The sequence below is a fragment of the Arvicola amphibius genome, chromosome 11 (assembly GCF_903992535.2).
Source record: "Arvicola amphibius chromosome 11, mArvAmp1.2, whole genome shotgun sequence".
Taxonomy (NCBI): Eukaryota; Metazoa; Chordata; class Mammalia; order Rodentia; family Cricetidae; genus Arvicola; species Arvicola amphibius.
This window is the reverse complement of record NC_052057.2, coordinates 101969754-102113932: the sequence shown is the minus strand read 5'-3', so window position 1 is coordinate 102113932 and position 144179 is coordinate 101969754.

Here is a 144179-nt window from a genome sequence, read left to right as displayed (position 1 = left end):
TTTCTGAACAAAGTTGAGCACAGCCCAGTTATATGGGTATAAACACATTTAGAAATCAGCGTGACATCAGCATTTTATAAAATACAATACCAGCTACTACCTTAATACCTATGACCTCACCAGCCATGAGATTTTGAGCAGGATTACAGTGGCATAAAATTCCCTCCTTTGGAGCAGACTTTAAGTCCATTCATAGAGGGCAGAGTTACTATCTTAGCTAGCGTTTTATTGCTGTGAAGAGACACAATGATCACAGCACCTCATTTCCTCCAACACAGCCACTCTTCCTAATAGAAGCACACCTTGTGAGTCTATGGGGGCATTTTTATTCAAACCACCACATTCAACTCCCTGGTCCCCATAATACAAGCATTATGATATGCTTGTAGCCATATCATAATGAAAAAATAGATTAAGTCCTATTAAAAGTTGCCATACATAGTCTATCACAGTTTCTCTACCTTGTTTAAAAGTTCAAAGTTCAAGCCGGGTGGTGGTGGCGCACGCCTTTAATCCCAGCACTCGGGAGGCAGAGGCAGGAGGATCTCTGTGAGTTCGAGGCCAGCCTGGTCTACAAGAGCTAGCTCCAGCACAGGCTCTAAAAAAGCTGCAGAGAAACCCTATCTCAAAAAACAAACAAAAAAAAAACAAAAAACAAACAAACAAAAAAAAAGTTCAAAGTTCAAAGTCTCTTCTGAGAATCATAGCAGTCTCTTAAGCATAACCCCTGTACAATCAAAATAAAAATGCATATCACATAATTCCAACATGCAATGTCACAGAGTATGCATTGCTGAAAGTAAGACTGAACACCAACTGTGCAAACTCCAAAATCTGCATCACCTTGTTTGTGGTCAAAGCACTCTCGAGATCTTCAGCTTTTTTAGTTTTGTTGACTAAAATACCCTTCTTTTACTTGTGCTGGTTCCACTTCCTATTATCAACTCTCCTTGGCAGGTATCACACAATCCTGGCATATTCATCACCTTGGGGTCTCCAAGGCAATCCAGACTTCACCTTCACAGCTTCACACAATGGCATCTATAGGCCTCCTTGTAAGGATACCCCTGGTACACGCCTAGTCTAGGTGGCTTTCCTTAGTCATTCCATAACCCCTTTCTTGTATCCTTGACTTTAAAGTCAGAACCACATGGCCAAAAATGCCAACTTCTGCTGTTTGTTGGGCCTGAAGCATGACTTCTTTGTTCAATTACATCTTCACCAAGTTGCTGTTTTCAATGGTTTCTTTAACTGACATTGCTTCACTGTCCTGGAACTTACTCTAGGCCAGACTCGCCTTGAAACTCCAAGATCTGCCTGTCACTTCTGCCAGAGTGCTGAAATTAAAAGTGTGTGTGTACCACCACACCTGGCCCTAACTTAAAACTCTAACTCCTTTTCACAAATTGAAAGCTTAGCTGAGTGGTTCTTGCCCTGAGGTCACTACTCCCTTTCTTTGACCTAGGAACAGGCTTTTCTTTAAACTAGTGCTTTTCTTTCTTTTCCTAGCACTCCTTTCTGCTTCAAACTGTATATTTTGTATTTTTCCTTGCTCAGCTTGCTGCTTTTCATTGTAGATCTGCCTAAGTGTGTCCACTAAGAACCAACCATCACAGTTAATATGAGCTTGTTTGAAAATCTCCTCAGCCAAAACAATCTATTAATCTTGAATACAACCTCCGGCAGAATTTTGGGGAATAAGAATGGTCTCTCCACTACACATTAACATTCTTTTTTGAGACTTCTTGAATCAGGCTTCCACAGTTGAAATCACGCTCAGGATCACTGTCTGTCATGGTTCTAACAGGATAGCCCATTAAACCCTGTTTAAAGCATTCAGATGCTTTATTAACCCCAAATCCCAAAGTCAAAATGCAAATTTTGGTCAGAGCTGAACAGTGGTAAACTTTAGTGCCTCAATGGGTTGCAGGGCTAAATCTTGTCAAATCATTTTGGAGTGGAAGAAGTAGAGTTAAGATTAAGTGGCCGAGCATGACATAAGTTTGATAATGAAAGTATTTAGGATATGATCTTGAGCATGTAATAATAAGGTCAAGACAACTTTAAGAAACAGGTTATTGTAAGACAAGAAATGAAGAAGAAAGCACTGGAAATGATTGGTGTGTTACCTTGGCTTAACCACTTATAGTAAAGAAAGCACAAATTGACAGGTTGTTGGAAGACAAGAAGTCAAGAAAAAGCACTGGCAATTATGGCTGTGTTACCTTGATTTAAATACTGATAGTAAAGGAAGCACAAATTGAGAGTGAAATTATGAACAAAGTAAAATGTTTTTGATGAATGAGCCAAGTAGGCAGAGGATCTAGATATATAGTGGTATTATTTATGTCAAATGAAATGGGTGACCAAGAAGCTGTGGTTTTTAAATGAGGAAAGATACAACAGGTGTATACATGATTGAGAATAAGCTTTCATATAACACACATGTACACACATCTACATATTGTTATACGGCATATATATTAGTAGTAAGTTGCTAATTAGCAAATCCCATTTTGGGAAAAATGTAGAAAATTTTAGATAAAAAATGCTGATTTTTGTAATCAAGAGAACATGACAAAATTTCTTTCAAAGCCTTACATATTTCTTTGTAGAAATGCAGTTTGCTCAAAAATAACTTCCTTGATGATAATGACCATTTTGTAAATATCTATGATTCAAGCATCTGGCACAATTTGAGCCATGTAGATTCGGAACTTGCTGAATTCATTGTTCTAAGAAATTCAGTTATATAAGGATATCCTCCAGCAATAACTGAATATGGGGATAACGTAGGAGATTCTAAATTGGCAGAACAGGTTGGTGTGTATTATGCTGTGATGACCCATGTGGAACCTCAATATCACATCTACCTATCAGATATAACAGACTTTGTATTTTAATGCCCAGCACATTTCAAATTCACTAAAATAAGTATGGAACAGAATTGCAATATTCTATTCTTATGCATGTAAGAGCAAATAATTATTAAGCATGTTTTGAAGAAAACCAAAAGTTCAGACCTTGTCTAAGCCTGGAAATTTGCTCAGACCATCTGCAGTCATGGTTCATTAGTGATGTGCTCTACCAGGCTCGTGAATAAATAATCATTCTTGTTCCCTTTCATTGCTTCCTCTGCTCATGGAGGCCATTAGCAGATAAGAGTGACATTAATGCACATTTTTATATAATAAAGATTCCGTGAACCTAGGAATGCTATTTTCACTGTCAAGGACCCATAATCACAGTGGGAGGATGATGAGACTAGATAAAAAGCTAGAAAAAGCAAAATTCAATACAGTTTTAATTGAAATCCAACTAGAAATGTGAGAGCAAGTTACAGTTATATGCCTCCATTAGTAGATGGCTAAAAATGAAATATAAGACATAAGTTTTTACCAAATATATGCATATATATGTCTGTGTGTGTATGTATGTATATGTATACAGTAAAGAACAACATAGTTATTTTAGACCATTGTCTGGAAGCTGTTCTGAATCCCCTTGACTTTTAGAAATGGCAACAAATAAGCTGGCATAGAAGAAATATATATGTCTACCATAGATTATTTCAAACACGCCTATGAATATACACAGGATTCAATAGTACACAGATAAACACTGTGATAATGAAATTCCCTCCCTCATGACTGTCTCATGTCTCTGTTTCCTTTCATATAGGCTCAAAAATAGTAGTCAGGCAAAAACATTGACTTATCCCAAAATAAATTATCATTGCAAAGGTTGATGACTCTTCCTTTAAAAAAAAAATCAAAACAAGAGATAGCTATGGCTCTATAAACAGTCCAAGAGCAGGGAAGAGAAATTGCACCTTTTGAATTCTATGTCCTAAAATAAGGGACCTTCATTTTTTAATCTATTGAGTCTTATTTTTTTATGGAAAATCCTGACCACAGTTTCTTCTCCCTCTACCTCTCCATTTTCTCCCCCAGCTCCTTCCTACCTCTGCTCTCCTCCAGTGCTACCTCCTATTTCCCTTCAGAAAAAAAACAGGTCTCCAAGAGAAAACAACTGAACAAGACAAAACAAAGTAAGACAAAGCAAAAGCCCTCATACTGAGGCTCCACAAGGAAGACAATAGGAGGAAAGGAGTCCCAAACACAGGCAAAAGAGTGGGAGACACACCCACTCCTACTGTTAGGAATCCCACAAAAACACCAAGCCTGCAGTGAGAACATATTCCAGGGCAAGCTGGTGCGGACCCACACAGGCCCATGCTTGCCACTTCTGTCTCTGTGTGCCCATATGAGCCTTGCTTTGTTGACTCAAGGGGCCATGTTCTGGTGTCCTCTATCTCCTCTGACTACCACAGTCTTTCCTCTCTTTCTTCCACATGGTTCCCAAAACTCCAGAAGGAGGAACCCAGTGGGGACCTCCAGTTTAAAGTCTCTCTCTACATAATGTCTAGCTAAGGGTCTCTGTACCTGCTCACATCCGCTGCTGGAGGAAGCCCCTCTGGTGATGACAGGACAAGCCACTGATCTATGAGTACATCATTATATCATTAGTTAATCTTTTTGTTGGTTTTTTCTTTTTTTCTTTCTTCTTTCTTTCCTTCCTTCCTTCCTCCCTTCCTTACTCCCTCCCTCCCTCCTTCCCTCCCTCCCTTCCTTCCTTCCTTCCTTCCTTCCTTCCTTCCTTCCTTCCTTCCTTCCTTCCTTCCTTCCTTCCTTATTTTTGAAAGTCATGTTTGGTGGTATACTAGATCTCTGGACAATCCAGTCTCTAGTTCCTGGACATCCAAGTAGTGTACAGCATGGGTTCCCTCTTAAGGGGTGGACCGTAAGTTAAACCGGACATTGGTTGGACACTCCTATAATTTCTGTGCCGTCATCATACCAGCACATCTTGCAGGCAGGACAGATTGTATGTAGGTCAATGGTTTTCTGGCTGGGTTGGTATACAGGTTTCTCTTTCCAGAGCCTGCAAAGTACATTCCTTCACCAAAGAGACTAGACCATAAAAGTGACGGCTCCAAGCAGGCATTAGTTAGACTTCTCTACATTAAGTGAGCTTTGTGGATATTGTCCTTGCCAATGGAGCTACACTGTCAGTTTTCAGAGGGCAACCCTCTGTTCTAGCATCACCTGGGTTGTCTAGGGACCTCCATGGCACCCTGTTTACCAACAATTCAACAGAATGTTCTCTAGTCCTACCCCTGGAAGCCTGCCTGGCTACAAAAGATGAATACTCCAGATTCTGTACCCTCCATTACTAGGAGTCCTCACTAGGGGCGCTCTCATAGACCACAGAAAGTTTCCACAGTACTAGGTTTCCACACTGCCCCCCAAATCCCTTCCATTTCCCGCTATCTCTCCTCACACTCTGTTTCTCCACCTCTTCCCCTCGCTACCTGATCTCCTCCACTCCTGTGCCCATTTGTCCCTAGTCCAATATCTATTCTATTTCCCTTTTCATGGAGATTCATGTACCACCTTCCCCAGTGGAACCCTCTGTTTTACGTAACCTTTCTGGGTCTGTGAATTGTAGCTTGATTATCATTTACTTAACAGCTAGTATCTACTTATAAGTGAATACCATCATGTTTCCTTTAAACATAAATAATACATTATCCAGATTTCTAAAGCCCTTCACTCTTTCTGTCTCCATCCACTATTCTATAATTGCTAAATATCCTTCTAAGGCATTTTTTATTTATTGCCCTATTCTGTTTTCATACCCGTCTATGCAGTTCACAAAGTCTTGTTTTAATGAATAAACTTTTTAGATGTTTTTCTTGATTGTACTGTTCTTTGGTTTCTCTAAGACATGCTGTTGCTCTGTTAAACTTGTTCTGAAATTTCCTATGTAGAATAGGCTGCCTGTTTGTTAAGTGCCGGTCATCATGCCCAGCTAAACTGTATTTAAGGTGTAGATTGCAACTTCCACTTAGTTTGCCTTTCTTTTCCTTATCCCAGGGACATGACCAGGGACATGGAAGGTAGTTAGAGAAGAATCCAAATAAAAGCCCATGCTTCCATCCTTGAAAGGTGTGATGAGAAACAGGATGGAGGCAAAGACTTGAATATCCTCTTTTTTGTGTCCATTGAATCCTGTGTTAAGATCCTTGCTGTTCTGGCTAGCTGCAGAGCCAACAACTCTCCCAAGCAACAGCCCTATCAATACTGATTCCTTTATTTACAGCAAAGGCTTAATTTGGATGTGGAGGAAAACCACCTCCAATTTGACAGTTTCTTAAATTACTTGACTTAGATCAAACACAGTCTTCCACAATGTTCACACCCAGCTACAAACAGCAAACATCCACTAAGGGGATTCTTTTACTTTGGGGAACAAGTAGCTCTTACAAGAGACACAAAACAGATCAGACTACATACCAATTCAACTTCTGGCCTTTAAGAAATTTTGTTCCTTACCTTACAAAGCACGAAAGCAATGGATTCTTCTCTTATTCTGTTCTTTTTTATGTCTTCTCTAAATTTGTAGATATTTAATAATTCGTATGTCACAAGTTAAGGGCCAAACTTGTTTTCCAAATGATCTCTCAATTGGAGAAGGAAGTGCTGAGTCTTTTCCTCCTATTGGTTTGCCTTGTCCAGTTTCCATAGGACGTCTTTTGTATCTTATTTTGTTGTGTTTGGTTATCTTTTCTTGGAGGCCTTGTCTTTTCTGAAGGGAAAGGAAGGGCAAATATATCTGGAGGATAGGGGTGTTGGGAAGGAGCTGGAAAGAGCAGAGAGATGAGAAATAGTGGCATGATGTATTCCATTAGCTTTACACCCTTCAGTAGATGTAATTGCTTCCTCAGAAAAATTTCTGCACAAATTCAATAGTTTTATTTCTAGATACATTATATTGTTTGGTTCCTTGGATGATATTAATTCAACATCTAGTTTATATTTAAAACAAAGGGATGTTATTGATTTGGATGTATTGATATTGATTTGAAGAACCTTGCTAATTATTAATCCTAATAATTTATAAATCTCTTGAAGGGAATCTTAGGATCCTGGTACCTTCTTATCTCTCTTTTGTTTCATAGCAGAGAGTTGATTGGTTTGTTCTGCCATGAAATCGTATTTCCTTACAAATTGGCCATCAGATTACTGACTGCCCCTCTAGTATTATGACCCAAAATAAACCAATACTTTTATTAGTGACTATCTTTATTATTTGTTACAATGATAGTACGAGAGCTATCCCACAAATTTGACTTGTTTGCAAATTTTATTAAACTTATAAAGTCAACAGGAAGTCTTTTTTGAGACTATTCTAAACCAAGATTCCGAAGTGTAGTACTTGGGAAACATAAGAAAACTTGAATAGAACATACAGAAAAGTAAAATAAGTAAGATATTTGATTGGCTAGAATTATAAATTGTCCTTAACTTTGTTGAGCTCAGCAGGAAGATCTTATTCAGAAAGCCTACTTTAGTTGGCAGCTACTGATGATTTACCTTTGATCTGTGTGAATATGAGATTTTCCAAGGAACAACCTGGATTAAGTATCACTTATGTTTGCAAATCAAAGTAGATTAAAATACTTCATAATGTGTAACTGTTCAAGCTTTCTCTATGTTTTAATTAACTTTAACAACACTCCAAATTTGCTGGCATGAAATTATCTGAACAGTTCCATTGTAGTTTATGGAAAATAACTAATTGTTTTCATGGCTTTAGTTCTTTTCCCACTCTGTTTCTACAAGTTTGTCTATGTTCCTCATCTTTTTACTGCTCTGTGTTCCTTTTCATCTATAATATTTTCTTCTAACTATAGTGCAACTTTCCAAAGTAAAAAAAAAAAAAAAACAGTTCTAACTGTTACAAGTAGAAAAATAATATTCTTCCACTTTCTAAACTGCCATATCTAGTGGTAGATATTAAAAACAATTGTGATCTATTAGAGAAAAATCCTCTTCTAGGATTAACTATGTATGCAAAAATATTTGATACTTAGGGATAACATGCCTTAAATGTCATTGAACACACTGCTCAGTAGCCAATGTAAGCAGGATGGCACAGCTTCATGGGCACTCAGTATAGTACACTCGGTTCAGGTAGAAATCTAAGCATTGTGACCCGCGAATCTTCTGATGGTAAAACATGATGCAGTTCTTCTATGCTCTACTCCTTATTCACAAAACAATAGCAAAAATGAATAAAAATAGAAGTACATGTTTTCTTGGCCAGTGGTAAGATGGAATAGAAAATAGGTCAAGTGCTTAGAGTAGTTACAAAAAGTAAGGGGGAATATTCAATGAAGTTTATTATCATAGCTTGCATACCCTGCTATTTTATATTAGAACTTTTGTCTTAGCTGTACAGGGAAAGGTTACTATTCTTTTTTACTTATTCATGTTACTTTATCATTCCCACCCTGAGAGACAGTGAAAGCCAATGCTAATAATCCTTAAATGAACATTCAAACATCTACTAGTTAATATATCTAAAAGTAGAGAAACTGACTCAAAAATCGGAAAACCTAAAGCATGAAAATAACTTTCCTAGCACAGAAGCATGAAAACAAAAACTTTTCCAACCATACCAAATAGTTGAATATGCGTTAGAAAGTCCTACAATGAACAAACGTTCTTCATCAGAATGTTAGAGACAAAGAATAGAGAAAAGCTAGGGTAGTGACTTGTGGTTTATCAATCATAAAAATAGATGGCAAAAGCATTACATTTCTATATTTTCCTCTCTTCTTTTTAGGAAAACAGTCCCCAAATGAAATATCTGGCAAGAATAAAATAGCTGACATGAAGCAAATATACATGAAGATGTCGTGCTTAACCTCTTTAGTTCTTTTTAAATTTGTATTTAATGCCATGATTATCGTTATAGAACCATCCTCATGTTAGCCATACCTATCACCAGATAAAAGAAGATGAAAAGTTTTGATGAGGCCTAATCATATTCTGTGTGTGCTTTTCCAAACTAACATTCCTCACTTATTTCCAAAATATCAAAATGCAGTATAGAAGAAAGAAAAAAAGGAAAACAATGGAACATGGCAAAGGATAAGTTATGGTAAAGGGTGAGTGTTTGAATTAAATAGACTCAATAAATGATATAAATAATATTGGTTATGACTACAACAGATGAATAACAACAGACAAGCCCTAATAACGGCTATAAGAGGAATCTCGACTTCCTAAAGCACGGTATGGGAGGCAGGATGAATGTCCCATCCTCAGAGTCTTATGAAATATTACACTGAATGATAGATGATAAAAGCTTGAGCAGGAGAAATAGAGAAACAAAAAGTGACCATGAATTCACTAAACAAGTCCTTAAGGGCCAGCCTCATTTCCTTCCTCAATGGGAACACAGTCAAGCTATCTAGTGAATATTTCACACGCAAACTGCAGGAAGCTGCCTGAAAAGCAGTCTTTTAGATCTTTCTTGTCAAGATGAAGAGCTAAATGTGTTTTCTCAGATAGAGATGAGGTCAAAGAAACAAACAAATGTTCACTAGTCCATGAAGCTAGATGAGGAGAGTTGTCGAGTTTCTCTTCCTTTATGTCACCTGGCTCCTGTATTTGGAACACAGATAACACATACTTATGATATGTGGGACTATCAAAGCCGAAAAGCTGAATGCAGGGAGACAACTCTCTTGCAAAGTAACAGTCAAGAGTTCTTGCAGCTGGGAGAGAAGACCAAATTAATTTTTGGAAAAGAAGGGATTTTTTCTGGTCATAACAGAGATAATATGTGGGGAGAAATAAGGGTAGTTGCTAAAGATTTAAAATGGCTGAGAGACAAATAAGTACTATTACATGATTGTCTAAAACTGTCTGCAGGCTCTCAGACTTAAAGGTAATAGTTTAGTGCCCGGATCATGAAAAGGCAGAGCTCCATTTAACTGTAAATCAACAAATCATGCAGACATTTCTTTCACCCAGAGCAAGGCACTTTAGTTTCAGAAGACTTTGATAAATGAAATAATACTTAATTAAGGGGAAAAAGACAGACCAAAGGCAGCACCAAATCATGTGTGAATATTGTTTAAATAAATTAGACTTACTTTTTATTTTTTTAATTTAACCATTTATTCTCTCTCTGGTAGCTTCCTATATGTATTAGTCATTTTTCAGTTACGTATACCTCCACTCTCCCACCTCATTTCCCCCCCCCTTCTCCACTGAAAGCTTTTTTTCCAAGAGTCCCCCTTCCAACGTCCATGTTATTGTGTCAATGCTATGTATTGCCTACTGAAGTGAATTAAGATTGCTTGCATCAGCATGGTGGGACACAGTTTACTTGAATGGGAGATATTCTTCATTGTGCATATTACTGATAAAAAATGACTTCCCTGTGTAAAAATTCATGTTCCATAGTTTCTCAGAGTTGAGTGAGACCCCATATACCCATCCATATCCATAATGAAATGTTGCCAGGTCCTCTAACTCACAGTGGAACACAGTTTCAATGCAGTTCCAATAAAACTATCCTAAAATGTGTATGGGACTACAAAGACTCCAAATAGCTGCGGCAATTGTGATCAAGAAGAATGAAGTCAGAAGCATTGCACTCTCTTCTTCCAGATGGCACTACCAAGATATTGCATGAGTTATATTTTGCTGTGTGATAAAATATCTGACAAGAAGCTATTTGATGAATGGAGGGTTTACTCTGGCTGTCAGTTGTGGGAGATGCTTTATATCATGGCGGGAAAAGTGTGCCAACAGGAGCAGAAGCCCACTGGTCACAACCCTTTGCAGCTAGCCAGGAAGGCTAGAATGAACACTAAATGGCATGGGCTCTCTCAGATCTTGCCCCTGGTGATCTACTTCATCCAAAACAGTGCTGAGAGCTGGGAACCACGTGTTCAGTCGCAGAAGCATGTGGGGGACACTTACATTCAAACCACAATTGTAGTAAAAAAAAGCAGTGGAAGACGTGCAGACTTCAGAGCAATGGAATAGAAGAAAATGTCCCGAAATCAATACAAAGAAAAGGTCATCGTAATACACAATGGTAAGGAATAGTCCATAGATAATTTATGAAAACCCAACATTTGTTTATAGTAACACAAAATAGATATCATCTGATGTCATACATAAAAATGACTTAAAAATGCACTGAAGACTTAAATGTAAGGCCAGAAGCTTTAAACCCCTGTATGAAACCTCCCTGTATGAGAGGAAGCCCTATGGTATAGATTTTTGAAATAATATAATGAACATGGCACCAGATATACAGGAAAAAATTAAACAAGTGGAAACACTTTGAACTAAAATATTTCTGTTATGCAAATAAAATAATCAACAAAATGAAAGGCAGCCCACAGAATAGTAAAAAAAAAATACAATAAAACTGCATTGTCAGGTAAGAAGCTAAAGTAGAAATTATATCACCTGTAACAGAAAATGAAAAGCAAAAGATTTGAACAGAGTTTCTCCAAAGAAGAAATGCAAATGGACTATAGTAATTTCTGTGGGACCATGGTCTGTACCCTGTGACTTACATTTTAAATAAATGTTGATTGATCAGTAGCCAAGCAGGAAGTATAGGCAGGGCAACCAGGCAGGAAGTAGAGGTGGGGAAATGAGAATTCTGGGAAGAAGGAATCTTCAGTTTGCAATGGTTAACCAGACAGAGAGGAAGCCAGACACAGAGCAAGCAAGATGTGACTGCCTCACTGAAAAAACGTACCAAGCCACGTGGATAACAGGAAAAGAATAGTGGGTTAATGTAAGATATAAGAATTAATTAATAAGAAGCATGAGGTACTAGTCCAGCCAGTTTATGATTACTGTAGACTTCTCTGTGTTTATTTGGGACTATAAATGGCTGTGGGACCTGGTGGGACAGAAATATCAGTCAACAAAAAAAGAAAATCCGTTGGAATTGCAAATAACCAGGAAAAGGTAAGCTAAAACCATAATGGGACCACTTTTCACACCTTTTAGGACAAAAGATAATGATGATTTACAAGGATGTTGAAATAATGGAACCTATAGTTGTGTGAGTAAGAATTACCTACATGAGCGCATATATTTGAATGCGTAGTGAGGATAGAGAAGCAGTACTGAGAACAATTAGATGTGGCTTTGTTGGGGTCAGTATGGCTTTGTTGGAGGAAGTACGTTATTGGGAATAGGTTTTAAAATTTCAGAAGCCCATGCCCTCCCCCACTTCTCTCTTCCTGTTGTCTGGTGACTCAGATGTAGAAATCTCAGCTACTTCTCCAGCACCTTGCCTGCCTGCATGCCACCATGCAGCTAGCCACTATGATCATGGGCTAAATAAACCTCTGAAACTAAAGAAAGCCTCAGTTAAATGCATTCCTGTGCTTATGGGGTCTCTTCACAACGAATGAGCACTAGGACAAGACCTTTGCACAGCTATGAGAGAAAAAACAGCAATTCCTCCAAAATAGGGAGGGGAGGCAAGAAACCATACATGAGCAAACATCTCTCTTCTAGATATAGAGCCAAAGAAATATCTTCTCCTGAGAAATTTTTATATTCCCATGTTTATTACAGAATTATCTCTAATACTTGAAATACAAAAACAACTTTGGTATACATCGGTATTTGACTAGATAAAGAATATGTTATACATATAATGAAATATTATCAAATCTTATAAAGGATATGAAAACCTCCCAGAGGTGAAATAAGCCTGGAGGACATTATGCTATATGAAATAGTCAAATTCAATATAATAAATAAAACTATGCATATTACTTAAATTTCAAACTAAATTATATGCAAATTTCATATGGAAAGAGTAGAAGAAAGATTCTATAAGTTTTCAATACTGGGGATGAAGAGATACTGATAAAGGTAGAAGGTCTTAGATATGAATAAATTGGAACTCTATTAGACATTATGGTGACTATAGGTAGTAACGATATTTTATGTTCATGGCATTTGATATAGGGAGACCTGAAACATTCTTATAATGAAATAGAAATTGGCAATTTCAGGCAGACAGATGTGTTAAGTAGCATGATTGTGTTAATATTTCCCAATGATCATCATGTAGAAAACCTTACAGTCAGACATTTTTTATTTGTCAGTTGAACTTTATAAAATCTGTAAAATAAATTGAACTATATATTGAAATGAGAGAACACTTAAATTTTAAAAACCATAATGAAAACTTCAATTCTAAGAGATGAATTTGCTCCATATTTTGTCACATTCTGTTATATATTTTACCTGTTTTAATTTGTTAATTGAACTCTGTGGTGGTTTAAATAAAATGACCCCCAAAGGGAGTTGCACTGTTAGGAGGAATAGTTTTGCTGCAGTATGAGACAAGATGTAAGACTCTCAGATCCTATTCCAGTACCACATCTGTCTGCCACAGTGTTGCACTATGATGAAATGGAGCCAACCTCTGAAAATGTAAGACATTCCAATGAAATGATTTTCCTTTTAAGAGTTGCTGTGGTGATGGTGTCTCTTCATAGCAATAGAAACCCTAAGATACACACATACCCACACAAATAGAGTTTTCTACTTACCTCTGTCATTAAAAAATATACCAAATCTAGCTTTCGCTTTCCAAACATTTTTATAATGAATTATAATGATAATGACTACAATGTACTAGATATATGCATGTTTATTATTGGATTAATAATATTTTATTTTGTTATCAACAGTACATTTATAACCAAAAAGTAAATAGAATATATCTATGTGGAAGCATTTATTGGTCTGAGTGTACAGGCTTTAAATTACTATGTGCACCCCTCCTAACATTGAGAAGCATTGACCTTGAACTCTAATAATAACATTTTTATATATTTAGAATCAAATTATCTGAATTTACAAATTTAGTACTTTAATTAATGAAATTGGGACTTTTCCCCAATAAATTTATGACTGTAAATGACTGAGATATTTTAAGGTACATTGTAAGTATATGTATAATACCCTTGATTACTATTTATAACAATATTTAATGGTGATTCTGAATTAATGATCAATGAAGGTCTAGAATAACTTACTTATTTGGAGTCAAATTTGCACTGAGGGGGAATAGTTTTATCTTTCAAGTGTGAAATTTAATGCTTCAAAACCTGCAAACTTGTTTGTTTTTAAAGGTGAAATTAGTTTCTACAAATCTATCTATCCTCAAAGTCTTACTCATGAGTTTATTATCCGCTCTTTTTACTTCTTACTTAACAAAATAATTACATAAACTCTAAGTAATATCTGATTTACAGTATAATTGTAAAGCAACCCTAATTGTGAAATTAAATTGGACTGCACAAGAGAGGCTATAGAGAGCTATTTACAAAGGCAATTACAACAATTCTCACGTCCTGTCAGGTGTAGGTCCTGTTTACGACAGGAAATTCAGCCTCATTCTCCCTCCAATCTCATGTGCTCTATGTTGATAAGTAGCCTCGGGGCATTAACCTGTCCTGAGCATTACTGTGTTAACCAAATCGTCAGACAAGGCAGTACAAATGATCAGTTTTAATTCGAAAGACACAATATCAGGGCCTGTCTTGGAACACTAGGTTACTCTCGGGCTTAGATGTGTCCTGAGAGCTTTCGAAATAGCGTACGAAGTCACAGCACATACCTAAAAGGGAGCTATTCTGATGATCAAAAGCTTCCTTTTTGTTCTCCTAAATTAAAGACCTTATATGAGATGTTTCAGAAAGCCGTGTCGCATAGATGTAAAACTTGAATGACTGCACACTGTAAGACAAAAGAAACCAAAAACATCGTAAAGAGCCTTTCGCAGACACACTTTCCTCTGCTTGCGAATTACAGTCCTGTTTTAGCAGATCTATCAATTGAAGGTTTTCAAGCTTTGACCAGGCAAGATGTTTTCTTCCTGTGTGTACTGAGTGTTCTAAAAGGAAAGAATGAATTGTCAACTCCACTGCTAACTAACCCTCTAGTATCCTGGGCAAAGCTTTGAATTAATATTACTTCAACAAGCATTCATAAAGCACTAACGCACATAAACATTGTTCTTCTAAGTGATTGCTATCCCAGAAATTATTACAGATGATCGTGACATTGCTATAAACAAAATGAAAAGAAAGTAATTGAATAATATTGATATTTTTCTTTTCTTCTTTTCTTTTTTTTTTTTTTTTTTTTTGAGACAGGGTTTCTCTGCAGCTTTAGAGCCTGTCCTGGAGCTAGCTCTTGTAGACTAGGCTGGTCTCGAACTCCCAGAGATCCGCCTTCCTCTGCCTCCCGAGTGCTGGGATTAAAGGCGTGCGCCACCACCGCCCGGCAATATTGGTATTTTTCTAGACTAAGTCAGCTGAGTTTGGAAAAGGCACCATAAGTATGGACAGCACCATTCTATGAGCTGGAGAAACAGACTGAATATGAAAACAAAAAAGGAAAGTCCATGGATAGAAAAGTTAAATTCATGAGGGATGAACCTAATGCTGTTGCTTTGCTACATGAATGTAATATCAAATCTTTCCATTTAGCAAATATCTATGTTCATGTCTACAGGTTAGTGCTGGTGGCTAGATAAGTTTCATCTTCCAGTGGATGTTGATCAATTCATTGACCAGTAACTTGTTCTTAGTAGCAGTAAGTACTAAGAACAAGCAACTTAAGAACTCTTCCTGAATTGGGCCGTGTGTACTTCCCCTCTAAGGCTCAGGAGAGATCACAGCAAAGAGCTTTGAAAAAAAATATAACAGCCACAAGAGTGTGGGCAGAGTCCTGTGAAATGCTTGCTATCTTCTGAAAATGTCATAGCCACTGCATTCAAGAACTCCAGAAACAGTGGTTACAAAACCTGCATATAGAAGACCTGAACAAGAGGAGGTCCATCCGTATTCCATCATATAAGGTGGGGGTTGTATGGACCCCCTGCTCTACTATGAAAGGATACTGACTATCATGGCAGGATGTTCATCCTCCTCTGCTTTACAACTATGGACACATGTGACCAGACATTTCACACTTTATGCCATCTTACCATCCCTGACCTGATGGTCTATATTCCTTCCATAAGGGAAGCCAAAAAGAAACACATATCCCTTTCATAAGTAGTTTTGGGTTGGGTGTTTCATCATATCGACTAAAAAAGTCATTAATATTTGGTTAATTTTGTATGGGTAAAGATTGAATCTTTGCCACATCAAATCTGGAACTTACTTTACAATATTTCTTTCTCATTAACTTAACGTCTGAGAGTGATCGAGCAAGGACTCTGCTCGCAAAATAACCTTGGTGGGAAGTAGGCCCCCATGGGTGAAAATGCTGTAGAATGAAAGCCAAGTTTTCAGTCTGGACTGACATTTCTAATGCTTCTACACCCTGACACCATCTTGTGTGAAGCCACCATTCTACCATTACTGTGAATTACTCTTGCTTTCTTTCCCAGTGTCAGCTCTGAATTATGCAAATGGTTCTTTGAATGGCCCTTTGAAGTCTCTGGAAAATTTCCTTCCTCTCCCGCATAAAGAAGAATGTTACACTGCTTCCTTCTCACAATAAAACAAGCCAGACAAAAGTTGTCTATTGTACGTGATTTTGTAAAAGACTTCCATCACCTCAGAACTTTTAAAAGTTTCACCTGTTTCTTAAAATCAAGCATATTAAATTGGTACTTTATACAATTTGTAAAAATTCATTGGGCTCACTAGTACATAGGAATGTTTGAGGCCATACTCTAGCTAACTGCTGCCTTAAAGGGGGGGGGGAATTTCTTTATCTTTGCTGCCATTAATAGGATAAATTAAAGGAAAAGAAATACAGTCTATTACAGGAAAATAATGAATTGATAGTGAAATCTATCATGGTGTTGAGCACATCTCTTTGGACATAATGCGAACAGCATCTTCTAGATAATTAATGGGCATGCAGTCTTGATAGGCTATATAAATGGGAATCCTGAAAAAAGAATTCTCCTATGCATTTTATTTATTACCTGTTTAGGAACTCTCAGGAAAAAATAAACTTGAAGCATTCATTGGATGTTGGCCTGTTTTTACTTATTTAACACGGGCTTCTTTCTCTTTGTAAACATGAAGAAATTCTTCTGCCATATAACTTCACAAACTCATGAGAGGTTTGTGACATGAGAAAAATATTTTCCAAATAACTCAATTTTGTAAAATTTGATTTTAACTATGCTATATTTATCAGAAATTAAAAACAACAAGAACATAGAATTAATAACATTTTAAAACATTGCAAGTGGAATACAAGCTTCAGCACTGGTTGTAATGATTAATTACCTTACTTAGTAAACCATTTCTTTTTTTTCTTTTCTTTTTTTTTTTTGTAAACCTTTTCTACCCACCAAAATGCTTATTGTATAAAATGCCACTTGACTGTCTTTTCATATCTTTTCAAAACAATCCCCTCTTACTTGAGGTAGGTCATTTTAGCAGACTATATGCTTAGATTTTTGTGGTTTAACATGATGATAATCTATTGTTTCCATACATATTGCAATGCGGTATTCATTAAATGTGATTAAAATATTTTTAATCACTCAATGTAACTATTCTGGAGCCTGCTTTTCTGTTACTGTAACCATTTAACGAACTGAAGAGAATAAGGTAAATATATAGGACCTAATTTTTTTGCAGAGTAGGTAAGGGCACACATTCCATTGATATCAACTGTTTACATAGTCCTACTGAGATGAAATTGTAATAAGGTGTACCATGCCAAAATTAGACTCATAAATTAATAAAAAACAAATGCTATAAGGGGAAATTCTCTCATCAGCAGGAAATTACTCTAATAAGAAAGAAAAAAGAAACTTGAAGTAATAAATATTAATATTCAATTTGCAAATCTGGAACCAGTTTCTCTAGTTTATTTAAAAATGAGCTAATTGTAATTCAACTCATATTAAAAATAAATGCTTGGATAGGTGGCAATAGTCAGACCTTAAAATCATAAAATTCATGTCTTTAAAATATTCAATATTCATTAAATATGTTAATTTTATATACTACCATAAAGCCAGTGAATCAAAATGTGACATAATGCCATGGTTTGAGTTTTACAGTGTATTACACATAAGACCAAAGTGTATGTCAATGTCAAAAAATATGGTAAGTGTTTTACTAGAAAGAGAAAAAAAAATGTTGTGGGACCTTTGAGATGTGATGATCTTGGCAAAGGTAAGAGGATATGTGGCTATGCTCTAGCAGACAGTGATTTGGAGATGCCACTTGGACAGTCACTGAAAATTGGTAAGACTTCTTACCTTCACAGAATGAAAGAATATTTACTTTGGAAGAGGGAGGAGTTTAAGTTTTGCCTTATCTCTTGTCCAGGTAGATGAAGATATTCTGAATGGATTGTAGATCTAAAGCATATGTTGCAATGCATTATTAGTATGTTTCTCAGTCTCGGTGTTTTGGGGGCGTGATTTTTCCATATGAGGTAGGATTTCCCTATGCAGACTGAGCTGTTCTGAAACTTGTGCCACACATGCTGGCCTCAAAATCTAAGTGCTGTGTTTGCAACTCTGTCCCACTATACCTGAGTTCATGATATTTGAACTAGGTGTGCTGGGGTAGCAAGGTAAATGTACAGCGTGAATTTAGAGAGAAAAACTGAAATAATGGTGAACATACAAACTGTTGCTAATGGAGAATTTTATAGCTAGAAAATAAATTCTTGCTCCCAACTTGTTTCTTGAAGTATAGTTATATAATCTATTTTGCATAACAGAATAGCGAGACTCTTAAGTGATGTTTGTAATCCCCCCTCATGCTCATGTGCACCTCTCTCTTGAAATGTGAGCATGATTTGTAACTTTGCTAAGGCTGCATATGGGGTAAGTGATTCTATATGTCTGGAGGTTTGTACTGAGATATGTGAGAGCATCATAGATGACTGACAAATCTCTAGATCCTCTCCTTTACTGCCTTTAAGAAATCAAGGAATCATTTTGGGGAATACGAAACAACGTGGTCTTTAAGAGAAAAGGGATCTCTCATCAACACATAACAAGAAAGTGAGGCCCTGATTCTCACAGATGTAACAATCAGTTATGCCAGTTTAGAACAATTAGAACAGTAAGTTCTGAGAACTTACTGAGGGCACTTTAAAGAGATGAGATTTTCCATGGTGTGAACTCCCCATTGTCTTAGTAGGGTTTGTGGAGTCATTTCAAACCCTACTAATTTGAGCTTGTTTTAGTCCTAGGACCTCCTAGACAGCAAAGCTTCTGGTTATATGTCTTAATATGTTCCTAGTATTATGAATTTATTGAAAATCCCTAAGCACACACAGAGTTTATTTGCCATTTATTCTCATGGAATAATCCTTACTCTGTCAGTGTCTTCCCTAGCAAACCTTCACAGAGGACTATCCTCAACAGATACCTTGATTGCAGCTTTCAGAGAACGTGGGAAGTTGTGCCTTGTATTCTCACCCATAGATACTGTGAGTTCATAAATGGGTGTTGCAATTTAAAAAAAAAAAACCTGATGATAGTCTCATTCTAGATGGTTTGAGAAGAAATCAAATAGGAAAAGGTTGACAAATGAAATGTCCATTCATGTGTGTCTGATAAGTTCCCTTTACCAAGAAAGAGGAATATACATGATACTGGGGGTATCACTAAGAACACAAGAGGGACTTGTCCTACTTTTCTGCTTACTACCTTGCAAAGACATTACTTTTTAGGTTGCTCCTTCACAGGCCTACAGCAAAGCAACATTAACTTGATGGCCAGATAAAATTAGGCAAGGTACGGCTTTAGAATTCAATGTTCCTCCAGCGGCCTCATTTAGCTACAAGTCATAAGCACTGACCCGAGAGCTAGAAAGGAGACACAGAATGAAAGGTGCAGATCTAGGACATCTCACGGATGAAGCTGGGATGTACTGTGTGGGTAGAAACTCTTTGAAATGTGTCACAGATTCTAAGGCACACACCAAGTCAGTACAGAGGTGAGGTGAGCAGATCTGGAGAATTTCTTATTCCTTCTTAGGTCAAGGGATCACAGATTCTAAGTTTGTCTCATCATACATTTCAGAACAAAATAAGTCAATCATTCATCAAGAGAGAAGTGAGTGGGGAGAAAAAGGAGGAGGAAAAAAGGAAAAGAGGAAAAGAAAGATCAGGAAGAAAAGATGGACAAAGTGAGGGAAAAGATCTGACAGGAGGTCAGAATACAGTCTCTATGACCATGAGTCACTCACGTTCTGTGGATACCCTGAAATCAGAAGCATAGCTGAAAGACCCCAACCCTAGTCTCCATCTTAAGATGTTTTTGTGATGCTTTTGTGATCACCTAGGGAAAAACAGGATACCTATGAGTAGCAGAAGCAGCCTTGAGACCAGCTGCACCTGCGGGGGGGGGGGGGGGGGACAAAACAGGATATCTGTGGGCGGCAGGAGCAGTCTTGAGAAAAACACCCAGTCCTTTGTGTATCAAACTCAGGAGGCAGAAACTGGCTAAAAACTGGCTTAATTTAGACTTGTGTTTGTTCTTAAGGTTCTGACAACTTGGTAACAGCTTTAAGTGCACAATCTATATAGTTAATATAGGTTATAAAATATGCTGAACCAGAGAATACTGACAGTTACTGTACAATAGCTTTACCAGTTAGTGCTGTGGACCATTTCTACCAAAAGGAAATGCACTTGTTTTTATCCTGTTTCCTGTTAGACTTGTTTTCATCCTGTTAGACTTGTTTTCATCCTGTTAGACTTGTTTTTATCCTGTTAGACTTGTTTTCATCCTGATGTTGATCCCCCCATATGTTAATTTGAGTTCACCAATGATATTACTGTTGCTATGGTTCCCTATTATGTAACCCTGAGACGCTATAAATGCTTGCTGGAAGAATACCAAGGGGGGCTCAGTCTCACTGGAGTACTGAGTTCCCCATTGGCACCTTCAACATTAAAGAACCCCTTGCTGTTTGCATCCATTGGCGTGGCTTATTGAGTCTGGGGGACCCTTCCCTGAACCCTAGAAATTAAGGTCTTTCATAGCAAGAGTTCCATCAAAAATAATACTCTCATAAAATCCACACATCAACTATGCATAACTTTCTTTAAATAATCGAACAAAACCAGCATTTAAGATGACTCATAATAGAAATGACTGAGATATTTATATGTTTGACTTATTAGAAAACACTTTAAATATAGATAAATGGGACAGAATACAACCTATAAGTTATCTCCTAGTTACAGACTAGAAAGATCCAGTTCTAAACCCATACCTAGAGTAAACTTGATGCAGTTATGAAACCATCAAACACAACAGCACTTTCTTCCAAAAATAGACATTTCATCAAAGACCAAGTAGAAAAACACACTCATTAGTTCACATCATCATCACATCACACTTATCAGTCCATGTCACACCAATCAGTTGTATGCACTTAATAGAGGAAATAAAATCTTAAACAAAAGGGGGTGGGAAATATATCAAGCAAGTGGAAAATTGACCCATTCCTGCTGGCAACTTAGAATAACACAACCACTATAAAAATAGACTTGAGGAGGTTTTTACTAGGGTAAATATACATTTACCTTATGATCCTGTTGTCTCTCTCCTAGATATTTACTCTAGAGTAAAGATCTATTAGATTCATGAACTGCATGTGAGTGTGTATAGCAATTCTACTAACTAGAAAACTCAAGAAGCATCGTTTTTTTTGGACAGATCAATAAACACACTGAGCTACTTCCTTCCCATGAATACCCCTAAACAATGAAAATTAGTCTGCTCTTGATACTTTTCACATCATAGGTGAATCTCAGAATCATTTTTCAAGGAGAAAGTAGTCAATCTCACCTTAGTATATCATGTCTGATTCTATTTGTAAAATTTTCTAAAGCTGAAAAATTTTGAAGATGAAGACCTAGTTAGTGGCTTCTAGTTCCATCTGATTATACGGAGGTAGCACTTACAAGTATTCTAGATTCTCATTTTGTTGATGGTTGTGTTTATCAATAGACCATAGAAAACAAATAATTTTACCTTTTAAAGGCTGTCAGTATTGTCATAAATACTTTTAAAAATAATTATGAAAATTCAGTAATCTACCTTGTTGGGAGTTTTTACTGTGAGCTATTTTAGCTTTTCTAACTGATAGTTTCCACTTTGAGAAGAATAATCATAATAATAATAACAATGCTTGTAGAAGTTCTCATTTTTGAGGTATAAGACAATTCATAATGAATAACTCACTGTACTTTCAAAATTTATTGGATGTATATTTTACTACATTGTCACTTTTTACACGAATTACGGGTAAAGTAAGAAAATAGTTCTTGGGATGTTATTTCCTAAGTACTATTTGTAACTTTTAATAAATCTCCTGAGTCCTTTCCATTTCTTCTCAACTCTCTTCATGAGCTAAGGAAAAAAAAACTGTCTCTGATCTCAGATCTTGAGCCAGGGAAAAAACTGAGAGAATGGCTGAGCCTCAGCTATGCAGAGACTGTACATTGGTTTCCAGGCCACCCAAACATGAATAATCACAAAGAAATTATATTAATTATAACACTGCTTCACTTAAACGTATTCCTAGATAAGACTTATACCTTAAATTAATCCATTTATATTAATCTATTTGTCACCACAAGGCTATGGCTTACCAGTAAGGTTCTGGTGTCTGTCTTCCTAATTAGTTACATGGTGTTTCAGTGACTCTGCTTATTCTCACTATATATCTCTGTTCAGATTTCCTATGTTGCTATATTCTGCCCTGCCATAGGTCAAAGCAACTTCTTTATTAGCCAATTGTAATAAAGCATATTCACAGAATAAAGAGAGGAACCCCACAATACTCAGCTTTCAGTATTATTAGATTCTCTACACAGTTATTATTTCAAGAAGAAAAATGCCAATTTAGGATGAGCCAATTTTAAAATTTGGATTTGTTAGGAAGGGATTTTTAATAAAAGTCTCTAGAAATGATTCATTTTATTTTATTTAGTATGAATGAAAAGGGGTCACATGAGGAGACTTATTGAAGATCACTTGACTATCATGAAAATGTTCAACAGGTGTAGTGTGAAGCGGCAGGGCTGTGTCCCGCCACCCGGCTAGCTTTGCCCAAAATAATTACACGGAAACTGTATTCTTTTAAAACACTGCCTGGCCCATAGTTTCAGCCTCTTATTGGCTAATACTCATATCTTGCTTTAACCCATATTTAGTAATTTATATAGCACCACCAGGGGTGCCTTACCAGGAGAGATCTTAACCTGCGTCCATCTCGGAGAGGAGAAGCATGGAGACTCACTATGGCGACTGCCTCAAGCGTCTCCCCCACTCTACTTCCTTGTTCCCACAATTCTGTTCTGTCTACTCCACCTACCTAATTTTCTGTTCTTAAAGGGCCAAGGCAGTTTTCTTTATTAATTAACCAATGAAAGAAACATAGACAGATAACTCTCCTCCATCAAACAGGGAAAAACACAAGAGACACTATTCCAGTGTATCTAGCCTTTCTGGATCACTTCATTCCTCTTGACATTTCAGTTTCATTAGCTAGTAAGTATTTTTCAAATGTCTTAACAAATTTAAATTAATATTTGTATTCATCTGATCATAGGCACAAAAGAAAGATTCAAGAAAAAAAGTATCTTGTCTGGTTTCTTGTAGGTAACAAGGAATCAATCATTCTCACTGAATATCCTTCCTCCCATGATTAGCACTACAGTGAGCCAATGAATGAGACTATTTTATTCGGTCATTGAACTTGTCCTAGAATATGCAATAGTGTGTTTCTTAATCTTAATGATAGAAAACACGCATACCTGGTATTTTCTACATGTTGCCAGTTTAGCCCTTAAAATAAAATTATCAGCTGTGGTGCTGTATCTAATAAACAAAGCAAGCCAAGCACTACTGTTCATCTCCTTTTGCTTCTTGCCTGAGATTATGATGTAATCAGCCTCAAACTCTCATTTCTTCAAATTCCAAACCCTTAAAAATGAATCAAAAGAAACCTTTCTCCCTCAAGCTACTTCTGTAGAGAATTTTATCACATCCATGAAACAACTAACGAATAATTTACTTATAGTAAGGTTTTCAGGTATAACTACTGAAAATACAGGTAGCAGTTCCCTTCCCTATGTATTCCCATTCAGAAACCTAGAACAATAAGTGGAGTAATGAATTTTCTAGATGATTTGTCATCATCACAATGTATGGTTGCTACTCCAAAATCTTATTGATAATCTTAATCCTTCATTATCTTTCTTTAGCATCTGACAGTATACACTGTTGGGACTAATTGAGTCCTGGCTTTCAGCTGCTCTTCCGTCTAGCGCCTTCTAATTGAAGTTACTAGATGTGCCTAGCTTAGAGGATCAGAGGATGGGATTTTCATCTGTTCGCCATTGACTGCAGGGTTTTTAAGCCTCCATGGTGCTATTAAAGGAGGGCTTTTGGTACCAGTGTTTGAAGGTCCGTGTGTCGGGGTCTGTCTCTGCGTGTGTTTCCTCAACCTCCAGCCCCTTGCCCGAAGCTCGCGAACTGGGTGAGTTCTAGCGCATAGAGCGCAGACAGCGGTGCACGGCAGTACACCACTCCTTTCTTGATATAATAACTTGTCAACCCCTAAGATACTTGTCTTAGTTTGGGTTTCTATCACTGTGAAGAGACACCACGACCAGAACAACTCTTACAAACCACGGAAAACAGTTAATTGAGGCTAGCTTTCAGTTAAGAGGTTTAGTCCATTGTCTTCATGGTGGTGCATGGCAGTGCACAGGCAGACACGATGCTAGAGAAGTAGATGAGAGTTCTATATCTTAGCAGGCAACAGAAAGTGGCCTGAGATACTAGGTGCAGCTTGAGCATATGTGAGACCTCAAAACCTGCCTCTACAATGACATACTTCCTCCAACCAGGCCACATCCGTTTCAACAAAGCCATATCTCTTAAGAGTGTCACTCCCTATTGGGGCCATTTTCTTTCAAACCACCACAATGCTGAATTCTCAAGTTGCCTCTTTCTTACAATTTCTCCTTACATATCTTTTTTTTTTGCTTCTTTTTTTTCCTACTTACAAACATCATGACAACATGATTGGAAGTTCCTTTGAAACTATTCAGAAAAGAGGGAGAATTTCAAAGGAAAATCAGGAACTTAGAATGAAGAATATTTAGGTGTTACATAGAAAGTAAAGCTGCTTTTTGTTTGTACTTCCCTTTAAGAATGATTATATATTCACATGACTTTGAAAATATAATAGCTTACCTTTGTACCTTTGACAAATGGTTTTATGTGTATCTCAAAGTAACAGCTGACATCAAACTTGATGGTGAATACCCATTTCATTCCCATTAAAGTCAGATCTAGAAAAATTTCCTCAGCATCACTGTTGAGACTCATGGTGATTTATACACTCTTTGCTGCTGCTGTGTTTGAAACACTGGATAAACAGCAAGATAAAGACACAATTACTATTTGGTAAACTTTTATTACTCTTTAACTTGAGACCCAGGAAAGTCTATTGTGTCTCCCTTAGTAAGAAATCTTTCATAACAATGTAATGATGTTGACTGTGCTCAGTATTGAAATAGTTATAAATATCAATAACTTTTATATCCCAAGCATAAGCAATGGGGAAACACTATAAGCAAAAATCTAATTCAAACTAACATTAAAAAATATATTTAACAGTCAAGAAACTTGGTAAGAACGTGTTTTATGTATGTTTAAATAAAATAGCAAATTAAAAATCTCTTATAAGAGTTATAAATAAAGTACTAAAAAACTGCATAGAAAAACATGTTCTTGGATAATAAAACTCAGTACTATCTTCCTCTCTTTTCCCTAGCTGATAAATTCTCAGATGGCTGAAAATATTAACATGTAAAATACATAAACATATGTACATCAGAAAACTAAACTTGATATATAAATATGTCATTTTTCAATTAGAAGAAAATATACTGCATGCAACTAAAAAGGTATCAGTACATATTAAGTTCTTGCTACTATTCAACTGTACACATAAATCTTTTTCATTACTTCTGCATTCTATATAATGTAAAAATGTTATAATGTAAAAATGTTACCACATATAGATGACAATTTGCATAATCTATTTCTCATCTAAATGTTTACTGTACATGTTCAGTATGTGCTTGTATTAAATTCACTGGTGAGACTTGAGTATCAGGTGTAAAAAGATGCACTGATATACTAGATGGTATATTATGGTTACTAGACCAAAAAATTCAGAAACTAAAAAAAAATGTCTCTTATGGATTAAAAGATAACATGGTGTGTATATATTTTGGAAACAACAAAATGGAGGGCATTGAAAGTCATTCTACTTAATTTTATTAAATTTCTTTACAAAAAACGTATCAGTAATCAGAGTAGAGATAGATTTGTAATGTTGAAATAGGTGCTGATAGCACATTAGAATACATTGAAGACATCCAATTTAAAGTATACTAATAACATCAGTGTTTCACAAGTAGATGAAACACAGGGCAGAAATGTAAAAAAAGCCAAGGTCAAAATTTTATGTAATAAAACTTTGAAATATAAAAATAAATGGTAATTGAGCAATGAGCTATTTAGAAAACTAAATTCCATTTACAGGCATGGAAAATCCTAGGTAGGAAAAAACAAATTTCATTTCAAAATACATAATTATAAATATAATTAATAATGTAGATTGTATGGAGAATAAGTTTTATAATTACAAGATAATATATAGTAAAATGTAGGCAAAGTTAAAGTTATATATAGTAGCTATTTTTAAAAAACTATAAACTTTAAAGGCTTTTTAAAAACATATTCTTATAACTATGTTCTAATTATTATTATTAGGTGGGAAACCATGTTCAGCCTATTTGACATAAAGTTGATATATTTCCTATAGAGACACCTCATCATGCAAATACTCAACATCAGAATTATCTACCTCATTTAAAATTAATTCATCAGTGTCTATATTTTCTTGGTTCCCAATTGTTTTTGTTTTTATTGCTTTTACTAAGCTATATATTTTTCTCCACTCCCCTCCCTTCTTTTCCCCTTCCTTCTACATTTTCCCAAGGTTCCCATACTCCCAAATTACTCAGGAGATCTTGTCTTTTTCTATTTCCCATGTAGATTAAATCCATTTATGTCTCTTTTAAGGTCCTCATTGTTTTATAGGTTCCCTGGGGTGGTGAATCATAGACTGGTTTTTCTTTGCTTTATGTCTAAAAGCCACTTATGAGTGAGCATATATGATATTTGTCTTTCTGGGTCTGGGTTACCTCACTCAATATTATGTTTTCTAGATCCACCCATTTGCCCGCAAATTTCAAGAAGTCATATTTTTTTTTCTGTTATGTAGTACTTTATCGTGTAAATGTACCACATTTTCCTTGCCTATTCTTTGGTTGAGGGGCATTTAGGTTGTTTCCAGGTTCTAGCTATGACAATGCTGTTTTAAGCATAGTTGAACACATGTCCTTGTGGTATGATTGGGCATCCTTTGGATATATACCCAAAAGTGGAATTGCTGGTTCTTGGATTAGGTTGTTTCCTAATTTTCTGAGAAATAACCATAATGATATTCAAAGGGGCTGTACCAGTTAGCGCTCACACCAGCAATGGAGGAGTGTTCCCAGTACCCCACATCTTCTCCAGCATACATTGTCTTCAGTGTTTCTGATCTTTGCCATTCTTACAGATGTAAGATATAATCTCAGAGTTGTTTTGATTTGCATTTTTCTGATGACTAAGGATGTTGGGCATTTCCTAAAGTGTCTTTCAGCTATTTTAGATTCTTCTGTTGAGAGTTCTCTGTAGGTCTACACCCTATATTTTTATTAGATTATTTGATGAACTATTCATTGAGTGTTTTGTACATTTTAGAGATAAACCCACTGTCTGATGTAGGGTAGGTGAAGATCTTTTCCCATTCTATAGGCTGCTTTTTTGTCTTGTTGATCATGTCCTTTGCTTTACAGAAGCTTTTCAGTTTCAGGAGGTCCCATTTATTAATTGTTTCTCTCAGTGTCTGTACTCCTGGGGTTATATTTAGGAAATGGTTCTCCTGTACCAATGTGTTCAACTGCACATTTTCTCTTCTATGGCTGGTTTTATGTTGATCCATTTGGACTTGAGTTTTGGTCATGGCAATAGATATGGATCTATTTCCATTCTTCTACATGTTGATATCCAGTTATCCCAGCACCATTTGTTGAATATGCTTTCTTTATTATTGTGTATGAATGATGTATATAGGCATAAGGATGCTATGGCACTTGTTTAAAAGTCAGAGTCAACATTATAGAATCACTTCTCTTCTTGCACATTTACAAACTTACACATTTACATGCATCCACTTCATGTTATCATATTTAGGTTTGATATTACCAGCTTAAGTGGTAATTACTTCTTTCTATGATTTTTGAATTTATACTCATTTATAGTGTGTGTGTGTGTATGTGTGTGTGTGTGTGTGTGTGTGTATTTGTGTGTGTGCATGTTATTTTTGTGCATACATGGATGGCGGTCAGAAAAAATCATCCAGATCCTCTGGAGCTGGAGCCATAGGCAATACAACAATCTTGATATAAGTGACTGGAAATAAACTCAGTTATTCTGTGAGAACAGTAAACATTTTTAACTCTGACTGTCTCTCCACCCCCCAAGTTATTTCTTTTTTTTTTTTTTGTTTTTTCGAGACAGGGTTTCTCTGTGGCTTTGGAGCCTGTCCTGGAACTAGCTCTTGTAGACCAGGCTGGTCTCGAACTCACAGAGATCCGCCCGCCTCTGCCTCCCGAGTGCTGGGATTAAAGGCGTGCGCCACCACCACCCGGCCCCCCAAGTTATTTCTAATTTTACCAAAATAGAAGGTCAATTATGTTGGATATATAAAGTTTTTCATCACAATGCCAATATCTGTTAATTTATTTTATATATGAATTTTCTTATATTCAGAGCAGACCTATCTATTTGCCAAAATGACTTCATGCACTAATCTAGTGAATCACAGCAAGGAAATTTAAAGACTCATTTCATTTCACAAAACATATCCAGCTCAGGCAGCCACATAAATACCGATATTTGATGACTGGTCCAATATATCCAGCAATGAACAGTGTCAACAAACACTACCTCCAAATGATGGGACTTCAGATACTGGGAGATGTTTAGATGTCTAAGCACTAAATGATAAAACTTTGGGGTACAATTGCCCTGTGCCTTAAGTTCCACCTGAACATGAGTAGGGAACCATGTAAAAAATGGTTATAAAAGAGTAACTAGAGGGCATTCTTTATCCTGAATTCCTCTGTATCCAGAATCTTAAAGTGCCCAATGTAGGAGAACAGGAGTAAGCCTTCTAAAAATAATAACACATATTTGACTACTGATCAACCTTATAACTTCCTTGCCCTTAGTCAAATTTTCTCTGGTTTTAAAAATTGAGCAAAGTGATACTTATGTAATGTGATTTTCAGAGCAATTTATACTTGTATTTTATTATAGTTCCCTCATTACTGTGAGTTTCTCAATGGTAGAATATATTTTAGTCTAGAACTGCCAAGATTTGTTTTCAGAGTACCCTTTGCCAAACAGAAATACATTTTTTTCTGAAAGGGAGATCGACCAAAGAAAGCAAGAGACTCTCCTGCCAGATTATGGAAGGCCCTGTCCTGTGTAAGTGTAATGGTGAAATGTATGTGTGTTATAGGAAATGCATCCTGGCTCTTAACTTTAGCTAATACTCATAGTACTACCTATGTGGATTTAATCCATTTTAAAAGGCCACAAAAATATATTATAGCCACCAAAACTGCTTTGTCTGGCATATAATTAAACACAGTTAATAGGGAACAATATTAAGGAAGATAAAATATATAAATTGGTGTGTTTTTGAAAAATAATCTTATATTAACAACCTAATGATTAAAGCTTCTTAAGTACAGGTACTATGCTTAGTCAATTTATCATTATGTTTTTATGATATCATACATAAGACAATAAGAGATACTTTTATTTATATTTATTTATGTACATATATACGGTTATATACATAACAAATAAATCATAGAAACATTTTTTTCAGCACCTGCCTAGATTTGCAATTGGGTGAACAGAAAGATTATAATAAATAAACAAGAAGAGAAGTCTCTTAGATTTTGATAATAAACAGAAAGCCATAAAAAGCTGTTCTTATTTCTAAAATAAAATGCCTCTGTATTTAATATTAAAGCAAAGATAGAGAAAGCTTTATGGATGCTCTTGGGAATTAAGGAGAGGATTTTCATTCTAATGGAAGATTTGTGTTGGTCGACACTCAGCAGTAGAAAATGAAAATTTATTTTTAATGTGTAGTTACTAAATGAAGTGTGAAGCTTCCCTTCCAGATTAATGCAAAAACATTTCTTAAGGCTTAATGCCAAAAGGAAGAAAAGTAATGAAATGACTAGCATATAACTTCTCTTTTGAAAATCAATGGAAAAGCGGAGGAGCAAATACTGCAAGGAAAATAAATAAGAGCACGTACTTCATAAACTAGTTTAAATATATGAACTAAGTACTTTCGGAAGAGAGCTGCTTCTTAATCCAAGAAGAGTTGTGCTCCTGGAGAGGGAAGAAAGCAGCCTCTACCACAGGGATGCAAGGAAGAAAATTGAACGTGAAAACAGATTTAAGTGATTTCCATAACATTAGTGAAGAAAAACTGCAAAGGAAAAGGTGAATTAAACAGAGCCTTGATCTGGTTGCCATTTTATTTGTTGCCACTAATTCTTATTCTCTCTCATTCTGCTTCCTCCACTCCAAGTCTCCTGGTATGAAACACAATCTTCCAAGTCTTTTGTTTTCATCCCTCTTCATCACATTGAACACTCAACTCTTTTATTACATATTTCTCTATTTACCTAGAGTTTGAACCCTTTTATATGAAAAGACCAAGGCAAGTGAAACCTTCCAATCTGATTAACTTCTTGTAGCACACAATTTGCAGAGAAGTGTTGGAACACAGACTACTAACTTTAGCATAAAGCAAGGATGGTCCCTTGTCCCTTAGCAATTATCTAATTAATTAATGGTGTACTCATATACCTCATTCACCAAAATTTGAGAAACAAGGATTGCTTTCATAGAATTCTCAGCAATAAGCTCTTGCATTAGTTACAGGTTACATTGAAAGTAATTTTGTAATTCTCTCTCTCTCTCTCTCTCTCTCTCTCTCTCTCTCTCTCTCTCTCCCTCCCTCCCTCCCTCATCCCTCTCTCCTTTGTCAATTTTCTATTGCTGCATGTAGATCATGTGGCTTGTGGGCATCTATCCAGCTTTCTATATCCCTGAGTTAATATTAAATACCGATGCATTTTATTTTAAAAATAAGAAATCAATTATCTGAAATAGCTTAGGAATTCAATAAATGGACTTGAATTGGAAAGATGTTTAGTTTTTGATTTCTTCTGAACCCAACCACAAATATTTCCATATTGAATGAAAGCATCCAGCATTCTGCTAGTTGTTAGTTGAATGTTCTTCTTTTCTAATCTTTGGAAAGCCCTCATCTAGAATCATTTATTTTTCCCTCTATATAATTGTCTGTTCTCTAAGCTTTGTGGCCTACTTATCTATATTCATCTTAATTATTATCCATTTTGTAAATTACGAATATAATATACTCATTCCATATATATTAGTATTTTTCCTGGGGTTATTTCTAGAGATTGAATGTCGTTGCTTATTTCATTTATGTGATGCATCCTTTTTCTCATTTTCCCCTACCAAAGCATTCAATCACTGTCCATATTGCTATGCTCCTTAGAATCTGATTTATAAAAACTTTGTCTCCTTGGATCTAGTTTTAATGCTTCCAGTTCATCCAGTGGGAAAGTACAAGAGATCAAAATACACTGGAAAAATCAGATCTTGACAGCTTTGTCTTTCTGTCTATCTGTCTTCTTCTCTGTATGTCTATCTGTCTCGTTCTCTGTCTGTCTGTCTGTCTGTCTGTCTCTGTCTCTATGTCTGTCTCTCTCTCTCTTTCCATTTTTATGTCTCACTAGATATCATGTTGCTTGGTCTTCTACTACTTCTAGTCAGCTATTATTCGCTCTGAGTTCCAATAAATGATCCTTGCTTCAATGCATTTTAAGCTTAGACATGGTCATGGCTCTCCACCTGGTTAGCCTTGGGGTGATGCATCATTCTCTTTTAACTTTTCAAGACTGGGTTGTATGCTGTTTACTCAAGAAAGTATCATGTGGTAGGGTCTTGACCTATTATAAGGCAATGCAAGATGTTAAACTTTTTAAAAGGTAGGGTCTTCAGTTGGAAGTCCTTGAGTCATTAGGGGAATTTATTGAAAGGTCTTCTTATGTCCCAATTATTCTTAAGTTTCTTGTTTTGAGAAACTGATACCTTTCTCATACATATACTGTCGTCATCTAAAATGATATCCTCACAAGAGCCAAGCTAGTGGCTACACTATGCCTCCCAAATCTATGTGGAGCTAAGTAAACCTCATATATATATATATATATATATATATATATATATATATAGTTAGTGTACATTAGTTGTGTCTTCTAAGGTCTTATTCTTGTTAATTTTATACATGCATGTTACACTTTTATCATCATCACCACCTATTGTCCTCTATTATTTTCCCTCTCCCACTTCTTATCAGTCCTTTTGCTTTCTCAAAAAATAATTTTTCACTTTCATGTAATTTTTCAGTGAACCATTGAATTTGATTAGGTTGCTTGTATGCAGCATGTTTGAGGGGTTAATTCCCGCGGCACAGACAACTGGCCCAAGCAATGAAAAACTAGTTCTCTATTTTGCAACAATTGACTATCAATAGATCCTCAGTTAGAGATGGGGCATCAAGAGACACCCTTACATCCATGATGGAATATTGACAGGTAAAAATTTATGTATGTTATGTACAGGCAACCATAGCCTCTGTGAATTCTTAAGTGTGATGTCCTTGTCGTGCCTACAAGACAGCATGTCATGGCCTTGGCTTCCATCCTTCAGCTCTTTATTGCTTTCCATACCTCTTTCAAGATATTCTGTAAGACTTGGAGTATGGGATATAGATGTCCTCTTTAGATCAGAGTGCTCAGTAATCGTTATTTTGAGCACTTTTACAGTTGTGAGTCTCTGCAGCAAGCATTGTCTTCTGCAATTGAAATTTTTTCTATGACTCTGATATTTTAATATAGTAATGAAACTACCCTAGTGTGCTATAATACGATGCATAACAATTTTCATTATTCTATAGTAATATTTGTTCCAAAATTCTCTTTGTGCTTTATTTGTTGATGGGAACCTGATGGACACAATAAGCAGTACCATGATAAATCCTAGAAAGAAAAAATTTAATATAAAAAGTGCCCATTTATCATAAACAGGAGAGTGAAAAGGAAATATTAGTAACTGGTGTCACTAAATGTTTTTATAATTAACACTGATGACATTGGGAAAATTCAAAGGAGAGAGCAAAATGTAAAGAGGTAAAATGTAAAGAGGTAAAGAGGTTAAAAAAAGAGGTGTTGCTTAATATCTACCATAATAACAGTACTTTCAGATGTATCTAGTTATCTACCCATGTAGAAAAGAAAGAAAAGAGAAAGAACAAGATAGAGGGAGAAGAGAATGGAAAAAAGAAATGAGAAAGCTGAAGCTCTGTAGTGTCAACTTGAGTTGCCAGTGGAAATCAAAATCTTCTGAGGAAGCTGGAAGAATTCACTTGTCTCTTGTAGTTAAGGAACAGAGATTGCTGAGACCAAAGGGGGAACATACTTAATGTTATTCTCTTATCAGTCATTCAACAAAGAACTCAATAAGAAGAATGAGCATTCTCATTTTTGTAACAACTAGTTCGCTAGTGGAAATTTTATTTTCTCTCCGTGGAGTCATCATCATGGCTAGTAAAGATCCTCACTACTGCATTTTGGAGGCCATCCTGTTATCTTTCTTTAACTGGATGCTTGGCTTTATAATTTTTATTAATTTTTGAGTTTATAATATAATTAAATTATTTCCTCCTTCCCTTTCCTCCCTCCAGAAACTCCCATACATATCTTGCTTGGTTTCCTTTTACAATAACTGTAGTTGCATACATACATGTACATGCATATAAGTATACATTACTAAATATATAAATAAAATCTGCTTATTTTGTATAACTTTACTTGTATGTATATTTTCATGGCTAACCATTTGGTATTGAATAACAAATTTGTGTGGTCTTTCCTGGAAAATAATATTTTTCCAGTTCTCAGCATTCCTTAAGGGCCTGTAGTACTTTGTGTAGGGTTGAGGACTTCTGTTCACACCACCACCTCTTCTGCTTTAGTATGTCATTGTTATTATCCTTGTTTATCTCCTGCTTAGGAAAGCATTCTGGAGAAAGACTATGGGTGTAGCTTCTGGCACTACTAGAAGACAGAATATCCCAGAAGTCTCCCTGATCTTTTGGATCTTCAAGAAGTTTCTGCCTTGTCCTCCTAATATGTCCTCCATCACTACACTGAGAATATTTTTTATTTCGTTCTAAGATCACTCTGACATATACTTTAAGTTGAAAATGATCTATCATTGTTCATTTAAATAATTGTGCCTTTTCTTTCACGATGTAGATGTCTGCCACATAGACTGTGTCAAATCATTTTTCCATTGAAATTAAGTATATAAGGCTGGATTAATCCAAGACTTGCTTCACAATATAATAGTATCTTGGACGTTTCATAACCTTCTAGATTTTCCGCCTTCATTTATTTATCTGAATTATTCATTTTCTTAATAATACATTTGCTTTTACATGAAACCACAATATAATCTAGTGACTAGAATAGTAATTCAGAAATGTCTGTAAATGCACCCTTCTCTCTATATTTCCTCTGTCATCTTCCTGAAAGCTACCATGGCAACCAGCATCTTAAATCGTATTGTTTAATAAATATTTTGTGATATTTATATTGTCTCCTGATTACACTTTTGAATTTAAAGTATAACAGAACACCGAAAAGACATGTCTATTAAGGGAATGAATGAATATAAACCAATATTCCCTGGTAATGAAGAAAATGAAAATTTTCATGTAAATCATCATGTGTCACCATTTGGTCAGGAAAGAATTGAGATTTCTAAGACCAGAAGAACAAGAATTTATGTGGATTGTTTATAGGAAGTGAAATTGATTTAAAGATTCAAAAGAAATTGTTTTCAATTTTTCCAAAGATAAACATACATACTCTATGAACAGAATGCAGCCAATTTGAAAAGTATTCAAAAATATTCATTTAATCATGTTGAAATAAATGAAAAGGAAGGAACAGCATCAGTGGGCATCAGTGGGGAACCAGGGACAAATAAGAACAGACATGGCAAATACATTCTTTTCACACATGAAGGCCACAACAGCCTGCTATTCAGCCTTGCATCACACCAGGCAAAAATGGCAGAGGAGCCAGGGATGTCCTGATAACAAAACAACATGTTAAAGAAAATAGAATTGCCTCTTGCATGAAAAGGACAATCTATTTATTCAAAATATCTAATCCGGATAAATATATATTTTATTGCTGTTTGTTTCAGGCAAAAGGAATAAGGTTTAGGGAATTTGTTAACAAACTTAATAAACAAATTGCCGTCACAAGGGTAATATTGCAGGTGTCCTTTCTTGTTATCTTTGAAAACGAATGTGGATTGGTGAACAATGGGACAAGGGATGCTTATGCTCTTACCAGATGTTACCTAACAGGAATAGTGAATCAAAGGCCTAAGAGATGACCAGCATTGAAGGAAGTTTCCAGGTTGCTGAATGTTAAGAAGACAAGAGCTTACTTGGTTGTAAAAGAGAAACAATGTGAGAGCCTTGTCAGTTTGCTTGATCACCCTCCTGGACCTGGGGGGAGTTGGGAGGACCTTGGACTTAACATAGAGTAGGGAACCCTGATGGCTCCTTGGCCTGGAGAGGGAGGGGAGTATGGGAGGAGGGGAGGGGAGGGAAGAGGGAGGAGAAGGGGAGGAGATGGAAATTTTTAAATAAAAAAAAAAATAAACCATGAAAAAAAGAAAAAAAAGAGAAACAATGTTTTTGGCTAAATGGTGATGGAGGAGAGTTATCTGTCTATGTTTCTTTCATTGGTTAATTAATAAAGAAAACTGCCTTGGCCCTTTAAGAGAAAATTAGGTAGGTGGAGTAGACAGAACAAAATTGTGGGAACAAGGAAGTAGAGTTGGGGAGACGCTTTAGGCATTCGCCATAGTGAGTCTCCATGCTGCTGCTCTCCGAGATGGACGCAGGTTAAGATCTCTCCTGGTAAGCCACAACTCGTGGTGCTACCCAGATTACTAAATATGGGTTAAAGCAAGATGTGAGAATTAGCCAATAAGAGGCTACAGATAATGGGCCAGGCAGTGTTTTAAAAGAATACAGTTTCCGTGTAATTATTTCGGGTAAAGCTAGCCGGTTGCTGGGAACTGGGCGGCGGGAACGCAGCCCTCCGCTTCCTTCTACAGATTGGCGCTCCAACGTGGTGACTAAATCCACTTAAAAACCTGAGAGGGCTTTAAATAAAGGAGAGAGAGAATTTAACACAGCTTTTTGCTGTTTGCCTGGACATGCCATAGAGAGATTTCCTGTTTTGGCAATAGCGACAGAAAAAAAGGTGAGTCATTTTAAAACGCGGCTTCCTGGTGCTCTGCCGCCGTGACTGAGGCAGTAGCAGCTCTGGCTCTGCTCCACCATGCTAAATTGTGCTGACCTCAGGCAGGTCTATCGCAATTACCATAATAACAGCGCAGTTAAGGTTTAGACTTGGCTGTAAACAGGCAGTACCGTATTATTTTAAAAAGTGGTTAACCTTTTAAAAAATGCTCCTGGATAGTAAAAAATTACAGATTCACAATAAAAAAGATTCAAACATAAAAGGCCTTTAAATGGCTCACGTAGGCTTAAAAGAAAAAAAAAATATAAAAAATAAAGTTAATGCCTTAAAAAAAAAGGTTAAAGTCTTTAAAGAGACAGAGTACAGATAGTTATAGATTAAAAAAAGTAAAATGATAGAGTAAAAATAAGCCACGTAAAAATAAAAAATTCACAGAGAGTCTAGATTATGTATTTTGTTGTGTTTTCTTTGATTTTTTTGACTGTAAAGGAGCTAAGTACAGAGAGACACTTCATTATATAGGCTGCCAGGCTAGACCAAAATGGACATCTTAACGGTATGACTTCAGGATTTGGATCTAAGAACATGATGCTTTGAAAAAGAGTTTCTTCTTTTGTTTTCACAGAGGACGAGACTCTGTGGATTGCTTCTATCCCAATATGGTATGATAGACCACGCCCTCCTAAAAGGTTGCTGTAAACACCCTCAAAAAATTACTCCGCTCAACTGCCAACTGGGATGAACCTAGCACACAGGTTACACCATAAAAGACCTAAATAACAGCGCCCCCATTCAACAGGAAGCAGTTTGGAGAGAAAAAACTGCGCCCATTTTCCCAAATATTGCTTATAAATGTTCTTTTACATTTAAAGGGGGAGATGATATAGATATAAATTTAAATTGGTATAGATTTTAAGGTCAATTTTGTTATATGTATATGTATTTCTGATCTTGATTAAGCTATTGTGATTGTAGTTCATTTTAAAAACTGTAATGTATAATTAGGAAATATAGGTTGTTAATGGATAATCATTGATAATAGTTAAGCTTGTAGTCATGTTATTAGATTTTCTAGATATGTAGAGACATATTTCAGTTAGATAGACATTCTTCATATCTTTCAAAGACTACAAAATATGGCATTTAATGTTTTAATAACTTAGGGTTTTTCATGACAATGAGACACGTCTGCTCCTGGCAGCACCAATCTACTTCGAGAGAAAGATGGGCATCAAAGAGGCTACTTATGGAGTTTGTTAGCCATTTGGGCAAGGAACTGCTCTTGCCTGGACTGTTACATAAACTGGACACAGGAACCCACAAAAAGAGGACTGCTAAACTTGCCTAAAGGTGAGATGGCCTTTTGGGGTTCCTGATTCATAAAAGAGTCTGCGAGACGTTCTACAGGACACAGCAAAAAGTGACTAAACTGTCTTTGAAATTTCCTGCTTCATGAAAAAGTCTGCTGGACACTATGGGCCTAAAGGCTAAAGATGGATGCCCCAACGGTACAGAGAAACTTTGGGTGACTGTCCAGGCAGCGAGTTGTCTCTGTCATTTCTAGAGTTTTATAAGTTACTTATTTCTTGTTTACTTAGGTATCATTATATCCTTCTGGAGTCTTTGATGGAGTTAAAAATAAATAGATAGTTATAGCTTTCCTTAGTTATGATAAAAGATAAAATAGATTTAAATATTGTAACTGTAATACTTGCTTGATAACTGTTTTGTTATATGTAATTTTACTATGTTAAAGTTAAAGCCTTTCTTTTTTGTTTAAACAGAAAAAGGGGAAATGATGGAGGAGAGTTATCTGTCTATGTTTCTTTCATTGGTTAATTAATAAAGAAAACTGCCTTGGCCCTTTAAGAGAAAATTAGGTAGGTGGAGTAGACAGAACAAAATTGTGGGAACAAGGAAGTAGAGTTGGGGAGACGCTTCAGGCATTCGCCATAGTGAGTCTCCATGCTGCTGCTCTCCGAGATGGACGCAGGTTAAGATCTCTCCTGGTAAGCCACAACTCGTGGTGCTACCCAGATTACTAAATATGGGTTAAAGCAAGATGTGAGAATTAGCCAATAAGAGGCTACAGATAATGGGCCAGGCAGTGTTTTAAAAGAATACAGTTTCCGTGTAATTATTTCGGGTGTAAAGCTAGCCGGCTGCCGGGTGGCGGGACACAGCCCCGCCGCTTCACACTACAAAATGGGGTTCTCCAGTATCCCATAACTAATGCTTCCTTCTGATCATGCCTCATGAAATGACAGATGCAAGCTATGATATGATGTAGGCGCAACATAAGGAATTTGCAGAATTTGGCTTCCTGGCATCACGGGTGGTAGCATTAAATTTGTTGCCTTCTGTTTAGCAATAGAACAGGATTCCCCAGTGAGGACTTTGTTCATGTCTTACTCAAACACAAGCAGGCCTGTAAGTGCCTGTAGAGTGTGGGGCTGGCTAAGAGCTATCAAATTTATGAACTCAGTCTGTAAGAAAATTGACTTCAGACAAGTTTTCTCGCCTCACTGACCTCATATAGAAAGGAAGAGAGGGTACCCCCAGCTACTTCCTTGGGCAGCTGAGGAGAGGGAGCCAGAAAAGGCCAGATCCTATAGCCATACTGATGAATATCTTGCATATCACCAGAGAACCTTCATCTGGCGATGGATGGAGATAGAGACAGAGCCCCACATTGGAGCACCCGACTGAGCTCCCAACATCCAAATGAGGAGTAGAAGGAGGCAGAACATGAGCAAGGAAGTCAGGACTGCGAGGGGTGCACCCTCCCAATGAGATGGTGGGGCTGATCTAATCGGAGCTCACCAAGACCAGCTGGACTGGGACTGAAAAAGCACGGGATAAAACCAGACTCCCTCAACATGGGACAATGAGGGCTGCTGAGAAGCCAAGGACAATGGCACTGGATTTTGATGCTACTACACATACTGGCTTGGGGTGGGGGGCTAGCCTGTTTGGATGCTCACATTCCTAGACCTGGATGGAGGGGGGAGGAAATTGGACTTCCCACAGGGCAGGGAACCCTTACTGCTCTTCAGGCACAAGAGAGAGGGGGAGTGGAGGGGGAAGGGGGAGGTAAATGGGAGGCAGGGAGGAGGCGGAAATTTTTAATAATAAAAAAAAGAAAGGAAGAGAGTTGTGTTATAAAACGAAGATGCTTTGACTTTCAATTAACACATCATTTTTACAGCTCTGACTATACGTAATATCATAGATTAAGTCTCTCTTCAAAATTAATGTTCATATTCTAGACACAATTTTATGTGGAAACAGAATAGTGAGCATGTAATTAGACATATTAGTGTGATATATACTAGTTTACAGTGCAGTCCTAGTGTGATGGGATGGATCTCATTGCTTTTTGAAATCATACAATGAGACATTCCTACAGAATAGATGGTATGAAAAGATATAGGCATTCCATGATCCTTGGAAGGCCTACAAGTGGAAGAACTTAAAGAAGAATCTCATGCATATTTTTATGTAGGAACTTCAGAAGCAGCATGACTCAGTCAACAATTTGACAATTTGTCATTCTAATATCCAGAATAGGGATAAAATAAACCTCTATTTTTCTGACCCTCCTAGCTTATAGCCTTTTGCCAGTTCTAGGATATTAAAGAAAAACATTGGGAAACTTTTCTTTCTTGAATTTTTAAAAATTAAATTTATTTACCAATTTTGTGGAATACAGATTTTTATAGCATGACCTAATGATTCTCTGGATTTCATACTGTTGTGCCACTGGCAGTGGCACCAGGATTTATCCCTACTGTTTGTACTGGCTTTTTGGGTACCCATTCTCTTTAGATGGATATCTTCCTTAGCCTAGATATAGTAGGGAGGGCCTTGGCTCTTCCCCAAGCAATGTGCCTTAAATCTCTGAGAAGTGGGTGGGGAGTGGGGAGGGGAGGTGGAAGGAATGGGAGGAGGGGAGGGAGTGAAAACTGGCATTGGTATGAAAAATGCAGAAAGATAGTTTGTTTTCTTTTTTTGAGAAAAAGAAAATTTAAAAACTTAAATATGTTTTGACAATTCATACATGTATATAATGCACTCTGATTCTCTAACTTCATACTCTTTCTTATTACTTTCCTCCCTTATTATATAAATTCCTCTCCCTGCTCCCTACAGGTTTCTCACCCCCTTTCATGACCTGCCAAGTTAAACCAAGTCCATATCTGTGAAAACCCCTGTTGTTTTCCATAAACTGAAAAAGCAAAACTCTTTCCTTCACCAACACAGGGTCCTTTACTTTTAATTCCCTCGCGTCTAGAGGGTTGTAAGCTAAATGCAAGGTCTTTCTCCAACAACTCAGGATTATATATTTTACACAAATAAAAAAATCTCAACATTTATTAACTTCAGAACTTTAAATCATGAACTCATAAGTCTTTCATAAACAAATGCTTATCACTATGAACCTTCCTGTCCTTATAGTAAATTCATTTTAAAGGTATTAACAAAACATATATCTGTATTAAAAGTCTGCAGATATCGGGAAAAATCAAAAATGATGATGTTGCCCAAGAAATTGAAATAATTTAGCAATGTTGTATAACAAATATGAAAAATGTTAATTATGTCACTGAAATAGAGATACAAGGAAAACATGGTAGATTCTGACTTTTAAACCCATTTTCTAACTTCATACCAACCCCTTGGTTTTATTTATTTTCCCTTAAGAGAAAGTTATGTGACTATACGTTTGTGTAATAATTCATGTTCTTCCCTTTCTTATCTTTTACAGTTTCAATTTGGGTTAGAAGAAAGCTGTAATTTTTTATTTGTTCTAATTGAATTAGTGCTTTTTCTGAAAATCATTTGCCAAAACAGGAAAGATCACTTGCATACCAATTAATAAAAGTTCCTATCAAGATTGGATATATGAAATTTTAAACCCATTAATAACGTAGTTTATCATAATAAACTATAGTTTTAGTTTCCAAGTCAAAGATAATGATGAGTAATCAGAATGTATTACATATTTTACATATGCTATCCTTTTGATTCTAAAAACTGGGATGTGTAGTTACATGGCTCCGATCTGAGGATATTCAGAATTTATTTCTTAAAGTAACCATTAAAAGTGACTCTGGCTACTTTTCAGATGAAAATATTTTACTTAGCTTATAGTTATGCAAAAGTAAATCTCCATTACTGGTGCTACCTTGGCTCTGATACGGACCTCATAACAGATATTGTAGCAGCAGCAGCATTACACGGATAATGTGTGGGAGATCACATGGAGTCATAGGAACTCATAACAGACTAATGACTTAGGCAAATTAAATTAATGCTCCACAGATGCACCGCCAATGGCCAAAGGACCTTTCTAAACACTTCGCAGTTCTCATTCATGCTAAGGACCACATCTCCAACAGTGAAGCCCTGGGAGATGAGCCATTTCCAACCAGGGCAGTAATAATGTTTGAAAGCAACTCATTTTATTTTGTTGGCTTTATAGGAAATTCATAATGTATACCAGTTTTTCGAATCTTGTAATTAACTACTATTAGCCTCAGATTCTTGCAAAGATTCAAGAAGTCTAGACTTGTAAATAAACGGACTTTAACTTTCCTCATATGCTGGCTTGCACAGTTGCAAAAAGGAAATTTTTAATATCCCTTTCACTCTGGATTTAACAGCTCAATTAGTATTGCTTTCATTTTATGTTATATTCAATCTTACCTGCTCTCTGCTCTCCTTGTAATATGTCTTTTATTTGTCCTTAAGAAATATTCTTGATTTCACTTAAAAAATTAATTATTAAAAAAGAAGTGTTTCAGGTACTTTCTGTCTAGAAATGCAAATTGGTTTATGTCTAAAGACTTTAAGAAGCCAAGTTTCAACGTCTCTTTTTTAAACTGATCTGAACCTGAAGGATGAAATGATAGAGTCATTTTTTTTCTTATGAATGCAGTCATCAAAGAAGCCCTTATGCTGTTTGGCTTCTGTGTTAGTGCATTTCATAATGGGCTTTGAATGAAGAAGGATAAAAGTGAACATCATTAAAGCAGATGATTCATGCAGAGCAACTCTTTAAAGAGAGTTAACTATTGATGAAAAATGTCAGTATCATTATACACTTGTACAGTTGAAAAGGCTGAGAATGTGGAAGCTAAGAAAAGGTAAGACTGAATAACCTAGAAACCAACTTTGAGGTAACAAACAAAAACTTCGAATTACCTAAATATACCAGTCATAGGGGATGGGAATTTGCTTGTCAACATCAAATATCAGTCGCTGGGCCATGGTAAATGTGACTCAATCATCATCTCTTCATTCATTCATTTTTAATTCAGTTAAGCTTGGTTAAATAAAAAAAAAATGGGAAGAGACACTCTTGCTAACCAACTATTCAGTTGCTGTTGCCACACATCCTAGTCTTCCTTGAAGTTCAGAATTGTGTGACTAGTTTTGTGAAATCAAGTGCCATATGTAGCTACAAGTATTCCTTCTGAGATAAAGCGATAGACCGAATCCAGGGAATTCTCAACTTCCAATCCCCATAATATATATGGGACAAAAACCTGATTCCTGGATTAAGTCATTAGTCAAACCATCATGAAAAAATAAATATATTTTAAGTCACTGAGACATGAATGTTGGTTTCCACAGCCCAGATCTTTCTTTTTCTGAAACGGTGCCCATTATATTTTTTACTAATTTGACTAATATTAGCTAGTATTTTTTCTGATCATGTGGTAGTTTTGATATATGTCATAATTTTAAAGGATCACTGATTTATAATGGAACTGCCACTCCAATTAGATAAAAGGTGGCTTTTCATTTATTTTACTTGTTTGCTATATATGATACCCCCATCCTAAAGTAACTCAAATCAGAAGACATCTTGTTCAGATTTCAGTTTGAAAAAGAATATACCCAATTCACATATTCACTCAAATATAACAAAGCCTTGACACTGACTGCTTTGTGTTTGTTTGGGGTTTAAAAGCAACTCTAATACCAATTACTTTATTGTAGCCCTAATTACAAGTTAAATGTAACTCATGACTTTTCTCCAGAAACTTATTCATAGGAATCCTCTGAGACTTCCGTTTGAACTGTGTTGTGTATTTACTTCCATCAAATGCGTGAAATACAACTAACATGAGACATATCAAATGACTTGGGGTCACATAGATAATGCAAAGTCTGGACAAAAGTTATGTGTCAGTTTTTCATGGAGAAATTTCACTGGAGACATTTTTCTACTTCTTTCCAGAGCAAAGGCTGTAATGGGGGAAGTTTCCATGGTCTCGAACTTATAGAGATCTGCCTGCCTCTGCTTCCTGAGTGCTGGGATTGAAAGCATGCGCCACCACTGCCCTACTGAGTCTGTTTTTTTTTTTTTTTTTCTAGCTCACCTTTTCACCAAATTCATTATCTTTTTGAGAGAAACAGCACTTTGGAGGCAACCATTTCTAACTCCCCATGCTGTGCTAACTTTAGACATTGCCAAGTCTACCTCTCAGAAGACCTATTAAAATTGAAAATATTCAGACCTTTGGCAGACGCTCCCAGGGCAGATGTTGAGGCTAGGAGTTGATAAACTTTCCAAACTTATCCTTTTATCATTTTTTGACCTCTGTGATTTTTTTTTACTTTCTTGTTATTTATTCTTTATGTTTTTCACATCATGCCTTCCAATCCCGCCCATCTTTCCCCAAACCTTAAAATAAAACAAAATAAAATGTAATAGAAAAAGGAAGAAAAAAGGGGGGAGGAAATCTCATCATGGAAGCTGCAGTGTGGTGCAGTGACTTATGCAGTAAAGTTCTTTATCCATACATTTTTATATGCAGGTGTTTGTTCCAAAGAATCAATGGTCTGGTTCAAGGTCCCTGGTCTCTGCTACCCCAGCAATCCTGGGCACTCAGTGGGACTCTTTCTGGACATACGGTAGCTGTCCTGTGTCATGGAGATCCTGTAGCACTGGATCTGCAGGAACAACCTTCCTCCCTTGTGCCATCCTCCAGAAGATCACAGGTGGGGTAGATTCTTGGTGGCCACAACACATATCCCTGGTTCTGGGCCCATGTAGTTTCAAGGTCAGTCAGCCAGCTCTCTTCTGCCCTCACCACCAGGGTTAGTGCTCCAGTAATATCCTGCCCTGGTTACTCGTGCTTTGTTGAGATGTGCAAGGGATGGGAACAGCTCTTCTGATTTCTCATCCTCAGATCCATAGGGTCAGTTCTCTCCCACCGTTAACCTTCAGGGCGAGCGCTGTTTTTCCCTGGCAAGGTGTAGGGGCCATTGTCCCGAGTGCTACAGCTGATGGGAGCTGTGAATTGTCACCTCTCTATCCCAGGTATTAAATGGAAGGTTGGTGTTAAATTTCACCTGGAATTAGTTAGAGCTCCTGCCTTGTCTATCAAAATGCCAGACACATTAACAATCTAAGTAAAACATTGAATAAAAGTCAGCATAATATTTAAACATACCATTAAATCTGCATGTTTACATCACTCTAAATACATGCACAAATAGATGGGAATGGTATGAATGTCTGGATTAAAAACAGCCTCTCTCCCTTTCTTGTTTTTTCTCTTTTCTTTTATTATTGCCACATTATACATGATACATGCTAGTGTATGCTGAACTGCTAATATATGTGGCAAAGAAAAGTATATATTAATGTACAATTATTGACTATAAAGATTATTATCTTTGGGTTCACCTTCTTATATAGCTTCTCTAGGATTTTTTTTACAAATTATAGGCTCGATGTCCTTTATTTATGGCTAGAAACATATAGTTATCCTCCTGGATACCGGAAGTAGACAAGATTGCCGGACAAAAAATGGGAACATGGGGTGGGGTGGGATGGGGGGATGGGGGGACGGGGAGAGAAAAGTGTGGAGGATGGGAAGAGCTTGGGGGAATAGGATGGTTGGGATATAGGAAAAGTGGATATGGGAACAAGGAATTATATATCTTAATTAAGGGAGCCATTCTAGGGTTGGCAGAGACTTGACTCTAGAGGGGTTCCCAGGTGTCCAGGAAGACGCCCCCAGCTAGGTCCTTGGGCAGCTGAGGAGAGGGTGCTAGAAATGTACAGATCCTATTGCCATACTCATGAATATCTTGCATATCACCATAGAACCTTCACCTGGCATTGGATGGAGAAAATGACAGAGCCCAACATAGGAGCACCGGACTGAGATCCCAAGGTCCCGATGAGGAGCAAAAGGAGGGAGATTATGAGCAAGGAAGTCAGGACCGTGAAGAGTGCGTTTACCCATTGAGACGGTGAGACAGATCTAACGGGAGACCACTAAGTCCAGTTGGAATGGGACTGATGGAACAGGGGACCAAACCGGACTCTCTGAATGTGGCTGACGGTGGAGGAGGACTGAGAAACCAAGGACAACGGCAATGAGCATGACCTCTATAGCATGGACGGGCTCACTGTGAGCCTTGTCAGTTTGGTTGCTCACCTTCCTGGACTTAGGGGGAGCTGAGAGGACCTTGGACTTAACATAGTGAAGGGAACCCTGATGGCTCTTTGTCTTGGAGAGGGGTGGAGTGGTGGGGGTATGGGTGGAAGGGAGGGGAGGGAAGGGGGAGGAGATGGAAATCTTTAATTAAAAAAAGATTATTATCGATTGATTCACAAATGCAATTTAATAAACATTTTATTATTTCTGTCACTAATTTTGAGGTAATTCAAATTTGCTTTTTTCTACCATAAAAGCAGAATTAAAAAAACAACTAAAATGATAAGTTGTATGAATAAACTGATCACATGAAAATGTTTGTTTTTCAATGATAAAAATTGAACCAGGAAAAGTGTTACCCTGAGGGAAATTAATAAAAATCAACCAAGGATTCTGAATACCTGGTGAAGAGATGGAAGACAAATGACAGTCAGGAGATGAGAAAAACTTTTTTATATTTAAAAATGAAGAGTACAATGCTAAAAAAAAAAGTTGGGAAAGAGTAGTTTTGTGTGAAAAATCCTAGCTCAAAGGCCTAGAAAACCTTTTCAACAAAATCATAGAAGAAAACTTTCCTAACCTAAAGAAGCTGATGCCTTTAAATGTATAAGAAGTATACAGAGCACTAAATATATTGAATCAGATAAGAAAGTCTACTTGCCAAAAAACAATTAAAACACTAAACATACAGAAACAATAAAGAATATTAGAAAATGCAAAGGAAAAAGAACAAGTAATATATGAAAGTAGATATATTAAATTACACCCAGCTTGTCAACAAACACTATAAACCCAAGAGTCTGCACAGATGTACTGAAGAATCTAAGAGACCACAGAATACAGTCCATACTACAATATCCAACAAATTGTTCATTGACAATAAATGGAGAAAACAAACTATTACATAATGAAATCAAGTACAAATATTACCTATTTACAAATCCAGTCCTGCAAAAGATACAAGAAAGAAAACACATATAAACATAAAGCAAAGAAAAAATAGCCTATAATTCACAATCCCAGAAAACCTATACCACAAAGAGGACCCCAAGAGAGACATACATAGATCTAATCTACATGGGAAGTAGAAAAAGACAGGATATACTGAGTAAATTGGGAGTGTGGCAATCATGGGATAAGATGGAAAGGGAGAGGGGAGGAAGGGAGGGGAGCAGAGAAAAATATATAACTCAATAAAAACAATTAAAAAAAGAAAACACCAACTGAAGGAGGTTAAATACACCCATGAAAACAAGGAAATAAATAATCTCATACCAGAAAAAAGAAGTATATATATACACACAAAAAAATACACACATATACAACCACCACTACCACCAACAACAAAATAAGAAAAATTAAAAAATCTTTGGTCATTAATAGCTCTCAAAATCAATGGACTCATTTCATCAATAAAAGGCCAGAGTAACAGATGAAAACAAAAATAGAATTCTTCTTTCTGCTGCTTCCAAGAAACATACCTCAACATAAAAGATACGTATTATCTCAGAGTAAAGAGTTTAAAAAGGAGTTTCCAAGCAAATGGTCCTAAAATGCAATCTGAAGTAGTCATTCTAGAATTTACAAAAAGAGGCTCCAAAACAAAATTAATCAAAAGAGGTAGAGAAGGATATTTCAAGTTGTAAAAGGCCACTTGTTTGTTCCCAGCTGCTCAGCCCCGAAATAACTGAAGGACGGGCACACACACACACACACACACACACACACACACACACACACGTCCCACACTAGCTCAGAATTGAGTATATGACTCACAGATCACAATCCTCTGCTGGAATGGGGAACAGCAGCCTAATCCTGCAGCTGGAAAAGTGGCCAAAGGCATGCTTACATCAGCATATATAGTATAAGATGCCATGCCCAAGTGGGCAGGTAACTTAAAGGCTATTGGTGGTAGGAATTCCTACATCAAATAACCATATAGAAACTGCATTAGTTAAATCACTAGAGCCTATTAGCTCTAGCTTCTTATTGGCTAGCTCTTACATCTTTATTTAACCCATTTCTATTAATCTTTGTATCACTCAAGTTCAAGCCCCTCAAACACCTAAATATAAAACCAGATACAATGAAGTTGATAGAAGAGAAAAAGGAAACAGCTTTGAACACATTGGTGAAGGTGACAACTTCCTGAACAGAACACCTATACCACAGGCACTAAGATCAAAAAATCAATTTATGAGACTTCATGAAACTAAAAACTTTTGTAAGGTAAAGGACAATGTCAATATGACAAAATGGCAGCCTATAGAATGGTATAGGACTTTTGCCAATTCTACATCTGTAAGAGGGCTAATATCTGAAAAAAATATATGTAGTTGGTTCAATACATTCTTCCCAAATTCAAAAGTCCCCATAATCTTTAACAATCTCAAAATTATTTAGAAGTCTAAAGTTCAAAGTCTTTTCTGATATTCATATATTCTCTTATTTTGATTCATAATATCAAAATAAAAATATCACATGCTTCCAACATATAAGGGCACAGAATATACATTACCATTCCAAAACTTAGGAAAAGGAGCACTGGTCCATACTTAGACCATATTTGACCAGTTAAACCATACTTGGATCAATGGTGCAGTAGTGAGTGTTGTTACTTAGGCATATGTACTAATCTGCCTTTTGGTTAAGGTGCTGACAGGCTACGTCCTCTGCTGCAGCCAATAAAAGCTCCTCCTCTGCACATTTGCTACATTTCCTTTTAAATGGTGGTCCTTGTCTTCTCTCTCTCTCTCTCTCTCTCTCTCTCTCTCTCTCTCTCTCTCTCTCTCTCTCTCTCTCTCTCTCCCTCTTAATTTCTCTTCCATCACTCTTGTCTCCAGGGACTAGTCTCTATTTCCTTCTCTGCCCCTTCTCTATCCTCTTCCAATTATCCTCCTATGTGAGCCTTGTTGCATAGCATAAAGTCTCTTCACAGTGTTGTTTGTTTTGTTTGGTTTTTTATTACAAATGGGAAGAAATACTTGCTCAAAGAAAGTCCAAAAAAAATCATCTAGGCAAACTCCAGACTCTGCACATCCATGTTTAATATCAGGATACTTTTCAGATCTCCAGCTCCTTTCAGCTCTGTGGACTACAACATGCTTCTCTCTCTTGGGCCGCTTCCACTCCCTGCTAGCAGCTCTCCTTGGCAGACATTCTAGGCTCTGGCATCTCCAACATCTTTGGGTCTTTAAAGCAATCCGGGGTTCGACTTCACAGATCAATGCAATGGTCTCTCGAGGCCTCTATTCAGGGGCACCCCTGACAAAAGCCTCAGCAGCTTTCCTGATTCACTTTGCCAAATTCCATAGCCCTTTCCTACTATCCTTAACTATACAGCCAGAACACATGGGCAAAGCGCTAAGCTTTGCTTCTTGCTGGCGTTGGAATGTGATCTCCTGGTTGAATTACACCTTCACCAGCTTTCTGTTTTCAATTGGTTACCCTCACTGATTAAGCTTAGCTCTTCTGGAGCTCACTCAGTAGAGCAGACTGGCCTCAAACTCAGAGATCTGCTAGCCTTACCTCTGGTGTGATGGGATTAAGGGCAGGCACCACCACATCTGCTAAGCTTTTCTCTAATTACTTTTCACAAACTGCAAATTTAGCTGGATGAGATCGTGCCGTGAGGTCACTAGTCCCTTTATCCCATCTCTTAATCTGTTTATCTCCTTGAATACAGGACCTAGCTCCATTTTACTTCTTGGTTCTCCTTTTCTCCTCAAATTTTACATTTTGCAATTAACCCTGATCAGTTTGCTCCTTTTCATTATAAATAGTCATTATAATTAACCATTAGCAAGCACAGGACAGAGTCTATACAAGACTGTTTTGAGATTCTTTTTTTCTGCCAACAGAATTAATCCAAAACTCTTCACTTTAGCCTCAGCCAGACTCTTTGGATAATTGCAGAAGTAACTATATACTTCACCAATATATCACAAAAATGATCTCTAGAGAACATACTAAAATTCTCTGAAACATCTTGACCTGGGCCCTTACAGTTCAAATCTTCCATGTTCCCACTAGTATGGCCCATGAAGCAGTGCTTAAAGCACTCAGCTGCTTTCCTAATACAAAGTACCAAAATCCAAATTCCTCCAAGCAAAGACATGGTCTGGCCTATCACAGCAATACTGCACTCCTGGTACCAACTTCTGAGTTAGTTAACTTCTGCCATAACCAGTGACAGCTGATGTTGAAGAAGATGTGCAACAAGGAGAACACTCCTCCATGGCTGGTGGGAGTACAAATTTGTCTCACCACTATAAAAGTCAATATGGCAGTTCCTCTAACAAAGGGAATCAATCTATCTCAAGACCAAACTATACACCAACCTGAATAGGCACCCAAGGGATACTCCATTCTACCACAAGACCTGCTCAACTATGTTTATAGAAGCTTTACTCATAATATCCAGAAAATGGAAACAACCAAGGTGTCCCTAACTGAAGAATGAAAAAGGAAAATGTGGTTCATTTACACAGTGGAACTACTCAGCTATTTAAAACATTGACATCATGAAATCTGCTGCCAAATGTATGGATCTAGAGAAGATCATCCCAAGTGAGGTAATCCAGATTTAGAAAGACAAACATGGTATGTACCCACTCATAAGTAAACCTCAGTTGTTAAGTATATGATCATAATATTACAATCATATACAGATTCCCACAGACCCAGGGATGCTAAGGAAAATAGAGGAATCAAGGAGGGATGCTTGAATCTCCATGTCTTGATATGAGGATTTGTACCTAGTCTCAATGTAACTCGTTATGCTGTATTCAGGTGATATTCATGGGAAGCCTGCTATTTTCTGAAGGGAAGCTGAGCAGGAGTGTATGTGGAGGAGAAGGGAGATGGGAGGGCAGAGTGGGAGAAGTGGAGGGGGTGGGGAACTGCAGTCAGAATGGAATGCATGAGAGAAAAATAAATTTAAAGAGAGTGAAGAGTATAAGTCAACACTGTGACCATTAGGTATACAGGAAGGCTTTCTTTGTGAAACAGACTCCAATACATCCTCACTGGACTTGAGGGTAGGTAAAAACCTTAAAAAGGTCCAGTAGCCTGACACACTAATGTTGTGAAACCATTTTCCGGAGATGATGGATTCCATGTTTTCATAGAGTAAGTGGTCCAACCCAAGTCTTCGTTGATTATTTTTCAGTATTCATAATACAGTTTGGTGTGATGAGCTCTGTATATTGTTCAACTTTGCTTAAGTTGGAAAATTGAGTCTAAGTGCTGTATTTATGCAACTGATTGTCTTCTCCATAACAGCTATTGCACATGCGCTGAGAGTCTGTGCTTCACTAGGGGTCGCTTCTTCCCACTGCAGCCTTGGTTTCCTATTTCAGTATTTGAGAATGTCAATATTTTTATTTCAAATCAGTGTAGAGATTACTGATTATAAGGTTTTCTTGAAGGACTGAAACAATATATTTTTGTTCTTTATCCACCGTTTAACATTTGCATTTTCAGTAAAACCCATTTCATTGTCTAACGAATAGCTTTCTAAGACAATCTTTTATGAGAAACATAAAACAAAAGATTTACATTAAGTAAAGCAAATAACTTCATGGTAGTAACACTGGTTATAATTACCGCAAAAGTTCACAAACAAAAATTAAATAGAAGATTGGTTTATAATATCTTTATATTTCATCTTAAACTTAAATCGGACCTTATGCTCATCATAAGCTTCACTTCACTTTTAAACTTTTACAAAAGATCTACTTCTGTGTACCTCTGTGATTATAAGATAGAAGGGAATATGCTGCTTCCTGATAAAGATTATAGATGGAACATAAGTAGATAACAGCTAAGAGAGGAGAAACAGTCTTCACCCCATGAAGAAGCCTGTGACAAATAGAAGTCAATTGACACAAATCAGAACCACTTGAGAAGAAAGAACCTCAACAGAGAAACTACATTTATATGCATGCCTGCAAGGCATTTTATTCATTAGTGATTGATGTGGAAGGGTCCAGCCTAATGTGGGTGGGTCCTCCCTTGGACTGGTGATCCTGTATACTATAAGAAAGCAGGCTGAACCAGCCAGGCATAAAGCAGTAAGCAGCACTCTTCCATGCTACCTGCATTAGCTCCTGACTCCAGGCTCTTGCCCAATTAGAGTTCCTCCATTGCCTTTCTCCTGCCCAATTAGAGTTTCTGCCTTGCCTTTCTCCATTGGGCTGTGATTCAGGATACGTAAGCCAAAGATAGCAAAACAAAACAAAAGAAAAACGCAACAACAAAAATCACTTCCTTCCAAAGTTGCTTTTGGTTGTGGTATTTCATCTTAGATAAGGCTACTTAGCTAAGAGAGTGCCCAATTTGTAGTCTAAAACTAAATGGGCAGCTCTAAGATCATTTACAGGTAGTATTATATGCACTCAACAGGATGTATTTAATTTTTTAAGATTGATGTGGATTTGTGAGTAACAACAATAAAAATAAAGAGGCTATGAATTTGAGAGAGAGAAAGGGTTTCATGCAAGGGATTAGAGGGAACAGGGAAAAGGAAAATTATATAATTACACAGTAATTTCAAAAGTTTTTTAAAAGTATTTAAAAGAAAATAAATATCAATAGATTATCCTTTTGAAGAACAAGTCAAGGATTAAAACCATAATATTTTCTGAGAAAACAGACCTAGATATGACAGTTTGTAGTTAGAAGGATATATAGGAAAGTTCATAGAAAGGATACCTGGGCAGAATGAGACCTAGGATGAAATCGCAAAAAAAAAAAAAAAAAAAAAAAAAAAAAAAAAAAAAAAGAGTAACTCTGTAGGACTGACAGATAGGGTGACCATCCTAAGACAATTCAGGCTCTGATAATATAAAGTACTAAAAAAAAATCTCTTAGCATCAATTAGTATGTGTGTATGTGAGTCTATGTGTATGAGTGGTGCATGTGTGTGTGCACGCACGTGTGTGTGTGTGTGTGTGTGTGAGAGAGAGAGAGAGAGAGAAGAGAACTGTAGAATCCTGCATGCTGTGAATATATGTTGTTCTCATTGGTTGATAAATAAAGCTGCTTTGACCTATGTCAAGGCAGGATAGAGCCAGGCCAGAAATAAGCAGAGATACAAATGAAGAAGGGTGGAGTCTGGGAGATGCCAGCCAACTCAAGGAAGCAAGACATGTAGAAAGTGAGTGAATGCCACAGCCATGTGGCAATAAATAGATTAATATAAATGGGTTAATTTAAATGCATAAATTAGCTAGTAATGAGCCTGAGTCATTGGCCAAATATTTGTAAAGAATGTTAAGCCTTTGGGTGTTTATTTGGGAACTGATGGGTGGAGAGAGATGTCAAGGTGTGTGTTTAACCTGAAGAAGCCTGAGTAATGAAGTAAGATGCAGACAGACACATTGTGGTATAAATTGGACCACTTATTTTTGCCTATGGTTGTCCTGACTATACTTCATCAAGGTAGGATATAGTACCACTGGCAGGAATTGTATTCTGCAATGGGATAGTTAGTTTAGCAACTATAATTTCTAAGAGAGTGAATATGATATGCAATAAAAGTGGCATTTAAAAACATCTGTGGAGACCTAGTGAAATGTCTCAGCAAGTAAAAGTACTTGCAAAAGAAGCCTAAAGACCTACGTTTGATCCCTAGAGCCTAGGGTGAAAGGAAATAAGCAACCCCAAAAGTTGTTTTCTGACCTCATCACATGTACCGTGCATACACATGGCTAACCCCACACACTCATACCTCATGCATACACTGAAACCAATAAATTTAAATTTTTTCCATTAATCAAACTGTCTAGGTAATATACGATCACATGTAATAATAAATGACATGGTTATAATGTCAACCCTACCTCAGTAGTGACATGGGATACCATATTGATGATTACTCTGACTCTTCCCAAGCCCATGGGAAGTTGTCGAGACTGAGACTCTGCTGGGTGGGAAGGAAAAGCTAGTATGCCTGTCAATTTCAATCAAGATGAATCGCTGCAATTTCCAAGATTTAGCAAAACCGTCATAGAGTCAGTCGGGCTCAGTAAAGGCCCACGAAAGCTGTGGCCTGTGGAATACAAACATTCTGAGTTTTTCAGTGATAGTGGTGCCTTCGTAATCCGTGCAATCCTTTGCAATTTGACAAAGAAGTGCCCTTTGTTCTGCCTTACAGAATGCAATTAGCTGGAGGATCTTTCAGCCTTTTCACAGTATATTTACTTCAACATGTTTACATTCATCCTCCTTCCTGCACCATCTGCCAGAGCTCAACCTCATTTCTGCTTTACAGAATGGAAGCCCTCACATCTTCAAGCTCCCACCAGAGATGTTGGCATATTTTAACAGTTCCCTCGGGTAATGTGGGCATGCCAAAGTCTATCAGTTGAAGGTGCTTTGCCCATACTCCTTTAATCTATGAGTGCAGTTAGGGTTCCATTCCATGGATAAATAAGTCTATAGGCTTCTGTGCATATTATTAGCAGAAATAACCATCCATCCCTCTTTCTCTCTGTCAGGTTTAGTACCTCCTTAGGTAGGGCTTTTTTATGCATTGATTTTGTGGTTAGTTAAGTGCATGTAAATAGATCCTAGAATAAGGGCCTTATTAGCTTCAATGGCAAAAGAAATTATGCATTGGCATAAGAGGGGAGGTTGTTAGTCTTCTGTAAGAAGTAAGACATATTTTGCAGCCGTCAAGAACTTAGAAGAACTGAGAGTCTCTACTTTCACAGCTCTTTGAAATAGCAAACTTTCTCGACTTGGAATTATTCAGTTTCCAACATTCTCTGAAGCTCTTTTACTCTTCTAATTAAGTCTTTGGACCACGCTGAAGCTGTCTCTGCCCTCCAGCCACAGGAGATGAGAGTCTCATTAATGCTTCTTTGAATGCTTTAGTGCTTCCAATTAAGCATATTAAATTCTTTAATTTCTGCTTTCTCCGAACTACTCAAACACCTAGAATATTCTATGCATGAGATAGTTTCTTCCAGTGGTAGCCTATAACACTTCCATAGTAGCAACAGTTTTAACACTTCCTTTAGAATTCCATTCTCCAGGTGGCACCACCTTTATCCAAAATTAGAAGGAAGGCTGTCTGCCTCAAATTTAAATTAGAAGTCAGTTTTCTTTGTTATTCATCTTTGCTCACATTCTCCCAGACACAGTCAGACATTTATATCCAAGTGTTAAGAGGGACATTCATGTGAAAATGACACGTGGGGTAGGGAAACCAGTGAAATTATTAAAGATGTCTTGAAGAATGAATACCTTGCTCCAGAGAGTAGCCACGCATTTTATACTATAGCATCCATTTCAACATGGGTTACTATTCAACACAGAAGAACAATTGAAAGCTGGAGAGATAGCTCAATGGTAGAGTGCCTGTCTAGAATGCATAGACTGTGGGTTCAAGTAAGAAAGAAGGAAAGGAGGAAAGCAGAAAGGGAGGCAGAGGAAGAGAAAGAGAGAGAAAGATTAAATTTGAACACATAAAGAAAATGGAAAAAACTGTTCCTGATTAAAGAGAACAAAGAAGGGTAAGATCTGATCACAGAGTGTGTGTATGTATGTGTGTGTGTGTGTGTATACATACATATATATATATATATATATATAATCAACTTGGATTACAAGCCACTGATACAAATTTAAACAGGATGAGATAAAATTTATATCCTGAAACTTAGATCCAAAGTGTGAATGAATGGACAGCATAATTAAAAATGGGCAAAACAATAAGTATGGTACCTCAGAAACCACAATACTCACTGTTTACTCTTCATAAATTTTCTCATTAGCCTGTATCATAAAATATTAATTTAAGGTGTGTTAATTCATTTATGTTGTGGAATATTTGTATAATGATGCAAAGATGTGTTGCATTCTTTAATGTTGTATGTATTTAACTCTGAAAAGCTGTGTTACTTTGCCTGCTGAAAACACCTGATTGTTCTAATAAAGATCTGAATGGCCAATAGGTAGGCAGGAGAAAGAAATCGATGGGTTTGTGAGCAGAGAAAATAAATAGGAGGAGAAATCTATGGAGAGGCCAGGAGCGAGGAAAGGGAAAGAGAGGAGGATGACAGGGGCTAGCCACCCAAAACCACAGCCAACTATGCAGCAAGAAGGAAGGAAAGAGATATATAATAAAGAAAGATAAGTGGTCAAGAAGTAAAATGTAGTTAAAGAGAAATGGTATAATTTAAGTTAGGAAGTCTGGCTAGAAACAAGCCAAGCTAAAACTGGGTATTCCTAAGTAAAAATAAATCTCCCTATATTCAACTGGGAGCTGGGTGGTGGACCCCCAGAGAGTAAAAAAACAAAACAAAACACAACTAATTACAACTGTGATATATTTGAACTAAAACAAATACGATGCATTGCATTCTGTACCTTGTATATTCAGCTTAATTGCCCAATCAATGCTAAATGACAAAATAAAACACTCTTGTAATTATGTATACTTATCAAGTATTTTTTCAAATGGCATTTCATTTCTTTACAAATATTTTGAAAAGAAAAACCTTGATATTTCATATAATGGACTGTAGGTCACTTGATGCCATAAAAGTGAATTTGTAAAAGTTCCAAACCTTGGACTTTGTTGACATGGCTTTTTATTGAATTGAGTTTTTGAAAGGACATATAAACATCTACCTCTGGTGATACATAAACAGTTCTAAGACATTCATAATAAAAGTGAAGTAAATACTATTTCCACACCTCCAGTGGACATGAACTTAAAACACATCAGAAAACATTCACTTCATTTGTGTTGAACTGCACCTGATCCAACTGAGGAAGTAAGCCATGATTCTGTGCTCAGATAAAGACACCAGTATGTCTGGTATTTATGAAATTATCCTTATTGACAAAATTATCATTTCTTAAGAAATGTAGTAAATTTTTGGCAATATTAATAAGGCCATACAAATATACCAAAAATATCTTTGATGAAAGAGAGCCATCATATAATTTATTTCTTCCTGTACATTGTTAATGATGATTTATTCCATGTTCTTCCTATCACAAAGGTTAAAAACGCTGTTTGTCCTTTTAGTTTGGCTAAGAATTGAGCATAGTGGTTATCATATATATTTTCTTTCTTTTCTAATCTTATGAAATGTGACAAAATGTGAATACTATTTGACTTCCTCTCATAGCTATATTTCTTCTAGAATTTTTATATTCACTATAATTACTCTATTGTAATTAGCATAAATTATGATAGAATATATCATGCTGACTTAGATGTCAAAATTTATCAAATAGTACAATAATAAGAGATCATGCTGTCTGTTATTTTAGCTGACCGTGGTCACAACAATCTTAACAGTTTGTCCCAAATTCTGACATGCAATTATAAGAATTTATTTATTACTAACAGTTCCATGAATTCCAGAATCTTACTGGATGAACCAGACTTAACTGTTATAGCCAGTTCCTAAGTGAGAGACCAGATTATTTTGTGTGCCTCTCATTCTTCTTAAGCAAGCTATTAATAAAGACCCATGTTCTTTTTATGGCAACAGCAGGAACCAAGAGAGCCAATGAAGAAGACAAACAGGTCCCATGATGTAGTTTTGTCATGACTGCCCATATTTCATTGGCTAAGTCAAGTCAATTGGCCAAAGCTTGAAAGATATGGATGTATAATGGTACTACAAAGAAGGAAAAGCTAGAGCCAATGAAAATCTTGCCATTTTCCTCTATTTGTTTTTAATTATTCACATGTCCCCCATCTATAAAATATATTCTTTCTCATCCTACAGTGCTTGAAAGTCATCCCCTATTTGATATCAGGATCAAAGTCCAGGATCTTCTTGGGATCACTCTGATGCCCATTTTATAATGAGATTCAAGCAGATGAGACAACATTTATGTATAGCATCTTAATCTTCTAATTAAGTTAAAAGTTTGAAGAGGTATAAGTAGAAATTCATACCATATCTTAATGGTCACATTTAATTAACTAAGTAAAGCAATATGAGCAAGAACAATATTAATAAAATATACAAATGTTCATCTCCCATAAAGGTTAAGAGGAGAAAATATTACCAGCTGAATAATCTAATTGATAATGATTCTTTATTAAACAAAACTAATGATGAAGATAAAAACACATGCTTCATATAGCTTTTATTGAATTCTACAAATAATAAGTTTATAATGGGCCCCTTTCTTTTTACCTTATGTTCTCTCTATAAGAAAAACATAATATATAAGGTATGGAAAATAATATATATTTATCTTTGAATTGACATAACTCATTAATGGAAAAGTCATTTCCCATATGGACTAAGATCACAGGGATTGCAAAGCATTCCTTAGGCATCTGAATTTAAGCCTGTGGTCAGTGTGTACACAAAGTAGCAGCTTCAGCTTCTCCCTTCTCCCAGGATTTTACAGCTTTGAAAATTCTCACTTTTAGAGACCTGTAGCAGCTATTCAACATCTCCCCCTGTGCTGTACACAATAAACATGTCCAGGTTCAGCCCATAGAAGGTGTCACTCCATCAGAGTGCACGCACACCACCCAACCCCGTCTTTTCTGCATGTGTGTCAAAGCGTCTGCACATTTTCATTCCATTGCCATTCCTAGCCAGGTTTCTAGGACACGGGACATAATAAGCATGGGGGGAAAAGGAGATCTCAAGAAATGGAAATTTTGGGTGTTTTTCCTAGTTATACTCATGGTAATAGAAATATATACAGATAATATGTAACTGATGGTAAGTATCTTGAGGGAAAGTGATTGCTTGTGTTTCCTTTATCCTCCATTATCTCTCTTCTTCTTAAATATGTCCTATTATCTACTTATGATGAGTGAACAGAAACATGATAACAAGCCATAAGACTTATTTTTTGTCCCCTCCTGACCTAACTACATTGTTTCTGTATTGATTTGCACAGTTCTATTACATTGGAAAAAATTATTGGCTTTTCATCTGATACTATGAAAAACAAACCCAGGAAAAGAGAAATGGTTTGTGCCTGAAAACATTATTTATTTTATTTTATTGAAAATATACCCTTCTCGGGGGCTGGAGAGATGGCTCAGAGGTTAAGAGCACTGGCTGCTCTTCCAGAGGTCCTGAGTTCAATTCCCAGCAACCACATGGTGGCTCACAACCATCTGGGGCCCTCTTCTGCTTGCAGGCATACATGGAAGAAAGGCTGTATACATAATAAATAAATCTTTAAAAAAATATATACCCTTCTCTCATACAATACATCCTGACCACAGTTTCCCCTCCCTCTACTCCTCCAGGCTACCCTCACTTCTTCTCTCTTCTAGATCTACCCCTCTCTGTTTCCATTTAGAAATGAGCAGGCCTCCAAAAGTGATGTGGGATCCCCTCTGTATGCTGTGATTACCATTAACGAATAAAGAAACTGCTTTAGAACAGGGCAGAACATAGGTAGGCAGGGAAAAATAAACTGAATTCTGGGAGGAAGAAGGCTGAGTCAGGGAGAAGCTATGGAGCTGCCGCTGGAGACAGATGCGCTGAACCTTTGCTGCGAGGCCACAACCTCATGGTGATGCACAGATTAATGGAGATGGGTTAAATTAAGACGTAAGAGTTAGACAATAAGAAGCTAGAGCCAATGGAGCAAGCAGTGATTTAAATAATATAGTTTTTGTGTAATTATTTTGGCGGTCTGGGTGGCTGGGAAAACAACCAAGTGACTTCCTACCACACAAAAGAACACAGCCAAAAAATAATAATCATGATGCAATAAGGCAAGACAAAAGCCCTCACAATGAAGTTCTGCAAGGCAATCCAAAAGGATAAAAGAATCCCAAAAGTAGGGGAGATAGTCATAGACACACTGGTCCCCCTGCTAGGAGTCCCACAAGAACCCCAAGCTAACAGCTGTAACATACCCAGAGGACCTGGTGCATGCCCCACTACCACCTGGTTTCAATAACAAGCTAGTGTGGTTACTGGAATTAAGTGCGTGCGCCACCCCTGTCTGGTTTGTATGGCCAATCAGTGCTGCCACTATCCTCTGATCTTCAGGTAATCTTTATTTCTTAAAATACAAATTAAATATCTTCTCATTTAATAGTCATAGCTATTTTGTGGAGCAGGTCTTAAATCGAATCAGAAAGCTGTGGGTACTACTAAGGTTGCATACACTATTGCGCCCTTGAGGTTACCCTACCATCCATGTTGGGGGTTCACAGACACCATAGCTAGTCAGGACTGTTGGTTTCTTCTCCCCTTTGAAGCTTTCATGATTCTTCCCAGTGTCTCAGAACCTAGTCCTCGGAGAAAAGCTACTCAGGCCAGTACCAGTTCAGGGGCCTCTAGGCCCTACATCTGAAGTATATTATGTCTTCAGCAATAAAGACTCACCTTCCTTTTTTGTGGGAAAACCAAAGGCAGTAGCAATAGGATATATATTTTGGAGTTTCTTGGATAGTCCCGACCAACAATCATTTTTAAGAATATTTCTCTCATTGGAATTGACCTAGTAGGCTAGGCTGGTTGAGTTAAGAAGCCCAGAGACCTGCCATTCTCTGCCTACTAGTACTGGAGTAATGCGCTAAACAATCCCACACCAGTTTGGATTAAAAGGGGTATTTATTTTAGGGGAAACTTACAGAACCCCGACAGCCAGGAAAGGAGTCTAATCGCAGGGGCAAGAGCCAGAACCAAGAGAGTGAGCAGAGGGCTGCCGCTCTTTTTTTTTTTTTTTTTTTAAGAGAAATAGACCACGCCCCAGTGGGCTGGTATTTTAGTGGTTATTGGCTGAAGGAGCGGAAGGTGCTCCCGCAGCGCAGCACTGGAGTTATATACATCCACCATGCCAAATTTCTTACCTGGGTGTTGACAATTCGAATTTGGGTCCTCATGCTTAGCTGGGAAACACTGTACTGTTTCCTATCCCTATTACCTCAGAGTGGGAATTATTTGCTATTCCCATTGTTAACTTACTGATTCCCATTTCTACCACAGAATTGTTATTTCTAAAACTAATATTTTTCATTTTAGAAATGCTAAACATGGGTTTTTTACTTAATGCTTACTTTTTTCCATTACTGTCCTTAATATATGACTAATCATAGTTCTTGATAATTCCAATATTTGTACCCTATCTGAATCTGTTCCTGATAAGGTATAAAGAGATAACTTTCTAAGAACTTCCTTAGGAGAAACTGGAACATGGTTATGGTCTGGGGAAGAAGGAAAACTCTATGGTAAGATATCCCAGAAGAAAAATTATGTGAGTTTCTCATATTGAAACTAGTTCATGCTCAGGCTACAGCACTTAGTAAAAGTTATCAAGTAAGTAATCCTACTAGTGAGTTCTCAGGGATTTCTGCTTTGTATAGATGTAGGTTGTTTTGTTTCCACTGATAGTTCATGTGTTAATGCTGTCAATTTTCCTGAAATGGGATTCTTGCTGAGGTCAAAGAAAGTTAAAATTTTTCAGTTTGGATACCTTATGGTTTTTTAAAAAAATACACAAATTCAAACTGTTCTGTATGTACAATGTTATTTGCATGTGTATGATTACAGAGCTGAATGTATATTATTGTGCTTTTGTATACACACACATATGTATATATGAATATAATAATTTTTAAAGGAAGCCAAGAATCTAAGAGAAAGCAAATAAGGTTATAATGAAGGGATAAGAGGAGAAAAGTAATATTTTAATTTCAAAAAAAATCTACAAAAAGGAAAAAACTTCCTAGTACTTTATTTGTTAAAATTAACGTAATTATAAAACAATATATTGTTTATAAGGAGGGGCTGCTTGTTCGTCCCAGCTTACACCTGAAATGACCACACAGAAACTGTATTAATTAAAACACTTCTTGGCCATAAGCTCTAACTTATTATTGGCTAACTCTTACATATTAGTGTAACCCATTTCCATTAATCTGTGTATCACCACATGGCAGTGGCTTACTGGAGATTCTAACCGGCATCAGTCTCCAGGAGATCCATGGCGTCTCTCTCTCTACCTCCTTTCTCCCAGCATTTTGCCTAGCTTTTCCCAGCTAAGTTCTGCCCTATCAAAGCCAAGGCAGTTTCTTTATTCATTAACCAATGAAAGCAACATATAGATATAAGGACCTCCTACACCAAATATATATGAACAATATATACAAAATACATTATAATGAATTTTAGGCATTTGGTTACAAACACCAGTTATGTTTAAAAGACAATAGTGGCTAATTTTTGCTAATACACACTTTCATTTTTGTATTGTTTTTATATTATTAAACAAAATTAGAAAGTTTTATTATGTGATTTGAAAGTTGATTGAACCAGGGTAAACTAAACAAATCATCCACTCACTGCTTTGCCTGAATGTGTTTCTGCATTACTCAACACCAAAGAGAGATGATAACCTTCCATTATCTCATGCCTCAAAAGCTCTTATGACTATTTTGCTTCAGTGCATTTAATGTTAATCCTCTTCTTTCCAATAGGCTGATTATCTAACCAATGGGAAAAATAAATAGTGTAGCACTTTGAGTTATAAACTGGTGTAGAATTACAAATAATATGGCAATAATATTTTTGAAATATCAGGTCTCACAGGTTGTTGGTTCCACTATTTTCATTGACATTAAGAGACTTAATAAACTTAGTCTTCTTAGTCAGAGCAACCTGAAGAGCACCCAGAATTGTGTTTCATAATTGTTCAAGGAGTACAAAGATCATAGGGGAAGCACCTACTTTTATTTTCAGGGACATTCTGAATTAAAATTATTCAAATTCTTATCAGTGCATGTTGAGGTTTTCTAATTAACATGAATGTTCTTTTCTCCTGTGAGCACTTCAGTGAGGTTGACTAAATGTATTTTCAGAGCCTATATTAAGTTCAACTTAGCCATATAACCCAATATAGCATTTTAACCAATGAAGAACACTTCTATACATTTGTTATGACCTTTCCATGCTTTGGATGGGCATTTATTTCTCTGTCTAGTCTACATCTTAGTCATCCCAACATTGTCACCAAAGAGAAACACGTGAAAGCTATTACAGGCTTCATTAAGGAACTGAATATCTGCTCTTTTCTTTCCTGTTTTTTGGTAACTAAGCTTTTCATTCCCTCTTGATAGACAACAATGACTTCATGTCTACCAGGCTTGTGGAGACATTTATTCTTTCATTCTTACATAGAATCCTTATTATCTGTACAATAACAAACTCTTTGTGAAGCCTTAATAAAGAATTGCCTCACCTCAAATCAGTCTACAGGCGCTGCTTATCTTGGTACTCCAATTTTGATTATCCCAAAAATGAGCCTGGTTACCGGTCCAATTTAAATAAGCCTATCTTTGAAATGTGTAGATTATATAAGTCAAACAAAGAAGAGGCAGGTCAAATTCAAAAAACGTCTTCAGTAACAGGTACATATATTTTCTTAGTTAATACACATCGTGGTGATATGAAGGGAGATGACAAAGAAGATTAAAGCCCCAGAGCAGTTAAGAAAGTGAGACTAGTCACTAGAAGCCAGGACAGCATCCTGAAACCCACGCAGACTGCCCCCATCTCTCCTGCACCAGTACAGCAAAACTGTGACTGTCCCTGCTCTCTTTATCACCATATCCTGGCCCACACATCTGGGAGAAGCCCTCCACCCCATCAGAGGCCAGACAAGCTCCCTCCAAAATCAAGTAAACCCAAACCCCACCCACCTCCACCACCTGCACCTGCCCAGCATAACCACAAGTTCCTATCCTTTCCTCTTCACCTTATCCCATCCCATACCTCCTCCAGAAGCCTTCCACTTCACCAGAAACAAAGATAGCATCCTGAACCCCAGGTAAAACTGTTCCCTACCATGCCCATGATCATCAGCATAATTCCAGCTGCATCTGGCAGGGAAGGCTTTCCCCGCATCAGAGGTCAGGCCAACATCCTGAAACACAGATAACCCAAGAAAATAGTTCCAAGGGGAAAGCTGATATAGGTATTCTAATATCTAAATAAGAGACGTCAAGACAATAATTAATCTAAAGGGATTAAAAATGTCACTTTACACTCATCAAATAAAAATCCACCAAAATGACAACTCGGTTCTCCACATCTATGTCACAAATCCAAGGGAAACCACATTTGTAAAGGAAACACTACTAAAGCTTAAGTCACACGTTGACCCTCACACATTGAGAGTAGGAGACATCAGAACACTATTCTTATCAATGGAGAGACCATTCACACAAAAACTAAACAGAAATACTAGAGCTAACAGACTGTATAAACCAAATGGATGTAACAAATAGCTACGGAACATTTCACCTAAACACAAAAGAATACACTTTCTTCTCAGTACATCATGTAACATTCTGAAAATCTGAACACATCCTCAGTCACAAAACAAGTCTCAACAGATACAAGAAAACTAAAATAACTCCCTGCATCCTATCAAACCACTACAGATTAAAACCGGATTTCAACAACAACAGAAACAACAGAAAACCTATAAACTCATTGAAGCTGAACAGCTCTTGACTGGATTACCACTTGGTCAAGGAAGAAATCAAGAAAGAAATCAAAGGACTTCCTGGAATTCAGTGAAAATGACTGCACAACATACACAAACTTATGGGACACAATGAAACTGGTGCTAAAAGAAAAGTGGTTAGCACTAAGTGCCATCATGAAGAATTTGAGAGTTCTCATGCTACTCAGTTAACAGCACACCTGAAAGCTCTAGAACAAAAATAAGTAAACACAGCCAAGAGGAGTAGAAGACAGCAATACTCAAACTCAGGGCTAAAATCAATATATAGAAACAAAGAGAACAATACAGTGAATCAATGAAACAAAGCTTTAGTTCTTTAAGAAAATAATCAAGACAGTCTGAATAGTTGTTTATTATTGTTAACCAATGTTCCAATTCCAACCCTTCCTCGTGCTATCTTTTGCATTTCACAAAATGACTTTTTACTGGTTTTATTGAGCTAGACATTTTTCCCTGCTCCCTTTCCCTCTTTTTCCCTCCCCTTCAACCCTCTCCCATGGTCCCCATGCTCCCAATTTACTCAGGAGATCCAGTCCTTTTCTACTTCCCATGTAGAATAGATCCACATATGTTTCTCTTAGGGTCCTCATTGTTGTCTAGGTTCTCTGGGATTGTGAATTATAGGCTAGTTTTCTTTGCTTTATGTAAAAAACCACTTATGAATGAGTACATATAATAATTGTCTTTCTGGGTCAGAGTTACCTCACTCAATATGATGTTTTCTAGATCCATCCCTTTGCCTGCAAATTTCAAGAAGTCATTATTTTTTATACGGTGTAGTACTTCATTTTGTAAATGTACTACATTTTCCTTATTCATTTTTGGATGAGGGGCATTTAGGTTGTTTCCAGGTTCTTGCTAAGACAAACAATGTTGCTATGAACATAGTTGAGCACATGTACTTGTGGTATGATTGAGAATCCTTTGGGTATATATTCAAAAGTGGTATTGCTGGATTGAGGAAGGTTTTTTTCCTAATTTTCTAAGAAATCTCCATACTGATATCCAATGGAACTGTACCAGTTTACAATCCTACCAGCAATGCAGGAGTGTTCCCTTTAAACCACAACCACTTCAGCATAAGTTGTCATCAGTGTTTTTAATCGTGGCCATTCTTACAGGTGCCTAATACTGGTGTGTTAAACAGAAAAATGTTCCCTCATAGATGCCCACACCTTACTGAGTCTGTGAATATGTTAGCTGAAATAGCAAAGGGACTTTGCACATGTTATTATAACCATACTGAAAGATCACTTCAAGTTTTAAGGCTGAGTAAAGTAACAAAGTTTCTCAAATGTTTAACAAAAGTTCTTGAATTAAAAAAAAAAGTCATATCACCAGATCCCAGAAGCTTTCTGACTTGTAGATAACATGTTCTCTCTTCATTCAGCCTTTAAATCTGAGATATTCTGCTACCATTGCTCTGGTCATGGCAACTGATTTGTTCACCTCTCTACTTCAGGTGTTAGTGTCCATAATCCACAGGGAATTTGAATTAGTGTGTGCCAAAGTGAAGCCCAGCAACCTGACAGACAAAGAATGCTTCATAGGGAATTCTTAAATTGAACAACGAATCTAGTGATGAGAGTTAGGAACTTTGGAAATGATAATAATATGATATTGTGAGGACAAGCTCTGATCTCTACCCTTAAAAGTAACAAGATAAAATGGAAATAACCAGAATCTAAGCATATTCTATTTATCCCAACTCATTGCTGTCTTGACTGTGTACAATCACAAAACACTATCACAGACTCAGGGTTCTCTCTGAATATCAACTACGTCTACACTTTCTTTGAGAAGGTCTTAAATATTATCTACATTTTCTCATACTCCTTCTCAATTTTCCTCAGAGTAGGAGCTAAATCCTTAAGCAAGTCTGTTGCAGGATGCTACTTGTTGGGTCCCAGCTGCATAGCCCAGAAATAATCACACAGAAACTGTATTAACTAAATCACTGCTTGGCCCATTAGCTCTAGCTTCTTATTGGCTAACTCTTACATATTAATTTAACCCATTTCTATTAATCTGTGTATCTTCACATGGCAAAGTTCCAGCTTCTGTCTCCAGCAGGGCTACATGGTGTCTCTCTGACCCCGCCTCCTCTCTCCCAGCTTTCACTTTAGTTTTCCCCATCTAGCTCTGTTCTTTTGCCCTATCAAAGGCCAAGACAGTTTCTTTATTCATTAGCCAATAAAAGCCACACATAGAAAGAAGGACCTTCCACACTACAAGTCAATCAATATTCTATATTTTCTTTAAGAAGATTAAGGCTAGATGGGCGGTGGTGGCGCATGCCTTTAATCCCAGCACTTGGGAGGCAGAGGCAGGCGGATCTCTGTGAGTTCGAGGCCAGCCTGGTCTATAAGAGCTAGTTCCAGGACAGGCTCTAAAAAAGCTACAGAGAAACCCTGTCTCGAAAAACCAAAAAAAGAAAAAAGAAAAAAAAAAAAGAAGATTAAGGCTGATAGAATTAACTGGCTGTAGTATTTAAATTGTATTAAAATATCTACATTTTATTAAAGGGGGAAGACAAAGTCTGATGGAGGACTTTCATTGGTTAATTAATAAAGAAACTGCTTGGCCCAATAGGTCAGAACATAGGTAGGAGGAGTAGACAGAAGAGAATTGTGGGAGAGAGGAAGCAGAGTTGGGCAGACGTTTCAGGCAGTCGCCATAAACAATCACCATGCTTCTCCTCTCCAAGACAGACGCAAGTTAAGATCTCTCCTGGTAAGCGACCACCTCGTGGTGCTACACACATTACTAAATATGGGTTAAAGGAAGATGTGAGAATTAACCAATAAGAGGCTGAAACTAATGGGCCAGGCAGTGTTTAAAAGAATACAGTTTCCGTGTAATTATTTCAGGTGTAAAGCTAGCCGGGTGGCGGGTTGCAGCCCTGCCGTTCCATCTACAAAAGTCCAGGAATTTTAATGAAGAATCAAAATTTTGTAATTTAACTATGCACTGACAACACTTTAGTATTCCTGATTATCCTCATTTATGGTGTGTTTGTTTGTAACGATACATGCTTATTTTTAAGGAGCATTGTGATTAACTTCTACCATTTACAAAGCACTCTCACATCTAAGGTCACTGACAGCTTCAGTGTGTGTGAATAAGATGTGGAATTTAGATATGGAAATTAAGCTGATCCCAGCATTATGGGAACTATTCATTTTGACTGTGACATCTGGCCAGAGCCTTGGGTAAATACAGACATTTCCCTTAGCAGTTATTGATAAGCCAGTAAGAGCCAGAACAAAACTTACCAGAAATAGCAGGAGCTGTTTGGATGACAAGTAGGTCATAGACATAACAATGGGGACAATCAGTGGCGTGAATGATCATGAATGGAGAATTCCTTACATAGCCCTTGATCCCACTGCAGAGGTTGATTGAGCTCTCACATATTACATAAAGAGCCTGTACAGCAAGGATGAATCAAGAAAGTATTGACTACATACAGTGACTCTCATAGCATGGATAGAATGTTTGTTGTTTGCTCTGCAAGCATGTGAACCTAAGCTTCAATTCCCAGCACCCACATAAAAAGCCAAGCATGACTGCCTATGCCTGTAACCCCCATGATAGAGGACAGTGACAGGCAAATGCTGAGAGCTCAGTGGCAAACCAGATTATCTAAAATGGCAAAAATTGTCTCGTGATAATGAGGTGGACTATAATAGAAGACTCCCAGAATTCTGATCTGACTTCATATATAGACACTCAACTGCATGCACCAAATACACACACACACACACACACACACACACACACACACACACACTGATACATACACAGAAAGAAATAGCTTACATTTTTTGCACAATTTGACCTAATATTTTATTAACTAGTATTGTGGTAATTTTACAAATTTGAAGATTATAGTGTAATAGCTTAATTAGTATATACAATATACAGTAATTGTAATTACATGGTAATATTGTAAAATCAATCAGAAAGCATCAGTATAAACATTTTTGTTAGGGAGTGTCTATTTGATTTTGAACAGACAGCTATATAATTACAGAGTGCTTTTGAAACTACAATTACTTCCTACAAATTGCTATTTGTGTTAAAGGAAAAATAAGGGCCCTGCATATGAATTTTTCCATATATATTTACATTACCATGATCTTATATTCTACCACTTAACATGTGCTCACATCAGTCACTGTCAGCCATATTTCTTTTTTATACACAGTGTGTTCTTGCACCACTTTCTTAATTAGTTGCAGTCTTTGGGATATCTAATAAATATATATGATAAGGAATCCTTAACGTATGTGTGCTAAGTCTCTACATCCTTCTCTCTCCATTGCAGTGCATGCCATGTTTGACACAAAGCAAAGAAAAACATGAAAAAACTGTTAAATCACAGGAAACGAACATGCAGGAATTTGGAATACCATAAAAAGACAAAGTCTGCAAATTACAGGCATGGATGAGGGGGAATTCCCATGGCATAGACCAGATCTTCAACAAGAGCATAGAAGGAGACTTCCCCAAACTAGTGAAAGATTTAACCATACAGATACAAGACTATCATCAAATACACAATATTATAACTATGCTTAAGAATTATTAAATTAAGGGGAGAATATTAACTTTTAAAAACTTTTATGGTATTTAGTTTATAAAAACATGTCAGGGCCATGATGGGGTTACCCACAAAAACAGCTGACCTGAGCTAGTGGGAGCTCTCTGACTCAAGACTGTCAGCAGGGGAACCTGCATAGGCCCAAACTAGGCCCTCTGAAAGTGGGTGACAGTTGTGTTGCTTGGGCAGTCTGAAGGGCCATGGCAGTGCCGCGAGGATTTACCCTTGTGCATAAACTGGCTTTTGGGAGCCCATTCTCTATGGAGGGATACCTTGTTCAGGCTAGATACATCAGGGGGGGGGCCCTGGTCCTGCCTCAAGTGATGCACCAGACTCTATTTATTCCCCATAAAAAAACCTACTTTATCTGAGGAGTGGAAGGGGGTAGTGTGAGAGGAAAATAGGGGGAGCAGGAGGAAGGGAGGGAGTAGGAACTGGCATTGGTATGTAAAGTGAGAAACGAATGTTTTAAAAATATAAATAAGCTTTTTAAAAGGTAAATGTCCAAATGTAAAAACAAGAACAAAAACTAAACAAAACAAAACAAAAACTTTTCCAGGGCTTCACTAATAAATGTATTTATTAAAATTATAAACTAGTAACAGGAATATAAGTTCCTATCTTAGTTTTCTTTTCTACAGACATTACTTTCCAATTGATTAACTTGAAAATGATACTTGAAATGATCTGACTTCTCTGATAGGCCCAATGTCTTAATATATTGACATAAAAGCACAGGATATTTCTTACACTGTGTACTATAGTAAATTGAATTATACTATTTAAATATATATGTTCCTATTACTAAAGCCCAGTGAATATAACTGTGACCTTCTTTTGGTAATATATTCTTTGCTAAAGTAATAGAGTTTATGAAATATTAGGTAAGGAGATTCTAAACGAAATAGCTTGTGTTTTATAATAGAAAGAAATGTGGGATTTGGATCCAGAGACACATTTGAACCACAGGTATAGATGCAGACACAGAAACACAGCAGATGCTGCCTCTTAAAAGTTAACTTGAAACTAAGTCTTCAGTGAACACCAAGACATACTGCTACCATGAATGAGAAAAAGCTGGTAGCAGGGAACAACATTTAAATTTTTGACCTAAATTTAAGTAAATTAGAAAGAAAAATGCTCTGTGTGGAGGGTAAGAATGGTGGTGGGGGGTGATTTTTACAATCAGAAAATACATCCTAAGTTGAGAGTAAAGGTGAAATGTATATATGGGGACCCAAGGGTGAGGTGCATGTACAGAGACCCATTTTTTTAAAAAAAGAAAACAAGTTATCTTTTTAAATTTTACATGCCAATCCCGGTTCCCACTCTCTCCCCTCTTCTTATTACCTCCACCTTCCCCACACCCCACTCCCCATTCACTCCTCCGAGAAGGTAAGGTTCATTGCTTTGGAGAGGGTTTAAGCCCCTTCCAAAGATATCTAGGCTGAGCAAGGTATCCATCCAAAGAGAATGGATTTACAAAATGTCAGTACAAGCAGTAGAGATAAATCCCGGTCCCACTGCCAGTAGCCCTGCAGCCTGCTCCAGCCATACAATTATCACATTCACATGGTCTAATTTGGTCCTATGCTGATTTCTTCCCAGTCCGGCTGGAGTTGGTGAGTTCCAATTAGCTCAGGTAAACTGTTTCAGTGGGTGTCCCCATCATGGTCTTGACTTCTTTGCTCATATTCTCACTCCTCCTACTCTTCAACTGGACTTGGGAAGCTCAACACAGTGCTCTCGTGCAGGTCTCTGCCTCTGTTTCCATCAGTTGCTGGATGAAGGGTCTATGGTGACATTTAAGAAAGCTATCAATCTGATTACAGTGCAAGACCAGTTCAGGCATCCTCTCCACTATTGCTTAGTGTTTTAACTGGGGTCAGCCTTATGGATTCCTGGGAATTTCTCTACTGTCGGGTTTCTTGCTAGCCCCATAATGGCCCCCTCAATCAAAATATCTCTTTCCTTGCTCTCATCTTTGTCCTTCCTCTATCTAGACTATCCAATTTCCTCAAGTTTTTCTTCCTATTCCCCTTCTCTCCTCCTCTTCCCATTCTGCCTCAGAGACTCAATGTTTAGCTTAAGGTGAGGGTATCATGAAGGCTAGACAAGTAAGTCACACAGAGCAGAAACTAAATCTGTAACCCAAGATGCTTCCACCAAAAATGGATTTTCTTCATGATGTGCACATGTGTGCTACTAATTTCCTCTAGGTTCCATTTTTTAAGTGTTAAAATCCACACTCTGAAAGTACACTGTTTAAGAATTACAAAATAACCCAAATACACATAATTTAAATATTAGACAAAATGTGCATTTTACATACCTTAAAGCTTCATGTATTCATTGCAAAAGTAGTACCAGAAAATATTTGATAAATGGTTAAACAACTGCATTAAACTGCAAGGGGTATAAATGGTTATCTATATTCATATATGTATACACATACATACATATACATAAACACAAGTCAACATTTTCAAAAGCTTGTGCATAATGTGTGTGAAATGTGTTTTTTAAAACACTTTTATTGAAAATTTATTTTTCTGTTTTGAATATATCATAATCAGCTTTTCCTCCCTCCACTCCTCCCAGCTGCCCCCACCTCTGCTTTTCCCCCCAGATCCACTGCCCCTACATTTCCTTTCAGAAAGAAGCAGAACTTTAAGAGACAATAACCAAGCACAAGAAATGAAGACACAAATGACAAAGCAAAACCCTCACATCAAGGCTTGAAAAGGCATCACAATAGGAGGTAAAGAGTCCCAAGAGCAGGCAAAAGAGTCAGTGTCACAAAAACAACAATAACAACCAATATCTGGTGTAACTTTTGGCCCATTTCATGAGAGGGAGCCCATACCCAGCACTGCCTGGATGGCCAAGAACTAGTGATTAAAGATCTCAGAGATCTAGGGTAGAATCAAACAAGAGTGGCAAAAACAAAACAAAAATACCTCAAATCAACGAAATGATTCCTAATGATGTTCTGCTATACTCATAGATCAGTTCCTTGTCCAACTATCGTCAGAGAGGCCTTTTCCAGCAGCCAGTGGGATCATGTGGGGCAGTAACCCACAGAGAGAGTCTGAAAGTCTTAAAGCATAATACTAATTAAGCACCCAGTGATTAGATTTAACCACAACAATATTGTAGTTTCTCAGTATTACTTGTTTAAAATTTTATGTTCCTGCTTTCCCCAGTTCTCATCATCAGTTCTGAGCTATTTTTCTCTGTTATGCATTTTAAATATTTATAACATGGATGCTAATCACCTATTAATGTTTCTTATATCTACCATAAACACCCACATGCAGCATGAGTCTTAACTTCCTCCCATGGTCAGCCTTCTAGCTACAGAGGCTTTGTTTGGGAAGCACTTTTGCAAACTCTTGAATCTCCAACCCACATCTCAGAACTACTTCAGTTAAGGTGAAGAAGGTCACTGAATACTGAATATAGTCCTTGCTCTGTGTTATTTTTCTTTGGATATAAAAGGCTCTCTCTTTTTATTTCTCTTCTGAATTTGTGAAATAAAGGCATTCTTCTAAAGTCCTTTAAAAATTTTAATGTTGTTCAAGTGGATCCTAAAAGAATATAGCTGTTGCCATTACCCATGGTTGCAATTCAAAAATCAAAGGATGACCTTGATAGCTGGAGACAGATAGGACACAGGACTCAGATGGTTAGAGCTGTCTCTAAACTGAGAACTTCCTTCTTGTGGCCCAGCATTCACATTACAAGACGGTGTTATACTAGCTGCCAGTGGGAGAAACAAGTAAGAGCCCTCTCCATCTATGGCACTGTTTAGCCACAACGATGATTTTTGACAATTCTATTTAATATGCTTGTAATTATAAAAAGATTTAGGCACAGATAATATAAAACATTATACATAATAACAAGGTATAAATAAATGTACAAAAAGTGTCATTCAAATGTTGTAACCAAAAGCTGTCTAATTGGACTTAAGGCCCATTCAGAAGGAGGAAAATCATACCTGGTTTGAGAAACCTAGCCAACTTACCGGGGTTAGTAAGATTACAAACCCTAGAAAATAATGTACTACCACTACTTTATTACACCAGGGTAATTCCTTACCAATTCTAAATTTTGTCCTTATGCCCACAGTAAAGGTTAATTACTATACCTCGTCAAGGTAGCTTCTATTTACAGTGAATGGAAACCAATACAGAAAAGACGACTGAACACAGTGTAGAGATCAGAAGATCCTGGAGACACTAGCCCCAAGGGAAACATCTGTAGGACAGCTCCTGCATCTATGGCAGAGACAACATTCCAGAAGAGGCTTCTGAAACACTGTAAGACTCAGAATGCCAAGAAGTCTCCCATGAAACTGTCTATCCTAAGATTGGCTGCATAAAACAAGATCTGAATAATGACAATATCAACAGACATGATAACATGAAAACAGGAAAATCTCAGTGGGTCATAGAGCCACACACAACTAATGACTGCATGGGGAAGGAGAATTCACCTCTCCCAAGCATGAGCCTTCTAATTGATTACTCCCTACAAGTGGTCAAACCTGAAACCATATACAAACAACGAAAACCAAACTCAATCGGTTGTGTTTACATATTTGTTAGTGTGTCTCTCTGTGTGTATGTGTGTGTATATATGTGGTGTGTTTAACAAAAATAATCACAGAGAAAGGAAGCTATCAGTTTAAAGGGGTTGGGACAGACTGGAGATATATTTTTATTTAAAGGTCCGTTTAAAAATTCGTGATCTGATGGAACATTAATTTGTCAAAATTATGCTATTTAAAACACTTAAATATTTAAAATATTGTAATACTGAGCAGTTTTGAGGCTACTATTATGGGAGTAACTGTTTCCTCTATGAAAACCTAGTGGTTCGAAGCCCTGAGAGAGCAGATTTAAAAGAGTAAAGCACCGTGGTGATCACTGCTGACATTCTCGTTAACCACATACTACTTTTTCACAGCTCTGTTTTCTCATTGCATCATACAATTTTTATAGATTTGCCTGTTTTTAATGCTCTCTAATTACTGTTTTGCTTTTACCAAACTGTTTGCTATAGGAAGAAGGCATTTAGAAAGAACAGAATCAAGATGTTTTATAATTTACCTCAAGGAGCCTATCACTGAGTTTCATATGTAATTATAATTTCAACATACAGTGTATCTTTCTGAAGCAATCACATGCTGACATGCCAGAGCACAGTAAAATTTGCTGTATAAAATTTGGCTTCACAAAAAGTCCACAAAAACTAGCACTCTAAAATAGTACAGACACTGAAGTACATGTTCGCATATATTAAAGCAAAAGTGATTCTTTTCTTTTGTTTTAATTATCTGACATCAATTCCCTCTTCGGGGATTCCCTTTTACAAATGTGTCTGTTTTCAACATGTTAGAAAGCCTAGTAGCCATATATATAGAGTCCTTGAAACTTACATTCCTAATAGTGCCATTCAACTTCTAATCTGTACCTTACTGAACTTGTAAATAGGTTCAATTTCTTTTAGTCATGGAGTTTTTAATTATTTAAATTTATGTAGCAACATATATTTGCATATTATTAGCCTCACCAAACAAACAAAAGCCCAACAAATCCTATCTAATCAAGTGAATAAAAGTATTCAATAAATGAAATAGATAAATGAATAGATGATAGAAGTAGTGTCCTGTTTACTTTTTGTTACCATGACAAACATCAGTATGGAGGCATCTTAAAAAATAAAACGTTTAATTTGGGTCTCATTGTTACAGAAGGATAGTCCATGACCATCATGGCAGGGAACACAGGAGTGGTCAGACAGACATGGTGCTGGCATAGTAACTGAGAGATTGTGCCCTAATTGGTAAGTAAGACACAAAGAGAGAGAGACATTGTTAACGGTCTGTGCTTTTGAAACATCAAACCCCACCCCCTGTGGCACTCTTCTTCCAACAAGGCCACATCTTTTAATCCTTCCCAAACAGTTCTACCAACTGTGGACCAAACATTCAAATATATAAGACTCTGAGGTCCATTCTCATTTGAACCGCCACAGGTAGCACAAGATTTTCATATTGTATTTTTGCTTTGCTCTTTCTTTGACAGATAAAATTATCTTTAGATATGTGAAAATTAAGTGATTTTTAACAAGCAAGGTAGGACTTTAAATAAAATTACTTTGTCAGATTACATTCTTTACATTAACCTTTAATATTTCCAATCTTTATGTGATCAGTGTTGACATATTTTAGTGGAAATAAAATGAGCTTAAAATACTGACTCAGTAAACTTCCCTCATTTCTAGAAGACACTTCATAGGAATCCCGTATCATTGATGTATACTGTCTATAAATAGTGGTGTCCCTAGCTCATTAGTCTTGTAAATCACAGAAAGTCCCAATTAACAACACATCCACTTATTCAGCAAACACATTTCCCTTACTCTGTCCTCAACAATGTATACTGACTATAAATAATGGTTTATCTGGCTCAATTAGTCATGAAAATCACAGAAAATCACAATTATTCAAGAAACACATTCGCCTTACTCTGTCCTAGACAAATGTCTCTCTATGTTATCTTATTTCCCATTGAAATATAAGCAACATATTACATAAAAATGAATAAATATACAGAATTATATATAATTTAATAGTAGTATATTTCTATTCAAAATCAGGGGAAAGAATATTCTAATCAGAATAAATAAATAAAAGCCTCACAAAGCTTAGAAACATAACCAGCTATACAAAGAAGGTGGTTAGTCTTAAAGTACATTGAATGAAATAGAATGGTATGAAATATATCAGAAGCTTTGCAAAATAGTGTAAGGAATTTTCATCACATTTTGAAGAGACAGGAAATATACAACAGCTGAATTATTTATTCAACAGATGACCCTCTTGTTCTTAGATGGGTTGGCATAAAAGGTGAAGAGAGATATCATCCATAAAATTTCTATACTCAGGTGTACAAGAGCTGAAAGAGCAAGTCCATGGCATAAGAGTAGAGCCAGAACAAAATGGACAAGATTCAAATTGAGAGCATGAGTGGAACATGAAAACTCCTGACCGCAATCCCATCATGTATGAGCTAAATACAGAACAAAAGGATGAACGAGTCAGGGAATCAAAGCCTGCTGTAGCTTACATTACAGTGAGTTCAAGGCTGGCTTGAGCTCCATTAGACTGTTCAAATAGATAATTAGCTCTGAGCATGATTTAGAGATGAATTCAGTGAGATTCACTAATGAATTTAATATCAACTGTGGAGAACAAAATAGGCAGAGATTCCTTCTGAAGCATGCGAGTGTATGTTTACAGAACCACAGACAGAAGAAACAGTGGAGATGTGCATATTGGCACAAAGCCTTACGAACACTTATTTTGTAAGTCCATAATTTATGAGATGCTTAAAATCCAGAAAAAATGAATTTGGATACGAGTCTAAAACTCCAAGACATGTGTGTGTGCACAAGTGTGCAGGTGTGCACGTGTGTGTATGTGTATGTATAAAATTATGAATATGGATGGTATTTAAATCTGTAGAACTGAGAATAATCTAAGAAGGCTTCATGGATGAAATAGAAAAATCAGAAGGAAAGACCCAAATGAAGTTCTGAAACTTCCTCATATTACTGGTGTACAGGAAGAGGAGCCCCTTATAAGAACAGCAAATAGTTTTTGAGGGAAAGGAAAATGAGAGAATGCAGGCAAATGAATGTTATGAGACAAGCAACTGCAGGAAAAAAAGAATGCACAGTTATGTCTGAGATGAAGCCTATGCATTGAAAGTAAATATTGGATTTGGTTCAATGAGGATCATGAATGGCCTTGAAAAGTGTAGAGTCAGTAGTTATTATCAATCTGATAATTGAAGCAATGAATATCATTAACATGTATAATTCCTCCTAGATTTCTTTGCTTGTTTTCATTTGTTTTAGGAAATATGATATATAATTCAGGTCAGTGATTGTCAGGGAAGTTTTGAAGATTCATATTTATTTTTAGTTTAGTGTTGTCAAAGATGAACAGTATAAAAGCTTACCTAGCTGCCAGCAGCACAGTTCTAATGGTGTATGGGGAGGTGATATACAAAAGAGAAGATACCATTCCAAAACAAAAATAAGAGAGTTTGGAACCGGAGAGCAGATGCAGAGGTTGAACATTTATAGAAGGCAGAATTTTTCACAAAGAAAGGAGAATATATTGCCATGTGGAATGGAGACAGGGAAAAGGTTTTTATTTGAAATGTTTGAAATTTTGTTTTAGAACAAAAGTTGAGACCAATAAGATGGCTCCGCATATAAAATTCCCTGCTGCCTTACAGCTGGGTGGGGGAAGAAAAGTGATTTCCCTTCCTTTGATCTCTGACTTCCACTCTTCCACACATTTGCAAGCACACACACACAATAAATAAGCAAATAGTTTTAAAAATTAAACACAAACTGACAGGACGGGGCCCTAAGCTTTGCCACACCAAATATTGTGATCCTAACCAGTTCCTGGAACACAATAAGGTAAAGACTGAGGTAAAATATAATAGTTCATGCAAAGAACAGTCTTGTAAATTAAGTCTTGGTGAAGACCAGTGTGATGACTGCCAAGTTCACTACAGAAGTGATTCACAGCCACAGAGGACCCAAGACTATCATGCCATTCTCTGGAGTAAAGGGGAAATGTGCCAAGAATGTGACCATAAAGCAGAGCCCTGACACATTGGCAAGGGAAGCTACTGTCATGGAGCCTAGATTAAAACTTGATTACTCAAGGGTGAGAGACCAGAAAGTTCTATTTGTTTGTAGCAGAAAAACCTTCCAAAAGTAAGTGGCTTGTGGAATTTCCCAGAACCATATTATGTATCTGTGATTACTGTTTTTCCTGTATCAGTTTACTAGGCTGAGAACAGGCTGTAGACAGGGGGAGTCAAGGGAAAGATTAACACATTAATTTCTGGGGAAAAGGGAGGGTCTATAGGTAAACATGTTCACTCAAGAGAAAGTACACTCCATAAAAGTAGATTTGTGGCTAAATTTAGATTTTACTGTTGCAGAGTCAGTATAAATGTTGCTAACTTCTGATGTGTCTGCTCTGCCTCTGGAGAGGCCGTGGAAACATCGTAGCCACAGAACTAGGAAGGGGTTGGTTTTGACAGGAATTACTGTTGCAACCACTTGAAGAAAGGGAACACACTAAAGTGCATTGGGCATCAGAAAGGCCACCTGAGATGACCACTGGAATTGCTTTAGGCATCCTCCTGTGAAAGGTAACTGCAGACACTGGGTGACTTTCCATGCGACTGACTTGAAACACCTGGTGACAATTCGAACTGCTAAGGGATAAGCTTGAAGGGAAATTAACAAATTTTAAGAATGGCGGCTTCTCTAAGAACTATAATGACTCAATTGGCATGTGAAAAATATGGGAAAATATGCTTTTCTCCATCAAATAAATAATTAGGAAAATATATTTTTTTTAGATTTGAAAGTTATTCAGTAACATGCACAAAATAAACCTCCTAGGTGTTATTTGATTAATGTTAGATGACATAAATCTGTAAAAGAAAAAGAATGGTGGGAATGCAAGCTGGTACAGCCCCTTTGGATCAGTGTGGAGATTTCTCAGAAAATTAGGAAACAACCTTTTTCAAGACCCAGTAATAGCACTTTTGGGTTATATCCAAAGGATGCTCAATGGTACCACAAGAACACGTGCTCAACTATGTTCATAGCAGCATTGTTTGTCATATCCAGAAACTGGAAATAACCTAAATGTCCTTCAACTTAAGAATGAATAAGAAAAATGTGGTACATTTATACAATGGAGTACTACACAGCTGAAAAAAATAAAGGACATCTTGAATTTTGCAGGCAAATGGATGAAGCTAGAAAGCATCATTTTGAGTGAGGTAACCCAGACACAGAAAGACAATTATCACAAGTACTTACCCATAAGTGGTTTTTAAACATAAAGCAAAGAAAACCAGCCCACAAACCACAATCCCAGAGAACCTAGACAGCAAGGAGAACCCTAAGAGAAACATACATAGATCTAATCAAAAAATTGGAAGTAGAAATTGACAAGATCTCCTGAGTAAATTGGGAGTGTAGAGACTTTGGGAGAGGGTTGAAGGGGAGAGGAGAGGTAGGGAGGGCAGCAGAGAAAAATGTACAGCTCAATAAAAATAAAAAAATAAAAAAAAGAAGTGATTAAACTCCTAACAGTATAAATATAGATTTCATAAAAGAGGAGAGTGGCTCACTAATACATCAGTGCAGTAGAACGACAAATAATAACCAGTCAAAATACTCAAGATATCTAGGAAAGCAATGTGTATTTTTTATTAATCATAACTTGTACTCCCTTGCCTAAACAATAGTAAAACATGGCTGGTTTTGTTTTCAGTGTCTGTGGGATTTGTTCCTTAGTTTTCTGTATTCTGGTCCATTAATCTTTGTCTTGCAGTCTCACTTCATATTCGTCCTGATGCCAGCTGAGCTGTTAATAGACTCTTGGTGGGTCTCTGTTCACAGGCTGTGGAGTCCGAAGTAAACTTAGACATTCTACACACATCTATTTGAGTGAGTGCTGGGAATGTTTTTCTGCAGTCTCTCAGCATGCCTCACATCCTAATGATAATTGTCTGATTCTCTACGTTGTGGATAACTATGTCTTCTAAATTCCTGCTTCAGTTGCCTAAATGGCTGGTTATATGGGAGGGGGCATGATGAATAAGGAGAGTCTTATTCTTTTTTTTTTCTCTTTCCTCCGGCACATTTTGAAGCATGGAGCCACCATTATGGAACTACAGGGAGCTAATGCCTGCTGAAATAGGAAGAATTAATGGTGATATGGGTAGTCCAGTGACGATTCTCACCTTCCCCAAAGGGAAGAAAGCCCCCAATGGACTACAAAGTCTCACAGGATGTAAGACAATCTAATCTCTCTCCTGTAGTGTGTGGGTGAGTGTGTGTGTGTGTGTGTGTGTGTGTGTGTGTGTGTGTGTGTGTGTGTGTGTGAAATGAAGCATAGAGTTACTCTTGTTTCTGATCCTGTAGGGAACTTTGACTAATATACTTCCATCATGATTAAACTCACAGGCAAATCTTTGCCATAATTAGATTATGATGGTAGAGTCCTCATTACAGATTATGCTTTCTTTTAAATATCATCCCAGAGAGACGCCTTCCTACTGCTGTCCTTTCTGACATGAGACACAGCAAGATGGCAGATGGCTATGAGAAAGAAGCTAAATCTGTCAGGAGCTTGCTCTCAGACATCCCAGGCTCCAACGGCAATAAATCTGCTGGCTGTGAATCTCTCATTCTTTGGTGTTTTATTACAGAAGTCTACGTAGACTGTGATGGCAGTCCTTATGGCACGGCAGTTGACTAAACACAGATTCAGGAATAAAAAGAGCAAAGCAAAGTAAAGTACAATATATTTTATGACATGGTGTTAGAGGTTGCTTACAAACCATAATTTCTACAAAATGTATAATTGCATGAAACATTCATATTCATGAAAACAGAAAATCTAACCAAATGCATAAATTGCAAGCAATAAAGAATATTTGGGACAGGGGCTTAGCATCTTCTACTTTATTTAAATTAAATATAGCAAACACACGAAACAGAGAAAAACCATGCTATTGTGTCTATGGACATGTCCTTATTGTACAAAGTTTAAATTAGGGAAACACTTCCATTGGTACACTCATCTCTAAGTTTGTATGGTAAAAACCCTTAAAATCATTTTTTTTTGTTTTTGTTTTTGTTTTTAGGATGTGAATCATCATTGTTTCCAGCTGCCTACCCTGCTGTGGAGTAACACATTAGATCTTCTTACATAGAACTGGATCCTGAGAAACACTTCTGCATCATAGACTTTGGAGTTTAGTAAGGCAGGGAAATCGTGATCCCTAGTCCTTCCTCCCTGATACTTTTTCAGTCTGTGTAAACCACCATTAAGCTCCCATCTTCCATTCAGTCAGCATTGTTAGAATCCATATAGAAGTGAGATCAAACAGCTGTTTGAGATACAATTCTTGACTAATTTCACTTCCAAATCATCGCCATTCCTATGGTCACAAATAACACTTTATGGTTGTTAGTAATACAATTTGTTCATTGTATGTATGTACCAGATTACGTTTATCCACTCATCACTCGGTAGGCACTTAGGTTTCTTTGGTTTCATGGATATTATAATTACTCCTATAATAAATATGAACTTTTTATTTCCATACTCATAAATTAGACTCCTGGACTTTAGCAGCTTGTATTTTTTAAATTATTTGAAGACCAACCACATCACTGGGAAAGGAAATGGCATTTTTTATTAATTTAAAATTTTTGATAGCCCAGAAACCTAGAATATAAAAATAAAAGAACAATACCTAATGATATTCTTCTATACTCATAGATCAGTATCATATCTAGTCATTGGTAGAGTTTTCTTCTGGAAGTTGATGGGGCCAGAAGCAGAGATCCACAGCCAAGCATTAAATAGAGCAAAAATCCCAGTTAGAGAATCCATAAGGTCACTCGACTTGGAGCTCAGAGAATTCTGTTGAAGAGATGTAGTAAGGATCGGGGGGACAAAAACCTATATGAACACAGCCCACAGAATCAACTAAGCAGGGCTCTTTGGGGCTCAGAGACTAATAATAATCATAGAACTGCATGTATCTGCACTAGGTTCTTTACATATATGTTATGCTTGTTAGTTTGATGTTCTTGTGGTACTCATCACAGCAGGAGTTGGGGTATTCCTGACTCATTTTCCTGCCCTTGAGACCCTTTTCCTCTTTCTGGCTTGCCTCACCCAACCCTTCATATGATGATTTGTGTCTAGTCTTACTGTATTTTGTTATGCTGTATTTGGTTGATATCCATGGGAGGCCGACACTTTTTAAAGGGAAATGGAAGAATGGAAGAATAGTGGAACTGAGGGTGAGGGAAAGTGGAGGAGGGAAATCTGGGAGGACTGAAGGGATGGGGAAATAGTGGCCAGACTGTATTATATGAGAGAAGAATAAAAGAAAAGGAAAAAGTTTATTTAAAAAAACAATTACATCATTCTTCCCTTTTCTTTCTTTTCTCCAAACCCTCCTATGCTCTCTTCTTCAAACTGGCATTTTGTTCCCCCTTCATTCCATGTCAAGTTTATTGCCTCTTTTTCATGTATGTGTGTGTGTGTTTCTGTATGTGTATGTATATTGTGTGTGTGCCATTTGTTGTCATATGTGTATGAGTGTGTTTCTGTGTCACTCTGAAAAAGGAGTGCTGCCTAACAGCATTCTGAAAAGTGCTAAACTAGACACACTGGAGGGAGTAGAATTTTAGCTCTCTATTCAGCTTCTTTAAAATATATTACTCTATTCAAGCTTACTCTTTCTTGGTTGGTTGAAAGTATATTTGAAAAGTGCTGTCTTTACAAGTCCCATTGACTATTTACAAAAATATATACTGATAAAAATAACAAAATAAAAATAATTATTAAAGCTTTCTTTTAAATATGCAATAATTTTTAGGCGCACATTTTAAAGTGGACAGAGAGAATGTAGCCACAGTCTATTCTCTGAGGTAAAGAGGAACTTCAGCTGTGAACTAAATAAAAGAGAGAAGAATACAGAAGTGGGAACAGCAGAATTTGGTAGCTTGAAATAATGAGAAAATGTCAAAGACATTAATCAGGATTATTGATGTAACTGAAGCCAGAGAAGAGTGATTTGATGATTCAACCATACAGCACTGCTAAAAACATGTTCCAATTACTATCAAATTAGGACCAAAGCATGGGGAAGAGCAGACCATGGATGGAATAATACAGCAACGTTTACGACAAGTCCACAATTCCTAGACGAGAAAGCCAGGCAAGCCTTCTGCTACGAAAATTCTGATTGCAGCTTTCCATTTGTTCAGCTTCCCAAGGATGATTTCACTTAGTCAACTGATATGATCATTTGGAGGCTAATATCACCAAATTCATCAAAACTATTTGTTAAATTCAATGTCTTCTAACAGGTGGAACAGGGAGAATTTCATTTATTCTCTGAAGAAGAATGAGGTAGAAAAGACCAATTAGATACTGATTTGCTGATATATTTAGTGATTTACTTAAAGTACTGCTTGTTCTGACAATATGTCAAGCATGACTTCACTTCCTACCTAGAACAGAATGATCTGTTCTAAGAAACAACTGAAATAATGGGTTGTTTGTAACACCTTCTGACTGCCTCTGTAGACTCTTGCTTGCCTGACTGCCCCCACTTTATGATTACAGAGCATAAGGTGAGAATGTAAGCTGAACCCAATATGGAGGCCATTTAGGAGCTTTCCTGACTTTGGCCCACTGGTAAAAGCTCCTATCTTTCACTCTTCCTTAGTGTCTGAGTGCTTTTCCCAGAAAGGTTCCTGTAACATCCTACACTATATGTGTGTGGGGTGTGTGTGTGTGTGTGTGTGTGTGAGAGAGAGTTTATGGTATAATTTACTTATATCATTTTGCTTTCTTAATGAAACATGACAATTAAGTGAGGCAGAATTTCTTCCCTACAATTTTATATGAATAATTATGTAATTTTTAAATTATCCTCAAAAAAGTCAATTAAAAAAATACGTTGCATTCTCAGCTCCTCTCTCTCCAAGTTCTGTTGCTCCCCATGTAGCCCTGAAACTCTTCTGTCATCTATGATATAGGACAAATTAAACTCTACCTTCCTAACAGAAGAAAATCCAAAATTTAATTTTAAAATGTCATATATAAAAATATAACTTATTCCTCTCATTCTGTTGCCCAGAGGAGAAAACATCGTCTAGTGTTGAAGATCAGATGACAACAGTTGGTCTTCCACTCCGTGACTATTACTAACTAATCACCAGTTACTTCATCCTCATTAGTCCAGGAGCCTAGACTGGAAAACTAGTCAAAAGACAAAAGCTTTTCTGGAGTATTATATGCTAGTATACAAAATAATAATTAAGGAAACAATGGTAGAAGTGAGTCAAAGACAAAGCAAAGGTTGAGTGGATGACCAGATGTTTGATAAACTGCTTGAGGGACATGTCATTTTCCTCAAGAATTATCTCTTCATTAACTACCAATAAACCAGACTTGGGAAGTATTGGACAAATGCCCAAGGGAAAACCATTTGGAGAGTTATATGGCATCCAAATCAGATATAGCTGGGTTTTTTTCCTTACAAGTTTGGATGCAGATCCTGAAATGAAATTTGAAATTTATGCCCTAGCAATACTGAAGCATGTATGGGCAGCCCATATATGGTGGTTCTGTGGAAGTTGTCCATATTGGGTTTCGTGGTCTAAGTTGATAAGGACGACTGACCAGGTCTCTTTCTCAAGGGGGTGCCAGATGTCATTACAGATGGTTCTGAGCTACCATGTGGTTGCTGGAAATTGAACTCAGGATCTTTGAAGGAGCAGCCGATGCTCCTAACCACTGAGTTATCTCCTGGTCACTCAAAAATTGTGCTTGAATGGAGAACGAAGCCCTATATTGAAAAATAATCTTTTAAAAATATGTAGTTTTTAATAATTTTTATTTATTTTAGCAAATGTAGTTCCTGCCTCAAAATGAAGAATTGTGATGATAATTATTTATAGTAAAATTGGAAAATAGTAAAATAGGTATTTATAGACTAGGAGATTAGAATGGGGATGTTACAATTAGGAAAAATCAAAAGAATACATTTTCTAGCTCTCTGTGGGATAAGGAGCTTTTAACTACATTATTAACTAAGTTTAGTTCATAAATCTTAACTTTGTAGTCATTGCTTCAAAAGAATAAAATTCTGAAATGGACTATTCATATTTTTTATTTGTTTATTATATAATAGAAAACTTTACACAAGGACAAAACCTAGGTAATGTTGCATAATCATGCAAAACTTTGAATATTTTCTTCTTGCTCTTGCTCTTACTTTCTCTTATCCTCCCTCTTGTCCAGCTTGTGGTTTTTTTTTTTCCTTTATCTGTCTTTCCTGGGACATCTGATTGCTTTGTACCACCTGCTGGAGTGTTAGTTCCAGCCAGAAAAAGTTAATTTATTCCTCCTCTTTGAATCTCCAACGTGAAGCAGGGTAAATTCCATCCAAATGAGGGATAGTAAATGCTGTATTTTTGTTGCTGTTTTTAAATTAATTTCATTCTCATAACACTTATTTAGGAAAGTCAAATGATAAGAGTAGGACTTGTGTTTAATACTGTGATGTTTGTTCTAGGCTGTCAACTTGGGAGGAAGCAAGTTTTTAGGTGTTGTTGGTTCTTGTTCTCTTTTTACTCTTTGTTATTTTGGGGGTCTGCCACCTAGCTCCCAAATAAATCTCACACGGAGGTTCATTCTTAATATTAAATGCCCAGCCTCAGCCTGGCTTATTTCTAGCCAGTTTTCCTTAACTTAACTTCCCATCTACCTTTTCCCTTGTACTTTTTTCTTTTTTTATTTCTATATAGCTTTCCCTCTTACTGTGTGGCTGACCCCTAGTTTCCTCCTCTCCTTGTTTTGTCTTTTTTTCCTGTTTATTTGTTTGTTTGGTTGGTTTGGCTTGGTTTTGGTTGGTTTTTTTTTTTTTGTTGTTGTTGTTGTTCCTTCTCCCTCCTCCTAGATTTCTCCTCCCATTTATTCTCTCTGCCTGTCAGCCTTGACTATTCTTTCCCCTGCCTTGCTATTGGTCTTTCAGCTCATTATTAAACCATCAGATGTTTAGACAGGCAAAGTATCACAGCTTCACAAGGCTAAACAAATGCAACGCATCTTTGCATCATTAAACAAATGTTCCGTCACATAGACAAATGTAACACAACTTAAAATAATATTGTGCAATATCTAGCCATTTCTGTGGGAGGTTTTCTAGATGAAGTAAACTAAGTTAGGAAGAATGATAGTTATGGACTGTATCACTCCTTGGGCTGTTGTTCTAGGTGTGATAAAGAGGAGAAAACAAGTTGAGAAACAGCAGGCATCACTGTGTTTCCTGCCCTGGATACAGTGTCACCAGCCACCTCACACTCCTTCCACCACACACTCTCTGAAATAATGGACTTTGGCCCTGAAATTGAAAGCCAAAGGCAACTGCTCCTTCCTTAAGCTGATTTTGAGAAGTATTTTAAAGCATTTCAGGGGGGTATGGGTCATATAACACCAAGGAACTGAGTTTCTAAATAGTTTTAATGAAGCATTCCAGTGAAAATTTGTCAAATTTTTATAATTATGAAGAGAAGTACAATTAGGGATAAGAGTGGCTATTAAAGACACAGATTTCTTATTTATTCATTGCTGTGATAAAATATTTGACAAAACAGATTAAAGAAATGATATTCTCCTTTAGATCGTAAGTCCACAGTACAGCCCATCATGAGGGAAAGGCCTGGAGGTAAAAGTGACTCACAGCTATTGCAGTGGGAGTTACACGGAAGGACCAGGAGGACGCAGAAATGGTTACTGATGCTCATCAACGCTTCTTGCTCTTTGTCCTTTTTGGTAAGACACTGCTTGGAATTCAGAAGTCAAGTAAAACCCACTATTTTAAAGGAGCTGATGATATAATCTTGTAAGTTTTTTGTACTTAAAGTTTCTGTGTTCCCATAAGTCTTTAGGGCAATAGCCTCATTCTTATGTCTTAACATATATTTATACATAAATACATCCTACTAAAAGTACCATTAATATGAACATCTTGTGTTATGTTCAGTAATCAAACCTTAGTGAGGATTTCTGACGATTTTGTCCCCAGCTTACCCATTCTACTGAACTTATCCACTATATCGTATTATTCTGGGATATTTGAGAATTATATTCTAGGTTTGTTTCTGACTAGCTTGATAAATGGGGTAAGTAAATTCAGCTCTTTCTGCCAATGAACTTAATGACAAAATTAGAATAAGATCCTATTTCCTGACGAGATAGCAAGCATAAGTAGGAATATAATTTATGAGATCTGAATAGCTAAAAGAGGATTTTCTTCTAATCTCTGGTAAAATCATGTTTGCATTACCCTTGGAAAGCTGTACCTCATAACACTGAGATTTGCAGCATGCTTATTCTTTTCTGTTTATAAATACCATCTTTATTGAGAGTTTTTCTGAGAAATTCAATACCTTTTTCTATTTATATTACCATATATCTGAGGCTCAGAAACTTTTTGATGAAAAAGTTAAAGTGGCGTCATAGATATTTAACTTGGAACTGACACCACAGTTTTAGACCTTTAACAGTGATGATAAAATTATGATGAAGTACAGAAATTAACATGTGAAAGAACTTTGCAACAGATTGTTTAAATACTAGACCAAACCTAGAAAACTGATATCAATGTCAATATTATATTCTACCAGAAATTAAAGCTAATATACAGTTATTAACTAGTTTATTACATCTCTAGGACAGGAATAGACTGGATCTAGGGAATTCTTATATATAAGTTCACATAAAGGAAATAAGTTTTCATATTGTAAATTCACTAATAAACAGATCTTTTAGTGCTTGCTGTCAATTTTAGTATTAGGCATGGCATCTATTGAAGGGTGTAGTGTTCATTCTTACAGTTTTACGTTTGGAATAATGATACCATTTCTTTCAAACTTCCATTGAATGAAGATCTTTCTACATTGATGCTAAGACATCTTTGTGTCCTCATCAGATTATTTTGTTCCAAATTATCAAAATATATTGCATTTATTTTATTTATTGCATGGGGACAGGGATGGACACACACACTATAATAGGTGTGTTCAGGTGAGGGTGAACTCGTGGGAACTCATTCTCTCTTAATACATTGTGTCATTTTTTTTACTACAGTTCCTAGGCTAGGTCATGGAGTCTACTGAGAATAAGAAATTTTACTTGAAGTACTAAATTATGTCTGTTTGAGGTTCCTTGTGTTAGATGAAATTTTTTACAGAACTGAATATTCTAAGATTTAATTTGTTACAATTTAATTTCTGGTGAATCCACTCATTATTCTACTCAGTAAATATATATATATATATATATATATATATATATATATATATATATATATATCCTAAGGAAGATCCATTGAGATATATCAGCCAGTCCTTATTTAAGTGATTCATATTCCTGTTATGATTTTATTTTCTGTATTCCTAGTCACAATTGTTAGTCTTCCTGGTCAACTTGACTCGATTTAGGATTACCATGGAAACATAATCTCAATGTGTCTTTGAAGGTGTTTACAGAAACTGAGGAGAGAAGACCACTTTGAATATAGGGACCCCATCCTATGGGCTTGGGTCCCAGGTTAAATAAAAAAAAAAGAGTGGGCAGAGCAGCAGCATTCATCTCCCTCTGCTTCATGCCTCCAGGGGTCATCTCAGCTGCCTTCCACTCCATAATGGGGCATATCCCCTCCATGTGTAGAATAAAATAAATCCTTCATCTCTTATATTGTTTCTACCCAGTATTCATTAAAAAAAGAAAAATGTCACCCAGAAACTATAATCTTAAATATATTTTATTTGAAATGTCCCTTATGTACAAATGAACTATTTGATTTGCAGATCAACACAAACAGCAGTCTGACCCAATGGTGGAGAAGGAACAGGATGTGCTGATCTGTTGGACAATAATACTTTCTGTATATATTATATTATTACCACACCCACATATCACCTCCTAAGACTTTAATCTCTTCTGGGGAATATTTATATTCTCTTCTTTCATGGAATCTTAGTGTGCAAGCCACTGAAGTAGAAATATAATCAATTCTTCAAAACCCATAATGTACTTTTCCTCCAATAACCAAAGAACCCATGTTTCAGAAGGTGCCTGAATTATATTTTCACTGATGTATGTTTTCAGAAAACTCTTTCCCTCTCAATTGACATAGATTCTGGTAGTTTCAGCAAATTACCTTCCATGCAAATGTGAGGACCTGGGATTTATCCCTAGCACCTCCATAAATAAAATGTGTCCTGCAGTGTATGTCTCTGACATCAAGACTGGATGTATGAAGAGGTTAGATTCTGGGGACTCAATGATTAGTCAGTCTAGCATAATTGTGAGCTCCAGGTACAGTCAATAACCCTGCTGCATATAAATAAATAATATAAAAGTAATGTATAAACTTTTTGACAAAGACACCTGATGCCAATCTCTGGTTTGCATGTTTTCCTCTCTTTCTCTGCCTCTGTCTCTGTCTCTGTCTCTGTATCTGTCTCTGTCTCTGTCTATCTCTCTCTGTCTCTCTCTCTCTCACACACACACACACATACACACACACACACGCACACGCACGTGCACGCACACACACATGCACACACCACACACACACAGCAGTACATAGACACACCCAAAGGTACACACACACATCAATATGTAAAACATCTATATATATTTACAATTAAAAATAAAGACAGTGACAGTGTTTCCATAAATATTTAATCACAGGTGTTGGGAGCAGTGAGACCCCCAGATCCTGAATTTCTTGTAATCCAATGATCTGAGTGCCTACAGCTGCTCTGAGCACAAAACCTTCAGGAGTTCCTGATGGCAGGAGAGTGGTTTCTGGTGGGTTTGGCTGGGGCGTGGCTATCTCTATATAATCTGCCCCTGAACACAATAAAGGGGGCATTCTTGGGGAATTCCAGGATGACCCGTGTCGCTGTCTCTCTGTCTGTGTGTGTGTGTGTGTGTCTGTGTATTTTAACCTCCAACCCCTTGCTCGAATCTTGCGAACTGGGTGCCAGCGCAACGAACGCAGACACGCGGGCGCGGTGCACAGCACACAGGCATGGAGAGACATATACATTATGAAAATGGCACTTGTATATACCCAAGGGTGGGCATAGACTTCTCAAGATCAAGTATCATAACAGGGCATTGCACTGATGATTTTAAATGTTAGACAAAAAACACAGAATGTTTGGAGATGCTTATTTTAAGGAATATTCTTTTGTAATTAGATCATAAAATTTTCCTAAGTTACGTTGCACTGGTGTATAGACTGATAAGAGCAAAACCATGTCAAAAAAAAAAAATAAAACTAAGTCTAAAATATATCAAAGGGAAGTCAAAATACATATGTGACTGTACACGTGGTTTGCACTTCTTCCTGTTTATGAGATTATTATCTTAATGCCTAGAAATCAACGGAAAGGAGTTTCTTCCCCTTCCACGACTCCTTAGTTTGCCTGTCTTTTTATGCGGCCTCCATTCCTCATCTGAGACTTGGTTCATGGTGAGGACTAAGGGCAGTGACAGCTGCATATTTCTGAAGATTCTTCATATTGAAATGGAAAACAGATCTTCCTTAGAAAGTCCACAAAAGTCTTGACCTTGAATTGGCTTGGCTAGTAAGGGTATTTGCTGCTAAGCTTTAAGGCCTAAGTTTGATCATCAGGCCCACCCATTGTACATAATCTCTTCTGCAGTCCGTTGTCTATATTAGGTATCATCTCTTTCCCCCTGCACTTCCCCTTTATCCTCCTGATATTGCTCCCTGATCCTACCTTGGTAAATCAGGCTGGTATTTTTAACACTCTTTAGATTATACCACTTAAATAAGAAAAAAAAAATCACCTCTTACTAACATTCCTGAATCCCACACAATAAAAAAAATAGAGGCATATATAATCAAGGCAAGCATAATAGCTAACAACAAAAATCCTCGGTTTAGCAATGTATTGTAGTAATACAGCATACTGCAGTCAGAGTTGTGCTCAGTCATCCAAAAATTCAGAGATCATAAGGCAAATGTTAGAAGTCACTGAAAAAATTCTAGTGTTTGATAGAGCATCATTGCACAAGACAATACAGTCTGTTCCCATGAAAGTCTGTATCCATACTCGAAAAGTACTCAGCAAAGAGACAGCCAATACATGGTAACTGATATAGATTATCTGATTACATATTGGAGACACTATCAAAGCATAAGTAAAGTCATCTTCGATTCAATTTTATGTGCTCCAATACTATAATATTATATCAGAATAAATGAAAAGTTGTGCTTCTTGTTCAGTTTCCTTTCTGAATCTATACTATCCTTTTATTGAATAAATGTGTGTTTCCAAATTTTTATTTGTTATTCTAGGTATTACCCTTGGTATCAATTTCTTAGGAATTCTACCACAGTTATTGTTTTGAAGTCCCTGTCGCCTTTGGCATAGTTTACACTGCATTATCCAATTATGTTTCAGGAATATATGATCTAGTTCTTATTATCCAGACTGAATTACTGGAGTTGTAATTGATTTACACCTGTTACAATACCCATCTAATGTATATGATAAGAATCTTTCTCCTGAATTCTATGTACCTCTTTAATCCTTTGTGCCTTTTATTTTTGTGCAACAAAAATCAGTTGTATAAATAAAAATTAAAGTACAAAAACAAGGAATTCAACTATGGGGCTCATAAACCAGGGACAAATATAAATTTATTGTTACAAATGAGTACTGCTTAAAGTAATAAGTAGTTTACAATAAATGAACTTGTATAGACCCTTCAAGGTTGCCTGATATCGCTGTCTTAATAATTGAAGTCATTTTGGTGTGCTATTGAGACTATTGGTATTTAAAACTACAACTTTTATCTTTACAATAAATGTTTTTGGACCACTGTTCATCAATATGCTTTATCATTATGTTTAGGGTAGAGCCTGAGACTCTAGCTGTATCTTGTGTTACTACATGAACGTTGAATAACAAAGTTCTGAATATTACAACTGATTTTAATTTTTTGTGGTAGAAGAATGTGAATCAGGGAAAGTTACACAACCTAAATTTAGAATTTCTAAACATATTTATTCATTACATGAAATAATCATTCTTGAGCAATAACTGATGGGAAGAAGAAACAAGAGTTTTACAAACAATAAGTTTTTCTAATTATTTCACAGGGTGGTGAAAGTTCCAGGTGTTGTAGGAGGACACCGACAACTCCAGTCTGTGTGTCGACTGAGTCATTTAGGGTTGAAGTGATCCCAGTATGGCCCAGGTAGAGGATATGGGGACAGGCACAAAAGATGCCAGAAATCATTAGCACAACGTGGAAAGGGCCATTTACAAAGTCATGGGGGTTTAAATGCTTAACTGAAATAGGCAGTTGAAAGTCAGTTAATAACATCTCAGAATTTCCTGGTAGATTGATTTTCCTAAAGGGTTCTATTTCAAGTATTTGGGTAGATGAGCATAGACCACCCCAGGACATAGGAAATAATCTGAATTTTCAATATCAACCATAACAGAGATACTCTGGAATTACTTAGGAAATGCCAATTGCATGTGAATATCAATTTAATTAATCAGAGAGAGTATCAAGAAATCAATTTTAGATTCATTTGCCAAGTGTATTTTCAGTCCCTGCAAAGATGAAGCAACCAGAAGAGTTGAGTAAGGAGGATAGGCTGGACGATGGGAGGCTGTACGCCAAGGAGAGTTCTGGTGGTCCCTGAAGATGCTGGTTAGCATTTGCTATGCAAGTACCCATCAACGACTTGGCGTCATCCCAAAGACAAACATTACACTGACTGGATATTGGAGTGCACACATCTCCTGCACACCAAGTAGCAGCTGCATAATTTTGTTTTAAGCCTGACTTTAGGAGCCTAATCACTTCCATGAAGGCTTTGTAGTTTAAACAGGAAACTCATTTCATCAGCCAACAATTCAAATTAAAAGGCCTGCAAAGAATTTCTTTAGGGAATGGATACGGGAGTCCAGTTTCTGGATGGATTTGCAGGAAAGTGCTAGGTGGATACAGCGTTGTCTGCCCTCTAACACTGCATGAAGAGCAGTATGTGTAGAAACGTGAGCAGTGAGCATGAAGAGCAATCTGGCTGCCTCTAACCAAATTCCCCTATATTGTTGGTCATATTTGCTCTAAGGGTGTATTTTTGAACCTCAGTTAAAATTGCAGGAATCTTTAGAAAACAAGACGAGAATTCGGGCACAGTAACAATTTGCTTCCTCCACGATTATTCTCAGATGCATTCTCCCATTTGAATCAACCAAGAAATAAGTACAACAACAAAACAAAACAGTCCACAAAGATGCAAAGCTGATAAAACCCCCAATTATTGATGTGTATGTTCCTCAATGTGATAATCCTCAGGATCTCTCCTAGCACTCGATTTCTTATATTGGTGTGTATTGTACCAACATACATGCAGATCTTTATGTTGACGTGTATCGTTCTAACAGACAAGCTGATCTAGTATCCAAAGACAAATTTGAACCCGGTTCACCAAAGTGGACAGAGAGATATCGTTTTACTTATTCTTTCATTCATTTATGAACATAACAAGGAAGAAAATCCAGTGAATGCTGAATATTTATCACTGTATATCTTTATGTGCCTTCTTAAACCTGTGTGTCATTTAACATTGTGCTTGCCACGCCATTTCAAAGAGCCACCTGCAGAATGATGAAAATATAACCTGACATTGTGGGAATGTCAACCAAAGGAAACATAAAATGCCCTAGCCCAGCATGTAGTAAGTGCTTTAGCCCATAGCACTTACTAATTCTAAGAAGCTAAGAAGCTAGTCCTTAGCCAGTAATATATCAGGAACTGAACATTGGCTAGTTGAATGACCAGCATTTGGAAGAAAGAGTAATGCACACTGCTTGTTAAGGGACAAACAATGAGGAATGAGGCAAACACTATTAAAATTACAGCACAAGAGTCCAGACGCTTTAAGAACAACCTTTATCTAACCTTACACTAACCATGAAAGACTGCCCTGCTTCCGAGATCACATAAAAGACCTCCAGGTCTACTCTTCTGAGTGCTTTTATCATGTCACTGGAGTATCTAGGCAGTGCACTTAGGAAAAGGAATGGGATTTGTTTCATGGAGCCATGCTGAAAGGAAGACACAATCATGATTGCAGAAAATCTGTTAGAGCCAACAACAAAGTTATCGCATTCCCCAAAGTCAAAATAGTCAGCCTGATGTACTACAGCCATTTAAATCTCTATACACTAGCTATGATGGACATCCTCATTGTCAGTTTGATTACGAATATTACCACAGAAATACATCCTTAGGAGTGTCTGTGAGGGTGATGCCAGGGAAGCTAAGCTGAGGGAGGGAAGAACATTCTGAGTGTTGGCAGCACTATCCTATGAACAGGGATCCCATACAGATGAAAGGGAGAGGGCAAGCTGAGTGCTAACGTTCACCTCCCTCTTTTCTGAATGTGGACACAGAGTGATTGCTGCCTCAAGCTCCTGCCACCACAGCTATAGTCACTCTTGCCAAGACAAGAGTATCTTTCTCTGTATTATTGGTATGATTATACCCAAATTGTGACTCCAAACCCATTCTTCCGTCTATCGTCACTGGTAAAGTTACCTCAAAGGACTGGAGAGTTGACATAGCTGGTACAAGAGTTACAAACACTGACTTCTCCTTGAGAGTTCAAGGGTTTGATTCTCATTACCTACACAGCAGCTGACAACTGTCTGTAACTCTGGTTTCAAGGGAACCGATGCCCACTTCTGATCTCCATGCACACAAGACAAGTAAATGTGTCATAGAGAGAGGTGCAGAAAAAGACTCATACACAAAAAAAAAAAATTTTTAAAAAAAACAAATTTCTCTCAAAACTTAAAAAAAATCCACCAAGTTATTTTTGTTAAATAATATTGTTGAAGGGATAGGGTGTTAAACAGACAGGTTGCTAGAAATATATATATCTATATATATATACACATGGAAAAAAACACATCTGGTAAGTCAAAAATTGAAAGGATTGGCTGCACCAAGTGCTTGCAGGGATATGGCAAACAACCTGCCTATAATACAGGCTGGAATTCAGAGTGCTAAACACTGCTTTGAAAAGCTGGTAGTTTCTCTAAAACTTAAACATAGGTCTACCATCTGCTCCAACTACTCAGCTTTTTGGTATTTTCCCAAGAGAGATGGAAGCATATGTTTAAAAAGAGCCTTGTACACAAATGTTCAAAGTAGCTTTATGTATAGTTAGAGGAAGCACATTTCTGTCAAAATATAAATAAGTATACAATTAGTGGTATATCCATTCAATGAAATACTACTGTTCATGAATACACAACAGGTTTTTTGTTCATTGCAATTCTTATTTGTGCTACTTTAAAATCTTTAAATGAGATGAAATTACATCACTTCTCCCTCCCTTTCCTCTTTCCATCCCTTCCCAGAAAACACTTATCAAAGCCTGCTCATGCATGTGAACTCCCAAGTTGGTGGCCTCATTTTCCATGATTATATTTGTTATATAGTCATATTCTGTGTGTGCACAAATGTTTATGAGTATAGTCTGCTTATGTTATTTGTGTGTGTGATTTTAGGGCAGATAAGTCTGCACTAGGAAACCAATAAGAGGGTTTATTCTTTCAAGGGGTAAAATCTCCTTCTTCCAGAAGTCAACCGTTGTCTGTAATTCTTTGCCTGGGGGTGCAACCCAATAAAACTCCCCCCTTCCACTTTAACATGCCCCTTGATAATTGCCATTATTACAGTCTTCCTCAAGCAGCCGCTTTGAGGAGAGACTGTCTTACAGCAGGCTCTTTTATTCTTTCCTCCCGTCTTCTGCCATGCCCTCTGAACCACAGCTGTGGAAGTCATGATGTAGATTTAGAAGTTGGTATGCTGAAGCGGGAATCCCAAGATCTGCTGATTTCTGTGTTGTGTTTGGGGTGGCTTTCTGTGGCAGTCTCCATTCTCGACTGTAAAGAGAGGCTTCTTTGGTGAGGGGTAGTAGCCACACTTATCCACGGGCATGAGGATAAGCCTGAGAATGTACCAAGGAGTTATGCTGGTCTAGAGGAATGATGGTGGTAGATTCTTTTCTATGGTTCATGACCGTACTAGGCCTGGGAAGATAGCTATGTTTACAGTACTAGACATGATTTCCCTCCAGATGAGTGGGTCCCAGGTCCTATTAGCCAGTTGGTGGTTGCACTGACATTTGAGTGCCTCTTCTAGAACATTTATGCATATCTTGTTTTGCTGGTCATTGTCATGGTTCATAGATGTTACAGCTGAGTAAAACTGTTAATTACTTCCCTCCCTCAGCAGCTGGTATAGTATTTTCTGGAACCGTGAAAACTAAAATGAAGGAAAATGTCTTTCAAGTCATATCCGACTTGAAGAATCTGAGTAGTGTGCCCTAAGTGTGTGGTGGGATGTAACCACAGGAAGCGGAAAAGGATAAAGAAACGAGAGGTGAAGGGGTGCTAAGGAGGTGGCTAGCAGGATTAGATGATATGAGGTATGAGGTGGAATGAGCTCCAGCAAGGAGAAGGTGAAGTCAACACAAAAGTAGAGGGAGGACAAGTAACGCCACGGTTGCTTGATATGACCTGGAGTAATAATATTAAATAGTATACTTATATTTACTATATATATGTGTGTGTGTGTGTGTGTGTGTGTGTGTGTGTGTGTATACATATATGTGTGTGTGTTTGTGTGTATGTATACATGCATAATTTCAGAAAGTAGAAGTGACTAGGGATGACAAGGGTCCCTTCAAGAATAATATAATAATAACAAGAATAATAAATAATAGTAGTAGTAGTAGTAGTAATAAAGTACAAACCACTAAATACCTTTCCAAAGCTTGGTCAGAGGAGTCCAAGTGACTTCCAAACCAGTATTAGCAATGTAGACCTTGTTGGCCAATCAAGAGTGGGCCACTATTGTTAAAGGCACCAAAAAGCAAGGCTTCATGGCACACATACATGAAGAGTCAGAAACAGCAGACAAACTCTTACGCCTCCAAAATACACTGTGTTTCCCTCTATATCAAATGCTACAAAATAAGGGCCAGAATAACTTTCCAGAAGTTAAGAGCAGTGACTTTTTCCAGAGGAGCTGGTTTTGATTCCCAGCACCCACATACCACTCACAGTACACCGCAACTCCAGTCTTGGACTGGAGTGTGTGTGGGAGGGGGGAGGTTGTTGTTAATGATGCCAGAAATGTAACCGTGTTATTAACTGCTCACCTAGTTTGTTTAAAGCGCTGGGTTAGATCTCCAGGGCTACCGATGAATGAAAACTAATAAATAATCAAGGGGGAAGCAGATTAAAAGTGTAAAAACCTTGCTCAAAACAGGATCCATTGTAGAGGCAAAGTTTGAAAAGGACTTTAGAAGAGAAAGGAAACTGCTTTCCTGCAAAAGCAACAGCTGCACCTGGCAATGAAGCCAATGTACCTGGAGGTCACTGCTGGAGAATGAGCACAGGGAAGATGGTCAGAGACCTGGGATCAAAGGAGGCCTGCAGCACAGCTGAAGGACTTTGGCTTCTGCAGAAGCAAAGCAAGTGGCAACTGGGTGTTTTAGCAGAGAAAAGAAACAATCTTCTTGCATGTGAGAATAATATTCTCCCCGCTGTCATGAGAATCGTCTTTAAGGAAAGAAAGTACAAGCCGGGAGGCCAATGAGAGGCAATTCTAATAATTCAGGCAAGCATCGGGATGGAAGCTTGAAATCTGAAGAAAGGCTAAGCAAGGAGAGAGTGGATCCGATGCTGCTAGGGCTGCCTATCTGTTTAAGGCAGAGACACCTACGCGTGAGGGGGACTGATGCAGAAGCTGAGATGAACAGAGGGGTTTCTTGACCTGATTTCCACTCTCATTTTCCTCCTGATTGCTCATCTCTGATAGCTTTTAATTTTTCATATTCCTGCCCATGTACTATCATACAGACACACAACCACTGTGGTGTGAAAGGAGGATTATGTACGGATGCCTCTTACTGGAACTGGAAAATAAACAATGCCATATCGTCATTTTTTGACTTAATCTGAAACTCCCGATAAAGGCAATATGCCTGCTTATCTGCTTCTTCTTCAGATACAATTTCTCATCTTGCTGTCATTTTTCAGTGAATTCTGGCTATTTGTCAAATGTTAAGAACCTATCAAAATCACAAAAATCAAATATAACTTGTATTTTCCATTTTAAAAAAGCTATCCTAGTAGAACTTTGTCCCGTTTTAAAAATGTATGTTGGCTGAGAAACCAAGGACAACGGCGACGGGCTTGGACTCTTCATCATGGACGGGCTCACTGTGAGCCTTGTCAGCTTGGTTGCCCACCTTCCTGGACTTAGGGGGAGTTGGAAGGACGTTGGACTTAACATAGTGAAGGGAACCCTGATGACTCTTTGACCTGGAGAGAGAGGGAATGGGGGTATGGGTGAAAGGGAGGGGCGGGAAGGGGGAGGAGGAGGGGAGGAGATGGAAATCTTTAATAAAAAAATGAGAAAAAAATGTATGTTGGTTTGTTGGGAAGCTTAACTTAATAATCACTCAACTTAAATATGTACTCGTCAAGAAAGCAGGAGTCCGGGAAAATGGGAAGACCATCATTACTGATTGATCTGTAAGTCAATATTTTCATTATGTTTTTTATTGTGGGGGGATTCAGGTCAATTATATCACTTTAATTTTGTTATCTTTCAATAGTTATTTCTTATTTTCTCTGTTTCATTACCTTTTAAGTAATATCTTATTAGGTTCTGTTTACTCATTCTTCTTACAGGGCTTTTCCCTTTTTAGTAAACGACTTGAAACTCTTCTTAAAGCAAGGAGAATATAAACAATAAATCACAAAATTTAAATGAATGAGTAACACCAACAGCCAAAGTGAACAAAGCGAGGCTGGACACATAGATGGGTCCACGCTGGTGTTCTTATTAGTATCAGTTTCTTCCTGACTTCCTAGACCCTATTTCTGAAGGTTGTACCAATCCTCCTCATGTTCTCTTGGATAAAGAGAGTTTGCGAAGCCTTGTCATCTTAGATACATGGCAATTTTTACTACTCTTGGCAGGAGTATACATATTAGTTCTGTGTTAGTTACTTTTGAATCATTGCCAGAACAATTCCTGACAGGAATGACGTACGAATGAAAGATTGATTTAGGCTCATAGTCTTATTGGGTTTAAGTCTACCCTGGAAGGAAAGACAGGGCATAGTGAGCTTAGTTCATGGCAGCAGGAATGTAGTAGAGTTCGTTCGTGTCATAGTAGACCAGGAGACACAAATATAATAGGAACCAGAGGACAGGAAAAGGGCTTAACTTTCAAATACCCAGCCCTAGTGAATTATTTCTGCAAGCAATGGCCCAACTCCTAAGCAAGCCTCCCTGAGAGAAGAGAAAGCCTTAGGGACCAAGAACTTGAAGGATAAGCCTATAGGGCATCTCAGTTTCAAAACCACTGCAATTTCTAATCACTATTGCATTTTTAAAGAAAACAGTTTCACAATGACTTTAAATCTTGAAAAAAGTCTTTCACAGAAATATCAGAGTATCCAGTTCCTCTAAAAATGTTTATTTGTCACACAGAAAAATAAAAACAGAACAAAATAAAACTATCAATGTTAATCTACCTTGCTAATATAATGCATCAAATTCAGAAACATCTGCTATTTTATGTTTCCCTATTCTTTTTATTTATACTAAGTTTAGACTTTGCAACTATTGATAGCAATAAATATCTCAATCCTCCAACACACACACACACACACACACACACACCCCATGCACTACATACCTAGAAGTTCCCTCAGCATATCCAGCGGATGCAACAAACGTTAAAAGTACCCCTACTGACTCTTGCAAACACTACCAATGCCTCACTTTCTGAGCCCTGAGTGCTGCACCTCTTCTTGAATGTATTGTAGCTTTTTTTTTTAAAAAAAAAAAAAAATCTAGTTTTCCAAGAATCCCTACAATCTATTTACCACAACCTATACCATAGAGGAGTTAGTGTCTCCGAGGGCAAGTAGAAGGCCACTGTGGAAGAGAGTCAGGAAACAGAATCTCAGTCTCTACGGTTTTGATTGGGATCATCTAGAGAGACATCCCGTATTATCCCAGCTTCTACAGTGACTTTTAATTCATTGCCACAATGAACCATTTTCCATTTCATGTCTTATTTCCCACATTCTTTCACAGTCACTTTCTGGTATCATCCCTCAGATAAATTGTATTCGAATCTCTAAGTAAGTTTCTGATTTTTCGGCAGCCCAATTCAAAACAACTCCCTTTGTACACTCTCAAGTTATAGAGTCTTTCATTAGAAAACTAGTATATTTGTCCCTCTAGCAGTTCTTAAATATGTACCAACTTATAAATTGTCTAATCTAGTAATCCTCAGAGCAAAACTGAGGGATTATTGCGATCTTCCTTTTTGGGTAGAAAAATATTAAAAAGTTTACCATTAGGTATTGATTCTCAAAGCATGTGGTTGATAAAACATATCTCTCCCTGAGAAATTTTAATGGTAATTCTGTGAAGATGGATAGACTATGGCGTTTGTGTACAGCAATCTTCAAAGGTTCCCAATGTCTGACAGTGCCTCACAGGTTGCATTTCAAAGAAAGATCTTCCCCCTTTGAGGGAGCCCTCCTGTTGTTCGGAGATTTTGCACAGCTGCTAATGCTTCTACTCTGGCTAGGTTCCAAATCACAAAATTTCAATAGCCTGTATAATTTTCCCTTAAAATTCTTGAAACATCTATTGTTCTAATCTTTGCATCCTAGCATAGAAGAATTAGAATCAGTTAAGCATTCTGAAATAAATTAGGGTCTATAAAATTTTGGCAGGTCATATATCAACAATAATGATTTCTATCTTCGTTAAGCAACAAAAGAGAGATGAGTTGAATCCTGATTGTAATTAAGTTCCAAACACTGCATGTGTTATCGTTCTGTTCTGGGGGAATTTGGTTAGAACAATGTTTGAAAATGCTAGCTGATATATTCTCAGTCTTCAGTAGACATACATGAAACAGATTAATAACCATTTCTATAAAATACTTGAATGAAAAATAATTCTGTTAAAACATTAGTTCTAATAAATGAAATAAGTCCGGTCTATAGTCTAGGTTGAATTAATCTTATATCATTGAAATAATAAATAAGAATGAATTAAATATGATAAAGGTATATTCTCACTCATTCAACTTCTGATAATGAATCCAAAGATCATAGGATGATTCTATGATTTCCATAAAAACTCTACAGTGTTCAACATGCTATTATGTTGTGAACACATTATTTAAGTGGTAACCATAATGCCCACATTTGTAGTGTCCAGAAAAAACAGGCATGTCAAAGTAGGAGATGCCCAAACACTTGGCTGTATTCAAGTTTTACTTGACATTTTTGTTGACATCCTACAAAGCAGATCCTGACCACCTAAAATTTGAACGATTCCGTTGGGCATCTTTGTATCCAAGTAAAATCATAAGTATATTACTAAGATCAAAGAAATAAATGGACATTAGGAGGAAACTATGTGAACATATGGATTTTAAACCATACAAAATTATAAACAATAACTAGATTAACTCGTTATCAATTGAATGATGTTGGTTACTATTTAACCTATGTCATTTCTAAACCTGGGAATTATATGCTTAACTAAAAACGTTGTTTCAATGTAAATAAAACAGTGTATACTGAGTGCTTTCCATTTTACACAACATAAAATCTGTACTACAACTCTCTAGTTCACTCCTATGCAGTTTACCCAACTGTCAGTCCAGAGTCAGTGAGCTCCCACAAGCTCGGGTAAGTTGTGTCTGTGGGTTTCCCTATCATGGTCTTAACCCCTTTGCTCATATTATTGCTGCTCCCTCTCTTCAACTGGACTCTGGGAGCTCAGCCCAGTGCTTAGCTGTGATCTCTGTATTTGTGACAGTTGTGTGGTTTGGGCAGTTAGTGGGACCACTGGCAGTGGGACCAGTATTTATCCTTAATGCATGAACTGATCTTCTGGAGACCATTCCATATGAAGGGATATATTGTTAATCCTAGATACAGTGGGGAGGGCCTTGGTGCTCCCTCAAGTGATGTGACAGACTTTGTTGACTCCTTATGGGAAACTTCCCCTTTTCTGAGGAGTGGATGGTGGTGGGATGGGGAAAAGGAGGTGAGGGAACAGGAGAAGGGGAGGGAACTTGGATTTGTATGAAAAATTTTAAAAAAATGTTTTTTAAATAAAATTTAAAAATCTGTATTGCATAGGCAAGTTATTAGGCACATGTTACACCTAGCAATCTTTCTTTCTATATATTACATGGGTAGTCTGGATAGCTTTGAGGGGCATTTGAAAAACTAAAAGGTTAAAATTAGTTTTAATTTAAAAGCTAATTACAATATTTGACAAAGAAGGAAATTAGTGGAATACTGTTGCTGTAACAACAGATATGTAAAATCACAGTTCATTTATCATTTCACATAAATAACTGTATCAGTGAAATAAATAGACTTAAAAATTTAGGACTGTTTTATCTATGACTCTAAAAGCTTTAGCATTATTATAACCATCAAATTTTTTTTTAAAAAAAAAACAAACATTTTAGGCCTAGGCAGATTTTCAGTCTTGCCCAAGGTCACACAATATGAATGGTTGATTGCACAGGAGTATAGCAAGTAGTGTTTGCCTGGGGATATCACTTAATAAGCTTAACTACATGGCTTGCCCAGTCTAGTTTCAAGTCATGAGTCCTTTAACCCAACCCCATTTAAATTGAAGTTAATGATCCTTGGGAGGGCACAGGGTAAGGGACACATGGCAAGCATGCTAAAATAAAAATGGAAGACCAGTTTCATTTTCAGAATCGACTTCCTGCTGACAAAACAGAGATGAATTTAAATTTTCACAGACCCAAGTGATAAAATGGTGTGAACATTTGTCAAATTAAGCGAATAACTTTCTGCAACCCTATGTTGATGCTGAACACAAAGAATAGCTTTGTTCTTGCTCAGCTGACAAAATATGAGCAAGATAATAGGGTTCTATGGCATTTTTCTTAACAAACTTGCAAAATTTGGCCTTCCTAAGATCATAGTCAAGCCTAATGATGCATGATGGTAATCACCAACCAAGATGTGGCAAGAGATTTGTGAGTTCAAGGCCATTCTCTGAGACACTTAAAGTTAAAATCAAAGGCTAATGAGATTGAAGACCACAAGTTTTAAGTGAAATAATATTAAATATCAGTTCTGCTTTACAGAGAGCATTAAATTCTTTTGACTAAAATATCTTTGTACTTTCTCAAATATTGATATTTATAGTACTATCTTTCATAAAGATAAAATAATTATTTTTTCTAGCAATATCTGCTGTACGGGAAATTCTTGGAGAGAAGAATTTCGTAAAATAGCAAATAGCTTCAGGCATCCAAAAATAAGAAACAGAAAAGAGTGTTGGACTGAGATTTTCCGAAGTTCATATAAACCATGCATGTAAAACAGATCCTGGAGACTAAGACCAAAGGACTGCTTCCACAGTGAAGCCCTTCTTCATTCGGTGGGATCTCATAGCCTAGGAGAGTCTGACAGAGACACAGGCCACTAACAAAGAGAAGAAGACACTAAAAGAAAGATGGAGGCCAGAAGCCAAGGGTCCAGTCTCCCTCCATCTATGGTAATCTCACCTCTGACTCACACAGTGAAGTTGCCTCTTTTCTGTACAGTATTTGAAAATCTCTTTTCCCATACATCTACATTCAAATGCTTTCTTCCATTACCTATAAATCACATTTGCTGTGAAAAAGGAATTGCAAGTTCCTCTTCCAGGAATATCACCTTAGTTTTTATAATATATACATTTTTGGGATCTGTATTTGTAAAAATTAGTATAATTTCTTGCAAAAAGTATAAGGATTAATGTTGTCTTTACTATGTTAAGGTTTACATTGCTAAGGCATCTGCCATTTCAATTTTTAAATGCATTTGTCTCTGGTTGCATGATGCAAACAAGAAATCAGTAGTCTCTTTCCTTTTTTAATATTTATAAATTTATTATGTATATTACATTATTCTGTCTGTGTGTATGTCTGCAGGCCAGAAGAGGGCACCAGACCTCATTACAGATGGTTGTGAGCCACCATGTGGTTGCTGGGAATTGAACTCAGGACCTTTGGAAGAGCAGGCAATGCTCTTAACCGCTGAGCCATCTCTCCAGCCACTCTCTTTCCTTTCTTTGTGAAGATAATGTCCCTAGGGATTGTTTGTTCTCTTGAAATTTCTCTCTCTCTCTCTCTCTCTCTCTCTCTCTCTCTCTCTCTCTCTCTCTCTCTCTCTCTTTCTCTCTCGCTCCCGCTCCCGCTCCCGCTCTCGCTCGCTCTCTCTCTCTCTCTATCTCTCCTCATTATCTATCTTCCTCTTTCTTTTCCCTTTTACTCCTTTGTCACTCTCTCTCCACTTTCCTTCTCCCTTTCCCATAAATTTTAAGGGTTACCATGGTGTTCCATGATTTTTCCTTCTCTGTTTCCACATTGGTCTTCGTGAGTACCAATTTTCTTCTCTGAAGCAATATGGAGACAGTATCAACTACTAGTATTCAGACTTGCCTCCCTCCCACTCTCAATCTTTTCTTCCTTTCTTTCTCGCCATGTAAATCCAAAACCCACATTCATTACAGGATTGTGTTTGTTTATTTCCTCTGAATTCTGTATAATTCCTATCATTGTTTATTTTATTTATTTTTATTTCCTTGAGTTATTTAAATTGATTTTATTGAGCTATACATTTTTCTCTGCTCTCCTCCCTTCCTGTGCCTCCCTTCAACCTCTCCCATGGTACCCATGCTCCCTATTTGCTCAGGAGATCTTGTCTTTTTCTACTTCCCATGTAAATTAGATCCATGTATATGTTTCTTAGGGTCCTCATTGTTGTCTAGGTTCTCTGGGATTGTGAATTGTAGGCTTTTTTTTAAATATATGTCTAAAAAACACTTATGAGTGAGTACGTATGATATGTCTTTCTAAGTGTGTTGTTTGCCTCGCTCAATATGCTGTTTTCTAGATCCATCCATTTGCCTGCAAATTTCAAGATGTTATTTTTTTCTCCCGTGTAGTACTCCATCGTGCAATTGTACCATATTTTCCTTATCCATTCTTCAGTCTAGGGGCATTTAGGTTGTTTTCCAGGTTCTGGCTATAACAAACAAAGCCTGCTACAAACATAGGTGAGCACATGTCCTTGTGGTGCGATTGAACATCCTTTGGGTGTATACCCAAAAGTGGTATTGCTGGGTCTTGAGGAAGGATTTTTCCTAATTTTATGAGAAATCACCATACTGATATCCAAAAAGACTGTACCAGCTTGCACTCCCATCAGCAATGCAGGACTGTTCCTTTTATTGCACAACCTCTCCAGCAAAAGTTGTCATCAGTATTTTTTATCTTGGCCATAATTACAGGTGTAAGATGGAATCTCAGAATTGTTTTTATTTGCATTTCTCCTATGGCTAAGGATGTTGAGTATTTCCTTTAGTGTCTTTCAGCCATTTTAGATTCCTCTGTTGAGAGTTCTCTGCTTAGGTCTGTACTCCATTTTTCATAGGATTATTTGTTATTTTTATGGCCAATTTCTTGAGTTCTTTGTATGTTTTGCAGATCAATCTTCTGTCTGATGTGGGGTTGGTGAAGATTTTTTCCCCATTCTTTAGGCTGCTGTTTTGTCTTATCGAACTTTTCCTTTGTTTTATAGAAGCTACTCAGTTTCAGGAGGTCACATTTATTAAAAGTTTCTCTTTTAAGTGTCTGTGCTACTGATGGACGGAATATTCTATAGATGTCTGTTTAAGTCCATTTGAGTCATAACATCTGTTAGTTTCATTATTTCTCTATTAATTTTCTGTCTGGCAGACCTGTCCAGTGGTAAGAGTGTAGTATTGAAGTCTCCCTCTATTAGTCTGTGGGGTTTAATGTATGATTTAAGCTTTAGAAATGTTTCTTTTACATATGAGGCTGCCCTTGTATTTGGGGCATAGATGTTCAGTATTGAGATTTCCTCTTGAAGGATTTTTCCTGTGACTAATATGAAATATTCTTCTTTGTCTCTTCTGAATGATTTTAGTTTGAAGTCTATTTTGTTAATATTAGGATAGCTATGCCAGCTTGTTTCTTAGGCCCATTTGATTGAAAATTTTTTTCCAACCCTTTACTCTGAGGTTAGTTGAGTCCATTTTTATTAAGGGATATTAATGACCAGTGATTGTTCTCTCCTGTTAATTTATTTTTCACTGGTGGTGATGTTATTGTGTGTGTTTTTCCCTTCTTTGGGATTTGTGCTGTGAGATCATCAATTGTCTGTGTTTTGTTGATATAGTCAACTTCATTGAGTTGGAGTTTTCCTTCTAGGACTTTGTGTAGGGCTGTTTGTGGCTAGATATTGGTTAAGTCTGGTTATATCATGAAATATTTTGCTTTGTCCTTCTATGGTGATTGACAGTTTTGCTTGGTATATTAGTCAGAGATGGCATCCATGGTCTCTTAACGTCTGCATAATGCTTGACCAGGGCCTTCTGGCTTTCATTGTTTCCATTGAGAAGTGAGGTGTAATTCTGATAGGTCTTGTTTTAAATGTTACTTGGCCTTTTTCCTTTCTAGCTCTTAATATTTTTTCTTTATTCTGTATGTTTAGTGATTGATTATTGTGTAGCAAAGGAACTCTTTTTATCTAGTCTATTTGGTGTTCTGTAAGCTTCTTGTATCTTCATAGGCATATCTTTCTTTAGGTTGGGAAAGTTGTCTTCTATTATTTTGTTAAATATATTTTCTGTGCTTTTGAGTTGAATTCTCCTTCTTCTATACCTACTATTCTTAGGTTTGGTTTTTTATGGTATCCATATTTTCTGAATATTTTGTGTTAAGCTTTTGCTAGATTTAATGTTTTCTTTGACTGATGAGTCTATTTCCTCTATTGTATCTAGATTTAATTTCCAGTATTATAAAGAAGAAAAATAAAATACCAATTATATCATATCATTGAAATATTTTGCTTTTTCTGAAAAAAAATCAATGCAATTTAAAATTTTCTTTAATAGTATAAATAGTAAAATTATGAACACAGAAGAAAGAATGTAACCCAGAGTCAACTTATTTTTATGATTTTTCCATATTATGTCCAAGTTGTATTGAGTGCTGCATACTTACTGTGTGTTGTTTAATTTGTTTCTAGAACTTTATGAGTAGATACTGATCTATTTGGAGATAAAAATATTGATTAAAAGTGTGAATTTTCATGATTGATAAATCCCAGAACCAGTATTTGGTATAAGCAAATAAAGTATGTCTATTAATATTCTGTAATTGTAGAACAGTTAACACAGAAATCAGCATAGAAACAAGAAATTATGATTTAGCCTTTGTCTTGTGGACATTACATTATAGTAAGGAATGTAGGCATTAGTTTTTAGAGAGATCTAAGAAAAAGGTCATACATGCCTCTGACTTGAGTGCATTATGTGCTCAGATTTTGACATGGTGAATTTGAGTTAGCTTTTTCTATATATGTAAAATTGTCAAATGGTGAAATTGCCAAACAGGTATCTTAGAAAGTTATCTTAAAGATGTATATGTTTTTGATATTTCATTAAAGTTAATCAAAATTTTCATGATGAGGAACAATAGAATGCAAACAGCTATGTAAAATATAAAAGGAAAACCTTGCAATGACATATAGCTCCCAGTGCAATCAAATTATGAATACAGCCAACAGATGTAGCCATAGAAGGGGGATCCAAGGGTAACTTTGGATTTCCTAGCTTACTTGCACATACCAGCTTTGGGGTCAGAGATCACAGGTGCTCACATTATGGAATTCAAGTTGTCATAGCTAAGACTTGACTTACAGACCTCATCAGAATACCCAATAGCAGCATCAGATTTCCCACTGAAGGTATCACAGTACATGATTCAGACAGAGTCAAGAATAAGCATCTAATTCCCCAACCATACATAAATGCCTGAATGCTTGGTAGAGGACTATAATGAAAGTTCTAAAATAAATGGGTTTTCTTTTGTGTAATATGGGTTTATCAATAGGAAAGAATGACCAGATACTTTCCATTTTGTAGTGTGTACAATGTCTACTATTTCCTTAACAGCACAGAGGACTGGGACAGAAAGACAAATAGAATGCAAAACAAGTTTCACATATTTTCTATGTTATAAAATGCAGGCTATATTTTTCAGTTTTTCTGTTTTTAAAATACATAAAATCACTATAAAACAAAAATATAATAAAACTTTTAGAATAAAAATGATAATTTTTATGCCGTTTTACTAATATTATTGTCTATATTTTACTGTAGACAATGAAACTATCATGTAGGTTACGTCTTTTCCAGAATTTAAAAGCTATTTCTATGACATTTTGTTGCAGAATATTTGATCACACTGTGTAAAAATGTGTCTCTGTTTTATATCATCTGCCTAGGGCACCTTCTGATGAGTTTAGTAAAATAACTGAATGACCAATAACTAGGCAGGAGAGGATTGGCAGAACTTAAGGGCAAAGATAGGAACTCTGGAAAAGAATCCAGTGGTACAAGCTTGCCAGTCAGACAGAGAGAAAGAAGACATATGATACAGAACAGAGGTAGCAAGCCACATGGCAAAACGTCACTATGTGGTTGCTCTGTTTCTCCATCCACTGCAGCCATGACCATGGAAAAATTGTTTATTATTTCTGAAAATGGCAATATTGATCTTTGAGGCACTTTTAAAAGGAATTTTATTTGTCAAAATATGTTGAGCATTAAAATATACTATGTTTTCAATGATATGTAAAAATCTCCTTCTCTGAACTTAAGTTCTGTTTTACACAGATTGGGCTGTGTGTCTTTGTTTATATCCATAATATGTGTGAGTAATGAATACATGACAAATTTTCCGGCAAACACATCACTTCCCAAACAGAGAAATTTTTAGTACAAGCTAGTATTATAATAAAAGAAATCAACAAATAAGGAGAGATTGTTCAGATGTTAAGAGCAATGGCTGTTCTTCTACAGGTCCTAAATTCAAATCCCAGCAACCACATAGTGACTCACAATCTTCTGTAATGTGATCTGATGCCCTCTCTTGGCCTGTATGCATACTTGGAGGCAAAATACTGTATGCATAATAAATAAATCTTTAAAAAGAAAGAACAAAAAACAAAGAATTGGGAACTGATAAACACATTTTCTTTAATCACACCATAATAAAATTAGAAATTATTTTTTATAATTATTGGAAAGGCAAAATATGCACTGGAAAATCAAATAAATAATATATCAATGCATGCATGTACACACACACACACACACAATTACCATTGTGGCATAAAGATAGAAGCCAACAGAGGAAAATACAAAAATTCATACAGTCTAGACTATACATTCCATAGAATTCTTAATCTCTCTAATATTTTGCTCTAGTTAAATTAAGATGAGGCTAACTGGTCAAGAGAGTAAAAATTATGTCAGTGAACCCCTTACATTTTAGAAGTAATCCTCGTCATCCTCATTATATGTCTGAAATGACATATCTACTTGAAGATTAAATATAAGCCTCCAACCCCTTTTGTCATCTGTTGCACCAACTTGCTGGCATACAAGAATTCCAAAATATTCCAGAATGGAGTATAACAAAGGCTTACTTATTAGGGGATAAACTAACAGAAATAGTAACAATCAATGGTCCTCTGATCTTTAATCACTGAAAAGTCTGCCAGATACTATGGGCCTGGAGACTGAAGATGGATACACCAGTTAACAGAAAAACCTTGGGTGACTGACCAGGCAGCAAGATGTCTCTGTCAATTTTACAGTTTTGGAAGTTGCTTTCAATGTACTTCCTGTTTAAATAGGTAATATTATATCCTTTTGGTGCCTTCCTTTGAAGAGTTAAAGATGAATATTTATAGTTTTCCTTGGTTATGATAAAGGATAAATTAGATATAAAACTTTAGACTCACAAAGATAGGATAGATAATAGAGTGTTTTCCTTAATTTGCCAAATGTAAATGCACTAAATATTATAACTATAATTCTTGCTTAATAACTATTTTATATATGCAATTTTACTATGTTAAATTTAAAAACTTACTTTTTAGTTACTAAGAAAGGGGGAGATGATATGGAATTGTATCTGTATGCTATGAGTATGTTTTGTTTCCATTTTTTAATAAAGAAGATGCTTTGATCTATACCAGGGCAGAATATAGCCAGGCTGGAAGAGATACAGAGAGAAAGTAGGCAGAGTTAGAGAGATACCATGTAGCTTCTGAAAGAGAAAGATGCCAGAACAGAACCTTACCCAGTAAGCCACAGCCTCAGGACAATACACAGATCAATAGAAATTGATTAATTTAAGATGTAAGATGTGGTTAATTAGAAGCCTAAGCTAATAGGCCAAACAGTGTTGTAATTAATATAGTTTCTATGTTATTATTTGGGTATTGGTGGCCAGGAAACAGAAGAACACTCTCCAACTACAGTAATCACTGATACAGAAGAATAAAGAGCCCAAACTGACAGCTATATTGTCAATTTTTAAATGTGTAAAACCTATCTGTATCTTTTCCTATGAAGATCATTAAACACAAATATGTTGAAGCAGGTAACAGAAATCTTCAAATGTATTATAAAATATTTAATTTGAAGTGGATATGTATGTTTACCTTATGGTCTTCTGTTGTGATTTATGACAATTAACTGGTCACTTATTGCTCGAAGGCATTTAGTGAACCATTTAGACTGGCATTTCCAACTCAATATTATCTTTAGCTTATGCCACAATTAAGTATTCAACAACCTTATCTAGCTTCTTCTAATGGCTCACATAGTCATATTAATAAATTCCATAGTAGTGAGTGCCAAAACTTTAGTTTACCTTTAGTCTGAGATAGAGTTTAGAAAGATGTCACAGTTATCGTTGTACAAGTATGTGGTTTTATGAGGGACCTTGAAATGAAGACTCAGAGACCATTTGAGAATAAATTTAGCCTTTGCAGCCTCAGGGGTCTCAGACTTGGTGAGCTGAAGCACTTTCCCTTAGCCCTTTGGCATTTTTTTTTTCTTTATATTTACACTTTAGCTAGTAGATTTCCATATGCTCGGAACAACCTGCATGAAGTTTCCAAAAAAATACAATGCCAAGTGCAAGTACCTGATTAATGAGTTACCATGGTTTTCTGTGTTTCCCCTAACAAGTTTTGCATAGGTTTTGTATCCATGGGAAACTCTCAGACAGATTCACATAGGATGACAAAAGGTATCTGTGACCCAAAGGATGGATTAAGGTTGGATGCTAACTCCTGAGTTAGGCCAGGTATTGGCAGGGGGTGGAGGGTAGGGGTGGAAGGGGAAGAATGGTTATGACTAGTGGTGGTTGCTTGGTAACTCTCTGGTGCCAGACCAGCAGGAAACTCTGCCACAGAAAGACACCAGGTCAATCTTGTCTATCTGCAGAGATGTAGGAGTCATGCCTTCGGAACAGCTTCCAGTTCGAAGAGCATAAAGCTTTTCAAGCTGATATTATTTAATCTGGTGAAGATTCTCTTTTAGTGAAAAAAAAAAAGCCTCAGGTGACATTTAGGTCAAACAATAGTAAATCCAATTTGATTGAACATATTCCCCAAAGCTAGTGTCCTGAAAACACATCCCTAATTTGTGTATCAGTGTTAGTGAAAGGTGGGACCTTTTGAGAGTGACCTGGAGAAGATAAAGATGAGAACATCAAATACTGAGGATAAAATTAGGAACTTTAAAAGAAAAGAAACCTGAGATAGAATACTTACTGTCTCTCTAGGTAGCTCCCTCTACATTATGATCCAACAAGGTTTCCTTGCCTGTCATCTATATAACACTGTTTCCTTGAGCCTCTTGTAGTAGATTATGAACAAGATAAAGTTCTATTACTTTATATTACTCTGTCATCAATATTTTCTTATAGCAGCAGCAAAAAGTCAGTTTGGTTGCTCACCTTCCTGGATTTAGGGGGAGTTGGGAGGACCTTGGACTTAACATAGTGAAGGGAACCCTGATGGCTCTTTGGCTTGGAGAGGGAGGGAGTGGGGGTATGGGTGGAAGGGAAGGGAGGGAAGGGGGAGGAGGAGGGGAGGAGATGGCAATTTTTAATAAAAAAATGAGAAAAAAAAGTAGATTAAGAAAAGTCAAGCTGTGTGTTTTTCCTTTGGTATTTCCATACTGCTCTTTTCAAGCTGTCACCGTTCCATCAAATCATTCACAGTGGTCTACTGTATACAACGACACATATTTCTTTCAATGTTTTCTGTGACTAGACACTTAGACATGTACTTACTGAGAATTCTCAGGGATGGGGACTTTCTAGAGCATGAATGTAAAGAAAGCAACCATTCACTTTGTAGGTGCCTTCAAACCATTCAAATCTCTTATAGGGACTTTTTCCCCACCATTAACACATGATAGGGAGAGAATCCCTCCTGATATGTAGATTGAGAGAGAGGCTATTAAAATAATGAGAGAAGGTGCCATGAGAAGTGGTTCCTGCTTGTGCCACTCCCTGGAATCTTTTCAATCTTCCTTGAGTGTATCCAGTTTTAATGTTCAATGAATTGGCAACATAGATGCCATGATGATAAGTCAAACAGCTACTTTGCACAACAACAATGTGTTCAGGCTTTGATCTGCTCCAAATGTTCATCTAAACTATAATGAAGACTATGGGGCTCACAGATGAACGATGACTTCTGAGACTCTAGGGATCATACCAGCGATTGCCAAAAGTCCCATTGCATCTCTGTTTGCCACAGACTTCTCCAGTATATTTCGATTACATAGTCACAAGAACACAAATGATAGAAAGGCTTATATAATTGCCTGGCCCTGCTCAAAGCCCCTTCATCTCCTGGCCTCATGCAAAAAAACAAGCAGCTTGCAGGCAGATACTGCCAAGAGCTGAAGGATCCTACAGAGGAGAGGAATGGCAATCACAACACAGGGAGGAAACTCAGCCAGTGCGCAGTGGATTAAGAGCATCTGTGTGGTACTCACACAGCCACTTCTACTCATCAACAAGTAACAGATTGATACTTTCAAAAAAATAATTTTATTTGAAAATTTAAGATTTTTCAATAAACTGCCAGGAATATTAATCAAACATGGATTCCAAAATATCTAAGATCTCTTAACTAATAGTATTAGAGAACAATCACAGTATCAAAGTTTTATGATCCAACATTACAGAAAAGGAAAAAAATGAAACAAACCTGGATGTCTAAACCATTACTTCTCATAATGGCATATGCTAACTGGACATGAGAGGTAGTACCTACATATAAAGAAAAAGACTAGAATTTGAAAGTTGGCTCTTGTTGCAGAAGAGATGCAGAATTTGCCTACCAAGGAGATTAGCATTGTTATGATATAAAACATTGATGAATAAAGCTAATAACACTGTAGAACAAGAGGTACTCCAACAGTCAGTAGCAATACAATTCATGCCTGTGTTCTTAATAAATCTACTTTTAGTATATACTTTAAAAATAAAGAGGTGGTACAAAGAGACAAAATCTCCCTGAAATATGCTATGGATTGAATATTATCCCCCAAAACTGGTGTCCTGAAAACATAACCTTTGTTCATATATTAATATTAGTAGGAGGTGGGACCTCTCGAAAGTGACTTAGATAAGATAGAGCTGAGCAGGTCAATTCTCTTACAACCTTGTGACCCCTCTTCTGTAATGTCCCTGAGACAAAGGTATGCATTCGGTGGCTGTATCATTTGGGACTGGTCTGTACAACTCTGCATTTTGATTGGTTGTAGCTTTCTGTAACCTCTATCTGTTGTAAGAAGTTCCCTTGAAGAAGATTGAAGAGTATACTTATCTGTAGGTATAAGAACAAACGTTTATAGTATTATTATGATATTACTGGTTTAGTAAAGTAGTGGTCATAGATTCTCCTCCAATAACCATGACTTCACTAGCACTGAGTAGTTAGCTAGGTGTCCAGTACCGCGCAGGGTTTCCCTCTTTCAGAGTATGTCTTAAACCATTACACAGTGTTGTGCAGTGCATAATAGTCAGCCTTGGAAACATACACACAAGGAACATTATATAGACTGAACAGGTTATATTTAGGAATATATATGCATATACATATTTTATGTGCATGAAATAATTCTTAGTTAAAAAAGAAATGGAAGGAGAGTGGGGAAGAATATATGACAGGGTTTAGAGGAGAGAAAGGGCTGGAAAAATGTCAATTACAATATAATCTCAAAAACAAAATAAAAGAAAATAAAAGTAAAAAAACATGAGAGAGATAAACATATTTTATTTATGGTCTATCACAACTGAATAAGAAAATGTGCAACAAAATTCTATCCATTCCCTAACACTTCACAAGGTCCTATTATAACTGGTAGAACATAGGGTATTTCTGGTTTTTAAGTTATTAAGGCACATTAAAGTTGACAACTAATAATCCAAAAGTATGCATTTCATGTTCTTTCTACAGTATAAAATTATCAAGGTGTGCTACAGAATGCTTTTAGGAAAATTCCATTACTTAAAAGAGTCTAGTTCATCAGTATATCTTCAGGCCTACAAATTCATCTTATTATTTGTTAAATGTAATTTGCATATCTTAATAGACTTTAATTTTAGACTAGTTATAGATTCACCATAAAACTGGGAAGGAAGTGTTAAGATCTTCTTGCTACTCCTTGCTGTTCACACACAGAAAGCCTCCCTTATTACCCATATTTCTCACAACAGAGGCACATATATTAACACTGGTGAGCTTACATTGCTGTATGATTAATACATAAAGCCTATTAGGACTCATTCTTGGTGGCACACTCCATTAGCATTCTCTCGAGGGAAAAGAATGGATAGGCTTTGTGTGTGTGTGTGTGTGTGTGTGTGTGTGTGTGGTGTAATTGTGTTTATTTTATTGCATCAGTTTTCATTTTAACACAAACAACACCTGTATCCTACCCAAGAGACTAAGGATTTCATAGGTGCTCAGGCACTGAGGCTTGGTTTTTCAACTTTCAGAATGGTTTCACTGTGGCACTCTCACACTGGAGAGGACAAGAACTCAGTAGCTGCTCAGTCCACAGGGCTGGGTAGTTCAGTATCCTCCAATCTAGTTCTGAAAACATAGAAGATTACATAGAGAGATGCTGCTGCTCAGTGAAGAATGGAAGCCTGGAAATACCATTTGTGTTATCAGCCAAAGAAGTCAACAGCAGCAAGAACAGAATAAATTAACTTGAGAGCAAGCAAAAGACGAATAATCATCTTTCTGCCATGACCCCTTTTATCTGGGCTGCTATTAGAAGGTGCCTACATTTGGGCTAAGCTAACCCATATCAATTAAGGCAATTAAAACAATTTTTTCAATTGAGGCTCCCTACTAAAGTGATTTTAATTTGTGGCACATTGACTTTAAAACCAATCATCAGAAACACATTTTGAACAAGTATATAATGGTATTTATTATTTTAGTTCAGTTCATACCAATTTCAATACTCCAAGAATTCTTGGTAATAACTGACTAATTACTGGCACCATAGGTTTACTTTTCCCACAGTGTCTCATAGTTGCAATATTACAGCACACACACATTCAGATTGGCTTTCTTCTCTTAGTAATATGCATAAGTTCAATTCATCTTTGTCATAGCTTGGTTGTTTAGTTTCTAGTGTTGTACATCATTCCATTGTCTAAAAGTCATTTTATGAGTTCAAATATCCATTGAAGGGGTTTATTGTCTCTACATCTGGGCCAACTGAACAAAGCTGCTATAAATGTTTATGAACAGAATTTAACATGGACATGCATTTTCAGTTTCTTTCAGGAAAGGGTAGCTTTCAAATACCAACAACACATTACAATTCCTGTGACTCCACAGCATTGCCAACAACTGGTATTGTCAACATCCTGAATTTTGTATGTTCTAATAGGTATGTGGTGGTAAATTTGTATGTCATTTTAATGAGATAAATATAAATACTTTGGCCTGTTTTTTTTTTATTTTGCTGCTCTTTTCTTATTGTAGACTCTTCAAAGCTTTATTCGTATGAATTTTGGATAAAAATTCTTGATCAGATATGTCTTCAAAATATTTTATTTCAGTTTTGTTGTTGATGCTTTATTTTTGTTCTCTTTACAGTACTTTTGCAGGGAAGAAATTTTTAGTTTTAATTAAATCTAGCTTGTCAGATCTTCATCATTGGGCATTTGAAAGATAGGTATTGCATCTAAAAGTCATCACTAAGTCTAAGGCCATCATTAAGTGGATCTTATATATGTTGCAAAAATTAAGTAAAATAGACATAGTTAAAAGTATATGTTTTATTTTGAAAAATAATGAAAATAATGTGTGTGTTCTCAGGGCAAAAACCTACATGATACTGCAAGCTAATCATCTCAATAGAGTTGTTGTACAAGGTGAGTGCATAATGTTATAATTGCCATTTAAAGTTAAAGAAAGAGTATATCATAGACCTAAAGGTAAAAAAACAAAACTATCATGTCTATTAGAAAAAATATGTAGAATAATGTTACATTTAAGTTACCAGAGTTGAGTTTTGCTACTTAATGAATTTATATATGCATGTATCAACGTATTTCTAAATGTTTATTCAAAATGTGGAATGTCTTCTTACAGTTAAATTTTGTGTAGAAATTTGATCCATTTTATTTTGAATTTTATGGGCATGTCTAGATAATTGCAATCAATATGCAGATGGGTTCTGGGTAATGAACTTCTCAATGTACGGCTGCCAGAAAACAGCTGGGGAAGATAGTAGTTGATTTATTCCAGGGAACTGAGGATTCTGTGTTACAGATGTTTTTTACTAGTCCTTCTCAAAAGTGAAGGATAAAAAGGAAATAAGTGTAGTGCTGTAGAGTTAGGTAACTTTCTACTATTCTTTCTGAGAAAGCAGTTTACTATGAGAAGTAAATACTGCATTTTGTGAGCTCATTTGGCAAGGTAAAGAAGTCCATCAGGAGGATACACGTCTTGTTTTCAGATTACAGAAAGTAGAGTCTATTAGTACAGAGATTTTGAATATGTTATGCATAATTGTCACTAGAGAACCCATCTTTAGACATATAGAGGTAGTTGAAAGAGCTTAACTTTTTAAATGAAAGTTAGAAATTAATTATGTGAGGCCCTATGCTGTGTGCTTGCAAAGATTCGGTTACTTGATTTTTCTATGTTAATTACTATTGTTTCATAAAAAATTATCTCTCATTTCTTCTATTATGAACTAGAAAAGTAGCTGCCACACTCACTGGCTTTCATCTTCCAGAAAGTAGACATGGAAGAATGTATCACTATTTTTTTGTCTATACTGTCTGTGTCATTTGGTCTATGAGGAATAACTTTTAGAATAAGGCACATTCATGGCCTGGTGTTGAGTTTTAAAAGCCATTCATGCTGGGCAGTAGTAGCACATGCCTTTATCACCAGCACTCGGTGGGCAGAAGCAGGTGGACCTCTGTGAGTTCGAGGCCAGCTGGGTCTACAGAGGGAGTTCCAGGACAGCCAAAGCTACACAGAGACAACCTGTCTTGAGGAAACAAACAACAATAAAAAGCCATTCTTATTTGTTGCAACAAGCAGTACTTCTGATTATTTTAAGAGAATCGCTGCTTTGTTGCATCTTGAATAATAAATTAAATATTTCACGACTATACATTAGCATATAGGAATCAATTTGACACATAAAAAAAGAAATTAATGCACCAAAATCACTTTCCTGTATTTCAAACAATAATGTATTAGGGCATTAAAAACAGTTAATTTAGTAATAGCACTGTATGTACTCCAAGACCATTGTAAACTTAGTTTTCCTTATAGAAAATAAACAACTTTCTTTGGATTATCATCTACTTCTAAAAAATAATTTTTTACTAACTCCAAGCAGCCCACCCTAATATCAAAGAACAAATCTTTATAGAACCTGGGAAATAATAATAGTAGCAATTTCAAAAAGTCTAAGATGATGATAATGCTATGAATGCTTGTGAATAACATGTGCCTGGTGGGTTTACAGAAAAATATACATAAACAAAAACAACATGAGGGACTTAATAATTGTTCAGATGTACAACCCAACTTTAATAACGAAAGTACATATATATAGATAGTGTGTTCAACATGTGTTCACATTTCATAGGCTCACAGCCTTAAACTTGTCACTGTGTTTCGGCAAAGAAATGGTCAATATACACTCCATAAGGAAACTACAGTTAACAATACAGGTGATTCAACATTATAACAAAATTTGGGAAAACAAAGAAAATACCCTCACACCCCTTTTATCAATGACAAAAATCAAATGACTCATTTTGGTCAATTTGAACATATGTACTTTCGGAGACATGGATGACAGATTGGTACTTAATAAATCTGTGGAAAGTTTTTATTTACAAACATATTTAAAGTTGGATGCTATTTAATATATTATCTCAGAAATATATATTAATTCTTGTTATGAATGTTTTCCTTCAGCATTAATATCTATGTTATAGCTGAGAGCTCAGAGGGCTTCTATCAGATCATTAGTTTTATATTCTCTAAGTACTGAGACATTTGAAGCTCTTGACTGATATTGTTGGCAGCATAAACTGACCTCAAGTCATAAGCACTCATTCATAGAGCATTCATTAAAACATTTTATGGTAAAATATTGTGAGAGAAATAATTTTTGCCTTAAGAAAACACAAAACATAATTTAATAGCAGAAACAATAGAAAAATCTTAGAATGGCTCCAAATTCAGAATAGAACTCAAAATAAATAGAAAAAAATTTCAAAAAATGAGTTTATAACAAAAGCCCAAGCTTAAATAGAAGAAAAGGAAGGCAAAAAGAAATCCTTGGAAATTTAGGAGAAATGCATCTATGACAGAAAATAATACAGCATCATCACCTGACTTTTCAAAATAATGTCCTTGGCAAAGGAATAGAAAAGCATGTTTAAAAGACTCAAGGAAGTAGGATGTAAGCTAAGGATTTTTATTAGCAAAACTGACATTGAATTCTTTAGGTCACAGCCTTTTATCCACATCCAAAAATATTGTTAGATTTTATTTTTCTTGTTTTTAATTTATTTTTCTTTCATATATTACATCCGGACCACAGTTTTCCCTCCCTCCTCTCCTCCAGTCCCTGCTCCCGACACCTGCCCCCTCCCCAGATCCACTTCCTTCCCTCCAGAAAGAGCAAGATTTCCAGGGATATCAACCAAACATGACGTATCAAGTTGTGATACAACTAGGCACATTTTATCTTAAGGCTAGATGAGTTTACCCAGTGAGAGGAAAAGGATCCCCAAAAGCAAGCTAAAGAGTCCAAGACATGAACACCAAGCAAGCTATACAACTGCAACATATGTTCACATGTCCTAGGTCAGTTCCATAAGGCTCCCTAATTATCAGTTCAGTCTCTGTGAACCCCTATAGAGCCCCGTTGATTCTGTGGGGGATTTTCTGCTCTCCTTGACCCCTGGGGCTCCTACAATCCTTCTTTCCCTCTTCTGCAGGTTTCTCAAGATCTGTCTGTTGTTTGGCTGTTAGTCTCTGCAATTGCTCTCATTAGTTGCTTGATGAAGCTTCTCTGGTGACTGAAACCAGGCTCCAGTCCAGAAGTAAAGCAGGGTATCATTAGAAATCATTTCATTGACAGTTTTAGGTTTTTATTTGTTTACTTGCTTGCTTGCTGGCTGGCTTGCTTGCTTGCTTGCTTGCTTGCTTGCTTGTTTTATTTTGTTAGTTGTGTTTAGCTAAGGTCTCTGGGCTGCCCAGCCTCTGGTTCCTGAACCTCCAGGCAGTGTCAGGTGTGGGTTCCATCTAATACCATGGGCTGCAGGTTGGTCCTGTCATTGGTTGGCCACTTCCGCAAGTTCTGTACCAGCACATCTTGCAGACAAAACAAATTGAAGTTTGAAGGTTTTGTGGCTGGGTCGGTGTCTCAGTCCTTCCACTGGAATCTTGTTTGGTTAAAGAAGATGGCCAATTCAGGCTCCATATCCACCCAAATTAGAAGTCTTCACAAGGGACCCCTTGGGAGATTCCTGGGAGGATCCATTGAACTAGATTTCTACCTGGCTTCCCAAATGCCCCCCTATTCCAGTCATTTCCCCAGTACTCACTTTCTGCACACACACACACACACACACACACACACACACACCTAATCCTTCATATTCCCATCCCCACCTACTCTGAGTCCACCCTCAAAATCTGTTCAATTACTCTTCCCAGGGAGATCCATGTGTTAATCCTTGAGCCCTCCTTGTTATTAACCTGTCTTTGTTTGTGGACTGTAGCATGATTGTCCTTTACTTTACAGCTAATATCCTCTTAAAAGTGAGTACATACTGTTTGTCTTTCTGGGTCTAGATTATCTCACTAAGAATGGTTATTTTCTATGCAATCCAAAAAGAACTCAGATAACAGCAGTAACAGCAGAAACTTGGACATGAGCACAGAAATTGATTTCTTTGACAAACAGGATAAACAAATGAAAAGGGTATAGTGTATGGTTCTCTTGAAAAATGGCAAGAAAGAAAATAGGCCTGTATGGGAATCGGAGTGCTTAGCAACCACATGGTAGATAAGATGTTTTAAAATGTTGCCTAGCAACCACCCAGTAGATAAGCTATTTTATATGATTGTTTAGAAACCATATAATAGGTCAGATTTTATAACACAGTATTTGATAACTTTTTGGGAATCAATAAAATATGAACAATATAAAACTCTTAAGTAATTTGTAAATCTACTATCAATAACTTCAGCATGAGAACATGTAAAATTAACACCATGACCCATTAGTAAACGAACACACTACTTCCTTTAGGCTTGCCAAAGAAAGTAGACATGAATTTGAAAAGGCATATAATCCCATAATTGCATACAGAGAACAGAACAAGTTCAAAAGTCCAAGAACAAAGAGCCTCCAAACTATCAACCATATATACTCTTCAGAATAAAAGGTTCTTAGCGTAAGCAAAACATAAACTAGAGTGGAAAAAAATGGGATGTATGAAAAACTTATAGATTACAAGAAAAGAAACCTCAAGAGGTATTGAAACCACTTACAATCTTACGGTAAAGAGCAAGACACTGAACTACAATGTTCATAGTAAACACAGATGACAGAAACAATAAAGGCACAATAGAAAAGGGCCTCACATAAAACTTAAAATAATGTCTATACATGGATCGAAGCAATTTCAGTTGCCATGGTACATGGACACTTTCTGACTCTACGATGGTGTTTGAGCTAATAACTTACTATAATGCATATGTCTCTGAACTTCCTTTTTTATATTTCACTTTAAATTTCAAAAAAAACCCTCTTCTAAACCACTGAGTTATGAAACTCGAGAAGAATAATGGGGGATGAGCAGTATAAAGAAGATATACTGTGAATATGTATAAAATTCCAAAGAATAAATGTTAAGGGTTACTTTTAAAAGTATAATGGAATGGAATGTCTCCATCAAATCCCTCCCTTCAGAGTTAAGCTATCCCCATAGAAGATGAGGCAGAAAGAGTGTAAGAACCAGAGGGGATGGGGACACCAAGAGAAAAAGACCCACTGAATCCATGAACAAAGCTGATATGTGCTCACAGAAACTGAAGCAGCAGCACAAGGCTAACAGCAGGTCCTCTACATATATATCATAGTTTTCAGCTTAGTAATTTTTATGGGATTCCCGAGTGTGTAAACCTTTGGGTCTCTGATTCTTGTGCTTACTCCTGAAGTTCTTTTCCTTCTGTTGGCTTGCCTTGCTAGACTCAATGTGATTGTTTTCATTTTATCTTAATATATTTTATCTTGTGATGTTTGATTATTATTTCTTAGGAGTCATTTCTTTTCTAATGAGAGACAGAAAGAGACTGGAATCCGATGGGAGAGGAGGAAGAACTAGGAGGAGCAGCAGTGGGATGAAAAGCTATAATCAGCATATACTGTGTGTGGAAAGAATCTATTTTCAATAAAAGGAGCAAAATTAAAAATTGAAATAAAAATATAAATGACTAAATTGAAAACACATCTAATTTGTCATTGAATTCAAATAAAGTGTTTTATAATTCAAGTTCTTACTAATGGATTTTTTTAAAGTTATTCACAAATTATCTACAGAATCTTGTCACAGATAGAATTTAGATAGACCTTTATTTATATCCTTAACTTTTGTCCTTATAATAAGCCCTATCAGAGAAGTCACTGGGTCAAAGGGTATGTACATATTATGGGTTTTGATAGGTGTTTCTGGAACAGTCTGCAAAAAGATGATACATTCTTATTTTACCAGATAGGACATTGCCCCTTCTTACCTTGGTTGATATTTTGATTGTATTTCTGCAAGCTTGATTTTTAAAACACCATTATTTTGAAACATTAAAACCCTTAATGAGTTTTAGTTATATAGATATGAATGTCCAGCTACAAAATAGTTTGTAATACATCTAATAATGCATGCCGGGAGCACCCAGTCCTGTCCTTTCTGCTATTTATACTAATTAAAAGTGAAACAAAATCTTCAACGATACATACAAGAAAACCATTTGATTTATTTTAATTTCAAAAAGATAGAATAAAATGTGATATCTGCTATTTAGGTAAATTTAAGCTACTATGCTGAGTGTATCAATAAAAAGACAGGGCAACCATAATTCATACTTTAATAAATATATCTATAACAATATCAAAATGGTGATATGTGAATTTACAGCTCCAGGAAAATGAGGTTATTGAGAGAAACAGCCTTTTTCTTGTTGTTAGAGACTAATACTAATAATATTGACAGCTATATCTCTATTTTTAGAATCATAATAGATTTTAATGTTGGGGGAACTATATCTTTTAGTACTCATAAATAAATCAATAAATACATATGTATATATGTACATGTGAAAATAATTAATGAAATAATGCCATAAATTTGAAAGAATGCAAGAAGAGGTATATGGGAGCCTTTAAGCAAAGAAAGGAAAAGAAGAAATGATGTAATTATATAATTATGTCAAAAATAAAAGAAATAATTTTAAAAACTCACATTGCAAGTAGAGTGCAAATCGGAAACACAGTACAAGTCAATTTTGTGAGTATCTGTTTGTAAATGTCTGCATGCATGCATTTCTATTCATAAGTAAAGAACAGAAATAGTTTCAATAACTAAAGGATTATTATCAGTTTGCTGTGTTTCTTCCAACCACTGGAAATAACTCTACCACACCTTTGCTACTTTCTTCGTATAGTGTCTGGTGCAGACACTGCTTCATATACTGCTAAGTCTAGTCATGATCACTACAGACCATCAATGTCCTGGGCAGAGAACCTGCTTCCAGTAAGAAACTTATTTCACAGAATGCATTGCCACTGCTGCTGTATACTATTCCCTGTGTCATGTCATGTGGCCTCTGCAGGTTCCATGTTCTTGTAGATGGTGTCTGTCCCAGTTGTACTGCTTATGCCTCTAGAACTTTCTGTGCTCCACAGCCTGTGATGGGGTGAGTGAAGAAACCTCTCATTTGCATGGCATTTCTTTAGTGAGATACTAAAGCTTTGGTGCTGCAGCTTATTCTTGAATTAGAACTTTTCTATAATGTGTTTTCTCTTTATTCGTGTACTGTTGGACTGTTCTGATAGCCAACGAGAGAATGAAGAATAGACTCAAGGACCACACCAAGATTGACTCAGAACTCCTCAAACATATTCACTGAAACACATCTACAATGAATTTCGTCACTTTTGCATATCAATAAACATCTTTTAAACTTCTTACCAGTTCTCCTGGCATGTATAGATATGTCTGAGACCTAGAAATGAACATGATATAGTCTCCAGGTGAGACTCCTGCTGTAAGATTAATTTAATAGCAGTTCAAATGGGATGGGGAATGGATTATCTAAATTTAGTTATACCATCTTCCATCTTCCTTATCACCTACCAGACAATCTCCACATCCTGCTGTGTTGTGTTCGCTTTGTGTAAACACGTCTCCCCATTGAGATTAACTAGCTCCAGAATTTTCACTCTTCCTGACGGCATGTAATTTGCCTCTTACTTTGGGAAAAGTTAAAATAGTTATGCCCAGATGAATGTAGTAATAATAAACTTCCCACGCTATTTTAAAACAAATTTTAATGATTTGCTACACTTCAAGACCTCCAAAACCACTTCCATTGTCACATCCAATACGCTAGTTTTAGTGATAAGATGTTGTGAGGGTTACTTTTGACTGCTAACTTGAGAGGATTTAAGATGAACATGGATATAAGTCTATTGGCTACTGTGAGAGGGATTATCTCAATTAGGTTCATTGGGATGGACAAAGCCACAATAAATGTGAGTGGTATCGTTTCATGAGATAGAGTCAGGATTTGGGTAAACAGAGGAAAGTGAGATAAATACAACCATCATTGCCTTTTGCTTCTGACTGTGAACACAGTGTAACCAGCTAATTCAAGTTCATGATACCATGAGTGTCTCACCAAAAAGGACTTTCCTCTTGAACTATGAGTCAAAATAAACCCTTCCTTAAGTTTTTATGTCAGAAGTTTTGTCACAGCATCAAGACATGTAACAGATATGGTCATTCACTAACTAACATTGATTCATTTAGTCCTCTAGCTTTTTTTTTTCTTTCTTTAAATCTAAGAGGCAAGAATAAAACAAATAGCCCTTTGTTTTGAGAAGCATAACTCTAACACTGGGTTGGTAGACAAACAGCTGTCACACAATAATCCAAATATGTACACTTTGCCTTTTTCCAGTGAGGAAATTCCTAGAGTTCATAAGAGTCTATCCTTTTTCACCCTCTCTCTCTCTCTCTCTCTCTCTCTCTCTCTCTCTCTCTCTCTCTCTCTCTCTCCCTCCCTCCCTCCCTCTCTCTTTCCCTCTCTCTTTCTCTCCCCCTCTCTCTCTCCCCGTCCCTCCCCTCTTTTCTCCTTACACTCTTCCCCATCCTTCCCTTATCCCTCTTCATTTTCTCCAACCCTCCACTTTCTTCCTTGTTGCTCATACATTTCAAACAATATTTTGGCACATCTCTCAATAATTTTAAATACATTCATTTGGAACCACTGCTTAAACAAATGATTATTATCTTCGTGTTTCTAAAGGCGTTTTCTTACACACTACATTTGAGCCATAAGGAAACCTAATTTTCAGTGAGTAAATAGCTTTATGCTTCAGGAAATTTTAAGAATGATTTTTTTGCTTGAAGGAATTAGAAAGCCCAATTCAAACAGACTGACTGGGAAAATAAAGGAGACAGAGAGAGAACAGAGTTTGTGTCATTCAGAGGATGGCTGTACTCAGTAGTTGAAAAGACTGGGTGTATCTTCCATCTGGTGGCTCCAGATGTGGTTTGAATTTTCTTATAAGGAGATATATGTCAGGAATTCCAAGCTTTTATTTAATACTAAAATATAAGGTTTGTATCTCTTTCATCAACCTTCCAACAGTTGTCCCAGAACCAAGTCTCTTGTCCCAAATGGTCACATGCCTAAAACTGGGACCACAAGTAGAAGCAAACGAGCAGAGACTTACCCATGTGTCTACCTAAGGAGGGGCAACTCTTCAAAAGAAACATCAGCTTTAAAGCACTGCTGAATTACGTAGACTGTTGAAAGACTAACACACACAAAAAACAAAGATTTGTGATGTAAGAGCCCATAATCTTCATGTGACCATTTCATGAAGAAGAAAATGAGTATTGAAGTACAAAAGTTTTGTGGAAAGACCCTTTGCCATCTACATTTGTCTTATAAATCCAAGAAATATACTAAAGGTTCTTCAAAAACAGCTTTACTATTTATATGAGCACAATTGGCTTTGTAAAAGCCCCTTTCAGCATAGTGTTTCCTGACTCATTACTGATCATCCTGTTGCTCTCTCTTGTCCATTCCACCTCAACCACTTAATGCTGGGCTTAAATACAGAAATTCTTTTTCTTCCGTCATTCCAACCATTCACAGCTGTGTTTTATTCCCATTCTCCCATGTGTATTCTGTCTCCTCATCCAGGATGAGCCTTCTCAATCTTGTACTGGTTCTTGCATGACAAGATACTCGCCATTAGAGACAGTCCTATCATCAGTCAAAGATGAGTCTCTGGACTGTAAAGATGCCTTTGGAGTTTGGAGAAAGTATGAGACACTGATGTTTGTTTAAAGTGTTGGAGTAGCAGGGTATGGTGGCATAAGCAAGGATCAAGTGTTCAAGTCTAGTTTCTGCTATATAGTAAATAAAAGGCTATCATGAGCTACATGAGAACTTGTCTAAAAATATAGAAAAATAGATAGATAGATAGATGATGATAGATAGATAGATAGATAGATAGATAGATAATAAAATGAATGAAAAAACTAATAATAAAATGAATAGTGTTTGGAGTGATTTCCTGTTGCAGAGGATGGACATTAAGTCTGACGTATTCACCAGAAGGCAAACGCTGAAGTATCAGTACTTTAACCCTATAAACATCAGAAGAGGTAGGAAGAGATGGGGGTGAGGGGAAATGGCGGCCTAGGTGCTGTATCATATCAAAGTCAAGCATTTTTCCTATTAAGCTTTCTACACCTTTGTGGGTAATATGCTCCCCAACATTCCTATGAGGTAAGTAAGTGTCTGTGTCTGACAAAGTGCTTAGATCAATAATATCATTTGGGAACTGGGACCTGAATATAGTAGATTTCCTCTTGCCACCTCAGTCCCATAGCAAAGTTATAAACCTCTGTTATAAAGCAGTGATCCCCAGGTATATTTAAAAGTATATTTTTATAACCCATACAAGACACAGTGAATCAAGATCACGGTGTGAGGCTTAGATATTGGAATTTTTAAAACTTCTTTAGATGATTCTGAGGCTCAACCAGACTTAAGAATTAGAAGCATACAGAATTTTGTCCCAAAGCAAAATCAGAATCAGAATCCTGCCTATGCTCTGGCTTCACAGGCAGTTGCTTATCAATCTTGTGCTTTCTTTGAACGAAAAAGAACTCAAGCCTTTCTGCTTTCGGTGTCGGAGCAAAATTAGTCAGCACAGTACTCACCTGGAGAAAGCAACGCAGTCAAAGGTCCTTCATGGATGAATTAACTTTAATAGGAAAGCTGTTCTCCATGCAGGTGGCCAGCTGGGTAAACCTGGCCCTAGCGGCTCTACCAATTATCACCATGCCCATGAAAAATGCCAGGGCAGGTCAGTTCTCCACTTGAATGAGACAGTGAAATTCCTTGTGCTGTGTGAACTGGTACTATCTAAAACATTCTAGATATACACAAAAGACAAAACAATGCAGAACAAATCAAAAGGGAAGGAAAGAAAATAAGACAAGCAGCAGAATAGATTCTTCCAAAGAAATGGATTGTGTCAACCAGGCTCTCTGTGTGGATACATTCAATTGTGCAGTTTGTTTGTTTGTCTTTGTTTTGCTTTGAGAAACAAGGAATCTTCTGCCCTTGTGACTTGGGCATTAAATGACTAAAGTGAAGAGAGACACACCTTTAATTTAATGACATAGCAATGTTACTTGCAGGATATGACTACATATGTGGAAGTGTAAAAGCCCCCAGACCACCTATGTGTACTCCTGTACTGTCTTCTTTGCTTCTCTGGCCACCAGCTTCAAGGTCCATAGATGGTATTGCACAACTTGAGGTCTGTTCCACCTCCATCTACAGCATCTACAATCCAAACCCTGCTGTCAACAACCTTTTAAAAAAATAATAATAATAAAAAAACAAAACAGGCTTCTGCAGTCTACTTCCTTCAACACTTGAAGAAATTGTTAGAGTTATATGTAAAATAGAAAGTTAACTAATAGCTCAACAATTGGTCCAGGAATGTGACTCAGTGTTAAACCACATGCTTAGCATGCACAAGAGATATGGTTCTTACCATATAAAAAGCAATTAATTAGGCATAAACCAGTTCTCTGTTTTGGAGAGGTTGCGGAGTAAGGGGAACACTCATCCATTGCTGGTGGGAATGCAAACTTGGGCAACCACTTTGGAAAGCAGTGTGGCGGTTTCTCAGGAAATTTGAGATCAACCTACCCCAGGACCCAGTAATTCCGCTCTTGGGAATTTACTCAAGAGATTCCCTATCATATTACAAAAGCATTTGTTCAACTATGTTCATAGCAGCATTATTTGTAATAGCCAGAACCTGGAAACAACCTAGATGCCCTTCAATGGAAGAATGATTGAAGAAAGTGTGGAATATATACATATTAGAGTACTACTTAGCGGTAAAAAAAAAAAAACAATGACATCTTGAATTTTGCATGTAAATGGATGGAAATAGAAAACACCATCCTGAGCGAGGTAACCCAGACCCAAAAAGATGAACATGGGATGTACTCACTCATAATTGGTTTCTAGCCATTAATAAAGGACATTGAGCCTATAATATGTGATCCTAGAGATGCTAAATAAGAACGTGAACCCAAAGAAAAACATATAGTTATCCTCCTGGATATTGGAAGTAGACAAGATTGACGAGCAAAAACGGGAACTTGGGGGTGGGGTGGGATGGGGATAAGGGGAGATGGGGAGAGAAAACTGAAAAGGGGAGGATGGGGAGAGCGTGGGGGAATGGGATGGTTGGGATAAAGGAAGGGTGGATGAGGGAGCAGGGAAGTATATATCTTAATTTTAAAACTTCATAAACTATATTACCCACGCTAAGAAGTAGCTCTATTATTCTCATGCCCCACTTCCCAGTTCTGTTTATCCGCCGTTCTGTGCATGGTAGAATCTTAGTCCTCTCATTTCACCCTTAACTAAAAACCAGAGGCTCCCTGAAACCACAGCCTGCACAGGCAGCATTTCAAGTAAAATGTAAGGATTGTGGATGCCATATCAAAGAGTGAAATTCCCTGTTTTTCTGAACTGTTTTTTTCTAGCATAACTCTATTTGTTGATATTTTCATACATGAGTACATGTTGTGATCAATTCCATCTCTACTCTCTACTCTCCAACTCTGTACTCCCCTTCACCACTTTTCCCTCACATTTCTTTGTGCTATTTTATTGTAAACTCACTGAGTGCATTTTGTACCACCTGTATGTACTTGGATGTAACACCATACACTGGAGCTATCCCTATCATCCCTATCAATGGATGCATTCTAAGGAAATGGAATCAATCTTTCCTGAGTAGCTATCACTGGGCAAGAATACCTTGAAATTTCATGAGACCCTCTCCAACCCATACTCAATTTTTAGCTGGCTTGATATTTGCTCATATATATATATATGTTTGAATCTCAACTCACAGGAACATAATCGATAGACCTTGTTACTAGTGTTAATAAAGTTCCCATTTACTACCTCACATTCACAGAAAACACACATGATTCATTGCATATATGTATTTCAGTTAATTCCCTTAATCTACATGATTTCATCCCTTTAGAAATATCAACATATCTGACCATTGTTTGACTTCAATTCTAAAGGTCTTATTCAAGGCCTCTCCTCTCTAGTCATCTGTGTTTTCTATTCTCTAAAGTATTTCCACTTTTTAAGTATTGAATTTCAGTCATGACTGCAATCCTATTACATTTCACACTGTTTTATCCACCAGATTAAATTAACCCCTACTGTCACTTTTACCTCCCTTTAATTTCTAGCCAATTTTAGTTCTTTCTTTCTGCTATAATTTTTCTATCTTGAGTTATATTCATAGTAAATTTATAGCCCATACTTCTGCATTTCATGAACCCTGACTATTAAAGTATTTTTACTGCATCATCAATGTAAATGCTGGTGTGCTGCCTTGTTTTTTTTTTTTTGTTTGTTTGTTTTTTGTTTTTTTTTTGTTTTTTGTTTTTTGTTTTTTTGTCAATGTAACAGACTAGTGTCATTTGGGAGGACTCTTAACTGAGAAAATATTTCCATATTGTCTCGAGACAAGTCCAAAGAGCATTTTCTTGATTAGTGATTGATGGAGGAAGGCCTAGCCCATTGTGAATGATGTTACCTCGGGGCTGTTGGGGCCTAGTTCTATAAGAAAGTATGCTGAGCAAGTCAGGAGGATCAAGTCAGATAGCAACATTCCTCTTTTGTCTCTGCATCGTCTCCTTCCTCCAGTTCCTGTTTGAGTTACTGCCTTGAGCTGACATCTTTTGATAATTGTGGTATGTAAGTGTAAGATAAATAAGTCCTGTCTTCCCAAGTTGCTTTTTGGTCATGGTATTTTATCACTGCAATAGAAACACTAACAAAGACAACTGGTGTAATTACGAAGTCTAACTCTTGAAATCATGATTTATAGTAAAGCTGAAAAGAATTATCCAGTAATAAATGATGTGACATCTTATTTGCCAACTTGACTACATCTGGAATTAACTAAAACCCAAAAATGAAGGGCACACATGTTAAAGCCTGTTTTGCTTAGTCTTAAATAGGAGGATCCACTTCTAATCTGGATCTTTGAGGGTGAAAGACATGCCTTTAATCCCGATCTTTTGACTAGAAGACACATGTTTAATCTGAGCCACACTTTCTGCTGGAAGTCTATAAAAGGATATGGAAGAAAAAAACTTTTTCACCTTGTTAGCAAATCCATTCCTCTACTTGCGTTACAACCTACTTCATTATTTCAGCCTCTACTAAAGACCAGCTGAGACATTTAGCCTCATGGATTGAAAACTTTTGGATTCTTGGACTTTGAGTTCATAGCCAGTCATCATTGGATTAGTTGGACCAAAGCCTGTAAGTCATTCTAATAAACACCCCTTTCTATGTATGTAGAGAAAGGTTTATTCTATAAGTTCTGAAACTCTAGAGAGCCCTGACTGTTACACATACACATGGAACTTTAGCTAATTCCAAGCACTTAGAATTTCTCACTAATGTCTGTTTCTTCTTTAGTCATCAATACCTTCTACTAACTGAAATTCTAAGAAAATTTAACTATGCTTAAACTCCTTATTCTGCAACTATAACAAGAAATTACTCTCAATCATAACCTTTTCCTTGATATTATAAAAAGGCAACAGACAGGATTAAGACAATATTTACCCTCTTAGTCCTCAAATATATTCTGATACTACTAACATGCTAGCATGTGTTTCAAATTATTCTGTCCCAGAAGTTCTTTCCACTTTATAAAAATATTTATTTATATTTACTTAATCATTATATTTGACCACAGTGTTACATACTTCCTCTCGCATCTATTGATCTTCAATTCTCTTTCAACTAATTTCTTATCTATGATATGAGCATATAATGAACTCCCATTAAAAGGTGAAAAACAGATAGGCTTCCATTTAAGCTGAGCTGGTTTTGGCTGGAAAATTATTGGGAACCACTTATTGAAGAAAATCTTTTTCTGTTGTTTTGTTTTTTTCAAAAAGTGTTTCTTGATAGCTTTTGGAACCTGTCTTGAAACTAGCTCTTATAAAGTAGGCTGGCCTCAAACTCACAGAGCTCTGTCTTTCTCTGTCTCCTAAGTGCTGGTATTAAAGACATGTGCTACCACCAACCAGCAAGAAAACCCCTTTTGAAAGTAATTGTTCAGCTTCATGTCTAGGGTAACACTTTCTGCCTGTCATGTACTATTGTTGTGGGGTTCAAATTCATACTTGGACTATTTTTCTTCAAATATCATTTCATGTATTCAAAAGACATGGATTCTGCTTTGAACTGTATTTTACTTTTATACTGTCCAAATGAGTTAATTTTTGACTGTGGTTTTTTTTTTTTCAAATAAACTGTGTAGCATAGGCAGACTTTGAACTGATAATACTGTCCTACTGAAGTATCCCAGATACTTACAGATGTCCTCTATCATGCCAGCTATTGCCTCCTAGTTTCAAGTCTGCATCATCAGGAATCTCAAAGACAGACACTGAGGACTCACACCCCTTTGTTATGGGATAATGCTCTTATAAACTGTAAAGATTATTCACATACATAGGTTGAATAAAATGTTGATTGTCCAGTAGTTAGTCAGGAAGTATAGGTGTGGCAACCAGACGAGGAGAATTCTGGGAAGGGGAAAGGCAGAGATGAAGTCACAAGCCATATGCAGAGGAAGCAACATGAGAATGCCTTACTGAGAAAATGTGACAAGTCATGAGACTAACCATAGCTAAGAATTAAGGGTTAATTTAAGTTGTAAGAGCTAGTTAGTGATAAGCCTGAACAATAGCCAAAACAGTTTATAATTGATATAATCTCTGTTTGCTTATTTGGGACTGAATAGTTGTGGGACAAGGCAGGACAGAAATGAGGGATGAAGCAGACACCATCAGCTTTTCTTGGATATTAACATCGCCTAAAACTCTTTCCTTTCATCATGCAATCGCGTCTATTGTTTTTTCAGCCTGGAACAACTTGGCATTATCCTGCATGGTCCTAGGCTAAAAACAAATGTCAAAACTCACTATTGAACATCTGTATTATTAAAGTAATCTAACCAAATTGTCAAGTTACTGTAGTCATTTTTATTTTAATATTGTTGTTTGACATTGCTGTTTTTCTTGAAACTCCTTGCTGCTCAATAAAAATGCATTCTTTGCTTTACTATTCTGTAGGCATTTCTTCTATCTCCTCTTAGTCTCCACTTCTGCAGACTTCCTTTAAGCTAAATATAAATGAGGTTCTTGGATGATATTATAGCACTTTGGTCTATTTTGTCACGTGCATATTAAGGAGCAACAAACACATGGAAATCTACTTAGAAGCCTGTCTTAAATGTATAACTTCTTCTTATTCTGTAGTCTAGATATTTCTGTTATCCTACATGCATCCCACGTTCAATATACCTAAATACAAATTAATACCCCCAAAATACCTAATGGTTTGACTAAAGCTATAGCTCCATGATCTGATAGAGAGAGGCACCATTGGAGCGGATTTATTGGAATAGGTATGACCTTGAAAGGAATAACATCACTAGGGGTTGGCTTTAGAGTCTCCAAAACCCAAGTAGGCTCAGTGTTGTATTGACAGAGGTTTCTATCCTTCCATGTCCCATAGTTGTTCAATTCCAAAGAAATACACAGAGGTCTATATTAATTATAAATTGTTTGGCTTATTAGCTTAGGATTCTTATTAACTCTTATATCTAAAACTAACCCATAATTCTTGTCTGTATTAGCCATGTGGCTTGGTACCTTTTATCAGTGACAAACTGGCCAATCAGTATTTTATTAAACCAATACAACTGACAAATCAATACAGGGTACAAGACTCTTGTCCCACAGCACTCCCCACCATTTTTTTTCAAAACAAAAACTCTGAATCTAATCTCCTTTGTTTAACTTTCATCCTGACCATTATCCATAATAACGTGTAACCAATACTCTAAACAAAGAAAAAAACATCCATAATACATTTTTGAGAAGTGTGGGTATAGTGTTCCAGACTACTTCCAGCTGATTTGAGGTGCTGATAATCTTATGTGGATCTAAAGAAAATGTAGGATTATGGTCAAGTCCTGACTGAAATATTCTGTGAGGTTTGATCATTTCAGCCAGAAGTCTTGAAGTTGTTCTGAATGTAGAATTCAGAGGAAATTCCAACAGAGGTCCTCTGTAATATTAGATCATCTAGGGAATCTGCTCTTATGAAAGATTTTTCAGGGGGCTTCCTTAATCAAATCTGATTTTTCTTAACCCAGAATGAAACCACATACTCTCATTTCCTGTGGAAACAAAAGCAAAATCTTTTCTCCAAAGTAACATACCTTTTGACTTAAATTTTGAAGTCAAGGCATTTTCAAAATATATATGTTAGATTAATCCAGCAGCATTTGTAATCAAATGTCTTTTAACAGCTGTTGCTCCTTCCAGAGCATTCAAATAATTCAAAAACAACACAATAACATGGAGTATACAGATTCTTTTTGTATTTTTATCTTTATGTGGTTTTATTTTAATCTCTATTTCTTTTCTTTTTCTTTTTAATTTTTGGTTTTTTAGATAAGGTTTCTCTGTGAATCTTTGGCTGTTTGTTACTCACTCTGTAGACCAGACTTCCCATGAACTCACAGAGATTTGCTTGCCTTTGCCTCCCAAGTGCTTCTCTCTCTCTCTTTTCTTAAATGACTTATATTTTTTCATTTCTCTGTCAATCCTACACATATTTTTAAATGCACTCCATTTAGAGGTATTTTTAATCTGAATCTATCTTTACTGTATATCTCTTTTTTTTCTGATCACAAGGGTCTTTAATTTGCTAAGTGATATAGCTAGGATTAAAGCCAAAGCTTTGACGTCTGAATCCACCCCATTTCTTCACCTTCTGAGAGTCTAGTTTCATGGCCGTGTTACTGGTGGGAGCCATGTTTATTGCCACAACTCTATGGAGTTTAAAATTTACTGCCACCACCAAGAAGCATGCTGTCAGCTATTCATAAACACCGTTTAATTGTTTTGTGGCAAATCTCTTAAAAGAGCTGCAAGGTTTTGCAGCTAAGTCAGGAAGACTCTCTTAAATGAGACACACTTGCTTCTAGCAAACAGAGCCCACCTGAGAAAATTCTGTTACCAAGAAGCCATGCTTAATTCTGTTCTTTTGTGTCTAGAATTACTTGCCACATTCTCTAAGGTTTTATGTGGATGCAGTTGTCCCATGTTGGGCACCATTTTGTTGACAGAGGCTACTCATTTGTTTCCTGGCTGCTCAGAAATGAAATAATCAGATAGAAATTATATTATTTGCAATACTGTTTGACCAATAGTTTAAGTGTATTTCTGGCTAACTCTTATATCCTTAACTAATCCATTTCTATTAATTTATATATCGCCATGTGGCTGTGTCTTGATAGCAAGGTTCTGGCTGGCAGCTCGCATCTTTCTCCTCTGATGGCTCCATGGCTTCTCACTGACTCTGCCTTCTTTCTCCCAGCCTTCAGTTTAGTTTTCCTGCCTAGTTTTTTCTGCTAAGCCACTGGCCAAAGCAGATTTATTCATTAACCAATAATAGCAACACTTAGACAGAACAAATTCCCACACCAGTGTTGCTCTCTCTTCTTACTTCTTGTGGATCCAGATATAGAAGTCTCTGCCACCTTTCCAGCACCATGTCTACTTGCATACTGCCATGCTTTCAACCATGACAATAAGAACTAAACCTCTGAACTATAAGCCAGCCCTAGTAAATGTTTTCCTTTATAAGAATTGCCATGGTCATGGTGTCTCTTCATAGCAACAAAACTGTAACAAAGACAAATACCAATGGTCTATCTCCCACCAGGGATTTAGTTTATTTCTAGTTAGTATCATCTCATCTGACTTTATGTAGAAATTCATGAGTCTTTCTGTCTCATTTTTCATCCTTAAATTCAATTAGAATCTAAACCCTGCCATTTTTACTTCTAATGTTATCTTTCCTTAAACTTTGGAAGATATATTAGGAATAGGGTGGAGGAACAGCCCTCTTATCCATTCCTGATGTTCTCTACATAGTTTAAGCTCCATTTATTTCTTAATGTGCTATAACAACAGCCTTGCTTCCTTTCATTCTTGTCACCCTAAAAAATCAATTTCCTACCCTGCTCTTTTAAAAATGTTGTCCCTTCAGATTTATATTCTACCCTCCAGTTAGACTGACAGACTCATCCTTTTACCTGGCTATCAAGCTAGGTTTCTTTAAAACTTGACTCAATAAAGCTACATTATTTTTTCTTTTTTTTTTTTATCTGTGTGTAGAGAACTGGGACATAAGTTTAGTATTAATTGGTGGTAAACAAGTACTCTGCTACTGAGATACAAACCCAGGCCCCAAACCCTCTTTATCAAGGAAAAATCCTTTTAGGAAGAGTAGAAGTAGTTATCTTTGTTTTCTTGAATAAAATCCCTAAGAATTTTTATTCAAAATATGTTTTAATCGTGTTATTTCCCTATTCTTCACTATGTTATAAATTTTATGTTTCACAAGCCCTAGACTTATCCTAACAGCTAGTACACATAGGCTAATAACTAAACAATCAGAAAATATTTAATAAATAACTAATTATAATGAATAATCTTTCAGTTCTTCCATCAAAGAATAAAGTAGCACTTTTTAAATGTAAAACAGTGACCTCCTCATAATAACAGAACCAGAAGAAAATGTAGAAAGTTATTTTCTTTGCAGCTGAAGCTATGCACTATGACATTTGGTGGCACATATCTTACACCCATTTGAAGATTACTAATGTTGAGTAAAAATTTGACTATTAATAATGTTGAGTAATATAACAATTAGGGAAGGCGCATAATGACATAGATAGAATTCTTCATTTCCAGTCCCTCTGAACTGGAGGATAATATTTGTAATCTCATGACTGTGATCTTGAAAATCCAGCCTAAATTTATCTACAGCATATTTAAAGCCATGGAGGTATATGAAACATTTTACAAAGACAGATACCAAACAGTTACACTAATATTAGCTATGGTTGCACAGACATACACATAATCCTAGCATTATGGCGAACTACAATGAAAAAGTTAATGTTCTTTTTTGTCATCCAAATATTTGTGCACAGGCATACTTACCCGCAAAGCCACAAATGCACACATATATCACAAATGCCTAAACAATACTTTCACACACATATATACATAAAATAAACCATAGCTAATACGTTGGAGATTAAGTCTCGCTTATCAATACTTACCTTACATTAGATTTGTTAATTTAGCAGATAAAATACAAGACCATAGTTAAATTCAAACTATAGTTAAAACAGGTTATGTTTATATGTGTGTGTGTGTGTATGTGTGTGTGTGTCACATATTCTAAACAGCACATTTCTGACTAAAATTTAAATTTAACTAGATATCTTTACTTTATTTGTCAATCCTCATGAGAATGACATTTTATTACCATCAACACAGATGTTATGTCTATGAATATATCTAGTTATAACAACTTACATGTGTAAGAAATGAACTAAATCTTTGTAACACATCCTAATGTCTGCATTAATCTTTGATAATTTCCCATAAGCACAACAATAAATTAGATATGTTTACAGCTCTCCTCACTTCTCTGAATTGTATTAAAATTTTAAAGGTTGATATTATACAAAGACATGATAGTAGTATCATTCGACTGGCTCATCCCAAGCCTATATTTACATCTCTTGAAATCCAATTTCAGTTTGGATGTCATTTGTCAAAACACATTCATCATTTGTACGCATATGTTCTTACGCACACATGATCATTTTTCTATCCCTGTGCCTCCTAGAACTCAGAGAGTAGCTACTGGTTCTTCTCTCAAGAACATTATACAGTTTTCATATCAGACACAGGAGAGCACAGTGTGGTTAATGGAAATCATTTGCTTAGATAGAGTATTCTCATTTGAGGTCTCGCCACTGTGTTCCTGTATTCTTCCTAAGAGATCTGAAGCTATCCAGCACATTTGAAGTTTCAAAGAAGTACTGGAACTTCCAGAAGATGAAGAGGAGACAAAGAAACAGTAAGAGAAAGAGACAAAATTTTGAAATGGTTGAAAAGGTGGTTGTGTCAAACTTATTAGTGATGTCCAATGCTGTATCATCACAAGCATATAGGCATGGACAGAAAACATAGAGAAAATCATGAAAGCCCAAGCCCTCGAAGACAACTTTAAGATGGGGTAGAAGGCAGCAAAGAAACACCCAGAGAGCAATCCTTATCTCTCCATTATTGAAACCTCTAGGCAAAAGACAGAAGCCGACAAGAATGGGAAATCTGTGAACGGCCTGGTCATCTCACCAAATGAAGTGGCACTCCTGCCTTCTGGCTTCAGTTTGGAAGTTTCCCATACACATGCTAACAGGATCTACATGATGATGAAGCCTGCTCTAGGTGCTGATGAGGATGATCTTCCTGCAGAAAGATGCCATTAATACTACAGAACCCGTAGAAATGACACCCTGGGAAGGAAATGACAACATACCACTTACAGAAGTAGACTAAGCTTTAGCAGAACAACTATGTGTTCGATGGTTACCTTCATTCTTTCTGATAATATATTTTCCAGGCAGGATTTTGTTTAATTTTATTAACATCTAAAACATCTGTGTAGCATGCAAACTAAGGGTAAAATAAATTTCTTTTTGCTTGTGATACTGTGATACTATATATTTGATTCAGCAGGTTGGTAGAATGTCTGTTGTACAACATAATATAACCTGTTGTTAACTTTGTGCTCTGAAGTGTGAGGCTGCCCAGCTTCAATCTTCAGTAGCGTAAATCTCCTGTTACTGAAGTGTTCTGAGATATACATGGTTAAAAGAGAACAAAAGCTAAGATGGCTTAAGTTTCATCTAAAATTTCTCATCCTCTGTAGTTAATTCTGCATGTACTAGTCTTAGAAGTAAGAACACAAGCTAAAACAACTTGACGGGAATTCCCCAGGTGGCTTGTTTTACAAAGTACTGAGAACAAAATTCTGTTACCCTAGGTCTAACTCAGCAAGGCTTGTGAATGCAAATATGGTACCCCCAGTCACATTCTGTTTTAGAGGGTAAAGACAGGTGAGCTAACAAGAGGAAAGAGACAGACAGACAGACAGTCAGTCAGTCAGTCAGACAGACAGACAGAAAGACCATAAGCCCAAGAGATTTTTCTTCCTCCTCCCCAACCTCTAGAGTGACTGAAGATTTGAAAGGCACGGTCCTCTCTTCCAGGCACTCATACCCATAGCTGTAACTTCTTCCATCTGTAGAAATATTACTTAGCCTCAAGTACATCTGAGTTAGAATGAAATATCAATGCTTTACTTCTTTACAAAACTTCCTTCCAAATATGTGGTTTATGATCCAAGTACATTAGTTGGGTCTTTAAGACCCAACTTTTTTCACCTAATTATGCTATGCTTTATGAATTTCTGTTCCTTCCTTAAGAAGGAGTCTAAATCCTTATTAGGCTAAACAAAATAAAAAGAGAAATGGAATAAGAGTCATTTATCTATATAAATATAGTAGTGTAGATATATAAGTAACTGCATGTTTAAGATAAAAGGTCATATTTGAACATACATGTGTATATAGGTATATGTCACTTGTATTTAAATGTATATGTGTGTATTTTGTATATATGTGTGTATATAAATGTTTAGGTGTACATGTAGCGATGTATATATGTAAATATACTTAAATTTTTACATCTGTAGGTAGATGTGATATGATTCCTAAATAAGCCCTCCCTTTGGGAAGGTATCTTCCAATTAAAGAACAGCATTTGGTTGGATGCATTCTGAGATTTCACATGCCCTGCTCTTGGTATCTGAATCCCAATAGAACATGACATAGCATGTCTGGTTTATTACTGTGCTCACTGAAGTGGGCCAACTCACCCCAGAGTCACTATGACAAGTCTATGAGCAGTTAGCCCTTGAGAAAGCACAATTTATTCAACTGGAATCTAATGCAGTTAAATACATCAGGCGCCATGAGATTATAATACACAAAAATATAAACATTAACTAGCACAGAAAGAGATTCTAATGGCTGTTCCATCTTCTCCTATTATATACTAATATTCTAAATGACAAAAACTGAGCTCTAATGGCTGTTTCTCTACTGGATCTAGTTAACAAACATACATTATTATCACTTAAATATTTTTCTGTTCCTGGAGTGCAATTGAAAGGAAATTGAGGTGGGTTCATTTGGAAACTTGCCTCGAAGAACCATGTATGTTAAAATGTCACAAATACCTTTAATGGCCAACTGCACTGTGCAACAGCTTCTTGCCATTTCTTCTCTCTTTTCCACATTTCTCCCCATAATTCATGTTTCCTAACTTTTATAATAGGATGTCTTTTTACAGTATGCTACAGTTCACTTCGGGCTCCCAAGTGGGGGAGTACAGGTCTCAGCAAGTTATAGGCAGTGCTCTGAAATGTTGTATGCCGAAACAAGTCTTTGAGCTTATTTAGAATAGATACTTTAGAACATGTGTAAGACAACAGCAAAGGAGGAATGGGAAAAATATTGGAAAATTGGGAACAAGAATGACAGATGAAGAAGAGCAGGGAAGCTCTGGTTACCTCTTAAGTAGCTAAGAGATTTGATAAATCCCACGGACAGCAAACACAACATTGACTCAATTTCAAAGCGTCCTTTTGAGTAGAATAAAAAATGTATATCTACATTCTTTCTGAATGATGTGTGGCATATAATTTTCAGGTAATACATATTTATTCAGTGAATTATTTGCTCAGAGGGGGATGGAGTAGGCTTCAGGCAAGTGAAGGCTTCCTGCCATCACTGTTACCATGAACCTCATACAGTCACTTGCAAGCAGCATGCATGGTGTAAGGGGGTGACATAACCACCTGGAATACAGAGCACATTGGTAATGACAGCAATTCACACGTGCATCCTTCCAACCTGGAGGCCCACAGAGGAAAATCAGTCAAAAGCAAACGGTACCTAATCTTGTTTTTAAAGCTAATTTTACCCTTTAATGTTTTGTTTCCAGCTGACACATATGTATGTGTGTTTCAGTTTAGCTTAACATTAAACACACACATGTAGTTCCACACATTCATGCATATACATGCATAAACATAAATTCATTCTTCAGTTAGAATTTGTAGACATATAAAACTAAAAGTTTATGTGACAGAACCTAGAAAGGTAAATCGGGTGATAAAAAGAGAACCACAGGGGAAATAATCATATCATAGCATGGCAAGCTAAAATAATTAAATAATGTGCACATCCATAGCAAACTAGTAATGCGGACACACAACTTTTGTCGTGGAAGTTGATGTTTTAAAATATTTCATGGGACAATAAGAAAAGAAATATAAACAACCAAAGTATCAGAGAGAAATGAAACATATGAGGTTCACCTCTTCCAACACTAGGTTGACAACTGTCACTCAGTGAGAATCTGCACACTAAATAAACAGGTTAAGTGATGAGTGATAAATACATGATGTCAGAGTCTTAGAAATGTATGACAGCAGTACAGCTGGAGTGGATCTGGCTGGAATGGTTTCAGAAGCAGCCCCAAAGTTCAATAGTAAGTTTGACATCACTTATAGCCCTATACTCCCCTGCCATATACACGTACATACTCGTGCGTGTGCGTACACACACACACACACACACACACACAAATACCCTTGTCTTCGGTATATACCAGTATCCCAGAGATGTAGGCTCTGTTGTCAGTGAAGGAATGGACTTACAAGCAAGAGCAAAAGCTTCCCTCTTCTTTGCCATTCACACAGACTGCTGTCAGCAGGTGTGGCCCAGATTAAAGGAGGATTTTACCACTTCAAGAGATCAGGATTTAAGGGGGTTCTTCCTGTTTGAAATTATTTAATTAAAAATGCCTCTCTTGCAGATGCATCCAACCCCTTGGTTTTTAGTTAATTCCAGATGTAGTCAAGTTGACAACAAAGAATAGCTATCACACGTACCATCTCTCTATATTCACAAGAATGTAGTCCTACAGGAGTAATACATTTAATATATTCAATCATTATTCTAACCATGCATTAATTTTTTTATTTATCAAGATAACGGTAGAACAAAAACACAGGGCATCTGAATAGCTTAACCAAGATCACATGGATCAGATACGTAAACGATTCACCAAAAAGCGACTGGATTAAAATTGGAATTTCTATTTGTTTCTATTTCTCATTCTATACAGAGAGATGTACATTATTTTCCTCTTAAGCATGCATCAGTGTAAAGGATACTACAAACAAAGAAAAAGTTCCAGGTAACTTGTTAGAAGCAATTCCTGAAACTATGTCGTTGAAATCATTCTCAGCTCCAAATTCTGCCTTCAATTTGGAACAGTCCACGGGATGCTGCCAACATGAGCACACAAGAATAAGTTGCCATCGTCTATTAGACCCAGCGATTTTCCCATATTTTCACACCACAGCTGCCACATTGCCTTAATGGAGAACTAAACATTCCAGAAGCTACTACAGCAATGTTTCTCACAGTCATCATCTCCCTTATTGTCTGTTGATCTTCCACAGACCCCCGCTCTTCCTTGGCCCTTGGAGACTCTGTTGCTTTCCATTTCAGTGATCACTATACACATTTGGTTGAATAAAAGCTCTTCCTCTCAGCAATGCCCCGAGGCTCTGTTTCAAAACAGGAAATTTCATGGACCCACTCTTTATCTGGATCAGTTTTTATTGTGGTCAGTTCAGCTCTCCTTGAGATGCCCTTGCCAGTTCAGTGAGGAAGACAGCCTAATGTTCCTCTAAGGTTGGCTAAACTTAGACAGATGTCCCTCAGACTTTTGACTCCTGGTTCCCCATTTCTTAGAGCTGTTGCTTTAGAAAACCCAGCTCCTTCTTGAAATCTTTCTCTGGATTTTCCTCTTTACCCTTAAAATGCATGTCTGTCTTTCTCTAGTCGCTTGCCAACTGTAAGATAAAGGGTTTTTTTTCTTTATCTAGAAGCTGGAACCCATCTGGATATAAAGTAAACATTGACTCTCCTAGATTCTGCCCAGAGAGCAAGAATCCAACTTTAGGGGATGCAAATTTACAAGCCTGGATACCCTACCCAAATGTTTGCAAACTCAAAAACAAAACATTTTACTTACTTCATGAACGAAATCATACCTCACAGCCTACTACTGCTTTCTCAATATTCATACTTGTGCTTAAATTCTCTCCCATCTTTTGTTTCAGGGAAAGATGAGTGTGTAGCTTCCTGCTCCCATTAGTCTTTAATGCAGTCTTTATTTGCCTATTTTAATTTTCCAGCCAAATTTCCCTTTGGTGTCAGTGTGGAGGCGTGCTGATGTTCTCATCATCTTCACTGCCAGAGATATTAGAGATTGGTACCTCCATCTAGAAGTATACCTTCCACCTTGCTGTCCTAAGATTCATCCTTTCACTTCCAAGGTCATTTTGATGAATGAGAAATCTCTTCTTTTTTGTAGTTTTTATTTATTATTCATAATGGTCAACAGGCTTTAGAGACCCCAATCAGTTTTTTTTTCCCCTTTGAAGAAAGTTCAACATTCTAGCCAGTTTGAATTGTCAACGTGAACACTAAAACGTGCTTACATAGGGGCATTTTTTGTAAATGATTGCAACTTAGTCTTTGGCATTGTTACAGAGCTGAGAGACACCCACAATTAGGAACAGAGTCAGTAAGACCTAACACAGAAAGCTTTGCAAATATATGTTGTTGTTTATGATTATATATTCAAAATCCATTTTCAAATAGCCACTAAATCTATCAGTCTTCCAAAATGGACAAACAAAATCTACTGTCAAGAAAAAGCAAAATTAAATTGTTGGCTACTGACATGTAAAATAAATTAACTGCCTTCTCCTCTAAATCTACAATATGATTTACTCATTGAAAACCATCTATAACCATTCTGACAAGTGAAAGACAGAATCTCAGCTTTGTTTTGATTTTCATTTTCCTTTTATTTATTTATTTTTTTTTAAAAAAACTACCTTTTCTCATTTCAGATGCCAATCCCAATTCTCACTCCCTCCCCGCCTCCCATTCCCTCCAATTTCCAGCCCACTCCACCCCCATCCACTCCTCAAGGAGGGTAAGACTCCCATGGGGAATCAACAATGTCTAGCACATTGCTTTGAGTAACTACCGAGGCCCTCCTACTGTATCTAGGCTGAGCAAGTTATCCTTCCATAAAGAATGGGTTCCAAAAAGCCAGTACAAGCAGTAGCGATAAACCCTAGCCTCACTGCAAGTGGTCCCACCGTCTTCCTCAGTCATACAACTGTCACAGTCATTCAGAGGGCCTAGTTTGTCCTATTCTGGTTCCTTCTTTGTCAGGTCAGAGTTGGTGGACTCCTATTAGCTCAGGTAAGCTCTTTCAGTCTTGGTCTTAATCTCTTTGCTTGTATTCACACTCCTCCCACTCTTCAACTGGACTTTGGGTGCTCAGCCCAGTGCTCCTCTATAGATCCCTTCCTCTGCTTCTTTCAGTTGCTGGATGAAGGTTCTATGGTGACATTTAAGATAGTCATGAATCTGCCTATGCGGCAAGGCCATTTGGGGCACCCTCTCCACTAATGCTTAAGGTCTTAGCTGGGGTCATCTTGTGGATTCCTGGAAATTTCATTAGTGCCAGGTTTCTTGCTAAACCATAAAGGTTCCCTCACCAAGGTATCATTTTTCTTGCTCTCCATTTCTATCCTTCCCCCATCTCCACTATCCTGTTACCTCAAGTTCCCCTCCTCCTCTGCTTCTCCCTCTACTTTTCTTCTCCTTCCTCCATCCCTTCTTCCCCAATCCCCATGCTCCCAATTTTTTCAGGAGATCTTGTCTATTTCCCCTTCCCAAGGGATCTATATATGTTTATCTTAGGGTTCT